Source organism: Octopus sinensis, linkage group LG15 (genome assembly GCF_006345805.1).
Source record: "Octopus sinensis linkage group LG15, ASM634580v1, whole genome shotgun sequence".
In the NCBI taxonomy this organism is placed as follows: Eukaryota; Metazoa; Mollusca; class Cephalopoda; order Octopoda; family Octopodidae; genus Octopus; species Octopus sinensis.
Window position 1 is genome coordinate 33,083,228 of NC_043011.1, and position 108,908 is coordinate 33,192,135.

Here is a 108,908-nt window from a genome sequence, read left to right on the forward strand (position 1 = left end):
CCAATATACATTCAATGTGATTTTCAAGGGAAAATTTAGAACAATCACTTCAGAATTAAAATTGTCATTGGATAGATTTAGATATTTTTCTCCCTTTCTTTAACACCGCCTCTTTCTCTTTCTCTCTCTTAAGTATCTGCGCTGAACAGTTTACGAACATAGATTTTCGAGCAAATCAAATTGAATTTATTCAATAAGTCCACCCTTCAACATGACTACCTGCAAGATCATAACTTCAGAAAAAAGGTAAAATCAAGGTGGTAAATGAAGAAAATCTATATATATAAAACTCTAGTTGTGTGAGTGTCTGTCCCCTTCGATTTAGATTCCTAACTCCTCCCACATTTTGCGGTGCAGTTTAACCAAATTCGGGTATCTTATAGTCGTGATTCATATCGAGCCCGTCTGACTATTAGCGCGCGTCAACGATTTTAAAAATAATTGAACATAATTTTTTATTCCATTTTAATGCATAAAATGCATCGTATGTCGATGGCGGCGGAGTGGGCGTCCACGCTCACAGCTGCACCTGTTTGCTTCTCCCCCTTCCCTCCCTCGTGAAGCTGTGGGGAAGGGAGTGTAAAGAAATCAACGTCGTAATGCGTTGTAAAGGAAACCAGCGTTCTTTTAGAACAACGACTTCATGGCTTGAAGACACCAAAACAAAAATGGCTAAGAAAGCCCGAATTTATAAGGGAAGTAACTCTCTAAAAATGCTTATATAGTTATTTCCCTTACAAACCCGAGCAACGCCGGGCGATACTGCTAGTTATATAAACAAAAAAAATAAGCAGAATGCAAATGGATTGAAGATATGCTGGAGGAGTGAAAATCATTTGTGCAAAGTAAGACTTCGTACAGATGAAAATTATAAAGAGCTTAAGAAGATTGGGATCCATAATTGGGATCCATTGAAACTCCGACGTCTGGCAGCTGACTTGGCAGACACCCATAAAATTACCAACCATCTTACAAACGATAACTCTGAACACCTTTTCAAACACCACCCGTCTAACACCCGTGGACATATTTACAAAGTCAGAAAACAGCACAGCTCCCATGACTTTAGGAAACATTTTTTCACTCTGAGAGTTGCTGAAGCATGGAACAAACTGCCGACATCAGTTGTTAGTTGTCGGAGCACTGCATCCTTCAAAACTTCCATGCTTCTGAGATTCGCCAACACTACACCTGATTTCCTCCCCTCCATACACACACAAGCATGTATCTGACTCATACATTGTTCGCTTTCCAGACATTTGTACATTACTGCATATACTTTATACGCACTTTCTGACAAGTTGTGGTGCAACTGAGCACTGTATACAATAATTTCATTATATTATTATAATCACGCTTCAAATACTGCAGAGGTGAATGCATGGATAATAGTTTCAAATATTAAAGTCTATTTCATCTTGTGATGCCCCTCGCTCAATTATCACTAGTGAAGTTCAGAATTTAAAAATCTGTACATTGTCACAAATACTTCCATTTGCACAGCTTAATAGGAATATTATATGTTGGAGGCAAGCTGATTTCAACTATCCTGCCATCCAACTTAGATATGTTGGGTTTTCTATTCCTACCTTGACAATGATGAGACGTTTTTACAGTATGACAGCAGGATGGAAGATTCAAATTGAATACTAATATTTGCAAGTGTCAAAGCACCTCGACAGTTAAAACGGTACAGGAACTGGATATTTTTTTTGGTTATATACTCTTTTACTCTCTTTTACTCTTTTACTTGTTTCAGTCATTTGACTGCGGCCATGCTGGAGCACCGCCTTTAGTCGAGCAAATCGACCCCGGGACTTATTCTTTGTAAGCCCAGTACTTATTCTATCGGTCTCTTTTGCCGAACCGCTAAGTGACGGGGACGTAAACACACCAGCATCGGTTGTCAAGCAATGCTAGGGGAACAAACACAGACACACAAACATATTCACACACACTTATATATATATATACATATATACGACAGGCTTCTTTCAGTTTCCGTCTACCAAATCCACTCACAAGGCATTGGTCGGCCCGGGGCTATAGCAGAAGACACTTGCCCAAGATGCCACGCAGTGGGACTGAACCCGGAACCATGTGGTTGGTTAGCAAGCTACTTACCACACAGCCACTCCTGCGTCTATATACTTTACCTTATATATATATACTTTACATTCAGATTGATAATTTTAATGCAACACAATTGTTTGCATAGCTCTCTGACAGAAGCCAAAACACATATAGTAGACTTTTAGCCAAAATAAAGGACTTACTGCAGAGTGAGAGACCTGATGATATTGTAGCAATATCGTCTCTCAGTGCTATCTTCACTGTTTGAGAAGAGTATATAGAATGACCTCGGTCGAGATTACAAACAGCTTTGGCTAGTTCAACATTGATGTAAAGACTAATTCGATTGGCTGACACGTTGGTCTCTACTACGCTCGCACCGCTGGTTATAACTTGGCGCAAAATGTCTCGACTTATTTTCGCGCCATAGTTCCAAGCAGCCAATCACAGCTTTCCATTTCGGAAGTTCATTGGGAGCCATGTAAAGCCTATAAATAAGGTTTCTCAGAAGAATATTCGTCTTAGGTTTCCAGTCCTGCTGACGAGAATATTTTATCCCGCCTGGTCGGCACCTATATAAAGTTGTCACTGTTGTTACTAAAAACAAAAAGAAAAAGAAAAAAAAAAGTAAGTTGGTTTTTTCGTTAGTCAAATTTATTTTGACCAATTTCAGTGAAGACGCTGAGGAGGGGTAGGCCAATAATGGCCAGCCCGAAGGCGGACAGAGCGGAGGTCCAAACCCAGGTCCTTAGTCCAGAGATGTCCAACCTGGAAGGAATAATGGCTATACCCGACATTTTCTCGGACGAGGAGGAAAGTGGGAGAGTCAGAAAGAGTATAGATGTGCCAAGCATGGCAAGGAAGGTGCTAAACTTCGCCGAGGCAGCTAGTCCGAAGGAAAGAAGGATTAACTAACCAGGGTGGAAGAAGCGAAGAAGATAGTGTCTCGAGACGGGTACAAGATTAAACTAAACCAGATGAAAGAATCTCTCGAAGAGATAGAGAAGAGAACGGTAATATTCAAAACATACCGTAACATAGAAAGGAAAATAGACTTTTCATCGGAAAAGGAAGTGGAGGCGTGCCTACTACCCATCTGGGATAAAATCACATTTTTAACCAGGGGTAAGAGGTACGGAACTGTGGAAACTAGGTTCAAGACAGAAGAAGAAGCGAGGGAACATTCAATGAAGCCCCTAAAAACAGGCATAATAACCCTTCTGCCTATCTATAGAGGAAGGCGTATTTCAAAAATTACGGTCGCCAACATACCGCCGGAGATCGAGCCCGAACTGATAGTGGGGGGTCACTGCAGGGCTGGAAGACCAAATGGAAGTGCGTGATGCCACGGTGGTGGTAGAAGCCAAAAAGTGGCATGGACAGAAAGTACAAATTATTGTACAGGCAGAGCAGGTCGCCTTGGAAGAGATAGGCGAGGTCATCGAAATAGGAGAGAGCCGGATGGCAGTAATGGTGGAGGGCCGGAAGCCCAGGTGTTTCACCTGTGGCAAGAAGGGCCACATCAAAAAGGACTGTAAGCCGGCGGAGAAGGAAAAGAGCGTACCCACAAAACCAAGTGCTCAAGTGGCGGCTACAGAAACGACAGCCGCAACAGAAGTAGGGGAGGGGTGGTCACAGGTTGCTGCGACAAAACGAAAGCACAACAACCCCTCCCCGGAGAAAATTATAAGCAAAGAGAAGAGAGAAGTAAAGAAGGCGAAGAAGCCGGAGAGGGAGAACAGGGTGTATGTGGCGATGAATACCGCAAACAGGGAAGTGGTACGCAGAGTGGAGACTCAACACGTCGAGGAGGTGGAGATGGAAGCGAAAGGTGGAGGCTGGAGATGCTACGTGATGGGACTGAAAGGGTTCAACACGTATGCAAACGACTTTAGAAAAGACGTAGGCACACCCAGAATGAGCAAGGAGGATGCCCTGAAGGATGCAGAAAGAAAGAACAACAACGCGCCGAGTCCATGTTCGTCTGAGGCAGAAGAGACGGGTCCCCCCCGCCGGCCGGACCCAGAGGAAATAAGGTAGGCAAACTATGGCTGTTTACGTTGGTTGCATAAATGTGCGCGTCCTGGTAGCGAACTGGAAACAAGGTCGTTTACTAAACGATATCAGGGCGCGGAATTTAAATGTAATTGTCGCTACTGAGACACGAATCGAAGGGCCAAGAGATCTACTCCCGTTCATGGAAGGCTACGAGAAATTTATTTCTCCTGGACGGCATGTGGGCGGGAGTGGGGTGTTGGTTCTGCTTAAAAAGATAGTGTCGCAGAGAAAAAGTTGATTTTTTTGATTCAGAAGGTAGGCTGGTCGTCTTAGATCTGACGTTCAGTTGTGGTAAAGAAATCAGGCTGGTGGCGGTGTATGCACCTAATACGGGTCAGACTGATTTTTATCGAGGCTTGGAGAAGTTTCTTGGCACGTCAAAATCCTTAGTCATGTTAGGGGACTTTAATGCCATAGTCGACGCGCGCGTCGATGGCATTGGCTCGAAAGATAGGAAACCAAACGCTGGCTTCGGGATCTACTGAGTCGCTTTCAGCTGGTAGATCCCTACAGACTTGAATTCCCGAACGCTCCACAGTGGACGTGGTTAAGTGGCGACGGGTCTATCGGGTCTTACATAGACAGAATTTTTATTAGAAAAATAGATAAAGGATTAGTTAAGTGTCCACGGTTTCACACGGTCAGTTACAGCGATCACAGGATGGTCACTGGCGAACTGAACCTAGATAAGTTAGGTAGTAGGGGATCCGGCTACTGGAAACTCAATAAGTCCCTCCTGGCTATTGAGGAGTACAGAAAGCGGATCGAGTTAGTAGTGAAGAGGGCGTTAACCGGTTCCATTATTAACAACAAATGGTGGTACGCCCTCAAAAGAGCCATCAAATACGAGTCCGTTAGATACAGCATAGGTCTAACAACTAGCGGGCGTAAGAAAGAGATGGGGCTAGTTAAGGCCTTAGAGGAAGCCATCAGAGCTGGCGATGGGGCCCAGGTTAGGCTGAGGAGACTGGAGTTGAACCAGCACCTCGAAGCCCAACATATGGGTTGCATCGTCAGAGCTAGAATTCGCGCAATGGGGTGCGAGGGTATCAAGGCTGCCGGATGGGCACGAGTTGTGGAGGCTCAACGTGGAAACGATTCCACAATTAAGTCTGTGACGAACGGGCGAGGCAATGTGATCACCGAACCAGAGGAGATGTGTCGGACGTTTCAGGAGCACTTCGCTCGGCTCTTTGGGGGCGACGGCGGACCGGAGGAGAGGGTGGACCTAACGGACATCCTCGCCGGGCTGCCGCGCCTCTCGGGGCAGGATGCGGAGAGCTGTGAAGCGTCGATCTCGCCTGAGGAGATAGCCGAGGTCCTGGCCGACTGCGGTGAAGGCAGGGCGCCGGGGATCGATGGTTTACCTTACGAACTATATAAAAGAATGCCAGACTTGTTCGGGAACGTGCTGGCCGGCGTTTTCACGAACTGGCGGCAGAATGGTTCATTCCCAGGTCTGTACGTCGGGGAGTGGTGACGCTGATCAGGAAGGACCCGAGCAAGGGGGACAACATAGACAACTTTCGGCCCATCACACTGTTAACACAGAGGTGAAGATTTTGGCCAAGGTGTTAGCGAAAAGGTTGACGCGTGTCGCGGGTGGTCTGATCGGGGAGGCACAAACTTGTGCGATCCCTGGAAGAACCATCCAGGACAATCTTCACCTAGTACGCTACACAATAGAAAGGTTTGGGAATGACTCTGGCAAGGGTGGGGCATTGGTCCATTTAGACCAGAGTAAAGCGTTTGATAGGGTGAACCATCGGTACTTGGTGTCCGTGCTGGCGCAGTTCGGTCTGGGCATTGGCTTCCTCAGGTGGATCATACAGTTGTACGATAACATCGACTCGATCGTTCGGGTGAATGGCTTCCTGTCGAAGCCGTTCCGCATCAAACGGTCTGTTCGTCAAGGGTGTCCGCTCTCCCCGATTTTGTATGTGATGGCTCTCGAGCCATTGCTGCGAAAGCTGAGCGCCATCCCGATGAATCCAGGAGGTGGAGGATCTGTGACATCGTATGCGGACGACATCACCATCATCGTGACCGAGGTGGAACTCCTACGTAATGTGGGAGACGCCATCAAGGCTTACGAGACGGTGACAGGAGCAAAGATTAACCGGGGAAAAATCGGTCGGCTTGCAACTCGGCACCTGGAGGGGCAAGTCGATGCCTTCGAATAGCATCGTGGGATGCTGGACGGAGGGCCCGGTTAAGCTGCTAGGGATCTGGTTTGGTCCAGGTCTCCAGATAGAAAAGAACTGGTCTGAGGTGTCGGGCAAGGTGGCTCACGCGGTCGGGACTTGGTCCGGACGGTGGCTGTCCTTGAAAGGGAGGGCGGAGGTGGCCAATGTGTTTTTAGCATCGGTCATCACCTACCGCCTGACCGTCGTCCCTTGTCCGGATTCGTGGTTGAGCAAGTTGGAGAGGCAGATCTTCCGCTTTTTGTGGAAGGGAAGTGCTCCTCTTGTAAGACGTTCTATCTGCTGTCAGAAACCGTTAAAGGGTGGCTTGGGGTTGCCTTGGCTGATGATGCGCAGAGATGCGCTGAGGTTAAGGCACCTTTGGCTCTACCTGGATGGTGAACGGGTGTGGTCCCCGCTTGCGAAGCAGATGTTCCCCAGCTTTGTCAGTTTCGGTGGCAGAGAAACCTGGTTTCATCGCAGACTTAGATCGAGCATGTGGTATTCGGAGTGCCATAAGGCACTCTGCCACTTCCGCAGGTCGGGCAATGCCGGCGGCTTTGGTACCACCGCAGCTTTCTATAGCAGGTTGGTAGAGGCCGGAAATGACGATGCCTTAGGAAGGACCTTGGGCCTCGATAGAAATCAGTTGGACAGCCTGTTCCGAAGGACGTTCGGGGCCGAAGACATTGGATAACTTCCAGAAGTCTTTGACCTGGCAATGTTTCAGAGGAGCTTACCCGTTCGGGATAAACTCACAAGGCATGGTTGGAGTGGACCATCGAACTGCCCAAGATGCGAGTGGGATCTGGAAACAGTCTCGCACGCTATTGTTCAGTGTCCGGAAGTTTCGGACGTGTGGGTATATGCCGAACACCTGTTGTGGACGGAAGAAGAGTACAGCTATCGGCTGAGACAATTATAAAATTGACTCGCCTAGCTTTTTGACAAGTGAAGGTAAGCATTGCTTTCTCAGTACAGTAGCAGTAGCGAAAGAGTGTATATGGAAGACCAGAATGAAAGCGCGGTAACGACAGGCACCGTGATCTCTGGCTCCGCCTTGGTGACCTATTTCAGGTTCCACCTAAAAAGAAAGGTGGAGTTGGAGAAGAGGTGTCTGTCTGCGTGTGAGTTCGATAAAATATGGAAGCGTGTGGCACGGTTGCTGCGAGTGAGAGGAGCCACGTAAACATGCTGTAGGTTGGCTGCCGAGTTCGGTGGGAATAGCAGGGCTCGTGGGGTCGGCAATCCTGGTGTTCCCACTTCATGTGTTCCCTTTATGTTGTGTTGTTGTTGTGTATCATTCGATTTATCCGATTTTGTGAAATTTAAAAAAAAAAAAAAAAGTTCATTTTTTCTGTAAATACCATTTGTGTCTCATGACCCCAAATCATGATGTATTGTCCCATTCTTCGTTGGCCCCTTGTGGGTAATAAAGAAATACTTAGGTTTCCAGTCCTTCTCAGGGCGAACCTCTGACCACACAGAGCTCGTCTTAGGCTTTTAGTTCTTTTAAGAGCTAAGTCTCTGACCACACAGAGAATACTCGACCAAGTTCCAGTTTCGAGGCAGGCGACCACCATTAATACAAGATGTTACAGATACCTCTCATACTGTTAGTGTGAAAAATCACCATGAAGAAAACGGTTACAAGATATCTATAACTAGAGAAACATAACCAAGCAGAACATATAATGAAGAAGCAGCAAGAACCATCGACAAACATCGAAGATTTAAATTGTACACGAGACAACTACAGATTCAACTATAGCGGTTAGGTGAAATTCTCGCCACGAAGAAAACGGCTACAGTAACATGTCTGGAAGTATATTCATATCAAGAGAAAGATAACACAAACGAGTGATTCAATTAATCTCAACTGCGACATGCAATATCTTGATATGGGACTCTTATAGTGTACCTCATAAACGGTAAATCAATTATCTGTTCTTGGGTTCTAGTTTCTTCTAAGAACTACCTTAAGCCATCTGTTATTACCTGTTGCCAAGCCGATACCAACAACATTAACTGTGAATCAAATCCCATCGTCAATTCACTGGTCAGTACCTTTTTACGCCTAACGAACACACAGACACAAAAACATGCGAACACTTACAAACTTCCAACATCAAACATGATTGTAAAATATGTACAATAAATAATGTTGTCATTCCAAACTTATGTGTATTGCCGCTGCATGTAAAATATAGTCAGTAAAATATATTATTAAGAATAGGATAACGTTCTTATTTTTATAATATAATTATGGATTTCAAAAAAGCAACACATAACATGTATTTGCTTTTTCTATGTATATTTTCTTCGAGGACACACTCGTGCGATATATAAGAATCTGAACTCATTGTGAAACTTTTTTTTTTTTATCAAGATATAAATATTCAATTGTGACATTTCTTTGTTTAAAGACAAAACAAAACTTTCGGCAGATTTTGACTGCCATTTCTAGCAAGTGCAGTGATATTCGCGTCGTCGCCCTTTTTATGAGATCGTAAATGACTTGCGAATTTGTTGCTATTGTTGCATTTCAGTCTTAAAACAGGAACATTGTGCAACACAAAATATTTCAAACCAGGAAAACTATCAAAACAACGATAAAAGTTGCGAGAAGCGATATACGATGACGGGAAAAGAACGTGAACGACGGTGTTTATTATTTGGTACGACGGCAATATTCATCCATGAAACAGAGTTGTTCTACTAAAAAACACAAATTATGAGCAAATATCCTATACAAATCCACTTCTATTTGTAAAATAAGCTAATGGAATTAATAGGAAACTTCTGGAACGTTCCAGAATACTTGTAGCACCTGGTAGAACAATATCGAAATGCCTCGTAAACTCTGGTGATGACGTCACAGTGGGAAGGGGCGTTACTCTCCACTATATATACAGCATTGCTCACACAGCTTGTCAATCAGATTCTACAGAAGCACGACTGTAAACAACTCGAGACAAGAGTCTCAGCTGCGAAACATTTCTTTCAGTTATACATACATTGAAGCAACACTCATTCACATATAATACATTCATATATTCTACTGACACAACTGAAATACAAAGTAAGACGAGCAAGAGATAAAGAAGAAAGAAAGAATTTCTCAAGTTTTATACTGGACATTTTGAACGAACAATAGAAAAAGGAAGAAGAATGGTAAAAGCACCTGCTATCGGAATCGATCTAGGAACAACCTATTCTTGTGTAGGTGTGTTTCAACACGGTAAAGTGGAAATTATTGCCAACGATCAGGGAAACAGGACAACACCAAGCTATGTGGCTTTCACCGATGCCGAAAGGCTGGTGGGTGATGCAGCGAAAACCAAGCGGCCCTCAACCCTGAGAACACGGTGTTCGATGCTAAACGTTTAATTGGACGTCACTTTAACGATACGTCCGTACAAAGCGACATGAAATATTGGCCATTCCGAGTGGTGAACACAAACGGTAATAAAGCACATGTACAAGTGGAGTACAAGGGAGAGCAAAAGCAGTTCTCAGCCGAAGAGATTAGCTCGATGGTATTGAGTAAAATGAAGGAGACAGCCGAGTCGTACTTGGCTGTAAAGTGAAAGACGCAGTAGTAACGGTGCCAGCTTACTTTAACGACTCTCAGAGACAGGCGACGAAAGATGCAGCTAGTATAGCTGGTTTGAATGTGTTGAGAATTGTCAACGAACCAACGGCCGCCGCACTCGCCTACGGTCTCGAGAAAAACTTATCTGGTGAGAAGAACGTTCTGATCTTCGACTTGGGCGGTGGTACATTCGATGTTTCCATCCTCACAATCGACCAAGGATCTCTTTTCGAGGTGAAAGCTACAGCTGGCGACACACATCTCGGAGGAGAAGACTTCGACAACCGGCTCGTTGACTACTTTGTCGAAGAATTCAAGCGTAAACACAAGAAAAATCTGAAACAAAGCCCACGCTCTATCAGACGTCTGCGTACTGCATGTGAACGGGCAAAACGAACCCTATCGAGCAGTTCAGAAGCTTCAGTAGAGCTGGATTCTCTGTATGAAGGCATTGATTTTCACTCGAAGATTACTAGAGCACGCTTCGAGGATCTTTGCAGTGACCTCTTCCGATCGACTCTAGAACCAGTTGAGAAAGCTCTGCGAGACGCCAAACTCGATAAATCCCGCATCGACGACATCGTGTTGGTCGGTGGATCGACACGCATTCCCAAGATCCAGAAATTACTTGCCGACTTCATGCAAGGAAAGACCGTCAACAAATCCATCAACCCAGACGAAGCTGTCGCCTACGGAGCTGCCGTACAAGCTGCTGTTCTGTCTGGAGACGCGAGCGATTGCATCAGAGACGTACTACTTGTAGATGTAGCACCGTTATCTCTTGGAATCGAAACGGCTGGTGGTGTGATGACCAAACTTATCGAGCGTAACAGCAGAATACCGTGTACGGCATCCAATGTATTCACTACGTATTCAGATAACCAGCCGGCTGTTTCTATTCAGGTATTCGAAGGAGAAAGAGCAATGACAAAAGACAACAACTGCCTCGGACGTTTCGACTTGACTGGCATTCCACCAGCTCCCAGAGGCGTACCTCAAATAGAAGTCTCCTTCGATATGGATGCCAATGGAATACTCAACGTTTCTGCTGTCGACAAAAGCACCGGCAAAAGCAACAAAATTACCATCACCAACGACAAAGGTCGTTTGAGCAAAGAGGAATCGAAAGAATGCTCAACGAAGCTAAACAATACGAGGCAGAAGACGAAAAGCAACGCCAACGTGTTGCAGCTAGAAACCAGTTGGAGCATTACATATTCAGTGTGAAACAAGCAGTCAATGAAGATAACGGTAAACTGTCCGAGCAAGATAAGAAGCAAGCAGTGGAAATGTGTGACCAAACATTACAGTGGATAGACAGCAACAGTCTAGCAGACACAGACGAATTTACCTACAGACTTCAGGAAGCACAGAAAATTTGCTCTCCTATCATGTCCAAACTACACACATCGTCGTCTTCTAACAATAATCCTTGCACATCGCAAACGTCCAGTGGTCCAACGATTGAAGAAATGGACTAATTTCTTATCTATTCATACAACATTTGATAAATACTGTGATATATCTATTACTCAGTACTCTTTTCATACTATTATTCTCATTCGTATCAGCTCAATGACATTGTGAACTTTCATTATTTATTCATCCATCCTATTGACATTTTGTAAAACAATCTCCAAAATCTTTTGTATATTTTTTTAGAAGAATATAATTGATATTTTCTTTCACAAGAGTGTCGTTGTTATTTTATATTCGTTTATTGTTTGTTTCCTGTAAATTATTACTCGTATGTTTATGCATGCTATTCCTTGTTGCTATATTACAAGTTTCCTTTTAAACATCATAAGGTAATTTCTACAGTAAACAGGTAGAAATGTTTATCGGAGAGGAAGCATAAGAGCGAAAGGTGAAACAGCTAATGTTGCTTTGGTGAAACTTACAGTGGAAGACGCTAATTTTGATTGCTTATTGACAAATGTCATTCGATAACAATAACCATCTCTTAACAATTAACTTAATCAACCTAGGATTTCCGTAAAAAAATGCAGGCTTATTAAATTCCAAGTCTGTTTATATTTTCAACTTCGCCCCGTGCGGGTCTGTGCCCTCAAATCCTTTCTTGATTTTTTGACTACATTGCAATTCAACCTCCATATCCTCCTTCACATCGTTGAAGTTTCCCAGAACCTTCTCGCCACCGATGAGACATTCTAGGCTTGCGTATGAGTGTGACGCTCGCTATAGTGTTAACTAACTGTTCAAATACTTCCCCATCGATAAGTGAACCACTTTGTTATACAAATATTTTCCTTCCAAATTCCATAGAATTTTCAGAATTCAGGTCTTGTGTACAATTTCTGGAATATCTCTCATCAAGCTCGATCGGTAATCTGCCATCGTTCTTTCGTTACTTTTACATCTTGATGAAAGTGTTCATCTTGTTCTTTGCTAACACCACCCAGGTTATTTGGAAACTCACTCGAGTGATTGTCTAAGTAGTGCAGTTTATGCGCATTCTACATCCAAGTGCTTGCAAACTCAGGAGCAGCTCCTCCACAATCTCTTGATAGTTGCCAGCTTTCCTGTTTCCTGTTGCCAGACGTCGGAGTTTCAGTGTGTCCATGCCCAGGGAAGTAAGGCGTTCAGAATATGTCAAATGCCTGATGGAGGGTATTCTCTTGGTTGCACGTCGCTGAACGGCTTCCAGACGATTAATATCCTGGGCAAGATAGGGGTTCCATACCGGTGATGCAAATTCCAGGTGAGGTCGTACCATAGCTATATAAAGCCGCAGATAGATAGCCGGGGAGCAGCTCACAAAGGACTTGGTGAATGATGCCAAGACACCCTCAGCCTTCTTGGCAATTTTAGCGAAGTGTTTTGTCCAACGCAAATCGCTGTCGACAATAACACCCAGGTCGCGTTCACACGAAAACTTTTTGAGATTAGTGTTGTGGAGAGAGTAAGTAGACGCTGGGTTTTTCCTCCCAAAATGCATGGTGGTACATTTGTTCACAGCCAGCTTGAGTTGCCAGTCCATGATCCACTGCTGCATTGTGTCCAGGTCTGATTGCAATTGAGATCTATATTGTACAGGATCTGACCTCTTTATTTCGAGGTACAGCTTGATGTCATCTGCATATTTCAGCACTGTGGAATTCGTTAAGTTGGCATCTATGTCATTAACATGTGCAACAAAAAAAAAGGGGGCCAAGAACAGATCCCTGTGGTACACCAGATGTCATCTCATAGGGTGAAGAGTGCTGCCCTAGAACTGTGACAACCTCTTTTCGGCCGATAATAAAGGACTTCAACCAGTTATTGAGATCGTCTCTTACACCCAACGCAGAGAGTTTCACCATAAGTCTTTTGTGTGGGACAGAGTTAAAAGCCTTAGCAAAGTCCAGGTAAACAACATCCACCCAGGATCCGCGATCAGTGATTTGGGTAATGTCCTCAAGAAAATAGATGAGTTGATTACAGCAGCTGGAGTTAGGAATAAATCCAAATTGTGACGGCTGGATGAGGCTGCAAGACTTCCAGAAGTTCCAGAGGGTTTCCCTGACACAGGATTCCATCAGTTTGGCGATGCAGCTAGTAAGACTAACGGGGCGATAGTTGACAGGCGATGTGCGGTCACCTTTTTTTAACAGAGGGATAACACTGGCAGCTTTCCACTGCTCTGGAGTAACACCATTGTCAAAATAGAATTGGAAGAATATAGAAAGTTGGTTTAGAAGAAAGTACCCACTGCGTTTGAGAAGTAGGTATGTAACACCATCGAGACCAGGAGAGGCATAGTTGCATTTATTCTAAGGTGGCGTTGCAGCATTGCTGGTGTAAATTTCATAATAGATATAGAGTCCGGTGTCAGAGGTGATGGAGATGGAACATTTTGATTTTCGACAGTAAAGATGCTTGCATAGCATCCAGCAATGATTTCTGCACATTCTTTGGGATTGCCAGTAATCTGCCCTGTGTGGGGATTGCGATGGGGACCAACTGGAGAGTGAGGTCTCTGCTTTGAGTGTACATACTTCCAGAAAACTTTGCTATCAGGGTTGGTTGCTATGCATTGTTCGAATTCAAGCACTGCCTTTTCTGTCACCTGCTTGAGGTGGTTGGCTGATCTATTGCGCTTTTTCCTGTTGATCTCTGAGTTGTGCAATTTGTATTCCTGTTCAGCATTACGGCGTCCTTTCCTAGCAAGTCGGACTGCTGCAGTTTCCCAAATTGCACTATTGGGTGGTTTTTTGTGCTTGCGTGGTACTGATGCTGCACATGCCGCCCATATTGAATTCAGAATTGTGTTCACATCTCCAGAGGTATAAAATTCGAGTCAGTTTGGGCGTTGCATCTCAGTACAATAAGAGCTCCAGTCTGTTTTATTCCAGTCAAAGCAGGCAGTTTGAAGATGGTTGTGGTTTTTGTTACAACCAATCAGAGACAAGTCGGCCATGATCATGGAATGATCAGAGTCACCTAAAGGTTCTTCAGTAGTGACACTAAGAATTGTTTCAGGAGAAGCAGTAAGTAGCAGATCCAAAGTGTTGTTACTCCTTGTGGGGGAGGTAACGAATTGGGACCAATTTGAATTCAGCACCAGTTCAAGGAAATCGTCTGCACTTTGCAGCCAACGGAAAGCCTCCCAGTCAATCTCAGGGAAATTGAAGTCCTCCGCAATATAAAATATAAGTGGCTGTTTTCATGGCAGCAGCTCTGAGAATATAAAAATGTTGTGTGTCTTGACGATAATTTGGGGGGCGGTAAATAACTCCAAGCAGAAGTGTTGACATGGTCATGTGTATATCGCAGAAAAATACTTCCTGCTGAGATTGGTTCAAATCATCACAAGGGATTGCCAATAGATTTGATCGAACATAAACCACCCCCTCCACGGCGATTAATGAGGTCTTTGCGGAACAGGTTGTAGCCGGTTACGCTGAAAACCCCATCACAGAGTGCAAAATGTGCCCATGTTTCCGTGACTGTGATGAAATTTGGGTCGATACTTTTGACGTAAGTGTCAAAAAGATGTACCTTGTTGCATAAACTACAAGCATTCAAGGACAGCAGTTTGTATCTGGATTTCAGATGGCGATGATATACAAGGGATGGCTGATTGTTCTTGGTTAATTTCCCAAGATTTTTGTATTGCCAGTTGTTGTTGTGGGTGCAGTTTGCTCAGTCCAACTGGTATCCCTTATCCTCGACTCACGAGACTTTATAAATTTACATATTTGTCCATCATCGCGTAGGCTAAAGCTTTCCTGTACCACAGAGTTGCGATTTAGGGAAGCTACAGATCTTAGCTTTGGGCGTACATCAGGTGGTAGGCCAGGGCATGTCTTAAAGGTGATTCTGTTTTCGCGCCGAGCCCTATCAGCAGCCTGATGGTATGCCCGCGCCTCAGTAGAGTTTGAAAACATCATCCTGATCAGTCTGGGTTTGGATGCTGGTCGGCCAAGGCGGAAAGCACTTTTTGGAGGAACACAGCTGAGGTCCTTAGAGGTGTTTCCAGTGAAAGCCTGCAGATCTACCACATCTTCCGGCAATCCGATGGCAATTACCTCATGAGTGGTTGATTCAGCAACTTCCTCGATGCGTTTAGGTTCCGTACGAGCTACAGGTAAGTTGCTGAGCAAGGCACTCTGATACGAACCCTCGCTGTGAGGTTTCGCACAGACGCTGGTTTTGATTCCTGCTATTTCGCGACTTAAAGCAGAAATCATTTGTCAAATTTCCGCAACTTCTGTGCTGATGGTCGATTTTTGCTTTAGTTGAGAAGTATCGGGAGAGGAGGGCATGGTTGGCTTTTATTCCTGCTGGTGTACTTCGATTGGAATGATCAATTTTTGTTGACGAAGAGCAATAGGGGAGGAAGACACAGGCGGCTTAAGTTTCTGTTTTTGTTGATGTTCTTCAACAGGAATGGCCGATTTTTTTTGCTGATGTTGAAGAATGACAGGGGAGGAAGACACGGGCGGCTTTAATTTTTGCTGTTGTTCTTCATCAACAGGACTGGTTTGGGGAGACAAAGTAGCCAGTTTTTGCTGTTCAGCAGCAATGGCAGCGGAAGACACGGTTGTCGGATTTTGTTGTTGCTGTTCAGCACCAATGGTAGCAGGGGACACACAAGTCAGGCACTGAAACGACCAGTTTGGTAGCTGGACCATTTCCCAGAGTCTATCCATCATAGAAGTATGGTGTCCTTTCTTTTGACCTGGGATCTTTTGAAAGTTTGAGGCGCTTTGAAAGCAGATCGAAACACGACATTTACTGCATTCAACCCATCTATTTCGGAAGGAATTTCGAGTTTTGTGCATTTGTGAGAAACTATTGGATGACGAATTAACTCATGAATAAAATCTACGCTTAAATGTTGTCACAAGTTACCTCCCTGAGTACTTCACACAAAATGGAAAACGTGTTGCCTCGACGGATGGAGAGGCAGATGAGCTGAAAAAGCCATTCATCTCACGGGACTTATACTTTCGGACAGCTATCCCCGTCCCGATATCTGTGAGAAGGGATATGTCTGGAAGCCAAAATGCTGAAAGGCTCCGCTGACACAGGCGTAACCATAAACCTTATATTTTATAAATAATGAATAGGTGCATCTTCTAACACTTTGATATGCCAAAGTTTATTATAAGGAATTTTAGGCTATAAACTTTCTTCAAGGAACCAGCCATACTTGGGAGCGGAGCAAACCTACAGAATAGAGTGGGAATTACACAGTATGCTAGAAGAAATTATGCACTTAGATGAGTACTGTTTAAGCATCGCGTATGACGATACAAAAGAAGAGGGTACTTGTCTTTCAGTTTATTCCTATGCTCTTTCCGTATTTTCCTAGTTTTAAGTTTACTTTGAAAAATTTAAAACTATGCTTCATAAAGATACACTTTTAACAATAAATCACTTAAATAGTTAGGAAAATGTTAAAGTGAAAGATTATTGAGAAGACTCGAGGTAAAATCACCCACATATGCAATTCGTGTTTTACTGTTTGGGAAATCGCAAGCTACGATGCTTCACTGATATTAATTCCAAGGAATTTTGACTTTTGGCGAGCTGAATAATATCCGACGCTATTCTTTTCGTATACATTCAATGAAAGATTGTCTCGGTTTGTAAGTAAAATTCTTTAGTACACCTGTACCTAAGATTGTATGTTTGTCAGCTTTGATGAACGAATGTATGTATGTATTTATGTCTATCTGTCTGTCTGACTGTCTGTCTGTCTGTCTGTCTGTCTGTCTGTATGTATGTATGTATGTAAGTTTGTATTATGCAGGTATTATGTATGTATGTATGTATGTATGTATGTATGTGTGTGTGTGTGCGTGCGTGCGTATGTATGTATGCATGCATGCATGCATGTATGTATGTATGTATGTATATGCATGCATGCATGCATGTATGTATGTATGATGTATGTATGTATGTATGTATGTATGTATGTATGTATGTATGTATGTATGTATGTATGTAGTCAAGCACGTCGGTAGGCATGTATTGAAGCATGTAGGTAGGCATGTATTTTTATAAGTATAAGTGGGCATTCCTACATATATATGCAAACATGCAATCTGTTTCCATATAACTGCCAGAGAAACTGATTTTTACTAATGAAATTTTCTGAAAATACGCCTCAGATGATGTAGATTCTGATTATGTAGGAATTTCTTGAGAAAACTTTTTCTGTTGGTGGGAAGAAGTGCTTCACAAAATTTACATTAGTTGGATTTGTTTTCTCATAACTTTCAGATTAATTGGAATATTTTAATGAAATTTTCTGTAAATACTTTCAAGAATGTGTAAATTACGATTATATTAGAATCTGATCTGCATAAAAAAGTAAATAACTTACAGTACCCACATATACTGGCAAATATCATCAAATTTTTTTTTTTTTACGTAAATTCATGTTTCAATACGTAGATATATGTGACGTGTGTCTATACGTGTGTTTATGAGCCCACCAGATTTATTTCTTCATGTTAATATTCGTTATAATCGTCGTCTACACACTCTGTAATGTATTCAACGATATTTAAAAGCAAATGTAGTAAACATTGATGTGAAAATAAATACAAAATGCCTATTTCATTCGTTGGTTTATTTGCTTCATTCCGACTTACATATACTCCCCTATATTACACATCGTCAACAATGAAGTGAAACCAGCTATACCTATTTCTTTATTGCTCACAAGGGGCTAAACACAGAGGGGACAAATAAGGACTAACAAACGGATTAAGTCGATTATATCGACCCGAGTGTGTAAATGGTACTTATTTAATCGACCCCGAAAGGATGAAATGCAAAGTCAACCTCGGCAGAATTTGAACTCAGAACGTAGCGGCAGACGAAATACCGTTAAGCATTTCGCCCAGCGCACTAACGTTTCTGCCAGCTCGCCAGCTATACCTCCCTGGATGCCAATAACCATCGCCGCTAGTCTTTACCAATAACTATAGAAACGCCTTTGCTTTTTAACTGTATATTTTCTTCGAGTACAGATTTGTGCGATATATGAGTATCCGAACTCTTTGTAAAACTTTCTTTATCAAGGAATAAATGTTCAAATGTACATAAATGTTGTCTTTCTTTAAATGATGACTTTCATTTCTAATGAGTATGGTAATGTTAAAGTCGTCGATAGTTTAAAAGTCCTGAAATGAAAATGCGAATTTGTTTGAAATAGTAGCACTTCCATCTAAAAACCATAAACAGAGTGCAACACAAAATATTTCAAACCAGAAAACTATGAGAAGAAAAATAAAAGTTTAGAGAAGCGATAAATAGCAACAGTACGTGAACGACGGTGTTTATTATTTGGTACGACGGCAATATTAATCCATGAAACAGAGTTGTTCTACTAAAAAACACAAATTATGAGCAAATATCCTATACAAATCAACTTCTATTTGTAAAATAAGCTAATCGAATTAAAAGGAAACTTCTGGAACGTTCCAAAGACTTGTAGCACCTGGTAGAACAATATCGAAATGCCTCGTAAACTCTGGTAATGACGTCACAGTGGGAAGGGGCGTTACTCTCCACTATATATATGGCATTGCACACAGCTTGTCAATCAGATTCTACAGAAGCACGACTGTAAACAACTCGAGACAAGAGTCTCGGCTGCGAAACATTTCTTTCAGTTATACATACATTGAAGCAACACTCATTCACTTATAATACATTTATATATTCTACTCATACAACTGAAATACAAAGTAAGACGAGCAAGAGATAAGAAGAGAGAAAGAATTTCTCAAGTTTTATACTGGAATTTGAGCGAACAATAGAAAAAGGAAGAAGAATGGTAAAAGCACCTGCTATCGGAATCGATCTGGAACAACCTATTCTTGTGTAGGTGTGTTTCAACACGGTAAAGTGGAAATTATTGCCAACGATCAGGGAAACAGGACAACACCAAGCTATGTGGCTTTCACCGATGCCGAAAGGCTGGTGGGTGATGCAGCGAAAACCAAGCGGCCCTCAACCCTGAGAACACGGTGTTCGATGCTAAACGTTTAATTGGACGTCACTTTAACGATACGTCCGTACAAAGCGACATGAAATATTGGCCATTCCGAGTGGTGAACACAAACGGTAATAAAGCACATGTACAAGTGGAGTACAAGGGAGAGCAAAGCAGTTCTCAGCCGAAGAGATTAGCTCGATGGTATTGAGTAAAATGAAGGAGACAGCCGAGTCGTACCTGGGCTGTAAAGTGAAAGACGCAGTAGTAACGGTGCCAGCTTACTTTAACGACTCTCAGAGACAGGCGACGAAAGATGCAGCTAGTATAGCTGGTTTGAATGTGTTGAGAATTGTCAACGAACCAACGGCCGCCGCACTCGCCTACGGTCTCGAGAAAAACTTATCTGGTGAGAAGAACGTTCTGATCTTCGACTTGGGCGGTGGTACATTCGATGTTTCCATCCTCACAATCGACCAAGGATCTCTTTTCGAGGTGAAAGCTACAGCTGGCGACACACATCTCGGAGGAGAAGACTTCGACAACCGGCTCGTTGACTACTTTGTCGAAGAATTCAAGCGTAAACACAAGAAAAATCTGAAACAAAGCCCACGCTCTATCAGACGTCTGCGTACTGCATGTGAACGGGCAAAACGAACCCTATCGAGCAGTTCAGAAGCTTCAGTAGAGCTGGATTCTCTGTATGAAGGCATTGATTTTCACTCGAAGATTACTAGAGCACGCTTCGAGGATCTTTGCAGTGACCTCTTCCGATCGACTCTAGAACCAGTTGAGAAAGCTCGAGCGACTCGACGCCAACTCGATAAATCCGCATCGACGACATCGTGTTGGTCGGTGGATCGACACGCATTCCCAAGATCCAGAAATTACTTGCCGACTTCATGCAAGGAAAGACCATCAACAAATCCATCAACCCAGACGAAGCTGTCGCCTACGGAGCTGCCGTACAAGCTGCTGTTCTGTCTGGAGACGCGAGCGATTGCATCAGAGACGTACTACTTGTAGATGTAGCACCGTTATCTCTTGGAATCGAAACGGCTGGTGGTGTGATGACCAAATATCGAGCGTAACAGCAGAATACCGTGTGTAAGGCATCCAACGTATTCACTACGTATTCAGATAACCAGCCGGCTGTTTCTATTCAGGTATTCGAAGGAGAAAGAGCAATGACAAAAGACAACAACTGCCTCGGACGTTTCGACTTGACTGGCATTCCACCAGCTCCCAGAGGTGTACCTCAAATAGAAGTCTCCTTTGATATGGATGCCAATGGAATACTCAACGTTTCTGCTGTCGACAAAAGCACCGGCAAAAGCAACAAAATTACCATCACCAACGACAAAGGTCGTTTGAGCAAAGAGGAAATCGAAAGAATGCTCAACGAAGCTAAACAATACGAGGCAGAAGACGAAAAGCAACGCCAACGTGTTGCAGCTAGAAACCAGTTGGAGCATTACATATTCAGTGTGAAACAAGCACTCAATGAAGATAACGGTAAACTGTCCGAGCAAGATAAGAAGCAAGCAGTGGAAATGTGTGACCAAACATTACAGTGGATAGACAACAACAGTCTAGCAGACACAGACGAATTTACCTACAGACTTCAGGAAGCACAGAAAATTTGCTCTCCTATCATGTCCAAACTACACACATCGTCTTCTTCTAACAATAATCCTAGCACATCGCAAACGTCCAGTGGTCCAACGATTGAAGAAATGGACTAATTTCTTATCTATTCATACAACATTTGATAAATACTGTGATATATCTATTACTCAGTACTCTTTTCATACTATTATTCTCATTCGTATCAGCTCAATGACATTGTGAACTTTCGTAATTTATTCATCCATCCCATTGACATTTTGTAAAACAATCTCCAAAATCTTTGTATATTTTTTTAGAAGAATATAATTGATATTTTCTTTCACATGAGTGTCGTTGTTATTTTATATTCGTTTATTGTTTGTTTCATGTAAATTATTACTCGTATGTTTATGGATGCTATTCCTTGTTGCTATATTACAAGTTTCCTTTTGAACATCATAAGGTAATTTCTACAGTAAACATGTAGAAATGTTCATCGGAGAAGAAGCATAAGAGCGAAAGGTGAAACAGCTAATGTTGCTTTGGTGAAACTTAGTGGAAGACGCTAATTTTGATTGCTTATTGACAAATGTCATTCGATAACAATAACCATCTCTTAACAATTAACTTAATCAACCTAGGATTTCCGTAAAAATATGCAGGCTTATTAAATTCCAAGTCTGTTTATATTTTCAACTTCGCCCCCGTGCGGGTCTGTGCCCACAAATCCTTTCTTGATTTTTTGACTACATTACAATTCAACCTCCATATCCTCCTTCACATCGTTGAAGTCTCCCAGAACCTTCTCGCCACCGATGAGACATTCTAGGCTTGCGTTTGTGTGTGAGGCCTGCTATAGGGTTAACTAACTGTACAAATACTTCCCCATCGATAAGTGAACCACTTTGTTATACAAATATTTTCCTTTCAAATTCCATAGAATTTTCAGAATTCAGGTCTTGTGTACAATTTCTGGAATATCTCTCATCAAGCTCGATCGGTAATCTGCCATCATGTTTGAGTCCGATTGGCCTTGGTAGCTTTCTTCCATTACTTTTACATCTTGATGAAAGTGTTCACCTTGTTCTTTGCTAACACCACCCAAGTTGTCTGGAAACTCACTCGAGTGATTGTCTAAGTAGTGCAGTTTATGCGCATTCTACATCCAAGTGCTTGCAAACTCAGGAGCAGCTCCTCCACAATCTCTTGATGGTTGAGCAGCTCCTCCACAATCTCTTGATGGTTGCCAGCTTTCCTGTTTCCAAGAAAATTCAGCACCATTCTAGCCTCCGCCGCATTCATCGTTGAAACGAAATGTAGATCCCTGCGGAGTGTTCTTATTTGAGTTCCATCAAATATTCCTGCCTTCTTTTTCTCGTCACTGAAACTTGAAAACGTTGTAGATGTATATCTAGAGCAATCTCCGCGGCGATCAAGAGCTTTGATGAATTGCTTCCTTACACCAACTTTCAACACAGATTTAGTCCACATATTTTACTTTAAAGTAAGCAAGATGCACATTCTTGACAAATTTATTAATGTTGTGCCCTTGAGCCTGTGGAGTGACATTTCCACAGACGTAACAGAAGAGATGGGGCTCATTACAGCACGTCCTTCTTTCTGATGTTTCATCCATAACTAGATCACAGTGGTATAAAGTTAACTTTCGGTGTGTTCCAGATAAATATAGGTATATACCGATGGCACGAAAATGTGATGTGACTGAGAAAAACTGAAGTTAGTTTTGGAATGAGTACCCAAATATTAGTCTAAAACAACTCTAAGATTTTATGCCAGAAAATAAAAATTATATTTTGTTGACCAGTGTAATACAACTTTATATCTTTGCTAGCTTTGTTTGAATAACAAAAAAAAACTTGGTGTTTGGATTTAGAAACTTACATGTTGCCAAATTCAGAAATGAGCTTATAAATTTCTGAAATTATACATTTTCTATTTATAAATAAAATAATAATAATGAAATTATTGTATACCGTGCTCAGGTGCACCACAACTTGTCAAAAAGTGCGTATAAAGTATATGCAGTAATGTACAAATGTCTGGAAAGCGAACAGTGTATGAGTCAGATACATGCTTGCGTGTGTATGGAGAGGAGAAACTCAAGGTGTAGTGTTGGCCAATCTCAGGAAGCACGGAAGTTTTGAAGGATGCAGTGCTCCGACAACTAACAACTGATGCCGGCAGTCTGTTCCATGCTTCATCAACTCTTAGCGTGAAAAAAATGTTTCCGAAAGTTATGGGAGCTGTGCTGTTTTCTGACTTTGTAAACATGTTCACGGGTGTTAGACAGGTGGAGTTTGAAAAGGTGCTCAGAGTTATTGTTTGTAAGATGGTTAATAACTTTATGGATGTCTGCCAAGTCAGCTGCCAGACGTCGGAGTTTCAGTGTGTCCATGCCCAGGGAAGTAAGGCGTTCAGAATATGGCAAATGTCTGATGGAGGGTATTCTCTTGGTTGCACGTCGCTGAACGGCTTCCAGACGATTAATATCCTGGGCAAGATAGGGGTTCCAGACCGGTGATGCAAATTCTAGGTGAGGTCGTACCATAGCTATATAAAGCCGCAGATAGATAGCCGGGGAGCAGCTCACAAAGGACTTGGTGAATGATGCCAAGACACCCTCAGCCTTCTTGGCAATTTTAGCGAAGTGTTTTGTCCAATCGCTGTCGACAATAACACCCAGGTCGCGTTCACACGACGACTTTTTGAGATTTGTGTTGTGGAGGGAGTAAGTAGACGCTGGGTTTTTCCTCCCAAAATGCATGGTGGTACATTTGGCCACAGCCAGCTTGAGTTGCCAGTCCATGATCCACTGCTGCATTGTGTCCAGGTCTGATTGCAATTGAGATCTATAGTGTACAGGATCTGACCTCTTTATTTCGAGGTACAGCTTGATGTCATCTGCATATTTCAGCACTGTGGGATTCTTTAAGTTGGCATCTATGTCACTAACGTATGCAACAAACAAAAGGGGACCAAGAACAGATCTCTGTGGTACACCAGATGTCATCTCATAGGGTGAAGAGTGCTGTCCTAGAAATGTGACACCTCTTTTCGGCCGATAATAAAGGACTTCAACCAGTTATAGAGATCGTCTCTTACACCCAACGCAAAGAGTTTCACCATAAGTCTTTTGTGTGGGACAGAGTTAAAAGCCTTAGCAAAGTCCAGGTAAACAACATCCACCCAGGATCCGCGATCAGTGATTTGGGTAATGTCCTCAAGAATCTCGATGAGTTGATTACAGCTCATCGAGTTTCTTCAGGAATAAATCCAAATTGTGACGGCTGAATGAGGCTGTGAGACTTCCAGAAGTTCCAGAGGGTTTCCCTGACACAGGATTCCATCAGTTTGGCGATGCAGCTAGTAAGACTAACTGGGCGATAGTTGACAGGCGATGTGCGGTCACCTTTTTTGAACAGAGGGATAACACTGGCAGTTTTCCACTGCTCTGGAGTAACACCATTGTCAAGACAGAATTGGAAGAATAGAGAAAGTTGGTTTAGAAGAAAGTACCCATCGCGTTGAGAAGTAGGTATGTAACACCATCGAAACCAAGAGAGGCATAGTTGCGTTTATTCTTAAGGTGGCGTTGCAGCATTGCTGGTGTAAATTTCATAGTAGCTTTAGAGTCCGGTGTCAGAGGTGATGGAGATGGAACCATTTGATCTTCGACAGTAAAGATGCCTGCATAGCATGCAGCAATGATTTCTGTACATTCTTTGGGATTGCCAGTAATCTGCCCTGTGTGGGAATTGCGAAGGGGACCAACTGGAGAGTGAGGTCTCTGCTTTGAGTATACATACTTCCAGAACATTTTGCTGTCAGGGTTGGTTGCTATGCGTTGTTCGAATTCAAGCGCTGCCTTTTTTGTCACCCGCTTGAGGTGGATGGCTGATCTATTGCGCCTTTTCCTGTTGATCTCTGATTTGTGCAATTTGTATTCCTGTTCAGCATTACGGCGTCCCTTCCTGGCAAGTCGGACTGCTGCAGTTTCCCAAATTGCACTATTAGGCGGTTTTTTGTGCTTGCGTGGTACTGATGCTGCACATGCCGCCCATATTGAATTCAGAATTGTGTTCACATCTCCAGAGGTATAAAATTCGAGTCAGTTTGGGCGTTGCATCTCAGTACAATAAGAGCTCTAGTCTGTTTTATTCCAGTCAAAGCAGGCAGTTTGAAGATGGTTGTGGTTTTTGTTACAACCAATCAGAGACAAGTCGGCCATGATCATGGAATGATCAGAGTCACCTAAAGGTTCTTCAGTAGTGACACTAATAATTGTTTCAGGAGAAGCGGTAAGTAGCAGATCCAAAGTGTTGTTACCCCTTGTGGGGGAGGTAACGACTTGGGACCAATTTGAATTCAGCACCAGTTCAAGGAAATCGTCTGCACTTTGCAGCCAACGGAAAGCCTCCCAGTCAATCTCAGGGAAATTGAAGTCCCCCGCAATATAAAAAGAAGTGGCTGTTTTCATGGCAGCAGCTCTGAGGATATCAAAAAGTTGTGTGTCTTAACGATAATTTGAGGGGCGGTAAATAACTCCAAGCAGAAGTGTTGACATGGTCATGTGTATATCGCAAAAAAATACTTCCTGCTGAGATTGGTTCAAATCATCACAAGGAATTGACAATAGATTTGATCGAACATAAACCATTACGCCCACTCCACGGTGATTAGTGAAGTCTTTGCGGAACAAGTTGTAGCCGGCTACGCTGAAAACCTCACCACAGAGTGCAGAATTTACCCATGTTTCCGTGACTGTGATGAAATTTGGGTCGATACTTTTGACGTAAGAGTCAAAAAGATGTACCTTGTTGCATAAACTACGGGCATTCAAGGACAGCAGTTTGTATCTGGATTTCAGATGATGATATACAGGGGATGGCTGATTGTTCTTGGTTCGTTTCCCAAGATTTTTGTATTGCTTCTTGTTGTGGGTGCAGTTTGCTCAGTCCAACTGGTATCCCTTATCCACGACTCACGAGACTTTATAAATTTACATATTCGCCTATCATCGCGTAGGCTAAGCTTTCCTGTGGCACAGAGTTGCGATTTAGGGAAGCTACAGATCTTAGCTTTGGGCGTACATCAGGTGGTAGGCCAGGGCATGTCTTAAAGGTGATTCTGTTTTCGCGTCGAGCCCTATCAGCAGCCTGATGGTATGCCCGCGCCTCAGTAGAGTTTGAAAACATCATCCTGATCAGTCTGGGTTTGGATGCTGGTCGGCCAAGGCGGAAAGCACTTTTTAGAAGGAACACAGCTGAGGTCCTAAGAGGTGTTTCCAGTGAAAGCCTGCAGATCTACCACATCGTCCGGCAATCCGATGGCAATTACCTCATGAGTGGATGATTCAGCAACTTCCTCGATGCGTTTAGATTCCGTACGAGCTACAGGTAAGTTGCTGGGCAAGGCACTCTGATACGAACCCTCGCTGTGAGGTTTCGCACAGACGCTGGTTTTGATTCCTGCTATTTCGCGACTTAAAGCAGAAATCATTTGTCAAATTTCCGCAACTTCTGTGCTGATGGTCGATTTTTGCTTTAGTTGAGAAGTATCGGGAGAGGAGGGCATGGTTGGCTTTTATTCCTGCTGATGTACTTCGACTTTAATGATCAATTTTTGTTGACGAAGAGCAATAGGGGAGGAAGATACAGGCGGCTTAAGTTTCTGTTTTTGTTGATGTTCTTCAACAGGAATGGCCGATTTTTTTGCTGATGTTGAAGAATGACAGGGGAGGAAGACACGGGCGGCTTTAATTTTTGCTGTTGTTCTTCATAAACAGGACTGGTTTGGGGAGACAAAGTAGTCAGTTTTTGCTGTTCAGCAGCAATGACAGCGGAAGACACGGTTGTCGGATTTTGTTGTTGCTGTTAAGCATCAATGGTAGCAGGGGACACACAAGTCAGGCACTGAAACGACCAGTTTGGTAGCTGGACCATTTCCCACAGTTTATCCATCAGAAGTATGGTGTCCTTCTTTTGACTGGGATCTTTTGAAAGTTTGAAAGTTTGTGGCGCTTTGAAAGCAGATCGAAACACGACATTTACTGCATTCAACCCATCTATTCGGAAGGAATTTTCGAGTTTTGTGCATTTGTGAGAAACTATTGGATGACGAATTAACTCATGAATAAAATCTGCGCTTAAATGTTGTCACAAGTTACCTCCCTGAGTACTTCACACAAAATGGAAATCGTGTTGCCCCGACGGATGGAGAGGCAGATGAGCTAAAAAGGCCATTCATCTCACGGGACTTATACTTTCGGACATCTATACCCGTCTCGATATTTGTTAGACGGGATATGGTCTGGAAGCCAAAAAATGCTGAAAGGCTCCGCTGACACAGGCGTGACCATAAACCTTATATTTTATAAATAATGAATAGGTACCTAAGCATCTTCTAACACTTTGTCTGATATGCCAAAGTTTATTATAAGGAATTTTAGGCTATAAACTTTCTTCAAGGAACCAACCATACTTGGGAGAGTAGCAAACCTACAGAATAGAGTGGGAAATTACACAGTATGCTAGAAGAAATTATGCACTTAGATGAGTACTGTTTAAGCATCGCGTATGAAGATACAAAAGAAGCGGGTTCTTGTCTTTCAGTTTATTTCTATACTCTTTCCGTATTTTCCTAGTTTTAAGTTTACTTTGAAAAATTTAAAACTATGCTTCATAAAGATACACTTTTAACAATAAATCACTTAAATAGTTAGGAAAATGTTACAGTGAAAGATTATTAAGAAGAATCGTGGTAAAATCACCCACATATGCAATTCGTGTTTTGCTGTTTGGGAAATCGCAAGCTACGATGCTTCACTGATATTCATTCCAAGGAATTTTGACTTTTGGCGAGCTGAATAATATCCGACGCTATTCTTTTCGTATACATTCAATGAAAGATTGTCTCGGTTTGAAAGTAAAATTCTTTAGTACACCTGTACCTAAGATTGTATGTTTGTCAGCTTTGATGAACGAATGTATGTATGTATGTATGTATGTATGTATGTATGTATGTATGTATGTATGTATGTATGTATGTATGTATGTATGTATGTATGTATGTCTGTCTGTCTGTCTGTATGTATGTATGTATGTATGTATGTATGTCGTAGTATGTATCTGTATGTATGTATGTATGTATGTATGTATGTATGATGTTTGTATGTATGCAGGTATGTATGTACGTATGAATGTATGTATGTATGTGTGTGTGTGTGTGTGTGTGTGTGCGTGCGTATGTATGTATGCATGCATGCATGCATGTATGTATGCATGTATGTATGCAAGTATGTATGTATGTATGTATGTATGTATGTATGTATGTATGTATGTATGTATGTATGTAGTCAAGCACGTCGGTAGGCATGTATTGAAGCATGTAGGTAGGCATGTATTTTTATAAGTATAAGTGGGCATTCCTACATATATATGCAAACATGCAATCTGTTTCCATATAACTGCCAGAAAAACTGATTTTTACTAATGAAATTTTCTGAAAATACGCATTCTGATTATGTCGCAATTTCTTGAGAAAACTTTTTCTGTTGGGGGAAGAAGTGCTTCACAAATTTACATTAGTTGGATTTGTTTTCTCATAACTTTGATTAATTGGAATATTTTAATGAACTTTTCTGCAAATACTTCAAGAATGTGTAAATTACGATTATATTAGAATCTGATCCGCATAAAAAAGTAAATAATTGACAGTACACACATATACTGGCAAATATCATAAAATTTTTTTTTTTTTACGTAATTTCATGTTTCAATACGTAGATATATGTGACGTGTGTCTATACGTGTGTTTATGAGCCCACCAGATTTATTTCTTCATGTTAATATTCGCTATAATCGCCGTCTACACACTCTGTAATGTATTCAACGATATTTAAAAGCAAATGTTGTAAACATTGATGTGAAAATAAATACAAAATGCCTCTTTCAGTCGTTGGTTTATTTGCTTCATTCCGACTTACATATACTTCCCTCTATTACACATCGTCAGCAATGAAGTGAAACCAGCTATACCTATTTCTTTATTGCTCACAAGGGGCTAAACACAGAGAGGACAAACAAGGACTAACAAACGGATTAAGTCGATTATATCGACCCGAGTGCGTAAATGGTACTTATTTAATCGACCCCGAAAGGATGAAATGCAAAGTCAACCTCGGCAGAATTTGAACTCAGAACGTAGCGGCAGACGAAATACCGTTAAGCATTTCGCCCAGCGCACTAACGTTTCTGCCAGCTCGCCAGCTATATCTCCCTGGATGCCAATAACCATCGCCGCTAGTCTTTACCAATAACTATAGAAACGCCTTTGCTTTTTAACTGTATATTTTCTTCGAGTACAGATTTATGCGATATATGAGTATCCGAACTCTTTGTAAAACTTTCTTTATCAAGGAATAAATGTTCAAATGTACATAAATGTTGTCTTTCTTTAAATGATGACTTTCATTTCTAATGAGTATGGTAATGTTAAAGTCGTCGATAGTTTAAAAGTCCTGAAATGAAAATGCGAATTTGTTTGAAATAGTAGCACTTCCATCTAAAAACATAAACATTGTGCAACACAAAATATTTCAAACCAAGAAAACTATCAAAACAACGATAAAAGTTTAGAGAAGCGATAAATAGCAACAGTACGTGAACGACGGTGTTTATTATTTGGTACGACGGCAATATTCATCCATGAAACAGAGTTGTTCTACTAAAAAACACAAATTATGAGCAAATATCCTATACAAATCCACTTCTATATGTAAAATAAGCTAATGGAATTAAAGGAAACTTCTGGAACGTTCCAGAAACCTGTAGCACCTGGTAGAACAATATCGAAATGCCTCGTAAACTCTGGTAATGACGTCACAGTGGGAAGGGGGCGTTACTCTCCACTATATATATGGCATTGCTCAAACAGCTTGTCAATCAGATTCTACAGAAGCACGACTGTAAACAACTCGAGGCAAGAGTCTCAGCTGCGAAACATTTCTTTCAGTTATACATACATTGAAGCAACACTCATTCACATATTATACATTTATATATTCTACTCATACAACTGAAATACAAAACAAGACGAGCAAGAGATAAAGAAGAAAGAATTTCTCAAGTTTTATACTGGAAATTTTGAGCGAACAATAGAAAAAGGAAGAAGAATGGTCAAAGCACCTGCTATCGGAATCGATCTGGGAACAACCTATTCTTGTGTAGGTGTGTTTCAACACGGTAAAGTGGAAATTATTGCCAACGATCAGGGAAACAGGACAACACCAAGCTATGTGGCTTTCACCGATGCCGAAAGGCTGGTGGGGGTGATGCAGCGAAAAACCAAGCGGCCCTCAACCCTGAGAGAACACGGTGTTCGATGCTAAACGTTTAATTGGACGTCACTTTAACGATACGTCCGTACAAAGCGACATGAAATATTGGCCATTCCGAGTGGTGAACACAAACGGTAATAAAGCACATGTACAAGTGGAGTACAAGGGAGAGCAAAAGCAGTTCTCAGCCGAAGAGATTAGCTCGATGGTATTGAGTAAAATGAAGGAGACAGCCGAGTCGTACCTGGGCTGTAAAGTGAAAGACGCAGTAGTAACGGTGCCAGCTTACTTTAACGACTCTCAGAGACAGGCGACGAAAGATGCAGCTAGTATAGCTGGTTTGAATGTGTTGAGAATTGTCAACGAACCAACGGCCGCCGCACTCGCCTACGGTCTCGAGAAAAACTTATCTGGTGAGAAGAACGTTCTGATCTTCGACTTGGGCGGTGGTACATTCGATGTTTCCATCCTCACAATCGACCAAGGATCTCTTTTCGAGGTGAAGCTACAGCTGGCGACACACATCTCGGAGGAGAAGACTTCGACAACCGGCTCGTCGACTACTTTGTCGAAGAATTCAAGCGTAAACACAAGAAAAATCTGAAAAACAAAGCCCACGCTCTATCAGACGTCTGCGTACTGCATGTGAACGGGCCAAAACGAACCTATCGAGCAGTTCAGAAGCTTCAGTAGAGCTGGATTCTCTGTATGAAGGCATTGATTTTCTCTCGAAGATTACCAGAGCACGCTTCGAGGATCTTTGCAGTGACCTCTTCCGATCGACTCTAGAACCAGTTGAGAAAGCTCTGCGAGACGCCAAAAACTCGATAAATCCCGCATCGACGACATCGTGTTGGTCGGTGGATCGACACGCATTCCCAAGATCCAGAAATTACTTGCCGACTTCATGCAAGGAAAGACCATCAACAAATCCATCAACCCAGACGAAGCTGTCGCCTACGGAGCTGCCGTACAAGCTGCTGTTCTGTCTGGAGACGCGAGCGAGCGATTGCATCAAAGACGTACTACTTGTAGATGTAGCACCGTTATCTCTTGGAATCGAAAACGGCTGGTGGTGTGATGTGATGACCAAACTTATCGAGCGTAACAGCAGAATACCGTGTAAGGCATCCAACGTATTCACTACGTATTCAGATAACCAGCCGGCTGTTTCTATTCAGGTATTCGAAGGAGAAAGAGCAATGACAAAAGACAACAACTGCCTCGACGTTTCGACTTGACTGGCATTCCACCAGCTCCCAGAGGCGTACCTCAATAGAAGTCTCCTTCGATATGGATGCCAACGGAATACTCAACGTTTCTGCTGTCGACAAAAGCACCGGCAAAAGCAACAAAATTACCATCACAACGACAAAGGTCGTTTGAGCAAAGAGGAAATCGAAAGAAAGAATGCTCACGAAGCTAAACAATACGAGGCAGAAGACGAAAAGCAACGCCAACGTGTTGCAGCTAGAAACCAGTTGGAGCATTACATATTCAGTGTGAAACAAGCAGTCAATGAAGATAACGGCAAACTGTCCGAGCAAGATAAGAAGCAAGCAGTGGAAAAGTGTGGACCAAAACATTACAGTGGATGGATAGACAACAACAGTCTAGCAGACACAGACGAATTTACCTACAGATTCAGGAAGCACAGAAAAATTGCTCTCCTATCATGTCCAAACTACACACATCGTCTTCTTCTAACAATAATCATTGCTCATCACAAGCATCCAGTGGTCCTACGATTGAGGAAATGGACTAACTTCTTATTCACTCATACAAACATTTGTTAAAATACTGTGATACATTTTTCATACTACATCACTTTGTGATTTTTAAAGACATTGGGAACTTTATTAATTTATTCATTCATCACATTGACACTTTGTAAAACAAACTCCAAACTCTTTGTATATTTTTTAGAAGAATATAATTGATATTTTCTTTCACATGAATGTCGTTGTTATTTTATATTCGTTTATTGTTTGTTTCTTATGAAATATTACTTGTATATTTATGCATGCTCTTCCTTGTTGTTATATTACAAGTTTTCTTTTAAAAATCATTAGGTAATTTCTACAGTAAACATGTAGAAATGTTTATCGGAGAGGAAGCATAAGAGCCAAAGGTGAACTAGCTAATGGCGCTTTAATGAACCTTACATTGGAACACGCTTATTTTGATTGCTTATTGACAACTGTCATTCGATATCAATAACCCTCTCTTTACAATTAACTTAATTTCACCTAGGAATTCCGTAAAAAGACCAAATTTCATGACAATAACCTCTTAACGTTATACGTGATTAGAATAAGCGGCTTTCGCTGTACTTGTTTATATTCAGCTACAAGAATATAAGTGAGAAATATACCAACAAGCTTCAGATATCTTTCACAAGTAGAAGTAACATCTTCAAAACCACGATTTATATAATAGAAAACTAGTTGTTTTGTAAAGAGAATGTATTACAATTACTTTGATCTTCATCATTATACACAGGAATATTTTTGAAATGAAATATAGCTAATTACATCTTTGTACATAGTGATTCGCGGTCAACGATTTATTAGGAACATAACTTACTTAATACTGTGAAAAAATCTTAGGAGTACGTAAGATATCTTGTGAAGCCCACCAAATTTATTAACAGGTGAAGGAGAGTTCATGTTACTTCACCTATTCACCAAATGGTTTTGTGAAGCTGCCGACTGTTCTGATATATCGGAATCGTTAAAAGACATATAATTATGTACCGCTCTCAACTGAATGTACTTTCACATCGAACACATCGATTCCCACCACATAACTTCTATAATCAATAACATTTGTTCACTAATATACGCCATCACATCACTCCACTCACCATCCTGCTACAGCAATCAATGTTATCGTTGTGACCCCATTCACATCTAGCATTTGTGTTCCCTTTCCCAGACGTATATATCTAACACATCAACTTTCCCCACTGTCTCCATATATATCTCTTTCAGCGAAATCGTTTCCGAATACTTCTAGTGGATTTCTATTCTCTATTTAATGGTCATAACACATCACATATGCATGACACCAGAAAAACTTTTCATCAACTTCGAGTGTACACCATGCAAAATGATGGCTCAGTAAATTCCAAGTTCATTCATATTTTAAACTTCACCCCAGTAGGGGCCTATGCCCTCACATCCTTTCTTGATTTTTTCAATACATTGCAATTCAACCACCACATCTTCTTTAACATCGCTGAAGTTTCCCTGAACTTTTTCGCCACCAGTTTTCAAGGCTTACTTTTGAGTTCGTGGCTCGCTATAGGGTTAGTTTACTGTACAAGTACTTCTTCATGAAAAAGAGAACCACTTTGTTATACAAATATGCTCCTTTTAAATTCCATAGAATCTTCAGATCTTAGCTCTTGCTTACAGCTTCTGGAATATTTTTCATCAAGCCCCAACAATAATCTGTGTTCTTATTTGAGGTCATCAAATATTCTTGCCTTCTTTTTCTCGTCACTGAGACTTGGAAAGCTTGTACATAAAAATCTAAAGCAATCTCCAAGATGATCAAGCTCTTTGCTGAATTGCTTCATCACACCAAGTTCCAACACAGGTTTTGCAAACTTTGTGGGGCGCCCGGATATTGTCCTGGTCTGCAAGTTTTTCTTTAAAGTACGCAAGATAAACCTTCTTGACAAAGTTATTACTGTTGCACCTTTGAGCCTGTGGAATGACGTTTCCACAGACGTAACAGAAGGCATCGGGGTCAGTACGTCCATAACTAGATCACAATGGTTCAGTTCACGTCTGAAAAGAAGAAGGGCTTTAAAGCAAAACTCAACTTCAACATATTCAAAATTAGCGTGACAATCCATCCAGCCCACATTCCAGCAAATAGTGGTATACAGTTAACTTTTGGTGTGCTCCAGGTAAATATAGGTATATACAGATGGCACGAAAATGTGATGTGACTGAGGAAAACTGAGGTCAGTTTTGGAATTAGCAAGCAAACTAAAACAACTCTAAGATTTTACGGCAGAAAATAAAAGCTTTATTTTGTTGACCATTGTATCTTATGCAGAGCTAGATATCTAGATCTGGATTTATCCAATAATTTTTTGCTAGTTTATTTTGTCTCTTTGCCTTCTCTCCTAGTGCTGTATGAATATTTGATGTGGTTTTAGAGTCAAGTTTTGACTGCTATCTCTAGCATGATGGTATCTTATAGATACGCTTAATTATAATTTCAATAATTATATATACATATATATATATATATATATATATTACTCCTTCACTCTTGTTACTCGTTTCAGTCATTTGAGTTTGGCCATGCTGAAGCACTGCCTTTGAGTTGAAGAAATCGCCACCTAGGCTTATTCTTTGTAAGCCTGGTGCTCGTTCTATCGAGATCTTCTGTCGAACCGCTAAGTTATGGGGGGGGGGGTAAACACACCAACATCGGTTTCTAAGCAATGGTGGGTGTGAACAAACACAGACACAAATACACACACATAAATATATAGTGGCACTGGGGTCGATATAATCGACTTAATTCGTCTGTCTGTCCTTGTTTGTCCTCTCTGTGTTTAGTCCCTTGTGGGTAGTAAAGAAATAGGTATTTCGTCTGCCGTTACGTTCTGAGTTCAAATTCCGCCGAGGTCAACTTTGCCTTTTATCCTTTCGGAGTCGATAAATTAAGTGCTTGTTGCGTAGTGGGGTCGATCTAATCGACTGGTCTCACCCCTCAAAAAATTTCGGGCCTTGTGTCAAGTGTAGAAAAGAATATTTATAAAGTTTATATATATTGTACATACATATAATTTACAGTGTAATTAAAGTTCAACAATTTCGTAATTTATATATTTTTAGTTGTGATTTTCACCCTTTAAAAACAAGAAAAGGATTGAAAGTACATTGTTAGAAAGAAGCCACTTTCCTCTCAGTGAAGCTTATCATAAATATGCCATCGACTATCAGAAAAACATTTTTAACTTGCCGTTCAAGCATGCGTAGAGGCCTACTGCATCAACAGACGACATGTATGAGTGAGTGAGTGTGTGTGTGTGTGTGTGTGTGTGTGAGAGAGAGAGAGAGAGAGAGAAGAGAGAGAGAGAGAGAAGAGAGAGAGAGAGAGAGGAGAGAGAGAGAGTATTTCTTTATTCACCATAAGGTTGAGAAAAAGAGGGGACAAAACAAACGTTGGGGTCAGGGTATCGAATGAGACGAAACATGAATAAACAAACAATTAATATATATACAATTAAATGAGAACGAGTGATTAACAAAAAATGAAGCGGAGGACGCGGTCGACCCCACAAACCACATACTCACACTGAAGACTTTGCTTTATCCTTTTTTACATTCTCGATTAAATAGGTTCTTTCTCTCGCAACATACTTGCTATAGACTTCCATCTTTTACGAAACACACTTTGCGACAGGCATTTCTTCTCCAGCCTTATTTTCCGTTTCATGTGGAAAATGAAAAAGTCGATTAGCTCGAGACTGGAGATAAACATGCCTGTTGCAATTCCTTTTACTCTCGTCTTCCACACTACTTCTTTCGCCATAGCAACTACCGAAAGAAAACAGGCTCGCTCCTCTCTATTCAGGAAGGTCGGCGGAACTATCTTAATTACAGATTCGCTCGACAGTTGTACTCTTCTCGAATGCGACAGCAGGTGTTCGACATAAGTCCAGAGTTCAGTCACCTTGGGGCATTGCACAATCGCGTGCAGGACAGTTTCACTGTCCCTCTTACATCTTGCACAAACCGGCGAAGGTGCACACCCATGTCTAAAGAGCTTATCTCGAACCGGTAAAGCTCCTCTGTAACATTGCCAGGCCAGGGACTTTTGGTAATTATCCATAGGCCCCGGACCGAGTGTTCTTTGGAACAGGCTGGCCAGTTGATTTTCGTCGAAGCCCAGAGTTTCTCCTAGGACGTCGTCACACTTAAACTCTACTAACCCTCTATAGAAGAACGCGGTAGTAGCCCCGCCACCGGCGTTGCCCGACTGGGAGAGAAGCACGAGTGCCTGATAGCACTCTGCATGCCACATGCCCAACCTCGGTCTACACTTGATCCATGGGTTCAGTTCGTTAAACGATGTGAACTGTGGAAATAACAGCTTGACAAACGGAGACCACACCTGCTCACCGTCCAGGTAAATCCAGAGGTGCCTAAGCCTGAGCGCATGTCTGCGCATTTTTAGCCACGGCATCCCTAACCCACCGTTCAGCGGCTTTTGGCAGCAAATAGAACGCCTTACAAGAGGTCTGCTGCCCCTCCACAAAAAGCGAAAGAGCATGCGTTCCAGTTTGTTCAGCCACGAATCGGGGCAAGGCACTACGGTTAGGCGGTAAGTGATTACAGAGGCGATAAACACTTCTGCAACCTCCGCCTTCCCTTTCAAGGACAGATTCCGTTCAGACCATGTCTGAGTTAGGAGAGCCATCTTTCTCGCCACCTCGCTCCAATTCTTCTCTATCTGGAGATCTGGACCTAACCAGATCCCAAGCATTTTCACCGGTCCTTCCGTCCAACGTCCTACGACGCTGTCGGAAGACATCGACTTGCCCCTCCAGGTGCCGAGTTGCAAGCCGACCGATTTATCCCGGTTGACTTTCGCTCCTGCCACCGCTTCGTAGTCCCTTAAGGCCTCACCCACCCACTGTAGGTGCTCGACTCGGAAACGATGACGGTGATGTCGTCCGCATACGCCGAAGCTGACTTTCCGCACCCTAGATCTTGCGGGGTGCCTCTCATAGTTTCCAACCTCCTCAGCAACGGCTCGAGGGAGCCAAAACGTAGAGAAGCGGGGAGAGAGACACCCTTGACGTACCGAACGTTCAATGCTGAACGGCTCCGAAAGGAAACCATTTATCCGAACTACCGATTCGATGTTGCTGTATAAAGCGATGATCCATCCGCGGAAGGTCGGGCCGAGAAGCCAGCCGCCGCCAGATACTGATGGTCCACCCTATCAAACGCTTTCGATTGGGTCCAAGTGGACCATAGCCCCACCCTTGCCAGGAATCCTATTTACCCTTTCTAAGGCATAGCGTAGAAAGTGGAGATTGTCGTGGATGGTCCTTCCAGGGATGGCGCAAGTTTGCGCCTCGCCAACAAGTTCACCCACGACCCTCGCCAACCTTTTTGCTAAGACCTTGGCCAAGATCTTCAACTCTGCGTTAAGCAGAGTGATAGGCCGGAAATTATCAATTAAATCCCCCTTGTTTGGGTCCTTTCTTAACAACGCTACCACCCCTCGGCTCACAGACTTAGGAATTCTCCCGTTCTGCTGCCAGTTGGTGTACACGCATGCAAGTAGGTGCCCAAACAAGTCTGGCATGCTACTATAGAGTTCGTAAGGCAGACCATCGAATCCCGGCGATTTGTCCCCGCCGCATTCTGCCAACATATCCTCGACTTCTTTGGCTGTGATCGGCGCCCCACAAGATTCCGCGTCCGGCCCCGATAGACGCGGCGAACCGGCTAGGAAGTCTGCTAGCTTCTCCCCGCGCTCCAGCTCGCCGCTCCTCCCGAATAGCTGGGCGAAATGATCATGAAACACCTTGCACATCTCCTCGGGTTCGTTTACTAATCGACCATTTGGGCCCGTCAAGGATCGAATGGTTGAGTTGTTGCCACGCTGGCCCTCTACCACCCGGGCCCATCCGGCTGCGTTGATCCCTTCCTGTCTCATTGCACGGATCTTAGCCCTAATAATGCACCCTTCATGTTTAGCTTGGAGATGTTGGTCTAGTGCTAACCTCGCCGCTAACACTTTCGATGCACAGCCTGACCTCATTGCCTCCTCTATAGCCTTAACTAGTTCCTTTTCTACTTTGTTTTCTAGCACTAGCTAGTTCTTTGCTAAACCTAATTGACTCAAATTTGATGGCTCTTTTCAGGGCGTACCACCATTTATTGTTGATAATGGATCCGGTTAACGCCCTCATTACTAATTGTTTAATCCGATTCCTGTAGGCTTCACAGTCCAATAGTGACTTGTTTAGCTTCCAGTAGCCGGTACCTCGTCTACACATGCTATCTATGTCGAGCGTACAGGTCACTAATTTGTGATCGCTGTAGCTGACGATATGGTGTTGTGGACAGCTAAGTATTTTCTTATCTTTCCTTCTAGTTATGATTTTATCGATATAAGATCTGGACGATCCGTCGTTTCTTGCCCAGGTCCACTCTGGAATGTCTGGATGGTCCAGTCTGAATCTATCTGCCAATTCGAAACGACTTAGCATATTGTTGAGGTGAGGTAATCCCCTCGTATTCTTTCTTGAGCCAACATAATCTACGCTTGCATCGCAAATTATGTTGAAGTCACCTAGCAATACTAACGTGTTCGACGTGCCAAGAAAATTCTCTAGGCTTTTGAAGTACTCTTTCTACCCGGCTTTTCCTTCGCAGGGAGCATAGACAGCGACCAGCCTGAACGCTTTACCACTGCTGTGCGTCTTATCCAAAACGACCAGCCTGCCTTTCGGATCTATAAAGACAGTTCTAATCTCTAGATCCAGGTTTTTCCTGACCAGTCCTCCGCCCCCTCCAGGTCGACAGGGAAAAACGTATTTCTCGTAGCCGTTTAGAAGGGGCGAAAAAGCCTGCAGCCCACTCAGTCTGGATTCGGTAATTACCACTACATCCAAACAATGCGACCTAAGGTCGTTAAGGCGGTAGCCTTGCTTCCAATACGACCCCAGGCCGCGAATATTTATACAACCGAGTTTAAACGAGAATGTGAAAAATTAGTCGAATGTTTAAAACTTACTGTTTTAACGGAAGAGAGAGTGTAGTTTCACCCTCCTCTTTTCTGTCTGTGAGTGTTGTGTTTTGCGAGGTCAGTTTTTTTGCGAATTGCTTGTACAGATGGCTTGAAAAGTTCATCTGTAACGGCCTACATCCTCCGCAAAAGATTTTTTAATTTCAAAATAATCCTCGTTATCTATCGTATAAAATTCTACATTTTCGGATATAATACTATTTATATCTGTTGCGATATATTTTTTCGCCGATTTCAGTAAATTAATTTTTTCCCTTAATGGGTTCTTTTTATTTATCGCCGTGAAGGTGTTTCTTTTTTTTTTTGTTAGGTGATTGTGGAGGGGGCTGTGTGTGTGTGTTTGTGGGTGTGTGTGTGCTTGTAGAAGCGTGGGTGTCTGTAGGTGTGTGCGTGCTTGTGGTAGGTGTGTGAGTGTTTGTGTGTGCTTTTTCCAGTGTGTGTGTTTTTTTGGCTACGTGTGTGTTTGCGACTGTATTTGTGGGTGTGGGTGTGCTTGTCTGTGTATCCGAAGAGGGTGGATTTTTCCGTTTCCGTCTTCTTTTTGAAGCTTCCACGTTGACCCACTCCTGGATGTTGTTGTCATCGTTGTTTTCTCCCGTTGTCGGCTGAATTTCGGCAATTGGGGTGCGCGACGTGGCTGCTATTTCTAGCGGTGTGGTCGTTGTCTTCGGCGTCGTGCTTGCCTCTGCAGTATTTTCTTTCGCTGTCTTCTTGCAGCTCGACCGTATGTGGCCTTTCTCGCCACATTTATAGCATCTCGGTTTTCTTCCCTCGACTATTACCATCAAGGTGGTATCTCCAATGGTGAGGGAGCTTGGCAATTTTTCCAAGTCCGAGGGGTTCGCTTGGATCACAAGCTCTAAGTCCTGTCCATACCAGGTTGTGGGGCGGTATCTTTTAGACTGAAGAATGGCAATTTCTTCCTCTTTGCCTAAGAGAATCGCTGCTGTTATAAAATCCACCTCGATTTCGGGCGGAATGTCCGTAACCGTTATTCTACTAGTTCTCATTCCTAAATAAAATGGTAAAAGAACTACCTCTTCCGACTTCAACGTTCTTGTTGAATGTTCCCTAGCTATTTCTTCGCTAGGGAAACGCACCTCTACCGTGCCGAAGCGACTACCCCTTGTTATATAACTTGTCTGTTGCCATATCGGCCTCAAACATTTTTCAATGGCTTCTCTCTGTACGAAGTCAATTTTCTTATTTTTGACATTATAAGTCTTGTATATTACAGTTTTTCTCTCCGTCGCGTAAATTAATTCACTGGGAGGGAACAACTTCACATTATCACCTTTTTTTAATAAAGTTTGGTACTTCTTTAATCCTTCTTTGTTAATAACGATGTTTTCACAGGGGCGAGTTGCTGCACTCGCAAAATTTATTTTTGCCTTTTCTTGTCGTTTACTAGCTTCGCCAGACATATTGTCGTCTGCTTTTGTAACGCTCGCGTGAGACGTCTCTTTACTTCTACCTTCCTCCTCCCGCATTTTCGCCTTCATGCCTTCAAACAAATTTTCAACGTTTTCCTCCGACTCGGAGGAGACTGGTTGCAAATTCATGTCTTTTTCGTCACTTCCCCCTTGAAACAAGGGGGAAAAAACAGCAGAACTCTGCTGCAATAGCAGAAAAGAAGTGGCCTCGACGACCAAAACAGCAAATTTTCAAACTTTTCAGCACAAAAACAATCTTTCACTGCGGAGCAAAGAATAACACGACCGATCAGGAGAGAGAGAGAGAGAGAGAGAGAGAGAGAGAGAGAGAGAGAGAGAGAGAGAGAGAGAGAGAGAGAGAGAGAGAGAGAGAGAGAGAGAGAGAGAGAGCAACCTCAAAATGATCACTGGACATGCTAGAAATAACAGCCAAATCTGGCGTATTATAAAAATAAATCAAGTATTTGACAATAATAGTCCAATATAAGAAAAATATGAAGATTTCGATTCTGAAAAATAATTTTTCCCAAATTTCAATTTTAAAAAAAAAAAATATTATTTCGTCTCCGACATTCACCCGTCTGCCAGAAGTAAGGAATGTCTCAGTACAGTTGTTCTTATTCTTTTCCCAACCGCCAACCATTCCAGTAACCTGAAATTGCATAAGAATCTGTGAAAAGCTTACATTCATAGAAATATTAGAGAATATTTTTTCTACCGCTCTTTACTGATCGATGAATGGACGAAACATCCATGTAACTCTGCTTTCTTCGCCCCATACTGGCTAAATGAATGGGTTATTTATTATTAGTACTCTAGTTTACATTGGAAATAGCGAGGAATTAAAACGATAAGTAACAAGTCTCAAAAAAGGCTTATCAGTCCGCCTCATGATTCCAGCAGACAAAATGGGAAGGCCGTTGACCCAGTGGGGCGGGGGTGTAGGCGATGCACTGGAACAGCCACTTTGACTAATGGGGCTCGCACATGCGGATTGCTATCTCAGCCCCAAGAGTATGTGAACCGGTATGTGGTCTGGAGGCTGAGAACGCCGGAAGTCTCCGGCGATCTTTCGTCTCTAGTAGACCTTTCCGTCGATTTCCGTAAAAAATTTTTTTTTTTTTTTACATATGGGCTTGCGGGAACTTTTGAAGTAATGAGAGCGAAAGAGACTAAGAGAAAGCGATTGTATGACGAGGGAAGTTCTTTTGAAGTTACCGTGCATGGCAAGCATTGATATACATGTGTGTTTGATGGGGTGTGGGAGACAGAAAGTATGTTGTGTAAGTGAAGTGCTTCACACACACACACACACACATGTACATCAATGCTCCCATGCACGGTAACTTCATAAGTCATACAATCGCTTTCTCTTAGTCTCTTTCGCTCTCATTATTTCAAAAGTTCCCGCAAGCCCATATGTGAAAAAAAAATTTTTTACAGAAATCGACGGAAAGGTCTACTAGAGACGAAAGATCGCCAAAGAAGGCAAAAATTTTAAAATTCAACGGAAATTACCGAACACTTTCATTATCCCTATACCTCAATATAGTGCAATAGTTATTTATAAGCGCAGGCGTGGTTGTATGCTTACGTGTCTTGCTTTTCATTCACGTGGTATTAGGTTCAGTTCCAGTGCGTGCCACCTTGGGCATGTGTCTTCTGTCATAGTCCTTGCATGCCCAAATAACTGAACGAGTTTAAAAACTTTCAGAATATTAATGTTGTGCGATGGTATGGAGGATATTCTGAAAACCAGGACAGCAGACGTGTTGAGCACACATCCACTATCATTTAAAAATATATATTTCAGCGCTCTCTGGGTTTAAGTACATTTATCTGCAGGACTGATAATAAAACATCCTTCAGAAGTTATAAAAATATATTTTATAAGATAATTAATATACCTAATTTCATTTTGAATTAGATATCCTTTCTCTACCCGTTTTTCGGAATGACCACCCCACTCAACCCCCGGTGGTTTTAAACTCGAACGTTTGTTGATTCAACGTAATGACTCGATATGCTAGAAACAACACCCAAATCTCTGAAAACTAATTTAATCCAAAATTTAAATATTTTAAATTCTGTCTCCCTCTATTCAAACGAACCTTCTCCGAAATATTGTCCAGGAAACATGCACGTGAAGAAATTCTGTAGATATATGCATTTATAATTATGCGATGGGAGAAAAGGGATAATTTAGGTTCTGTTATTTGTTATTTTACGGGGTGAGCGCGAACGCAGACCCCACACTTAGAAATAGCGCACCCGAGTCGCCCACATTTGGGGCGATCGCAAAGGTCAACCCAACCGGAGTGCAATGGAAGGGCCTCGCTCTGGGAGAACCACCTTGCTGATCATGGTTTACCCCTGTGCCAGGTAAGTATGATTAGGGAGGTCATCATTATGTTATATATAGTTTTCATTACAAACATTGACTGATTTTATATTAATAACATTTCCTGTTATTTATTTTTGTCCTGTATAAAATTTAAAAAGCTCTAAAATATTTTACTAAACAAATCATTTATTTATTTTTTCTATATTTTTGAAAGCATTTCTTTTTAATTTACTTACATTGTATGTATCTATTAATTAAACGCTATTTAATAGCTGATTCAGTTGTAACCGACGACGTTATTCAAGGGAGGTAATTGAATAATTCTGTGCATTTAGTATCATCTTTATCATAATTTATTTTTGATGATTTTCTCTCCTTTTAAGTATTCGTGTTATTAAAGGTGAAATACTTTACGATGTGCTATATTATTTTCCTGATCAAAGAACATACTTTTGTCTTGAATATGTATTTTAGCGTACCGAGTTCGCAATCTCATTTTGATTGTCTTTTAATTCATTATCACACTTCTCTTAATTTACTCGCAAAATTATGGTGAAGGAACCATACACAGTCTCATTTTCTTTCCGTATAAATATTCATTCATAATTAATTCATAGTTAAAATGTAATATTATGGTGTTAACCGATAGTCTAGTGGCATACCTTCACAACTGTGCACCGCCGACTTTGTTCCTCCATAACTTTCAGAAAAATTTTTATCTTTTAATGAAACTGTCTCCGAATACTTTTCAGATGGTGTAGATTACTATTATATCGGAATTTGTTTTGAAAAAAGTTTATCGGGGGTGGGAGAGGAGTTTCGGGTAATTCCCAGAAGTCTCCTTAGTTTCCTCTAACTTTAAAAACTGGATATTTTTAGTGGAATTTTCTACATCTATCTCACTGTAGCTGAAAAATGTTTCGGTCGCATTACAACCTCTTCAGCGAAACATAATACGGAAAGACTTCCGTCCCCACCCATTTTCTCCCAAATTTCTTTATTTTTGTAATTTTTTTTGCCCCAAATCCCGGTTTTCGGATAGGGAGGTTCCAGAAAATTGTCATAAATCGTCGTATATAGGATCCCGTATGGATATATATATATATATATATATATATATATATATATATATATATATATATATAATATATATATATATATACATATATATATATACATATATATACATATATATATATATATATATATATATATACATATATATATATACATATATATATATATAATATATATATATATATATATATATATATATATATATATATATATATATATATATATACATATATATATGTGTGTGTGTGTGTATGTTTGTGTGTCTGTGTTTGTTCCCCCAACATCGCTTGACAACCGATGGTGGTGTGTTTACGTTCCCGTCACTTAGCGGTTCGGCAAAACAACCGATAGAATAAGTACTAGGCTTACAAAGAATAAGTCCTGGGTCGATTTGCTCGACAAAAGGCGGAGCTCCAGCATGGCCACAGTCAAATGACTGAAACAAGTTAAGAGTAGAGTGTATCAAGTCAAACGAAAGAAGATAAGGGAAAAACGGCACATTGATATGAAATTAACAAAACTTGACTAAATAATAAATGAAAAAAAAATCAACATAATTAATAAACTCACCATGCAATTATAGAGAAGAAATTATTGAAATTAAATATTACTCATTTTACCCCATTTTAGACATCAATTTTTTTTTAAACTTGAAAATGATCAAATTAAACATTAATATGGGGAAAAAAATTGGCCTAGAATCCAACAGAGAAAAGAATAATGATTGTTAAAAAAACTAAAACTTTGTAACCTCAATATAAATCGGATCAAAGCTGAGGAAAAATTTTTTGAAAACAAGGAGCTGCCATCTGACTATGTCTTGAACAATCTCAACTTCAACAACAACAACTATGCTGACCAAGTTTTGCTTCCGAAGACGATGCAGCAGTACAAAATAACGATGTAATGCTTATAATACTTTAACCATTAGCATAGCTCACAGATTTCTCGTTAACTATTTTAAATTCTCAAAGGCTTAAGATGGACCAGTGTAGACGCGAACCAGCCAACCTAAGTGCATGCGAGCGTCTGTTTCGTTTTATGTTTGCAAAACTATGCACGTTTACGTGCATGCATTCCTTAACAGTCTGTACACTCTGTGAAGTTCTAGATCTCAAATCGCACGGTCGAATATTTCGGCTGGTTGGATTAATCGATCGATCCTCATAATATATCATATTATATTATGTTCTTCTGATGAGCTAAGATAGCTCTTTATTATCGTTTTTTATTGATTATGTTTTGAATCATTTTATTTCATCTTCATTTCACATCTACTGTTTTTTATTATTACCTTTTTAATATTTCAAAATTTTTTTAAAATTCTTTGAACAGTCTTTTTAAAATTTACGAATTTATTCCATTCATTCATTTTTATTTCTCTGTTGTTTTATCCTTCAAAGTTTTCTCATGAAGCTTTATTAGTTTCGAATTTTTACTCGGGTACACATCTAGATCATCACCGGAAAATTTTCGTTTTTTTTTTCTACCCTACCTTTCTAGGACTTCGTTCTGTAAACCTTTCTTCCTTATTTAACAACTTTTACACTTTAACACAAAATATTTCACTAAAAATACCAAAGAAGACCAAACAATACAGAAGAAATTCTTAAAACAAGGAAAACAAGCTGAAAAACCTATAGTATCATCACCTCTACTTTCTCATTTCAAACAAACGGCGGTCTGAGAGAGAGAGAGAAGAAAAAAGTTCGATTGAAATTGCATTTTCGTTTTACCCCAAACTATCTACTGTAACTTTCCTTGTTCACCTTACTCGTGGGTTTATAAGAACACTGCAACCATGTATATTGTAGGCTTAACAGGTGGTATAGCCTCAGGAAAGACTACTGTCATGGATATGTTAAAGAATCTTCGTTGTAATGTCATAGACGCTGAAGAAATTGCCAACCAAAGTAAGTCCTCCACCCTAAACTATACACCTTCCAACAACTGTTGTCAACACCCACATATATTTCTTTTCATAAATTACTTTCTCTTTGATATAAAAGATTTATTTTACGAGTGACTGTTTAAAGATATTCATTATTATTATTATTAACACTACTTTCTAAGTTCAAATGCTGCTGAGGTCAGCTTTGACATTCGCCCTTTCAGGGTCGATAAAATAAGTATTAGTTGAGTACTTTGGTCAGTGTAATTGACTTCTCTCTCCTCTTAAAATTGCTGGCCCTTAGAAAAAACTATTATTTTATTATTAACATTATTGCATCATCACCGAAGACGGTTTTGTCAGTTAATTCCTTCCGAACCTTTTACCTTTAATGAAGTTTAAAAAAAAAAAGTACTAATAATACTAAACCCTCGAAACCTTTTATTTATTGTTGGACTATGAAGATATCGGAGGATACTTTTTATTATATTTCATAGTGAGTCAATGTATTTGAATCTATTTTTATGACCATAGCAATAGGCACAAACACAGTTATATTAAAAGTTCTGTTCATTCCACTGGGATAACATCTCATGGTGCTGAAAGGACTAAATACAAAAAAAAATCGCCGTCATTTCATGCTATTTTGACAACTGGTATTGTTTCGAATAAAGGAACAGCTATAGCTCTGGGTTTGTTCTCGTCGGCAACCTATGATCAAAGGCGTCATGGCCTTGACCATCACATCTTTTCGTGTGTACCTCAGGGGTTACGTTTTACTTAATGCGTGTGAATTGAGATTTGGCTGCTATTTCTAGCAGGTCGAGCGATCGTGTAGAGACTTTTTAAAAAGAAAACAGTACCAAAAAATGTACTATTTTTGATATAAACCCACATGACAAGAACTAATCACTGTTTTAATCGATTTCTTGTTTGATTGGTTATTTAATCTTAGGTCAGCCATGGTCAAGTGACTGATCATTTAGAGGCCCACCCTCGATGTCTCATACTATATATTAAATTGGTAACACTACAGCCCTTTTTCAATTGTTCACTAGAAAGATATTTCAAATGATAGCAATATTCATATCATAATTTTCTAATGATTTAGTTGTCTTTGATATAGAACAACCTTCCTTTCGGATTAGCATTTTCGCCCTCTCTCTTAATGAATTTCTCTTAATCTCACAGCAATTCCCCAACTCCTTAGTTCATCATTCTAATATTTCTTTTCACAAGTCATATGTCCCCTCATTTATAATAGCATGGAAATGAGTGCGTGACATCCAAATGTTTCCAGTCCATTAAAAATGAGGTGGAACTAATATGTATATTCCGTCTGTTTTGGGTTTATTCAAGAAACTTTCCTAGTGCAAGGAGTTTTATTTAGCTTTACATTCTAACTCAGAAATACAGTATTATTTTTCTTAATGGTGATAATAATGGTTACTGTTATTTTTATCGAAAATACTTCATAAAATTAAACTAAACTGCCTTCAGTTAGTTTTGAAAATCTTTGTCATTCGGGTGTGTACCTTACTGACTCAGCCCTTGCGTTTGTTTTGGGTTTCAGGGTTCAAAAGGTCAAATTTTTCATGCTATCTAGTTTATTTGTTGACAAAACCTGATTGCTGTCATTTTTTAAAAATTATTTTGTATGTCTGTTGAAACATCGTAAATGGAGAGTAAACCCAAGTAAATAAATATGAAAACGAAAGCTAAAATAATGTTCGGTGAAAATAGGATTGGCGTGTTAATTTTTCAAATAGTGTATATTTTTAAATGTTTCATTTTATACGATCGCCTGTTAAAGCTGCATAGTTTTTTTTTTTTAGTTGTTTATCGATGTAATTTCAAATCATTCCTCAATGTTTATTACGTTTATATTAATTCTTCACATTCTCTTCAACACTATCTTTTGACTTTGGATTTCTTTTTCAATCAAATCTTGAACCGTTAAATTCTACAAGACATTATGACCTTCACCTTTTGCCATTGAGTCACGTGGATTGACATTCAATCTACTAGAAATAGCAGTCAATTCAACTCTCAAATTATACCCTACCATGCAAAAAAAAAAACAACAAAAAAACATGGAAGGACACACTGGGTAATGTTGTCCATAGTACGCTATCTGCCAAAAAAAAACCAAAAAAACCTGATGATGATGACAATGCTTTGATCATAAGGTTTGATTAGTCAGCGCCGACTTAAAATTACAGACAATCCTTCTGTTTGATGTTTTGTTAAAATGGTACAATTAACGAGAATTGGGCATTATTTCAATTACTTTTTTTCCACTGCTTTGTTTCAAATCTAAAGCATTTTATTATTTATTTTTAATTACTGTTGCCATTCATTGAATTGTTTTTGTGTAGCCCGAGGTCAGCTCTGACCAAGCAGAGCCATATTGAAAAGCCTTCCAGTTGTGACCATCTAGCATATCAATGACTACATATAATTTCCAGTGCGTCCTATATATTTTTTATGATGGTAGAGTGTGATCTAAGGGAGACTTGGGTGCTATTGCTAGCTACTAGAATGACTGCATAAACGCCTTCTTTGTAGGTTTGTTTCAAGGTCAGCTTGATAATATAAACCTGTGATCAAATGCACTTCAGCTGTGATCATCCCATCTTTATAGGCGTTTTCTTTCAGACGACATGAGCCATTATTGTTCTTCAGATATGTTTTGCATAGAGCTTGCACTAGTGGACCCTCATAGTCTGTTGGCCGGTAAACGTCCTGCAGTGCAAATTGTACGAAAATTTTGGCATCTTTCGACGGATCTTTTTGGTTTGAACAGCAGTTTTTTTAAATAATTTCCACGTAACTAAACACTTTTAAACTTCGTATACTGGTAGAAAGTGTTTATAAAACATCTTTTTCTCTTGGCTTTATTGAGAAAATTCTATAGTTTGTAAGATATTTGTTGTTTTTCTTCTTTAATTTCTGCAATTTCAACCAATCAATGACGTCTATTGAGGTGAAAACATTGTGCCGTATGAATATGCCCCTCGTTTAAGAAACAGATTGGGTTTATTTACATTTCTGAAGAAAAAAAGATACCCTTCCCCCTAACCCTAAAACAGATTGAAATGCAATAGATCGATACTAGGGTCATAATTATGGGTGACAATTTCATATGACACCGCTAGAAAAAACTGCCGTTCAAACCGAAAAGATCCGACTTGGGTGCTATTGCTAGCTACTCGAATGACTGCATAGACGCCTTTTTTGTAGGTATGTTTCAAGGTCAGCCTCATAATATAAACCTGTGATCAAATGCACTTTAGCTGTGATCATCCCATCTTTATAGACATTTTCTTTCAGACGACATGAGCCATTATTGTTCTTCAGATATGTTTTGCATAGAGCTTGCACTAGTGGACCCTCATGGTCTGTTGGCCGGTAAACATTGTCCTGCAGTGCAAATTGTACGAAAATTTTGGCATCTTTCGACGGATCTTTTCAGTTTGAACAGCAGTTTTTTAAAATAATTTCAACGTAACTAAACACTTTTAAACTTTGTATACTGGTAGAATGTGTTTATAAAACATCTTTTTCTTTTGGTTTTATAGAGAAAATTCTATAGTTTGTAAGATATTTGTTGTTTTTTTTCTTCAATTTCTGCAATTTCAACCAATCAATGACGTCTATTGAGGTGAAAACATTCTGTGCCGTATGAATATGTCCCTTGTTTCTGAAGAAAAAAAGATACCCTTTCCCCCATCCTTAACCCTAACACTAAAACAGAATGAAATGCAATAGATCGATACTAGGGTCATAATTATGGGTGACAATTTCATATGACACTGCTAGAAAAAACTGCCGTTCAAACCGAAATGATCCAATTTTAGCACCTTTCGACAGTTTTATTCAGACAGTATTGATGCTTTGTTTCCTCATATTATCCATGCAGTCACCACACGAAACTTGGGGTAGCTGTAACCACTTAACCAAGTAACGATGCTTTACTACTTACTGAGGATGTGTTCTTTGCTGTCAGCCTTGGTTCTTCTTTCACATTATATCCATGATGATGCATTCTCTGCTTCCCCCTGGAGTTTGCAAATCACTGCTCTACTCACCTTTGTAAGTCTAATGCAAACCATATTGTTTAATGTGGGTCTAGTTACAAATTGTCATCTCATTTCTACAGGTAGCACCATGAGCTATCATCCTCGTGCCCCATACAGCTACTGAAGTCCTTCATATTTTAGGCCCTTCTTTTTATGTGCCTACTCCATGTTGCCTTTCCATGGCACTATCAGCTCAACACACAAGACTACTTTTTTTTATTAAATCAGACTATACCACAATGTCAGAGTATTCTCTCAGAGAGAGAATCTCATCGTTTCCAGTTGAGATAATAACCCCCTGAAATTTTACCACTGCTTTGGGAATATCCATCTCCACAGTAAATTAGGTCTCATAGCTATCAACTATTTATAGAAAACCTTCCAAACATTTAAGCCTTTATTTCATGGGTATCCCTGCTGTTAATTACTCCTATGCACAGTTTTTCTTCTCAGTCAACCTGCCTATGATTCTGCTGCATCTCTTGTACACCCACAGTATACATTTGATAGGGAGTAATACTTTTTATCGCTTATTCAGTATAGCTTTATCTCTGATATAAGTAGAGTCTTGTCTTCTTTCCAGCTTAAAACTTTTGTCATTGCTTTGTTTACTTTGAGACTTTTTAGTTCTAGGTTTTGCTTCTTCATTTGGAATTTCTTTTTCAATTCTTTGACAAATTCAGCTCCAAGAACCAGGTCATCAGCATATAGATGTTCTTATAGATGACCAAGCATAAACTCCTCTCTTATGGCTTAGAAATAAACAAGAGAGGGCTGAGAACTTGGCCTTGATTGACTCCTATCAGCATTCGTTTTGAACTCATTGCTAACTCTCATTTTGCTGACAGCATCTTTGTGGATGACTTGATTGGCTCTCAAGACATTCATGTACACCTTTTCTTAGTGACTACCAAACCACAAAGTCTGGTACCCAATCAAAAGCCTTCTCCATATCAATATATTCTAAATATAGTGTGTTTACTCTTAACCACAAACTTCTTCAATTGTCTCTCTAGGAAGAGAGTACTGGTAGTGCTCTGAACATTAATCCAAACTGCATCTCACCTAAGCTACTTTTCTTCCTAATTTGTTGTGCTATAGCTATTTGTATTTTCATAACCTGGTCCAATAATTTGATGCTTCTACAGTTGTTAATAATAAGGTTTCTCCTCTCTGATTGATTATGTGAGCGACTAGCTTGTGATGTACTTCACTGGATATTTTCTATATCTTAGTAGTGATCTCTGGTTAGCCAACTACTTTACTTACTTTCATAGCCTTAATCACACGTTCAAAAATACAGCTGTTACTTCAGTAGCTGGTCTGTTTGTCTGTGTCTACATGGGATAAATTTGCTCACTTCCATGTGCATTCTCCACATTCAGCAACCTTTCCTAGTAACATAGTAAAATTTCCATACTTCTTTCTTCTTGGGATCTGTGAAAGCAAGTGCATCACCATCATTCTATTCACACTTTTCACTTTTCCTCAGTGACATAATCCTAGTTAAACTGTATCTAAAATAAAGATGAGACAGCCACAACTGGAATGCCTTTGATCATTGAGCCTGCTAACTCTCTTAGGGATGATCTGAGGTTAGACAATGACAACAACACTGTCTTTGAATCATGAATAATACATTTGTTGGGGATCACATTTAGTTATTTGACTGACAAACTGCATACCATGAATCTGTCTGATCAGAGCTGGCTTGGGGCTACACAGCAACATCATCATTTTATTTGATGGTTTGCTCATTCAGGATTGACCAAAATATATACCACAGAATAACGTTTACACTAATTGCTTTTAAATTTCCTTTATACATCTCTTGAATATCTATTATATAAAATCCGTTCTGTGTGTGTCTTCCAGGATCTCAGGCATCCTCGATCCGATTGTGCTCAAATTTGGTATGTAGATACCAATGGTATCAGGGCATGTATAAGTCTTGAAAAAATTACAAAATCAATTCCAGGTGAGAATGTGATTGATAAAGCCGTGGGAACGTGCATTTGTACTTGCAAGTACATCAGCTGTTGAGATCAATTCTACGTGTATGTGAGAAAAATGCATGTGCAGTTTGCACAAAAAAAGCCGGCTGGCTTGAAATAATGCCACAAAATGCAGTATATTTAAGAGACCAAAAAAGTAAGATGCAAAAGAGATATTTTCTTCAAACTTGGCATGAAGAAAGGAAAGACTATTTCTTTTTGCCTTAACTTCATTTAACAAAACCAAAAATTTTATTGAAATAAAGACATGCTTAATTATTTTTTAATGAAAAGAAAACACTGATTGCTTTTTATTCAGCAGCTATGATTCAGCACCATCCATTGGACGGGCGGCGGGTGTTTTGCTCGTCTCTCATAAATTGTGTATCTTTACACAACACTCTGTCTTGCTTACAAGACAATAGAATATTGCATGACACGACAATTCAGTGCATAGACAATTCAGCACAGGGCATCTTATTGACCTTGGGTACTATGCGTAGCTTTAATACTGAGATTGAAAGGCAGGAGCGAATTATGCCTACCTAATCTACAAAAAAATTTAATGTTTTACATTTTATGCATAGTAATCAGCGTAACCTTCATAATTTTATTGAATTAGGTGCATATTTTGCCAGAAAAGGAAAAATATTGCTATCAATCAATTTTATTCAGGGTAGGCACTGCCTACCTTGCCTACCCAGGCAGCACATCCCTGGTTTTGTATGGGTGTGTGTATATATGTTTGTTTTTTGCTGGTGTTTGTTTCATGTATATGTGTGCTTTTTACTTATTTATAGTTAATCTATTCTATGACTGCTGTGTTGGTAGGTTGCATGTCCATGTGTTTTAGATACATGACAAACACCAATATAATGTAATAATAAATTACATTTATTACATGCACTGAATTGTTGATACTCCAGAATATTGAACTGTCCAACCCTTTTTTCTTAATCCTTTAATTGTGGAATTAAATTTTATTGTTATTCTGATAATGATGTTAAACATCTGCCAAAAATAATAAAATTGATATTTTCTGCAAATCGTGTTACCTCTATAAGCTTGGTCATTTATCATCATCATTATTTAATGTCTGTTTTCCATGCTGGCATGGGTTGAAAGGTTAGACAGGAGCTGTTTTATATCCTGGTGTCAATGCTAAAGACTGAGCTATTTTAACTGGATTATTTCAAGCAATTTATTTACTTATGTAATTATTAAATAATCAAATTTCACCGATTTCTTTTTAATATTTTTCTTTTTGTCATTTGAAAATCTATTTTTTTCTGTTTCAATATTTAGTTCTGAAACCTGGAGGAGCTGGATGGAAAAAAATCAAGAAATATTTTGGACCTGAAGCCTTTCTTGATAATGGTGAACTTAATCGCAGGTACATTGCCAACCTTACATTTAGTAAACCTGAAAAAAATCAGCTCTTTATCATGTTGATCCAGCCCCTGATCCGGAGTCATATAATGTGGAAAGTCGTAAGGTTGTTTATCTGTGGTAAGTACTCTTGTTTTCTTTGTACTATTTAGTTTAGTACTTCTTTCAGCTTTACATTCTGTGTTCAAATGCAACCGAGGTTGACTTTACCTTTCAGATGTCAATAAAACAATTGCCAGTCAACTACTGAAGTCAATGTTATTCTTGTGCCCCTTCCCCAAGAAATTGTTGGCTTTATGTCAAAATTAGAAAGAATATACTTAGTTTAACACCAGGTCAGTGGATTGGTAGTATTGTTACAGCATCAGAAAAAATACCTTGCAGTAATTATTCCAGTTCATTACAGGGTCAGCTTTGCATTTCATTCTTTCAGGGTTGATAAATTAAATTCCAGTCAAGTTACTGGGTCAACTTAATGATTTGATTGGCTAACTATTTCTCCCAAAAGTTCAGGGTTCGTACTTGTGTTTGAAGCAATTATTTGGGTTAGTACCTATTTTATTAGGGTTTAAGACATTTTGGCATATCTGTTTTGGTGCTGCTTATTTGGCATCTCTGATTCGATGCTGACCTATCTGACATCAGACATTTATTACTCTTTACTCTTTTACTTGTTTCAGTCATTTGACTGCGGCTATACTGGAGCACCGCCTTAGTCGAGCAACTCGACCCCGGGACTTATTCTTTGTAAGCCCAGTACTTATTCTATCGGTCTCGTTTGCCGAACCGCTAAGTGACGGGGACGTAAACATACCAGCATCGGTTGTCAAGCAATGCTAGGGGGACAAACACAGACACACAAATACACACACACACACACATATATATACGACAGGCTTCTTTCAGTTTCCGTCTTCCAAATCCACTCACAAGGCATTGGTCGGCCCGGGGCTATATCAGAAGACACTTGCCCAAGATGCCATGCTGTGAGACTGAACCCGGAACCATGTGGTTGGTTAGCAAGCTACTTACCATACAGCCACTCCTGCGCCTTCTTATTTTAATATTTTTCTTATGCTCTCTGTTTACATGTGCAAATGTATTTCCCTTTGTATATGAAGAGAGGGAAAATATTTATGTCAGGTGTGTTCAATAATTTAATTATGCTATCTCTCTATCTCTCCCTCCCTCTGTCTCTAAGTGTATATTTCTACATCATCGTCATCATCATCATCGTTTAACGTCCGCTTTCCATGCTAGCATGGGTTGGACAATTTGACTGAGGACTGGAGAACCAGATGGCTGCACTAGGCTCCAATCTGATCTGGCAGAGTTTCTACAGCTGGATGCCCTTCCTAACGCCAACCACTCTGAGAGTGTAGTGGGTGCTTTTACGTGCCATTGGCATGAGGGCCAGACAGGCAGTACTGGCAGCGGCCACGCTCAAATGATGCTTTTTACACGCCACCTGTATAAGAGCCAGTCCAGTGGCACTGGCAACCACCTTGCTCGAATGTTTTTTCATGTGGCACCGGCACAAGTGCCAGTAAGGTTATGCTGGTAGCGATCATGCTCGAATGGTACTTTTTACGTGCAGTGTGCATATGTGTGTTTGCCTTCAGTGCCTATTAGTACTGTTCCAAAACCAATTTCAGTGTCCAGTCAGCTGTTCCAAACCACCAGCATCTAAACAGCAACACCCAGTTGTCTGGTTTTGATTTTATTAGCTATTTTCACTGTCTTCTACAGATACAGGCGTGTCAAAGTGGTTGGCATTAGGAAGGGCATCCAGCCATAGAAACCATGCCACAAGAAACAATCGGACTCTGGACAGCTCCCTGCTAGCCAGCTCCATGTCAAACCGTCCAACCCATGCCTGCATGGAAAGCAGGCATCAAACGTGATGATGATGACATGATGATGATAATGGTTTTAAGGGACTGAAACCATTGTGCTCATCAGTTGTCTTTGTGTGGTGACACAGCCAGCATTATAGCATAGGATCTGGTTCAGTGTTACATCTTGACAGATTCTTACTTGTGCATTACAGCACATGTGATGGGAGCTAAAACACAAAACAAGTGTGCCCTATATCTTTAGAATTGGATGTACTGAATATGAATAATGTTTGTGCATGTAAAATGTTCCAGGTTTTACTTTTGTCTTCATCTGTTGTTGTGGCAGCAAGCTGACAGAATCATTACACGAAATGTCTTGGGGTAGTTCTTCCAAATTTTTACATTCTGAGTTCAGTTCCTGTGGGGTCAAAGGCTGCATGCAAGCTATCATAATCATTAGGATGTTGTACAAAATACCTTGGAGTATTTCTTCACCTATGGGATTAATTTTGTCTTTCATCCCTCTGGGTTTCATGTCAAAATGAAGTATTGGGATTATTGATATCAAGTACTGTGATTTTTAATATCAACTAACCCTTCCCTCCAAATTTGCTGGCCTTGTGCTTAAATCAAAAACCATTTTTCTATGATTATTAAAAATAAAATACCTGTCAAGTACTGGAGATGACGGTATTAACTCACTCTCTTCTCTCAGAATTGCTCATCTTTTGCTTAAACTGGAGACTATTACTATTACTTTGTCATGTAGTGTAGATGAAAAATGCATGGGAGTATTTAGTTAGCAGTCAAGTCACAACAAGGACCTCAGACAGGTAATACTTTCCTTAAAATGTGTGCAGTTCCTAATGAAACTGATTGTTGTATGACACTAATTTTGCAAAGTATTCCCAACCTCTTTAAAAATTCTCTTGAAGTTTCAGTAGAATTGACCCTATTATTGTACAAGGCAGCAACCTGGCAGAATCATTAACATGCTGGGCAAAATGCTAAGCAGTATTTCATCCATCATCATCAGGTTCTGAGTTCAAATTCTGCAGAGGTCAGCTTCGCCTTTCATCCTTTCAGGGTCGATAAAATAAGTACCAATCATGTATTGATGTTGATGTAATTGACTACCCCCACCCCCAAATTTCAGGCTTTGTGCCTATAGTAGAAAGGATTATTATTATTATTGAGTGAGAGAGCAGTGCATGCCATCAAAGTGACACTGGGGTAAAATATACGAAGCTCAGTATACCCATCATGACTACCTGTCTGATAAGGGTACACCGGGCACATGCATCACAACCATATGTGCGCAACATGGTGATCTCATATCAAGATAAACAGCTCATGACCTTGCAGGTCATGTCGCAGTTAGAATTTTCTTCTGGTCGAGTAACCCATCCCGCTTAAAAGGTCCCTGAATAAGGATTGTTTAAGGATGTTGAATGAAACACCCATGTTTCCAGGGGTGAATTATTCAAACCCCAAAGAATCCTTCTCGACACATGGCTATGATGCTCCCCCACTACTTCTGCTCGTGATCAGAGATGCACATAACGTCAGCCACTAAGGGACATGCTCAACTGGTTAGGGTCAAACAGCTGACAAGCAAATCTGTGGTATTGAGCAGAATATTTGCTGTAGCCCATCTTTTATACCAAGACAAAACAATGTACATGATAACACTTCCAATCAGTTAAGATCAGAAGTCACGAGAACCACTGCCTGGTACTGCATCAGGGCATTATTATTATTATTATTATTATTATTATTATTATTATTATTATTATCATCATCATCATCATTGCAAGGGTGGTGGACTGGCCAAATCATTAGAGCATTGGAAAAAATAATTTTGCAGTGTTTGTTTCAATTACTTAGATACTGAGCTCAAATCCTGCTGAAGTCAACTTTGCCTTTCATTCTGCCGGTGGGTGGTGTTCGATAAAATGAAAGTACCAGTCGAGTACTGGAATCAAAGTTATCAACTATAGCACCTCCTTTCAAATTCCTAAACCTTGTACCTAAATCTGAAACCATCATCATCACATAAAAGTGGACCCATGATGGTGACAAGTAAAAGACAGTACACTCTGTGAAGTGGTTGGCATTAGGAAGGGCATCCAGCTGTAAAAACCATACCAAAGCAGAAAATTGGAGCCTGCTGCAGCTCTCCAGCTTACCAGCTCCAGTCAATCTGTCTAACCTATACCAGTAAGGAAAACAGACTTTAAATCATGATGATGATGATGATCTATTTTTTATGTTCTGAGTTCAAATGCCGCCAAGGTCAACTTTGTGTTTCATCCCTTCATGGTTGATGAAAAAGTACCAGCTGAGCACTGAGGTCAAGGAACTCGCATTGAGGGCTGGGAAGAAGATGCAGTCTTCAGAAGTGGTACCATCAGGCGGTGTACACTGTGAATCCTAATCAGCTGGAGTGCTTCTTTCAGCATCTACTGCTGCACACTGTCAGAGGTCCTACATTATTCACAGGCCTTCGAAGACACACTGGGGGAGTCTGCATGACCTACACAGAAGCCTACGCCAAACATGGACTATTGGAAGATGATGCTCACTAGGACCAGACTTTGGAGAAGTCAGCAGAGCACCAAGTCAGCTGTGCCAGATATTTTCTATCATGTTGATGACATGTGGCTTGGGTGAACCTCTCCAGCTTTGGGTGACCCACAAAAGCAGCATGGCAGAAGACATCCTAGGAAGGATTCAAAGGCAAACCTCATTCAATAATGCCATTTACAGTGAGGTATTACTTGACCTGCACACTCGTGCAAGCTATGGGAGGTTAAGGCATTGCCACATTTGGTCTGCCTCAACTGGAGCAGGCAGTAATCTCGCAATTGAGTACCTGGGAGAAATCAGCTATGACACCGAGGAAATGATGGCGTATGTAGCTGATAATGAACACAATCTGATGGAGGACCAACTGGGTGTTTATAAGACCATTATTTCGAGCATTGAAAGTGAAAGAGGAAGTCTTTTCTTTTTGGATGCTCCAGCTGGAAGTAGCAAGACATTTGTCATCAACTTTTTTTCTGGCTAAACTGCACCAAATGAAACGCATTGCCATGGCAGTGGCATCAGGTGGAATAGCTGCAACTCTGCTAAGTGGTGGCTGCACAGCTCATTCCTGTTTCAAACTCCCTTTGGACCTGTCCAAGAAAGAGAAGGCAAACTGCTGCATCAGTCGTGGTTCTATAAAAGGCAAACTTCTGGGTGAATGCAGGTTGATCATCGGGGATGAGGCGACAATGAGCCATAAGGTTTCCTTTGAAGCTTTTGACATGGCCCCTCAGGATCTGAGACACATCATTAGGCTCATGGGAAGTGCCACAGTCTTGCATGCAAGAGACTTTAGACAAACCCTTCTTGTGGTTCCAAAGGGGACAAGAGCTGACGAGGTAAATGTCAGCATAAAGTCCTACCTAGGGAGCAGTGTGCAAAAGCTGAGACTTGCAACCAACATGAGAGTGCAGCTCAGTGGTGATGATGCATATAGAACCTTTTCAAAGCAACAGATGGACATGGGTAATGGCACTTAGGTTGGCAAGAAGGATGGCTGGGTAAAGTTGCTTTTTGGACATATGGTATCTGATTTAAAGGAACTAATAAATAAGGTGTTACTTAACCCGAGAAATCAGTTTACAGATCACAGCTGGCTGAAAATCCGTGCCATTTTAGCTCCAAAGAATGGGGCAGTTGATGATTTGAACATTAAACTTCAGGTGAGCATCACATCTACAATTCCATTGACATTGTACTTAACATTGATGAAGCTGTGAATTATCCTGTTGAATTCTTAAATAGTCTAACACCACCCGGCCTGCCACCTCACAACTTGTACCTCTAGATTGGGCACCAGTGTTACTTCTTTGAAACCTTGATCCACCAAAGTTTTGCAATGGCACACTACTTATAATAAAGAATTTTAATTTTGTTTAATTTTGATTAATTTTTTGGGGTTGTTTGGACTTCTTTTTCTTTTACCCAAAAGAATTAGTCATTTAACTCAGTGATTCGCAAAGTGACAAATACCTCTCCCACCCTGTCTTTTATCTTTTACATGTTCTAGTCATTGACTGTGGCCATGCTGGGGCACCACCTTGAAGGGTTTAATAAAAAAATAAATGCGCCCTTTTAAAGCCTAGCCAGGCTCATGGGCCCGGTTTCTATGGCGTATGTGTTCCCCAGCTGGACGGGACGCCAGTCCATCGCAGCGTTACTCATTTTTGCCAGCTGAGTGGACTGGAGCAACGTGAAATGAAGTGTTTTGCTCAAGAACACAATGCATCGCCCGGTCCAGGAATCGAAACCACAATCTTCCGGTCATGGTGCTGACACCCTAACCACTAAGCCACGCGCCTCCACACCTTGAAGGGTTTAGTCAAACAAATTAACACGAGTACATTTTTTAAAAAATCTGGTACTTATTCTGAACTATAAAGGTTTCTTTTGCTGAACTGCTAAGCTTTGGGAATGTATACAAACCAACACTGGCTGTCGAGTGGTAGGAGAAGACTGACACAATGTTTATCCATTGGAGCAATGAGGATTGTTCAGTCATCCTAGGGAATGACTGATGCATGACGGTTTTATTTCAAGGGTTGCACACTGTCAACCTCATTATCTCATCCATGACCATCTTCAATCCAGCGGCAAGACCAGGTCATGATGACTGGGGATGGAGATGGATGCAGTGGATGAGCATAATGTCTTACTGCTGTCTGCCCTCAACAATGTATAGCTGCAGCACCTTATTTTTCATTGAACCATAAAGGTGTCTTATGGATCCAGGTACATAAGCTCTAATATACTAATTGACCCATAGCTGGGACCCTGGCAAGTGCTATTACACTGGGTTAGAGTAGAGCTGAGAACAATAGTGGGTAAGTGGTGGTTTCTCACTCCTCAAAACCCTGGAGCTCCTGAAGCAGAGTCCCACTACCTGATGCAGTTTAAAGGTCATACCCAAGACACACACACACACACACACACACATGGACTTCCACACAGACTCCATCGATTGGCCTGGGGCTATTGTAGAAGACACTTGCCCAAGGTGATGTGCAGTGGGACCAAACCTGAAAACATGTTGCTAAGTGAAATTCTTAACCACATAGCCATACCTGCATCTATATTCTTTATTCTTTTACCTGTTTCAGTCATTTGACTGTTGCCATGCTGGAGCACTGCCTTGAGGGGGTTTTAGTTGAACAAATGTACCCCAGGGCTTAGCCTAGTGCTTATTCTATCAGTCTCCTTAGGGATGTAAATACACCAACACCAAATGTCAAGCAGTGATGGTGGGGACAAACACAGGCACAAAGACACACACATAGATATATGCGTATATATACAACGGGCTTCTTTTGATTTCCGTCTTTGTAATCAACTCATGATGTTTTGGCTCAAGGAGCCATGCAGTGAGACTGAACCCAGAACCATGTCATTGCTAAGCGAGCTTCTTAACCACAAGGCCATACCTGCACCTGTATGTTACTTTTGTAATATTTCTTCCATTCTTTCTGCAATCTAACAATTTCTTTGAATGTCTCCTTTCATTCCAGGCCATCAATTTGTTATAATTAACATTCCATTGTTATATGAAAGTAAGATGATGATGTCCTACATGAAATACACAATTGTCGTTAACTGGTAAGGCAACCCATATTTTGATTTCCCTCTTTGCAATTTAATAATGTCCTTCATTGTTTTGGGGTTTTTACAGTATTTTTCTCAATGTTGATGTAAATGGGAATTATCATTATCACTTAACATCCCTTTTTGTCTTCCTTTTCATTTTCCTTTTGTTTCCCTTTTTGCTTTCCCATTTACATGCTGGCACAGGTTGGAATGTTCAATATGAAGAGATATTTCAGAGGGCTATACTAAGTTGTAATGTCTGCTTCAATAGGGTTTTAACAGTTGGATGCCCTTCCTAATGCCAACCACTTTACAGAGTGTACTGGGTGCTTTTTATGCGGCACCAGCACTGGTATGGTCATCAAATGCCCACAAGACAAATCCCTTCAATAGAGTAGGGTATAGAATTGAAGGATAAGAAACTTAGGTAGGCCAACAAGAGCTGGTGTCTAGCTGAAGGTTATGTTTGGAAATTTTAGGTACAAATGGAACATACATTTTCAGTTAGATTTCTGTATCCCTTTAGCATTTGGATTAGCCATATCTGGCTCAAATATTCTACATGTTTATGATCGAACCAGCCAGATCTGTCTTCTCATATGTATCATACAATGGCATTCTAAAAGTAAACAATCACATCTTCCTCTTACATCTGTTTTCTATGCTGGCATGGGTTGGAATGTTTGACTGAAAACTGGTAAGCTGGAGAGCTGTACCAGGTTCCAATCTGATTTGGCATGGTTTCTACAGCTGGGTACTCTTCCTTCCACCAACCACTCCAAGAGTTTAGTGGGTGCTTTTTACATACCACCAGCAAGGGTACCAGTTATGTAGCACTGGCATCAGACATGACTATGATCTCACTTGGCTTGACAGATCTTCTCAAGCATGGTATATCACTAAAGGTCACTGCCTCTGTGAGGCCCAACATTCGGAGGGTGTTTTTCTATGTGCCACCACTACGGGTGCCAGTTACACGACACTGGCATTGGCCATGACCCTAATCTCACTGGACTTGACAGGTCTTCTCAAACGCAGTGTGTCACCATCAGCCTTAGTCACTTGTAGATCTCGGTCGTAGAAATTTTGAAGCTAGGAGATAAAACCTGAATAATTCAAAAGAATGTGACTCAATAAGCTTTATATTTGACATTTAATAATGCTAAGGGGTTCTACAGTAAACATCTTAACACTTTTGTTACCATATTTCAGTTGAAATGCACTACCTTTGTTTTTGATAATTTTGAAAATGAGGTAGAATTTAATAAACTAACTTTGTCATTACTAAGCTAGTGTTTGGGAGATAAATTAGCATGGAATTTTGATGGAAGATTTTAATTTTGATCACTTTAAAGCAAGAAGTTTGTATCATAGAATCTGGGACAGTCTTGGGAGAGATTGGTACCAAAATGGTTAAATAGCAGCAATTGTAGGGATTTGAGATTTCATTTTTGTGAATTTTGCCTTGTCTAAAAAGTATTTCTTTTTTTACATAACAGCAGGATATGCATTAAAGAAGGAACATTCACTATAATAATTACTAATTTAATGCAAACTCATCATTATCATCATCGTTTAACATCTGCTTTCCATGCTGGTATGGGTTGGACAGTTTGACATGGAGCTGGCTAGCAGGGAGCTGTCCAGACTCCAACTGTCTGTTGTGGCATGGTCTCTATAGCTGGATGCTCTTCCTAATGTAAAAAAGAAAAAAAAAATAATTATATAAAATAAGAAGAATCTTTCAAAATGCCTAAAATATATCTGAACAGTAAACACAGCAGTACAAGATAGTTCTTAGACTCAGGTCTGTTATAATCCTTGGTACTAATACACTATGACAACTGAGTTAATTTTCAGATATAAGCATTTGAGATTGTGTCACATGAGCACTTTCATCATTAAACAACATCAACAACTGTATAATTAATACATGTCAAAGGATTTTTTCATCTGAGCTTTAACTAACCATGTTAGTGTGTTTGAGTCTTTTAATGCATATTTGAGCCCAAATATTAGTATGCATTTGAGCCTAGCTGTTAGTATGCATTTGAGCCTAGCTGTTAGTATGCATTTGAACCTGGCTGTTAGTATGCATTTGAACCTGGCTGTTAGTGTGCATTTGAGCCCAGCTGTTAGTATGCATTTGTGCCTAGCTGTTAGTATGCATTTGTGCCTAGCTGTTAGTATGCATTTGAGCCTAGCTGTTAGTATGCATTTGAGCCTAGCTGTTAGTATGCATTTGAGCCTAGCTGTTAGTATGCATTTGAGCCTGGCTGTTAGTATGCATTTGAGCCTGACTGTTAGTATGCATTTGAACCTGGCTGTTAGTATGCATTTGAACCTGGCTGTTAGTGTGCATTTGAACCCAGCTGTTAGTATGCATTTGTGCCTAGCTGTTAGTATGCATTTGTGCCTAGCTGTTAGTATGCATTTGAGCCTAGCTGTTAGTATGCATTTGAGCCTAGCTGTTAGTATGCATTTGAGCCTGGCTGTTAGTATGCATTTGAACCTGGCTGTTAGTGTGCATTTGAACCTGGCTGTTAGTGTGCATTTGAGCCCAGCTGTTAGTATGCATTTGTGCCTAGCTGTTAGTATGCATTTGTGCCTAGCTGTTAGTATGCAATTGAGCCCAGCTGTTAGTATGCATTTGTGCCTAGCTGTTAATATGCATTTGAGCCTAGCTGTTAGTATGCATTTGAGCCTAGCTGTTAGTATGCATTTAAGCCTGGCTGTTAGTATGCATCTGAGCCTGGCTGTTAGTATGCATTTGAGCCCAGCTGTTAGTATGCATTTGAGCCCAGCTGTTAGTATGCATTTGAGCCCGGCTGTTAGTATGCATTTGAGTCTAGCTGTCAGTATGCATTTGAGCCCAGCTGTTAGTATGCATTTGAGCCTGGCTGTTAGTATGCATTTGAGCCTGGCTGTTAGTATGCATTTGAACCTGGCTGTTAGTGTGCATTTGAACCTGGCTGTTAGTATGCATTTGAACCTGGCTGTTAGTGTGCATTTGAGCCCAGCTGCTAGTATGCATTTGAGCCCAGCTCTTAGTATACATTTGAGCCCGGCTGTTAGTATGCATTTGAGCCTAGCTGTTAGTATGCATTTGAACCTGGCTGTTAGTGTGCATTTGAACCTGGCTGTTAGTGTGCATTTTAGCCCAGCTGTTAGTATGCATTTGTGCCTAGCTGTTAGTATGCATTTGTGCCTAGCTGTTAGTATGCATTTGAGCCCAGCTGTTAGTATGCATTTGTGCCTAGCTGTTAATATGCATTTGAGCCTAGCTGTTAGTATGCATTTGAGCCTAGCTGTTAGTATGCATTTGAGCCTGGCTGTTAGTATGCATTTGAGCCTGGCTGTTAGTATGCATTTGAGCCCAGCTGTTAGTATGCATTTGAGCCCAGCTTTTAGTATACATTTGAGCCCGGCTGTTAGTATGCATTTGAGCCTAGCTGTCAATATGCATTTGAGCCCAGCTGTTAGTATGCATTTGAGCCTGGCTGTTAGTATGCATTTGAGCCTGGCTGTTAGTATGCATTTGAACCTGGCTGTTAGTGTGCATTTGAACCTGGCTGTTAGTATGCATTTGAACCTGGCTGTTAGTGTGCATTTGAGCCCAGCTGTTAGTATGCATTTGAGCCCAGCTGTTAGTATACATTTGAGCCCGGCTGTTAGTATGCATTTGAGCCTAGCTGTTAGTATGCATTTGAGGCCAGCTGTTAGTATGCATTTGTGCCTAGCTGTCAATATGCAGGTTTGAGTTTGTGTTAGCATGTGCTTGGGTCCGTGTGTATATGTGTCTGTGTGTGCTTGTTTATGATTGGGTTTATTATTACTTCTGCCTGAATAAGTTACTGTCAGAAGTGGTTGCAGCATGTGTAACTCTATCTTCTCTAACCATTTCAGCACTGAAAACCAGCAGGTTGAACGGCTCCTGAAACTAGGTGAAATTACAGAAATGGAAGCCATGTCTTGGATTAAAATTCAGATGAACTTGTTCAAAAAAAGTGATCTAGCCACATTCATCGTTGACAATAGCAGCAGTCGTGAGTACACACAAGGACAAGTGGAGCGTATTGTCTGTCTGTTACGTGCCTCGAAAGCCCAGTGGAAGTCTCGTTCAATTTTCTTCCTTGGCTTTGTCTCCCTGTCTGTGGCAGCAGCTGCTGTTTACTACACTAAGTTTAAGTAACACTAATTCCAGCTGCTAGTCTTAGGGGAAAGGGCAGGGTCTGGGATTCTCATTGTTTGCGATGTGGAGCATCTAAAATTTTCTTCTTTTTTTTTTTCTTTTAGCAAAGTACCTGTTATTAGTTATTTTAATAATAGGTTTTGATGAAACCTAAGGTAGTGTTAAATAAAACTAACATTGTTTCCCTAATCTCTTTTTACCAATTAATTAATAAATTAACTACATTTCCAGAAGCATGTTTTGTTCTTGCTTCCTAGATTCTTTAAATATCGTAGCTTCTTGTGCAACAAAAATGAAACCTTCATAAATTAGGGTTTAAACTCACAGCTCTTAGAAATAAAAAACACAAGATCTTTTGTATGTGGGTGTAGGTGCTATGCTATTAAACATTAAATCCAGTCAGCCAGGAATACTGCTTTAATTGCTCTAAAACTGTAGTTCTGTTACTCGTTGCTGTTACATTAGACTGAGAGCAACTTCACATCATCTGTTAGTAAATGTTTTGGACAATTTTAAAACATTTAATCACTGCTGTGTTCTAGACATCACTATAACTTCAGTCTGCTGTCAGCTTCACACTAAGTAGTACGTCTGTTTTGTATAGTGTTTAATTTTTGATTTTTTCTTTTTCGGTTTTGAAATTTATATTGTTGGTTAAAAAAAAACAAAACAAACAATACGTATGTGAGTGGACTGTCTACTTGAATAATGTTATAAGGAAACAATTTATGTTTGATGTATTCATCAAATCCATGCTAGCATGGGAAAATAGCCGTAAAACAAATGAACAATTACAACACTAAATATTCTACAGCTATTTTAGAGAACAAGTTCTTCCATTTTGTACTCAAGAAGTACCATTTATTTATATTTTTTTTTTATCGTTTCTTTATTTTTTCTGTTGATATTTTTTTAGTGAATTTACATCTGTTGTATCATTTTTAACATTACAGATTGTATAATTCTCAGTTTGAAATGTTTTCTTTATTTAGTAGCGGTTGCAAACTTGATCTCATGTTGTTGATGAGAGGCCATAATCATTGACAGCCTCTCAGACATACAGGAATAATTTGCTTGTTAAGGCAATAATGTCCAGGATTTTGGCTTCTTGGAAGACAGGTTGTGAAATTTCCTGCATGTTTAACAGTCAGATGTAACTAATTTCTAGACATTTTTTTTACCTAATACTCAAACAGATCAACTTAGATTTGAATTTGGAATCTCAGAAAAGGAGACTCCTATAACTATTTACTGACTTTGGAAGCCAAAACTCTAAGAATGTGTAGGAGAGGATTACAAACCAGTGTCTTGTAATTATCTGTCTTTAACAAATTGATCTCTTCCACTTTTTACTGCAACTTTAGAGAGGCAATTTCCTGGTTATTCTGACATTTACACACAGTCATTTTAATATTGCTCCTCTTCCATTTAGGTGGGTTTTTTTGTGTTTTCAACAAGACTATTCCTCAATATATTTATTACCACTTTTAAGGCAGCAACCTGGCGGTATCGTTAGCACTCCAGGTGAAATGTATAGCGGCATTTCATCTGTCTTTACGTTCTTAGTTCAAGTTTCGCTGAGGTTAACTTTGTCTTTCATCCTTTCGGGGTCGATAAAATAAGTTCTAGTTGAGGACTGGGGTTAATGTAATCAACTTACCCACCTCCCCCGAAATTGCTGGCCTTGTGCCAAAATTTGAAACCAATGTATTATCACTTTTTCCTATTTAATGACCACCACAATATATTTATTTATTTATTTTTCTTAGTCTAATGCTAACTTAAATTCCAGTCAGACAATGAATTGAGCATTTAGACATGAACAGCAAACATTTTTTTTTTATTACTATCATGAGATCTTCCAAAGAACCTTAGTTGTTTTTTTTTTAATTTAATTTATTTTAATTTATGTATTTTTTTTTTTTACACAACTTGAGGTTTATGAAAACAAATATATTTATTTATAAAAATTGTGCCAACTTTTGTTCTTTTTGTAAAAAACAAAATATTTATATACATATATTTATACTTGTTATTTATGCATTTGTTATAGGCTGCTCCAACTGCAGTGTTTATCATTATTATTATTATTATTATATTGTGTTTGGAACTTTATAATTTATACAAACTGTTTTACATTCCAACCAAAGATGCAGATATCTGTTACTTTTAAATATTGTGTCATTGACTGGTAGTGTGTGTGTGTGTATATGTAAATGTACATGTTTGTATATGTATGCTTATGTGTTTATGCGTGTATGTAAATGTACGTGTATGCATGTATGTAAATGTGTGTATGCATGTATGTAAATGTGTGTAAATGTGTGTGTGCACGTGTAAATGTACGTATGTGTGCCCGTTTGTAAATGTACGTATGTGTGCATGTGTGTAAATGTACGTATGTGTGTAAATGTATGTATGTGTGCCCATGTGTAAATGTACATATGTGTGTAAATGTACATGTGCACGTGTGTAAATGTATGTGTGCACGTGTGTAAATGTATGTGTGCGTGTGTGTGTGAATGTATGTGTGTGCATGCGTGTGTATGTAAATGTACGTTCGTGTATGTACGTGTGTATATGTACATGTGCGTGTGTATGTGTGTATGTAGATGTGCGTGTGTATGTGTGTGTATGTAGATGTGCGTGTGTATGTGTGTGTATGTAGATGTGTGTGTGTATGTAGATGTGCGTGTGTATGTAGATGTACGTGTGTGTCTGTATGTAGATCTACGTGTATGCGTGTGTATATGTACGTATATGTGTGTGTATATGTACGTATATGTGTGTGTATGTATATGTACTTATATGTGTGTGTATGTAGATGTATGGTGTCTATATATGTGTGTATGTTTATGTATGTGTATACGTGTGTGCATATCTACATATGTCTATATATATATATATATATATATCTTTTGTCAAGCTCATTAGAAATGAGTGTAGGTTGCACAAAACAGGGAGAGACCTTTTGCTAGAATACACTTCACATTGAAAAATTGAAGTGTTGAATTCACTGAAGCTATTTCCAAATATTTCGACACTTTAAAATCATTTTTATTTAATTGTTAATTAATTGTTTGTTATCATGAGATTAAAGAAAACATGTTTGTTTGACAAATGTCTGTGTTTCTTTTTTTTTTTTTACCCCCTTTTTTCGTTTTAATTATTATTTTGTTTACTTACTCTTTTCAGTCACTGAACTGCAGTTATGCTTAAGCACCACCTTGTGGGGTCAGTTGAACAAATCAACTCTCTCCAACTCAGTTTTGTTTACTCAGCTGCTAACTTAAGATGTAAACAAACCAACATTTGTTGTGAAGTGATGCGATTGATGAACACATGTGGATATGGGCACACACACACACACACACATATACCCTTTAATTTTTTCTGTCCAAAAGGGTTTTTAACTCAATATTTGCATGCTATAAGGCAGCGAGCTGGCAGAAACGTTAGCGTGCTGGGTGAAATGCTTAGCGGTATTTCATCTGCCGTTACGTTCTGAGTTCAAATCCGCTGAGGTTGACTTTGCCTTTCATCCTTTCGGGGTCAATAAATTAGGTACCAGTTATGCACTGGGGTCGATGTAATCGAGTTAATACCTATGTCTGTCCTTGTTTGTCCTCTCTGTGTTTAGCCCCTTGTGGGTAATAAAGAAATAGGTATTTTGTCTGCAGCTACATTCTGAGTTCAAATTCTGCCGAGGTCGACTTTGCCTTTCATCCTTTCATGGTCGATTAAATAAGTACCAATTACGCACTGGGGTCAATATAATTGATTTAATCCATTTGTCTGTCCTTGTTTGTCCCCTCTATGTAGCCCCTTGTGGGCAGTAAAGAAATAAGAAACATTAGCATGCCGGGCGAAATGCTTAGTGGTATTTCGTCTGTCTTTACATTCCAAATTTGCCTTTCGGGGGTCGATAAATTAAGTATCAGTCCGTATTGGGGTTGATCTAATCAGACTGGTCACCTCCCCACAAATTTCAGGCCTTTTGCCTAGAGTAGAAAAGAATATTTACATGCTATTATTTATAGCTTTATGTGCTTCAAGATCTACCATTCCAAAAAATAATGTTCACTTTCTCTCAAAGGTTTATGAATTCTTATATATCTTGCCAGTTATTTAGCAACCCCACTGGTGTTGGTTCCACATAAAAAATGCCCAGTACACTTTGCAAAGTGGTTGGCATTAAGAAGGGCATCCAGCTTTAAAAGCCATGCCAAAGCAGACAATAGAGTTTGACACAGTCCTCTACTTGCCAATTCCTATCAAACTATTCAAACCATACTAGTAATAGAAAATAGATGTTAAATTATGATGATACATGATATATAGGTGCAGGTGTGACTGTGTGGTAAAATGACAGCTTCCCAACCACATGGTTCCAGGTTCAGTTCTACTGCATGGCACTTTGGGCAAGTGTCTATTATAGCCTCAGGCCGATCAAGGCCTTGTGAGTAGATCTGGTAGACAGAAACTGAAAGAAACCACATCATAATGTGTATATGTATATATATATATATATATCAGCTAGCCTCGCCTGGCCCCCGTGCCGGTGACACGTAAAAGCACCATCCGTTTCGTGGCCGTTTGCCAGCTCTGTCTGGCCCCCGTGTTGGTGGCACGTAAAAGCACCATCCGTTCGTGTCCGTTGCCAGCCTCGCCTGGCCCCCGTGCCGGTGACACGTAAAAGCACCATCCGTTCGTGGCCGTTTGCCAGCTCTGTCTGGCACCTGTGCGGGTGGCACATAAAAAGCACCCACTACACTCACAGAGTGGTTGGCGTTAGGAAGGGCATCCAGCCGTAGAAACACTGCCAGATCTGACTGGGCCTGATGAAGCCTTCCAGCTTCACAGACCCCAGTTGAACCGTCCAACCCATGCTAGCATGGAAAACGGACGCTAAATGATGATGATGATATCAGCTGAAATTGCGAGGATGATCCGGTTCTTGACTGAAGATTGGAGGCTTCGAATGTCCCGTCCCTGTTTTTTTGTATCGTCTTTAAATGTTTTGCGTTCTTGTCCCAGTTTGTATTTTTTTACATATCATCATCATCATCATCATCATTTAGCGTCCGCTTTCCATGCTAGCATGGGTTGGACGGGTCTACTGGGGTCTGTGAAGCTGGAAGGCTTCGTCAGGCCCAGTCAGATCTGGCAGTGTTTCTACGGCTGGATGCCCTTCCTAACGCCAACCACTCCGCGAGTGTAGTGGGTGTTTTTTACGTGCCATCTGCACAGGTGCCAGACAGAGCTGGCGAACGGCCACGAACGGATGGTGCTTTTACGTGTCACCGGCACGGGGCCAGGCGATGCTGGCAACGGACACGAACGGATGGTGCTTTTATGTGCCACCGACACGGGGCCAGACAGAGCTGGCAAACAGCCACGAACGGACGGTGCTTTTACGTGTCACCGGCACGGGGGCCAGCCGAGGCTGACAACGAACACGAATGGATGGTGCTTTTACGTGCCACCGACACGGGGCCAGACAGAGCTGGCAAACGGGCACGAACGGACGGTGCTTTTACGTGTCACCGGCACGGGGGCCAGCCGAGGCTGGCAACGGACGCGAACGGATGGTGCTTTTACGTGCCACCGACACGGTTGCCAGACAGAGCTGGCAAACGGCCACGAACGGACGGTGCTTTTACGTGTCAGCGGCACGGGGGCCAGCCAAGGCTGGAAACGGACACGAACAGATGGTGCTTTTACGTGCCACCGACACGGGGCCAGACAGAGCTGGCAAATGGCCACGAACGGACGGTGCTTTTACGTGTCACCGGCACGGGGCCAGGCGAGGCTGGCAACGAACACGAACGGATGGTGCTTTTACGTGCCACCGACACGGGGGCCAGGCAGAGCTGGCAAACGGCCACGAGCGAATGGTGCTTTTACGTATCACCGGCACGGGTGCCAGACGAGGCTGACAGCGGACACGAACGGATGGGTCACTTAACCCCTGCTTTCTGATATATGATTTGATTTTGATTGTTCTCACTGGTCTTGCCGGGTCTTCTCACGCACAGCATACTTCCATAGGTCTCGGTCTCTGGTCATTTCCTTGGTGAGACCTAGAGTTCGAAGGTCGTGCTTCACCACCTCGACCCAGGTTTTCCTGGGTCTACCTCTTCCACAGGTCCCCTCAACTGCCAGGGTGTGGCACTTTTTCACACACCTATCTTCATCCATTCTCACCACATGACCATACCAGCGCAATCGTCTCTCTTGCACACAACATCTCATGCCTCTTAGGTCCAACTTTTCTCTCAAGGTACTTACACTCTGTCGACTATGAACACTGACATTACACATCCAACGGAGCATACTAGCTTCATTTCTCGCGAGCTTACGCATGTCCTCAGCAGTCACGGCCCATGTTTCACTGCCATGTAGCATGGCTGTTCGTACACATGCATCATACAGTCTGCCTTTTACTCTGAGCAAGAGGCCTTTAGTCACCAACAGAGGTAAGAGCTCCCTAAACTTTGCCCAGGCTATTCTTACTCTAGCCGTTACACTTTCAGCACACCCACCCCCACTACTGACTTGGAAGCTATCAACTACTTCTAGTTTTTCCCCCTGGAAAGTGACGGAAGTTGTTTTCTGCAGATTTTCAGAGGTTAATGCTCCCGAGCATCTGCCACATACAAAAACCATCTTCCTAGTTAGCCTTCCTATGACATTGCTGCACCTCTTATGTGTCCATAGCTTACACTTGGTGCATCTTATAGAGTTTCTACCTACACCTTTTCTACAGATCGAGCAGGGCCATCTACCTGAAGGCGTTTGTGATTTGTCTACCTTTCTACTTATTACGACTTTGGTTTTAGCTAGGTTGACTCTAAGGCCCTTCGATTCTAAACCATGCTTCCACACCTGAAACTTCTTCTCCAGTTCTGATAATGACTCAGCAATTAGAGCAAGGTCATCAGCATAGAGGAGCTCCCAGTGGCATCCTGTCTTGAATTCCTCCGTTATTGCCTGGAGGACTATGATAAATAGGAGGGGGCTGAGGACTGAGCCTTGGTGGACCCCTACCTCTACCCGGAATTCTTCACTGTACTCATTGTCAACCCTCACCTTACTAGCAGCGTCCCTGTACATGGCTTGCACAGCTCTCACTAACCATTCATCTATTCCTAGTTTCCTCATTGACCACCATATGAGGGATCGGGGGACCCTGTCGAAGGCTTTCTCCATGTCAACAAAAGCCAGGTACAGGGGCTTATCTTTGGCTAGGTATTTCTCCTGCAGCTGCCTTACCAGGAATATAGCATCAGTGGTACTTTTCCCTGGCACGAAACCAAACTGCATCTCATCTAAACTAACTCTCTCTCTAATTAGTTGGCTTATGACCCTCTCTGTAACCTTCATCACCTGATCCAACAGCTTGATACCTCTGTAATTATTTGTATTTAGGGCATCACCTTTACCTTTGTAGCAGTTGACTATTATGCTGCTACACCAGTCATTGGGTATGACTCCTTCATGTATCACCTGATTAACTATACAGGTGACTAGGCTATAGCCGACACTACAAGATATTTTGAGCATCTCTGCAGTGATACCTGATGGGCATGGGGCTTTCCCTGTCTTCATGCTTCTAATTGCCTTAGCTACCAAGGGACTATCAACCCTGATAGCTGGTCCCTCTGTTGGGTCAACGTTCGGCAGACTCTCTTTATCCCATTCATTTTCTTTATTCAGCAACCTTTCATAGTGGTGTCTCCAAGCCTCTCTCTTTGCATCCTCGTTTAGCGCAAGTGAACCATCTTCCATGCGAACACACTTCTCTCCCACCACATCACAATTCTCTCTCACACACTGTCTTGCAATGCGAAACACCTCCAGTCTTTGGTCCTCACGGCGCAGAACATTGGCAAATTTTTTCTTATCTGCCTCCCCTCTGGCTAGATAGACCTGTCTCCTAGCTTCCCTTTTAGCAGTCTGGGGGTCAGCTAGTTGCTTCACCGAATTTAGAAATAGGAGTTAAAAATTCCTTTTCTTCTACCGTAAGAATCTCCCAGACAGTAACACTTTTTTACGTAGGCAAAAGAAAAATAATGAATCCACACGACTCTGATTAGCCACAAACACGTTTCGAGATTAAAGTATGTTTACTTACTTATTTCTCATCATCAGTGTAGCATTCCGAATATAAAATTTGAAACTGCTAGAGTTAAATATGTACACGATCGAGTGTCCTCGTGCAACAGATATCCAACCAACACTTCCAAAATTTACACAGCCAAATATGAATACACATTTATCCCTTGTACCCACATGTATGTTTCGAGCAAAACTGCAGTATTCCATATATATTAAATTAATGATATACATATGTATATAATTATATTAAGGGAGCAAGGGCGAAAATGACCTATCCCCAGTGTTTTCGCCCTTGCTCTCTTAGTATAATTACATACATATCATCATCATCATCATCATCATCATCATCATCGTTTAGCGTCCGCTTTCCATGCTAGCATGGGTTGGACGGTTCAACTGGGGTCTGGGAAGCCAGAAGGCTGCACCAGTCCCAGTTTGATCTAGCAAGGTTTCTACGGCTGGATGCCCTTCCTAACGCCGACCACTCCATGAGTGTAGTGGGTGCTTTTTACGTGCCACCGGCACAGGTGCCAGACGAGTCTGGCAAACGGCCACGATCAGATGGTGCTTTTTATGTGCCACCGGCACGGGGGGCCAGGCGAGGCTGGCAACGGCCACGAATGGATGGTGCTTTTTACGTGCCACCGGCATGGGATGTATATTATTATTAATTTAATGTATAAATTGCCTATAAATTTTTATAGCTTGCTGACTACTTGATAAAAATCATTAACGTGATTTTTAACCTTATATTCTATTATGAATTTATATATATATATATATATATATATATATATATATATATATATATATATTATATATATATATATATATGTATGTATTTATATATATATGTATTTATATCCATATATATTTATTCTTAATGGATTCAGGATAAGATCACATTAATGATTATATCTAGTGGCCAGCATGAACTCAACTCAAGTCAAGATTCTACAAATAAACCATTAAAACCAGCCATATCTGGCCAAAATATTCTACCTGTTTAACATCAAAATTAGCCATGTCTGGCGTCTCAAACTTACCCTACAATGTTATTCTAAAAATAAACTGTCAAAATCTCCAGGGTACAAGATAATGCATGATTAATTCAAAACAATGTGAATAAATAAGCATTACATTTGACCAAGAAATCAGGCATTGAAAAAAAACTTACGTGTATACATAGGTGTCCCAAAACTCCCAACCCCCTCCTCGTAAAATAAAAAAAAAGGAAAAGAAAGGAAGGTAACAAGATTAATAATTTTTTTACGAACTAATGAATAAACAAATTATTAAGTGAAATCAAGAGCTGGGAAACTACGACATTGGTAAATGTGTGGAATGAAATCCGCACGCATTTGAGATGTGTTATAATCAATACAAATGATAAAGAGAAATTGGAGAAGTTCGAGGACAAAGTGAAATACGTCGAAGTAGCTTGCTTACCCAACCACAGGATTCCGGGTTCAGTCCCACTGCGTGGCACCTCGGGCAAGTGTCTTCTACTGTAGCCTTGTGAGTGGATTTGATAGACGGAAACTGAAAGAAGCCCGTCGTGTATATATATTTATATATTTATGTGTGTGTGTGTTTGTCTCCCCAACATCGCTTAACAACCGATGGTGCTGTGTTTACGTCCCCGTAAGTTAGCGGTTCGGCAAAAGAAACCGATAGAATAAGTTCTAGGCTTACAAAGAATAAGTCCTGGAGTCGATTTGCTCAACTAAAGGTGGTGCTCCAGCATGGCCGCAGTCAAATGACTGAAACAAGTAAAAGAGTAAAAGAGTATACATGATAAATACTGAAAATTTTAAATCAGACTTTAATATTAACGTTTCCGATTTTTGAAAAAAGTAATCAAAAGTGAAATGAAGGCACCCGGATGTGGGGCCGAGAGTCACCATTACATCTTTCATTTTTCCATTTCAGCCTTTCATCCGTTTTCGTCTACCCACATGTTTGTATTGTCTTGTATTGTCCCCTCTGTATTTCGTCCCTTGTGGGTAATAAAGAATTCAGAAACGTTAGCACGCCAGGCGAAATGCTTAGCAGTATTTCGTCGGTGTGAACGTTCTGAGTTCAAATTCCGCCGAGGTCAACTTTGCTTTTCATCTTTTCGGGGTCGATAAATTAAGTACCAGTTGCGAACTGGAGTCGCTGTAATTGACTAGTCCTCTCCCCGCAATTTTCAGGCCTTGTGTCTTTAGTAGAAAGGATTGTTTCTATCGAAATATGCTACGAGCTACGAAATAATTTACAAGGTCGCTTGATTTTGATAGTTGAGCTGACATAAAGCAACCCCAAATTTTAAAAGACTATAATCAGTTGAATTGAGCTGTGTACAATTTTTTTCGAACTCGCAGAGGGGGAAATAGAATGAAGTAACATTTAATCCAGTAAGGGTAAAGACCCCCTTCGGTCATGAATGACCATGGGATTGCACCTAGAAAGTTACCCTCCTAGACACAAGTCTGGGCAAGGTTGTTTATGGAAGACCAGCAGTCGCCCATGCATACCAGCCTCCCCTCTCCACGCCACCAGTGTTATCCAAGGGAAAGACAAAGGTCGATACAGCTTGGCACCTGTGACGTCGCAACTCATTTCTACAGCTGAGTGAACTGGAGCAACGTGAAATAAAGTGCCTTGCTCAAGATTGCCAAATTTAATGTTCTCTAAGGGAGAGAACTTTTTCCGGTAGTTTTTATAAATCTTTATATATAAAAGAGAAGTTGTGTGTCTGTTTCCTACGATTTAGATTCCTAACTACTCCCACATTTTGCTGTGCAGTTTAACCAAAACCGGGTATCTTATAGTCGTGATTCATATCGAGCCCTTCTGGGTATTAGCGCGCGTCTACGATTTAAAAATAAATTTAACATCATTTTTTTCCATTTTAATGCATTTTTCGCTATTATATAAGGGAAGTAACTTTCTAAAAATGTCTACGATGAGTCAACGATTTAAAAAAAAATTACCATAATTTTTTTTCCATTTTTAATGCATTTTTTTGCTATTTTTTGGCTATAACTCTCTAAAAATGCTTATATAGTTATTTCCGTTACAAACCCGAGCAACGCCGGGCGATACTGCTAGTTTTACATAATTATTTATCACATTCTGAAATAGTAATTGTCCATGTCTTAAAACTTATGAAAAATCATTTTCGATTTTGTTATCCCCTGCCGTAACTTATTGCAGCGTGTTTTATTAAAGAACATCACGAAACGATAAAGAGGAATTATGTAGCATGGGAATTATCTCCCTTGCATTATTTACAGTAATGAAGAATTGAAACGGTTTCCGATATTTTGTGAGTAGACAGTCCGTAATCAGCTGGGAGCTATTTCAATTGGCTTTTTTTTTTCTTTTCTTAAGCAGTTAATATACATACGAAGGATATGAATATTTAGACAACTAGTTTCTCCTTTCGGCCAAGTATCTGGGAAGATGTCAATAGAAATCAAAGAGTAACACATGCTTAATGTTAATGTAGTTAAGATTTTTACTCCCAGATAGTAACTCTGAAATTGTACAGCAGATTACAAACCGGATGATGTACTCGCTCCATCCTTAACCGTTTGTTCGTCCCCGTTGACCTTCCACACTACTCCTTATTTCTTCAACGATCAATCTAGCGTACTTCTCGCTTCTTTGCCTTGGCACTGCCGCTTCCCCTATATTCCTTTAATTACCACCCCCATCTCTTCAAACGGGCCCCTAATTTGCCGGATATTTTAGTCAGTAGTTCCTCTACTTCTCCTAACACCCAACCAAGATTTTTCCCCTGCTCTCAAGTCCGACGCAGCGTATGTCTTTACGAGAGGACGCCGAAAAGTTCCTGGTTTTAAGGGTATCACGAAAGGCCTGATTCTAGGCCCAACCTTCCGAGTTCTTTTACAGGGCTCAGAAAAACTAAAGGACCACTGCAATAAGTGTGTGAATCTGAGAAGGGAACATGTTAAATAGAATCATAATTAACTGATCCTCCTGCATTTTCTTTTACCCCAAATAAGGGACTTTTCAACACCCTTCGTACATCGACAACACTCCCATACTCCTTGGACACAACAAGCGTCGCTTTCTTATCACAAGAAATGTTACTTCCTGTCTTAAATATCTGTTCTGTGGTCCCTTATATATTGATGTTATTGAGCGAAAACACCTAAAGCTCCACGAGGCTCCGGCAGGGGATGGTGGTGATCCCTGCTGTACTCTTTCACCACAACTTTCTCTTACTCTTACTTCCTGTTTCTGTTGTACCTGTATTTCAAAGGGCCGGCCTTGTCACTCTCTGTGTCACGCTGAATATCCCCGAGAACTACGTGAAGGGTACACTTGTCTGTGGAGTGCTCAGCCACTTACACGTTAATTTCACGAGCAGGCTGTTCCGTTGATTCGGATCAACCGGAATCCTCGTCGTCGTAACCGATGGAGTGCTTCCATCCATCCATATATTGATGTAGCCGACCATAAGTTTGTATCGCCAATTCTACTCGTTTGTACACGCTATTTTCCTCATTTCAATTTGTGGTGATGTTTATAACACAACGCAACACATCCCATACTTTTTGCTGTCACAAAGAACAATATCTCATCTTCCACCTTGGTTGCAGTCGCATAAATAGTGCAGTTACATTTACACAATTGCATCCTACCATAGTGCATTCTTCCTCTCCACACTAAACCTTGTCATAGCACATCACTCTTATTGATATATCACAGGCCACATAACCATAGACATCAGTGACTGAACATACGATACACACGCATGCATATCATGCGCGCAATATTTCTTTCACCTTCTTACTCATTTTCTCCCTTTTGTGCCTCTCCTCTCACGTTCTCTCTCTCCATTCCGTCTTTCTCCCTCTTTCTGACCTCTCCCCAATTTCTTTCTTTTCACTCCGCCCTTCTCTCTCTTTCTGACCTCTCTCTAATTTCTTTCTTTCTTTCTTTCTTTCTTTCTTTCTTTCACTGTGATCCAAATTGTATCTTTAATTCCGCTCCTTCTATCACATTCCCTTCTTTCCATTCTACACTCGGCCTGCCATGTAAACAGACGTCGTGAATTCGATATGCTCTTTTTTTTCATTTGCTGCTTTTATTCATATCCATTTTTTCTGATAAAGTGTATCACTAGAAACTTTAGATTCTCTTCTGTATCTTTCATTCGTGTATTTATTTTCGCTTTACAATTTCTCATTGCTGTTCACCTTTATACTTCTACGCATTTTAGTCATGTGTTTTGCTTGTGTGACTTAGTGCATCGTTTGTTTGTTTGTCCCCTCATTACTTCATAACATTACATTTTTCACTTTACATGATTTCTCTCTCTCTCTCTCTCTCTTTCATACACGCACACTCTTTATCCGTGTGCGTATGTACGTATATATGCACGTATGTACACACACACACACACACACACATACACGCTCGCACACACACACACACACGCACACACACACACACACACACACACACACACACACACACACACACCAACTTCTGTACTTTCGAGTTGCGTCTTTTTCGACTTCGCTCTTTTGAGATTTCGTGTAATGACGCATGTCGTGTTGTGGAACCAATTATCAATGTAAGTTGAAGCAAGCCTGCACACACGCGCGTGCACACTCACACACACATATGTATATACATATTTCTTTATTGGCCACAAGGGGCTAAACATAGAGGGGACAAACAAGGACAGACAAAGGGATTAAGTTATTTAATCGACCCCGAAAGGATGAAAGACAAAGTCGACCTCGGCGGAATTTGAACTCAGAACGTAGCAGCAGACTGGGTAAGCATTTCACCCAGCGTGCTAACGTTTCTGCCAGCTCGCCGCCTTGTATATACACATATGTATATACAATCGTCACTAAAGTGACTAACGGTGCAAGCCAGTAACAGCATTGCTAGAAATAAGAGTCAAAACAACTGTTAGCCCTAGGCAACGGACTAATGTCACTGATGAGGATTAATTTTATCCCAAATCGTCGATGATCTTATGCTCTCTCTTGCTGTAGGGAGGTCATTTCCTTTGTCAGTCAATAGATAGTGCTTTGCCCCGTGGCTAAGAGTTGTTTTGACTCTTAGCAATCCTGGTGGTGACTTGCACGTGCTTGTGCCTTTTGGTTCTAAGTTGTGAATAATCACCTTAATAATTTATATATATATCCATATATCTGTGTGCGCGCGCGCAAATGTGTGTGTGTGTGTGTGTATGTGTGTGTTCGTAGAGCGCGTGACAACATGCTATCAGAACAGCTTATTTTGGAAACGTATTTGCGAACGACTCGAAATGTCAAACTAATGGATTCAGGAACGTCATCGTTTAAAACTAAACATAAAAGACTAATTTGGGAATATGAAAAAAAAAAAAAAGTTTATGATAAAAAAAAAACAGAAAGAAAAACCCCATCAAACTCGAACATGGCGATGTTTTTCAGATAACATATTTGAACGAAATGTTGTTTCCTATGTACACAAATATACATACATCGCCATGATAGATCGCTAGCCACTATACCTTTTTCTATTTTCTCTCCCTTTTTATTACTATGTTCCTTTCTGTCGAAGAGCATAGCCTCGAAACGTAAAAGACTTTCTCACTTCCCGAGCGTTAAACTAATACATCTGTTTGTTGTTTTACACACCTGTCTTGGTTTATTTATTTTTTTTTTTTGTAAATTCTCACTATATACATACATAGTCAGACAAACAGGCAAGTAAACAGACACACGCACAAATGCACGCTAACACACACACACACACACACACACACACACACACACACACACAAACACGCACATACAAAGGGATGACAAGTTTAAAAGAAGCTATGTCCAACTGAAAGATAGGTCTGAAAGTAAATAGAATATTAAATCCATGATCATTATCCGAAAAGCCTTAGGCCAAACAAAATATATTTTGTTGGACTAACGATTTTGGATTAAATACTTTATTTCATTCATTCATTCATTCGTACTCGAAAGTGACCTGACATACATACATACATACATACATACATACATACATACATACATACATACATACATACATACATACGTGCATGCATAATCACTTATGTATGTATGTACCGTTATATAGGTGTAAGTAAATATATTTGCATGTACGATCAAACACACAGACACACGCATGCACACACACACACACACACACACACACACACACACACACACACACACACAGATATTGTTTAATTAACTCAAAAACTCGTTCGGTAATTGGTATTTCGCCTTGTTATTAAATAGAAATTGTTTTTCAGTTGATTCTATTCACATTACAAAAGGACATACGCATTTACCCAACCACACATACGCAGTTCTCCCTACCTCCTATCCACATATTACACACACACACACAACACACACACACAAACACAAACACACACACACACATACTTTCTCTTTATCTCTTGCACACATACACACACAAACAAACACACACGTTCTCTGTCTGTCTGTGTGTCTGTCTCTCTATTTCTTGCACACTCTCTGTCTCTTGTACACATATCTCTATTCCTTGCACACACACACCACACCACACCACACACATATACTTTCTCTTTATCTCTTGCACACATACACACACAAACAAACACACACGTTCTCTGTCTGTCTGTGTGTCTGTCTCTCTATTTCTTGCACACTCTCTGTCTCTTGTACACATATCTCTATTCCTTGCACACACACACACACACACACACACACACCACACCACACCACACACATATACTTTCTCTCTATCTCTTGCACACATACACACACACAAACAACACACACGTTCTCTGTCTGTCTGTGTGTCTGTCTCTTGTACACATATCTCTATTCCTTGCACACACACACACACACACAAACACACATACTTTCTCTTTATCTCTTGCACACATACACACACATACACACAAACAAATACACACGTTCTCTGTCTGTCTGTGTGTCTGTCTCTCTATTTCTTGCACACTCTCTGTCTCTTGTACACATATCTCTATTCCTTGCCACACACACACACACACACACACACACACACACACACACCACACATACACACACAAACACACACACATTCTCTCTCTCTCTCTCTCTTATTATTTCCTGTACACATACATATACACACTCCACACATGCACCAAAGCACACTATCAATATTAGCACTCTGTCTCTTTATCCTGGAGGCATCTTGAAATTGTCAACAGAAGTGAAGCAAATACATAAAGAGATTAAAAAACATTGCTTGGAGAAGAGAGAGACACCACCACCAACAACAATAACAACAGTTGTTCCATAACTTAAAGCAGCAGCGGCAGCACCAACCGCAGTATAGGTGCAATGGCCCAGTGGTCAGGGCAGTGGACTCGCGGTCATAAGAACGCGGTTTCGATTCCTAGACCGGGCATTGTGAGTGTTTATTGAGCAAAACACCTAAGCTCCACGAGGCTCCAGCGGATGGGGGTGGTCAACACCGCTGTACTCTTTCACCACAACTTTCTCTCACTCTTTCTGCCACAAAGCAGAGGAACCATGGTGTAACCACACTATGGTGTGGTAAACTTTCAGACCCTAATCTAGATTGCGAATCCTCTGTACCCCAGGATGGTTCAGCTCTCCACCGGGTTAAAAGCCACCGTTTACGGAATGAAGATAACAACGTAGCTTTCGCGCCCGTCCAACCGTCAGTCTATCGCGTGTGGTGGGTGGATCTTCAAGTTGCCAAACGCATTCTTAGTAGCTTAGAGTAGGCTCGAATTAGATATTATTCTTTGTGGCTAAGAGCGTGAGTCCTGATTGGAAGAAGAAGAAGAAGAAGAAGAAGAACCAGCCGCAGGTGCTGCAATAGGCGGAGAGCTGGCAGAATTGTTACCACACAGGAAAAGTGCTTAGCGGCATATTGTACGTTTTTACGTTCTGAGTTCAAATTCCGCCGAGGTCGACTTTGCTTTTATCCTTTCGGGGTCGATTAAATAAACACCAGCTGAAAACTGGTGTCTGTGTAATCGATTATTCCTCTTCCCCGAAACTGCTGATCTTGTGCCAAAATTTGAACAAGGCTGAAAGGAATAAGAACAGCGACATTCCTCTTTGGTAAAACCCTCGTCGTTTCATTTGAAAAGGAGAGTGAAAGTGGAGAGGTGGTACCACTCTGAGTGTAGACCTGGGCAATCTCGGATTATCCTCGATTATCCCTAGAGGTACTCCGGTATTAGGAGGATCCCATCATTATCACATTTGTTTTTCTTCTTCGTGTCGTATACTTTGTATATTTCCCTTCTTTTAAGGTATACCTTTTTTTTATTATTCCATTATATGTAAATCGCCCCACTTTATGTCTGTCTTTGTATTGTTCCCCTCATCCTTTGCCATGGTGGCAAATAAAAGAAATGAAAATCATCATTATCATCATCATCATCATCATCATTACTATTATTGTTGTTGTTATTATAAGGCGGCGAGCTGGCAGAAGCGTTAGCACGCCGGGCGAAATGCTTTGCGGTATTTCGTCTGCCGTTACGTTCTGAGTTCAAATTCCGCCGAGGTCGACTTTGCCTTTTATCCTTTCGGGGTCGATAAATTAAGCACCAGTTACGCACTGGGGTCGATGTAATCGACTTAATACCTATGTCTGTCCTTGTTTGTCCCCTCTATGTTTATCCCCTTGTGGGTAATAAAGAAATAGGTATTTCGTCTGCCGTTATATTGTGAGTTCAAATTACGCCGAAGTCGACTTTGCCTTTCATCCTTTCGGGGTCGATCAAATAAGTACCAGTTATGTACTGGAGTCGATATAATCGACTCAATCAGTTTGTCTGTCCTTGTTTGTCCTCTCTGTGTTTAACCCCTTGAGGATAGTAAAGAAATAGGTATTTCACCAGTCGCTATGTTCTGAGTTCAAATTTTACCGAGCTCGACTTTGCCTTTCATCTTTTGGGGTCGATGAAATAAGACTTCAGGCCTTGTGCCTATAATACTGTCCATTATTATTATTATTATTATTATTATTATTATTATTATTATTATTGAGTGAGAGAGCAGTGCATGCCATCAAAGTGGCACTGGGGTAAAATAAACGAAGCCCAGTAATCTCATCATGACTACCCGTCTGATAAGAGTACACTAGGCACATGCATCACAACCATATGTGCATCACAATAGCACACGATCTTGCAGGTGGGGGCCAGTTAGAATTTTCTTCTGGTTGAGTAACCATCCCGCTCAAAAGGTCCCTGAATAGGGGTTGTTTAAGGATGTTGAACGAAACACCCATGTTTCCAGAGGTGAATTATTCAAGCCCCAAAGAATCCCTCTCAACACATGGCTATAGTGCTCCCCCACTACTTTTGCTCGTGATCAGAGATGCACATATCATCAGCTACTAAGGGACATGCTCAACTGGTTAAGGTCAAACAACTGACAAGCAAATCTGTGGTATTGAGCAGAATATTTGCTGTAGCCCATCTTTTATACCAAGACAAAACAATGTACATGATAACACTTCCGATCAGTTAAGATCAGAAGCCACGAGAGCCACTGCCTGGTACTGCATCAGGGCATATTATATTATTATTATTATTATTATTATTATTATTATTATTATTATTATTATTATTATTATTATTATTATTATTTTTATTATTATTACTTACTTACTTACTTACCAGCGTCGCTTTACTGGCACTTGTGCCGATGTGCAGGTGACACGTAAAAAAAAACACGATTTTTCTGTGACCGCTGGCAGTACCGCCTGACTGGCCCTCGTGCCGGTGGCACGTAAAAGCACCCACTACACTCACGGAGTGGTTGGCGTTAGGAAGGGCATCCAGCTGTAGAAACTCTGCCAGATCAGATTGGAGCCTGGTGCAGCCATCTGGTTCGCCAGTCTTCAGTCAAATCGTCCAACCCATGCTAGCATGGAAAGTGGACGTTAAACGATAATGATGGTGATGATGATGATAAGTAATAGTAGTAGTAGTGGTCGGATGTAGTATCAACAACAGTGGAGACAGCACTGCATTTGTTGCAAACAATCTCTGGAAAATAATGCGGTTGGTTAAAAGATGAGACAAGAAGAGAAAGAGGGAGGAGTAAAGACTATTATTACAGTCAAGAACAAAATTATGTCTTGAAGCTGATATATTAATACAAGCAGCATCAATATATTAGCTGCATTATTAGGTAAATGCTTTTCTTTTATATCTGAAAGTGAATCTGTTTTATAACTGTTGTGTACATATAACACACACACACACACACACCACACACACACACACACACACACACACACACACACAAACATATCAGAATACGTGTATTATGTTATTATGTGTATTTTTACATACTTATATGTGTACACACACACACACACATTTATGTATGTATGTATATATATATATATATATATATATATATACTAGCAGAATTGCCCGGCGTTGCTCGGGGCTGAATTGCTTGAAAGTACTGTTAATGATTGCACTGAATTATGCTGATTATTCAGGCAAATATTGATATAAGTTTACGCTGGGAGATAAGGACTTAACGATCAAACGTGTGCCATTGCATTGTTTTGGGGGAACCAAATTTCTGATGAGCATTATAGGGGCACCGACTTTAAGTTTGAGAATGTGTGGTGTTAGTCCGGGGTGCTCAAAGGAATTGAGTACCTCTATTGGATAGTTGATGACGTCCTGTGGGTCAGGAGTTGTATTGATAGACTGATATACATAGACTTCCCCAGGAATGAGTTTTAGCATTTCATCATTAATATGGTGAACAGTTTTATTCATCGGGGCGAGTATAGCCTTTTGGCCAATCCAATCCATATTCTGATAATTAGCTTGTAGATCTTGGAACACTGCATCTCTGAGATCAGAAGGCGTCTTAACAATGGTACAAATGGAATCGAAGGCAATATTACCATTTTCATCCCCTGGTATTTTGCCTTCGCCAAGTGCAAGGAGGGTGTGAGGAAATGCTGCTGATGTGATATTACGTCGCATATGAGCACGCATATTGGTGTGAAGTTTGAGAGTTACTTCCCTTTATTTAAAAAATATGCATTAAAATGGGAGAAAATGATGGTAAATTATTTGTAAAATCGTAGACTCATCGTAGACGCGCGCTAATACCCAGAAGTGCTCGATATGAATCACGACTATAAGATACCCGGTTTTGGTTAAACTGCATCGCAAAATGTGGGAGTAGTTAGGAATCTAAATCGGAGTAGACAGACACACAACCTTTCTTTTATATATAAAGATTTTCGTCCGTCCTAAAAAACTTTGTGCGGAGTGAATGGTTACCTCTATGGAAATATATACACACACATTATACATACATGTGTGTATAGATGAATATATAAATACATTTAAATATCTATATACACTTTTGGGTGATCTTTCTGCTACTTGGATATACTTTAGATCTTATATTCGTCCAATTCGTCCTAAATAACTTTGTATGGAGTGAATGGTTACCTCTATGGAAATATATACACACGCATTATACATACATGTGTGTGTCTATATACACTTTTGGGCGACTGCTACTTAGAGATAAGTTTAGATGTTATTTTCGTCCTGAAAAAACTTTGTGCGGAGTGAATGGTTACCTCTATGGAAATATATACACACACATTATACATACATCTGTGTATAGATGAATATATAAATACATTTAAAAAACTTTCCTGTCACACACGCACACACACACACACACACACGCACCCTCACACACATACACACTCACACACACACACTCACACACACACACACGCACACACACACATACACACGTTAGCTTACAATTTTATTTATATATTTGCGTGTCTATGTGTGTAAAGAGTAAGTGGGAATGCAGAGTGAAAGAGTGAATCCCATCAAACACACACACACTCACGCACGCACACATGTACATCAATGCTTTCGGAGTGAAATGTTAAAATATTGAGTTTTCTCGAATTTTGTCTTAATTGGGGGTAAAATTGAAAGAAATTTTGTATGGCATGACCCAATGAAAGTACTTTGAAAAATCATGGGTAAACTCTAATTGAAGAAATTGTGTGAGGAGTAAATCGTTATGTATTTATTTGTTTCTGTTTGCTGTGTTTTTTTTTAGTAGTGGTTTAAGGTACACTTCTCTCGTTTTATAGAAATAGTTTCACTTTAATCGTTGCACACTTGCAAAGAGAAAGGAGTAAAAATTAGAGTGATAGCGTGAGTGAAGCAGATCGCTCCGTTTGTGTGTGTGTGTGCTCTAGCCCACACTAAGAAAAGCACTTGACTTACACACCACAATGTGAGTTTTCTCTAAATTTTGCTTAATTGGGGTTGAAATTTAAAAAAACTGAACCTGGCACGACCCGATGCATTCTACTCTTAAAAATGCTAGGTAAATTGTAATTGAAGAAATCCTATATTGTAGATTTCTATAAGAGACAAAGGGAGGCAGATAAAATCTGCCTTTTATAATAAGAGATATGGTGCAGGAGTGTGGTAAGTAGCTTGCTTACCAACCAAATGGTTCCGGGTTCATTCCCACGGCGTGGGACCTTGGGCAAGTGATTTTTACAATGGCCCCAGGCCGACCAAAGCCTTGTGAGTGGATTTGGTAGACGGAAACTGAAAGAAGCCCATCGTATATATTTATATGAAGATCAATTCCATTTGGGTCTTAACCTTGGAGTTTGCTTTATAAAGCCCGTCTACGGGCATCGGTTATCAGATACTATCATACAACGGAAATGGATCTTTTATTGAAGACTAGCAGTATCGCCCGGCGTTGCTCGGGTTTGTAAGGGAAATAACTATATAAGCATTTTTAGAGAGTTATAGCCAAAAAATAGCAAAAAAATGCATTAAAAATTGAAAAAAAATTAAGGTAATTTTTTTTAAATCGTTGACACATCGTAGATATTTTTAGAGAGTTACTTCCCTTATATAATAACGAAAAATATGCATTAAAATGGAAAAATATGATGGTAAATTTTTTTTAAATCGTAGACTCATCGTAGACGCGCGCTAATACCCAGAAGGGCTCGATATGAATCACGACTATAAGATACCCGCTTTTGGTTAAACTGCACCGCAAAATGTGGGAGTAGTTACGAATCTAAATCGTAGGAGACAGACACACAACTTCACTTTTATATATAAAGATATAAGCCACGTAGTTATATACACATACTTTGTTATATACACATTCTTAAAAGAAAATGTTATTTTGAACACAACATTTACAAAGAATAAAATATTTTTTGGTTTTTCTTAACCCTTTCGTTACTATATTTCTGACCAAAATACACCCCTTATGTGTTTCAATTATTTCTAACGTAATCATAAATTTAGTCTGGTTTCATTAAACAACTATAACTTTTTTATTTATGAATATATTAATCTGATTTTTGGAAGATAATTTAGTGAAATGTTCTCAACCAATTCTATACTATAATTTTTGTCACAAAGTGACTCTAATTGCAGGTAGATACAGGTAAATTCAACAATATATAAAATTATTAAAATTTTGTTCAAACATCGCTATAGAAAATGGGTTATTAGCTAATATTCAATTGGGTATACAACAAAATTTTACGATAGAATTTGTTATTCTGGGTAACTTTCTAATACCCATAATAATATTTATGGCAAAATAGGCCTTAATTTCATTTAAGGTTGTGGGAAATAACAAACTATCGTTTCTTTCGCTTTGTTTAGGTTGAGCGTTCGTTTCCGCCGTAATGATTTCAAATAGGCTCATTCGAAAAAGTAAAAAGAAATAGTCTAAGGCTTTACTCTTCTGGGAAAGTCTGTGGCTTGGTCCAGTTTCTTCAGAGAAATCACCGAAAGAAACAGTTTTTAAATTTTCACTCCATTCAGGAGCCAAATCATTTTCTTTATCGCTGTCGGAGATCTCAGATTCACTGTTTTCACTTTCGGAAAATGAAACATCAGATTCATTATCAAATACCACATGCTTTTTTTTTCAGTCATAGAGTTAGATTTATGAAGGTCTTCAGTAGAAAATCCTTCGAATTCTGACTCGCTGCTTGATATAATGAAATTCGTATCCATTTTTTGTCAGAATTACAAATTTTGAAAACACAATAGGAACAAATTTCGGAAAAAAATCTCCCATAATTCACAGAATTAAAATTACACTTCGATTTTTGTACAAAACTGTAGTTGAACTGTTTACGAAGTATAATTCGTGTTTTCACGAATGTTCTAAAGAAATTTACTCTGATATTCTCATTTAAATATGAATAGGTAAATTCGGGCGGCTTGGTCACATTAACCAAAGTTTTTTTCGGGCGGTTTGGTAACGAAAGGGTTAAACGGATGCATACATTTATTAATAACTATATATAAGTGTCGTCTGTTTATACATAAACACTGTTTCATACTGCAATTATATATACATATATCTATATATAATATTATATAATAAAATATATACAGAGTAAAATAAAAACCAATTTACCTTTTCTGTATTGTTATAGCAATTCGACCGTCCGTGTGTCTTTGCAAATGTGTTGGAATGATAAGTGAGTTGTGTTTTGGCGCCTTTTTTACTAATAACAAACACACACGTGTTTGTATGTAGTTGTTTGAAACGTTTGTTTGTCACTGTCATATATGTATGTGTATGCGTGTGTGTGAGGAATGACACACACACACTCACGCACGCACACATGTACATCAATGCTTTTATCAGCGTCATAGACAGAAACAAATATTACATCGCCATCGCCATCGCATTCTATTGTCTACCTGTCAACACACACACAGTGAATTAGTTTCACTTTATTCGTTGCACACTGTGTGTGTGCGTTTGCGTGTGCTGTAAACCAGACTAAGAAAAGCATTTGACATACACACCAGAATGTGAGTTTTCTGTAAATTTTGCTTAATTGGAGTTTAAATTTTAAAAACTGGACCTAGCATGACCCGATGCATTCTACTCTTAAAAAGGCTAGGTAAATTGTAATTGAAGAAATCCTATATTGTAGATTTCTATAAGTTACAAAGGGAGGCAGATAAAATCTGCCTTTTATAATAAGAGATATATCTGAAAGTCCGCAAAATATCCGTAGAGTTTATATAAATATGCCTTCAAATTTTGGCAGAAGGCCAGTAATTTCCGGGAAGGAGTTAATTCGATTACATCAACCCCAATGTAACACTGGTACTTTTTTTATCGACCCCTGAAAGACGAAAAGTAACGTCGCTTTCGACAGAATTTTTATTTGGAACGTAAAAACGGATAAAATGCCGCCAAGCATTTAGTCCGGAGTGCTAACGATTCTACCAGCTTGCCGGCTTAAAGTTTATATAAATATTGATTTCAAATGTGGCACAAAGCCAACAATTTCAGAGGAGGAGCAGGAGACTCTTTATTATCATTACGATCGTTTCGACCCTTCGTACACCGTTGCCGCGCAGGTGAGATGCTCTAGAAACAGGTGTAGTGCATCATAGCAGCAGCTGTGTCTCGTCAGGTGACTTGTCAAAAGTATATAATAATATCCAGCAAAAACACTGTATGGCAGAGCACAGTGAGATGCAAAGTTCACCCTGTTCATACTACTGCATCTCCAATATACTTCGGTCGTCTTAGTAGCCTTGCCACTGGTCCAGAAGATCATGCACTTGAGCATTGATGGTGGTCTGTGCGGTGTAGCTTTCCCTCATTACAATACAAGTTCATGGATGTGTGGTAAGATGTTTGCATCCCAATTGTTTCGGGTTCAACCCCACTGCGCAATGTTTTGAGTGCCTTCTACTATAGCCCCTGGCTGGTAAAAATCTTGTGAGTGCATTTGATAGACGGAAACTGAAAGAAGCCCGACGCATATGTGTATTCATGGCTGCGTGGTTTTGTTTTTACTTTCCCTCACCGCTTGACCACCGGTGTTGCTTTGTTTACATTCAATAAAGTGCCTTGCTCGAGGATACAATGCACTGCTGGATATCGAACTCATTATCTTACGAGCGTGAGCCGAATACGCTAACAAGTAAGTCACGGGCCTGCACTCCTTAGAACTCTCTCTCTCACTCTCTCACTGTATATGCATAAGGTGCGATGAGTAAATTGTCGCCATTTTATATTTTCAATTTCACACATTACATCGACCCCAGTTCGTAACTGGTACTTATTCAATCGACCCTGAAAGGATGAAAGGCAAAGTCGACCTCGGCGGAATTTGAACTCAGAACGTAGCGGCAGACGAAATACCGCTAAGTATTTCGCCTGGCGTGCTAACGTTTCTGCCAGCTCGCCGCCACGCAAGCTTCTTACCACATGGCCCTTCCTGCGCCTATATATAAATATGAACGGGGAGAGAAAGAGATAGAGAGAGAGAGGGGGTGGGGAGTGAAAGAGAGAGAGAGAGAGAGACTGGGAAAGTTTTATTTATTTATGCGGGAATATCTTATCTTGTACTCGTTTCAATCATTAGACTGCGTTCATGCTGAGCAACTGCCTTAAGGGGTTTAGCAAAAAAAAAGTGACCCCCAGGGCATTTTTCTTTAAAGTGTGGCGCTTATTTTATCGGTCACTTTTGCTGAATTGCAATGTTAAGGGAACATAAACAAAAGAATACCGGTTGTTAGGCAGAAGTATGGGACAATGACAAAAACAATCACACGTAAACATATATATATAATATATATATATATATATATACCCCACACACACATACATATATATATGTATATAGTGTGTGTGTATGTATATACTCGTATATATATACTAGCACTATGACCCGGCAATGCCGGGTCATAGTGCTTATGCATGCATATACAGCTGCGTGCGTGTGCACATACACGCGAGTACTGTCCAAATCTCCGACCAATCGCATGCAGCTAGCTGGCATTCAATTGGCGTATCAAGTTTCGGGCATTTTGATTGGGTTTTGGATAGAAAATTCACAAAAAAGTCACTTCTATTGACTTTTTAGTGGCTTTGCGTGGTGATTGGGATAATGTAAAGATGTGCACGACCACCCTTGGATGGTTTTGAATGACCATAGAAAGTGCGAGCCCTCTAACTGAAAAATTGTGCATTTGTATAAAGGACACACACACAGGCATTTTGCCGTTTATATATATACTAGCAGTATCGCCCGGCGTTGCTCGGGTTTGTTTCGACCCGCTGGAATTGTAATTTTGAAAAGTAAAAATTTTGTGAACATTTTTCTGGTCGAAATACACCGAAAAGTGGCGACACAGCAGTGAAAAAATCGTAAAAAATAGGGATTTTCATAGAAAATAGCATCTTTTTGATGTAAATAATTTTTGGTGTTAACATGGTCCGATTTGAATTTTATGTTCTACGGAAGGAAGAGCAACCCTTCTTCTATCATACTCTCAATTTTGGTCAACTTGCGCCGCAGGGTCTCGGAGGAGATAGTGTTAGTTGAAGGTTACCAAACGTGGCGCACACAGACAACTTTAGCTTTATATAGAGACTAGCAGTATCGCCCGGCGTTGCTCGGGTTTGTAAGGGAAATAACTATATAAGCATTTTTAGAGATGTAAAGTATAATAGCCATCTCAATATGGCTAACCACAAAGGGAGAGGGGTGTTACTGTAGCTTTTTACGTTCTGAGATTTAATAATAAATTTTAGAGAGTTACTTCCCTTATATATGTCAAAAATGGATTAAAAATGGGAAAAATTGATGGTAAATTTTTTTAAAATCGTAGACTCATCGTAGACGCGCGCTAATACCCAGACGGTCTCGATATGAATCACGACTATAAGATACCCGGTTTTGGTTAAACTGCACCGCAAAATGTGGGAGTAGTTAGGAATGTAAATGGTAGGAGACAGACACACAACCTCACTTTTATATATAAAGATTTCCTCTATTTACATAATATTGAGGTCTCTTTCTTTCTTTTGTTATCTTACTGTTTTTACCAATATACATATATATATATATATAAATATATATATAGTTACAGAGATGTACTTGCATAGCAAGTGACTTGATCTGAGATCGTGTGCTGGAACGAAAACAGTTGCAGCGTTGAAGGTGTTTATAAGCCATCTAAGAAACACACAAAAACCGTTAGATTCACTTCAACATTTAAATTTAATTTGTCAAAATATTTTCGTCGCTTTGAGACCGCGACCTGTTAGCACGATATTTTTGTCAGTGAACAGGTCGCGGTCTCAAAGCGACGAAAATATTTTGGCAAATTAAATTTAAATGTTGAAGTGAATGTAACGGTTTTTGTGTGTTTCTTAAATGGCTTACAAACACCTTCCACGCTGCAATATATATATATACACACATATATATATATATGTATGTATGTATGTATGTGTGTATATGTGTATGCATGTATGTGTGTGTGTGCGTGTCTGTGCTTGTGATTGTCCTCCAACACCGCTTGACAACGAATGTTGGTTTGTTTACATCCCTGTCACCTAGTGGTTTGACAAAGGAAACAGATAGAATAAGTACAATGCTTACAAAAATAAAAGTGGAGTTGATTCATTAAACTACAATTCTTCAAGGCATTGCCCCAGCATGGCCACAGACCAATGGCTGGAAAAAGCAGAAGAATAAAAGAATACATTCTCTGCTTTGGTCAAGGCATGAGAAAGCTTGAGTTTACATGAGAAGGCCTAACAGACCTGGTAGAAACAGCAGCCAAATCTCCCCCAAATCACACCTTACTGTCTTATGTATGTATATATATATGAGCCAATGAGGGGGACCTCTACATGGTAGCTAGACCTGGTAGAAATAGCAGCCAAATTTCCCCCAAATCACACCTTACTGTCTTATCTATGTATATATGTATGTATGAGCCTATGAGGGAGACCCCTACATGGCAGCTAGACCTGGTAGAAATAGCAGCCAAATTTCCCCCAAATCACACCTTACTGTCTTATCTATGTATATATGTATGTATGAGCCTATGAGGGAGACCCCTACATGGCAGCTAGACATGGTAGAAATAGCAGCCAAATCTCCCTCAAATCACACCTTACTGTCTTATCTTTCTGCTACTTGGATATAGGTGTTATATTCGTCGTAAAAAACTTTCCTATCACACACTCACGCACACGCACACACACACACACACACACACACGCACCCTCACACACCCACTCACACACACACGCACGTTAGCTTACAATTTTATTTATATATTTGCGTGTGTATGTGTGGAAAGAGGAAGTGGGAAGCAGAGTGAAAGAATCACTCACTACAGTAAGTGAATTACTTTCATTTTATTCGTTGCCCACTGTGTGTGTGCGTTTGCGTGTGGTGTAAACCAGACTAAGAAAAGCATTTGACACACACACCAGAATGTGAGTTTTCTGTAAATTTTGCTTAATTGGAGTTTAAATTTTAAAAACTGGACCTGGCATGACGCGATGCATTGTACTCTTAAAACTGCGAGGTAAATTGTAATTGAAGAAATCCTATATTGTAGATTTGTATAACTCCCAAAGGGAGGCAGATAAAATCTGCCTTTTATAATAAGAGATAACACACACACATTAATACACATACATAGACACACACACACATGTATGTATGGATGTATATATGGGTACTTGTATCGCAGAGTGGTCCCGGTTGCGCACACGCGGATTCGCGCGTGCGAGCCAGACGTAGGTACTCGATACTCGATCGCCCTTAAATAATTACTTTTTTTTACAGAAACGCGAACGTATATAACGCGCAAAATTATTCCGTAGAATTTATCAAATTAAATAACTCAAAATTAATATATTTTTTGAAATTGCAAATTATTTAGAATATAAAAATCTGGCTGCTATTTCTAGGTGCCTGAGTAACAACCTCACGGATTTACAGATAAATGAATTAATTACTATTTTAGAGAATAAAATTAAATAATTCTTGAAAACTAATTAATATTAATATTTTTTGAACAAAGTAAATAATTTTTAAAACTTAAATAATAATTTTTTTTACACAAACGTGAATGGGGAAAAGGGGGTGGCGAATTCGATTTTTTATTTTCGTTGAATGAATAGAAAAAATGTATAATATATGTTGTACATACCTAAATTTTTTCTTTTTCATGACATTGTAGCAAAATAGTAGTGAATTATATAAATACCAGCAGTACATTTTTTTTTCTGGGGTATTTTTTTTCAACCTCGTCACATATTTGCCCCTTTCAATTTAAACAAAGTCTTAATTAAGCAATTACGGCAGCTTAGCAATGGTTTCAATACAGGCGTGACATCTGTATCTCAATTGTTCAAAACCCTTCGAATTTTTTCGCACGTGATGATATCATAGTGAAAACTTTCAATTACGCGCGCTTAGAAGTACGCTCGAAAATTAATACTACCAAAATTTTGAAGTTCGCGCTCCGCTTGTGTGTGTGTGTGTGTGTGTGCGTGCTTTAGGTGTACGTAGGTATGTGTTTTTGTGTGTGTGTGTGTGTGCGTGCTTTAGGTGTACGTAGGTATGTGTTTTTGTGTGTGTGTGTCACTGAAGCCATACATACATATATACATACATAACCTCTCTCTCTCTTTTCTCTCTCAGTCACTCACTACAAAAAGTGAATAAAAAAAGTTCAGTTATTTCTGTCTTTCACTCTCTCTGTCTCTTTACACACACTAACAAAAGCACTTCACTTACACACCACACTTTCTGTGTCGCACAACCCATCAAACACACACACACACACACACACACACACACACACACACACGCACACATGTACATCAATGCTTTCGGAGTGAAATGTTAAAATATTGAGTTTTCTCGAATTTTGTCTTAATTGGGGGTGAAATTGAAAGAAATTTGTTATGGCATGACCGAATGGAGTACTTTGAAAAATCTTAGGTAAACTCTAATAGAAGAAATTGTGCGAGGAGTAAATCGTTATGTATTTATTTGTTTCTGTTTGCTGTGTTTTTTTATTTTTTGAGTAGTGGTTTAAGGTACACTTGAAAAAGAGAAAGTGGGAGAAATTATGTTGATAGCATGAGTGATCCGTTTTATAGAAATACTTTCAGTTTAGTCTTCCTCAAATCACTCTGTCGCTATTTACTCTCTTCCAAGAACATTTTCACTCACTCTTATCTCTTAGCTTGCCATACATTTTACTCATGTATCTATCAGCGTGATAGACAGAAACAAATATTACATCGCCATCGCCATCGCATTCTATTGTCTACCTGTCAACACACACACAGTGAATTACTTTCACTTTATTCGTTGCACACTGTGTGTGTGCGTGTGCGTGTGGCGTAAACCACATTAAGAAAAGCATTTGACATACACACCAGAATGTGAGTTTTCTGTAAATTTTGCTTAATTGGAGTTTAAATTTTAAAAACTGGACCTGGCATGACCCGATGCATTCTACTCTTAAAAATGCTAGGTAAATTGTAATTGAAGAAATCCTATATTGTAGATTTCTATAATTGAGAAAGGGAGGCAGATAAAATCTGCCTTTTATAATAAGAGATTGTAGATTTCTATAACTGACAAAGGGAGGCAGATAAAATCTGCCTTTTATAATAAGATATATATATATATATATATATATATATATATGACAGGCTTTTCAGTTTCCCCCTATCAAGTCCACCCACAAGGCTTTTGTCGGTTCCAGGCTTTAGTAGAAACATTTGCCCAAGATGCCACGCATTGAACCTGGAATCATATGTTGGGAAAGCAAGCTTTCAGTTACACACCCAGATCTGCGCTGATGAAGACATTTACTATCGGGAGTAACGTCAAGTGCGTCCACTGACTTACGTAGAACAAACAACAGACGTAACAGACCGACGGACGACGATGATGAAGGCAATGGCGGTTTACACGACGTTTACCCTTTCATGTCGGTATGTTGCTGGTTGTTTAAATCGATAGGAATTGATTTATCGATGACATATCGTTGTCACTTAAGGATTCATTGAGTGTGTGCGTGCGCGTGACTGGGTGCTTGTGTGTGCACGCGCGCATTTTTATATGCGTGTGTTAGTCTTAAATATTTTATTGTCCTTCTTTCGTGATGGTTGCTGCTGCTGTTATTGTTGTTGCTCTTCTTCTTCTAATCAGGACTCACGCCTTTAGCCACAAAGAATAATCTGTAATTCGAGCCTACTCTAAGCTACTAAGAATGCGTGTGGCAACTTGAAGATCCACCCACCACACGCGATAGACTGGCGGTTGCACGGGCGCGAAAGCTACGTTGTTATCCTCATTCCGTAAACGGTGGCTTTTTAACGGGCGAAGAGCTGAACCATCCTGGGGTACAGATGATTCGCAATCTAGACTAGGGTCTGAAAGTTTACCACACCATAGTGGGTTACACCATGGTTCCTCTGCTTTATGGCAGAAGTATGAAGAAAGAGTGAGAGAAAGTTCTGGTGAAAGAGTACAGCGGGGTTCACCACTACTCCCGCTGGAGCCTCGTGGAGCTTAGGAGTTTTTCCTCAAGAAACACTCACAATGCTTGGTCTGGGAATCGAAACCGCGTTCTTACGACCGCGAGTCCGCTGCCATAACCACTGGACCATTGCGCCCCACGTTGCTCATCTCTGGACACATGAGCGAGACAAGTGTGGAAATTAGAAAGCAATCAACAAACAATAATAAACAAACAAAAAAGAAATCAAAACGAACAACCAAACAAATTTAGCTGCAATATATCGTTTATTGTTATCAGTTTTAGGTTTATATAATCATCATTTTATAATTTTAATCATTATTTCATTATATATAACTATTATTATGAAATAAATTTAATCATGTAGTCAACATGATTTTCTTTGAGTAGTAGTAGTAGTAGTAGTACCACCACCACCTCATGATTGGGTGTTTACTTACAAACCACTCGGTAGAGGTCGTCAATTACTCGTTGTAGGGTGTCGTAACGCGACGCATGTAGTACCTTGCCTCCGTCACTCGTCATTTCGCCCAGAAGTGCATCGTCTGTGCGCCCGACAGCGATGATTACGATTCTGGCATTCCGGATAACGCGTATATGTTTACTCCAGCGTGCGACCTCCTGCTTGTTTGAGATTTGACCATCAGTGATGACTATTACCACTCTCTTGACGTCTTTCCGAACGGTGTGTAGTGAGAGCGCAGAGGTTGACGTGAACCGGAGAGCAGCACTAAGTCTTGTTCCACTGTGTACGGGTCCGATCTAAAAATGCGAACAGAAACAAAAGCTTTTGTAATAATTCTTTCTAATTTGGGCCCAGGGCCAACAATTTTGAGGGGAGGGATGAGATCGATTACATTGACCCCCTCCCCAGTGCTCAACTGGTACTCGTTTTATCGATCCCGAAAGGATCAAAGACAAAGTGGACCTCAATGCCATCTGAACGTAAAGAACCGGAAGAAATGCCGCGAAGCATTTTGCTCAGCGGGGTAACAATTATATCTACTAACTGCCTTAGAAGTAATGATAATAATGGTAATTATACATGTGGTTCCCTCTGGCAAAGGCTGTTAATAAAAGGGAGATAACCGTCCCCTCACAACATGAGGAGGGATTTGAAAATTGAATTTGAAATTGAGGAAGACATGGAAGAATATGAGTAGAGTTCACATATTTTTATTTATTTTATTTATTTCGAAGTTATAATAATTTCTTGCTGGTAGCAATTATAGAATAGCACTATTCTATTATTTCTAGAAGTCATCAAAATCTGTAACTTTTTCTTTAGATTTATTATGAAGTGAGACATTTCATTTACATTAAAGGGCGAATTTATTACAATCTCCTGGATATTTATGGCATATTTGTTTTCCTTTACTATGGTTTCGTTCAGAGGAACAAGTCAACATTGTAATGGTGTTGTTGCTTACAGTTGCGAATTTTTCTTGCTACGTGATACCTTTTGAAAGTTAGGTGGACTGAGCTGTTTTAACAGTTAAGAATCTTGATCTCCAAATTTGCGGTTAGCGGTTAAATCAATTACATCGATCCCAGTAATCAACTAGCACTTATTTTATCGACCCTGAAAGGAATAAAAGGCAAAGTCGGACGAAATGTCGCTAAGCGTTTTGCCCGGCGTGCTAACGATTCTGCCTGCTCGCCACCTTACTGTACGTATAATTATTGTAAATATACACTCTAAAGACGAATAGGATTTTCTAAAAAGACAATTTTATAGGATTCACATATTTTTCTGTAGTACCTATATACAGCTAGATGGATCAGTTGAATTTAGAATTACCGTTTTTGATAGCGTAAAAGACTCACGGGCATATATGGCAGCCCAGTTTTAGCAGACCATAGTCAGGAAGGCGGGTGCGCATGGCTTAGTGGTTAGGGTGTTGGACTCATGATCATAAGATTGTGGTTTCGATTTTTAGACGGGGTTGGGTTGTTCTTTGAGCAAAACACTTCATTTAACGTTACTCTAGTCCACTTAGCTGATAAAAATGAGTGATCCTGCGATGGATTACTGGGAAATGAGTAATCCCTTAATGAATTACGATGAAACCGGGAAAACGGGCGTATGCTCCTTAAAGGAGTAATCTGGACTAACCATAATCAGGAAGAGTGGAGAAACTGGAACGATACCAAAACACTAGTATAAAACAGATCTGGTTGGAGAGGTCGTGTTTCAGCCTCATCTGCTCCAAAGAGAGAACTAATCGATAGTCAAGAAAAACGGGTTTTAGTGCATGCTATAGGGGCCCAACATTAAACCATGTTATCGGAGCCCAACACAAAAATATCACTGGGGATGATATTTTTCTGATATTATTTTTGGAGAAAAAATTACGTTTTATATGCTAAGAATAACGGTTGGTTTCTTAATCTCTAACAATGCTGCGGTCTTAAATATAACTGCCAATATTATTCTTTGAAATCTGGTACCCTCTCAAACAAAGCAAACGATGATATTCGAAGATGGGGGAAGAAATCACTGGAAGTCAATAAATACTTACCGTTTCGATTGCATCTTTGATTTCTTCTTTAGTCTTGGCGTCGTCAATGAAAAACTTATTGCTGACTTTAGAATTGAATAGCAGAATTCCTAATTGAGCTTGTGTAGAAGAAATGATCGAAGCGTTGACAAATTCCGTAAGGAATTTTTTGGTTTCGTAGAGTCCTTCCTCTCTAATACTATTAGATATGTCAACCACAAACTGGATGTCAATAGGTTCAACTCCACAGACTAGTAGTGTGACAAACAACATAATATATTAACAATTCATTATAGGAAATTATATTTGGTGTTATATTAATATATATGATGCTATATCAATTGATATGTATTATTTTCTAACACTGGTTCAAGCAAAACTTTTTGCTGAGTGTTCAACAACTGACTGGTGGACAGCAGCGTAGCTGGAAGAGGGGGAGAGGAGCGTTCGAGTTCCGAGCGATGCTTCGATGGGACTGCGACTTTTGGGTCTGTTGTATAAGTTTATATAGGCTTATGGGCCAGAGAAAGTAGATACAAACTGAAGAACAGCCCCGGGCGGTGCACACTCCAACTACGCAACTTCTAATGGGAATTGGGACAGAAGTTCTCCGTCTGTTTCGACGAGGAGCATTCAGTTGTTTGACCAACTGAAATTAACCTATAAGCGGCTGAGTATTTCGCAGGTACATGTAACTTTAACGTAGTTCTTGGGCTGAATCTTGGATAACTTGCACAATCGTGAGAGAGATAGGGGGGAAGGAGAAGGACAGAGAGATAAAGAAAGACGGTGAGTGGGAGAGAGAGAGAGGAAAAGAGAGAAAGACAGAGTGAGAGAGAGAAAGAGAAAGAAAGCGGAGGAACGAGAGAAACAGAGAAGAATCGGACTCGGTAGTGCACTGATGTTTTATTTCACTGATATTGAAATGATAAAAGACAAAGTTAACATCAGTGAGATTTGAACTCGGAACGTAAAGGACATATTTAGATACCACAAGGTACTCGATTGTAACGATTCTGAAAAAGTTTTCGGCCATCTTTAATATTTATGCTTTTATAATATTTATTATCATTTATAAAACAAATATAATAATTCCCAAAATAGGCGCAAGGCTAGTAAGGCCAGCGGAGTCGAACATGTTTGGTGGGGGGATATAATCGATTTATCGACTCCAGTATGTAATTAATCAAATTAATATTTGTATTTTAAGATGGGGGTGATTTTGATTTTTAAAGTGTAAGACCAATATATTTGCGGGCATTCCCATCTGTCTTTATATTTTCAAACATCTTTACATACATACATACATACATACATGAATGTATATATTATGTATGTATGTACTATTTCTGTCTATTAATGTGTGTGTGTGTGTGTGTATGTGTGTATGTGTATGTGTGTGTGCGTACGTTTACACGCACACGGCACACGCAGATATGCAAACATACAGAAATGTGATTATGTCTCTCACAACCCTGTGAAATACAAACATCGTTTCGACCTTACCTGGAACTTTCTCACATTCGGTTTTGTTGTCATTGTATGCGAATCCTTTATTGCAGACACATTGCCAAACTCCGTCCCGAGTGATGCACTGTGAATTCACCACACAGCCTTCAATATCAACAATTTTCCGTCGTCCTCTTGCTGATCCATCTTTTTCACACACAACTATCTTATCGCAACCGGGTAGAGTCAAGTTTTTGCCCAACTGAAAGTAACAGTGATGGAATCTTATAATGATAATTATGCAGCGATATGTATATGTGTAACTAAAAAGAAATCTCCCTTTCGATTTTGTTCCTAAGACAAAATACACACACACACACACACACACACACACACACACACACACATACACACAGTGTCTCTTATTACACAGAGTTTCGTCTGTTAATGCACATGATCTTCAGCCAAATTGCGGCTGAAGAAATCATGGAAGTTGCACATCTATACACATAGGTTCCCGGTTATAGGGAATGACAAACAGGGTAAAATGTGATAAATGGGTAAAAAGGAAGTAGAATGAAGAAAAAAAAGAGGACAAAAGAAAGTGAAAAAAAAAAAAAAGAAAAGAAAACAAGAAAGCGAGAAAAAGAAAAAGAAAACATGTATACTTGCATGTATTGGTGTCTGATTATTGGATATAGTTTACCAAATTCGTTTAACACTAAGTGCTTTATAGATATCTGCCTAACATTTTAAAATCGATTTTACTTCTTATTACTCAGACATACATATCAGAGGCGACTTCAGCTCATCATCGTCATTCGGGCTCGTCACAGATTTCGCATGACATATGCCTGCTCGAAAAATTACACGTTTTCCCGCTTTATTTCTAACCCCCCAAATGGCTTATTTTTTTTTATATCTAGCACTATGTCTGTCTCCATTTCTAAGTTAAGGGTTAAAATAAAGCAACCCTGCAAAACACAACTGATCTTTGCACACAGACGCACAGAATAACAGCAATCAACTAACGACAGCGCCTGTACTCTTGACAAGAGATGTCAGTTAGTTTTTTTCACACCTACTAGGCTCGATCGTATTAGCCTGAGTTGCTGGATAACTTTTCGTTCCTTTAAGAACATTGTAGAACGGAAAATTTTCATAGATTGAAATTTAAATACTAATCTCTATAGAAATTTATTGTTTCAAGAAAACATTGAATTACTTTTAATTTTTACGATTATAGATAGCAACTCGGGCTGTAATTTCTGAGTCTGAGTCAGGCGCTCGAGAGAACGTCTTCTATGAATGATACTTTTTGACACAGGGCACCTCTAAGACGACCGCCAGACGCTGATGGAAAATAAATGAAATGCGACCAGGCTCAATAAAAGGAACCCGAGTTATTGGCTGCAATTGCATACTTCAGTAGAAATGAAATCAGCTTGCAAATACACGATCACTTCACTAAATTTATACTCGGGCTAAACTCGAACAGCCCGAGTGCCAGAGTCGCCACTGATACATACATACATACATACATACATACATACATACATACATACATACATACATACATACATACATACATACACACACACATACATACAGTAGACTCGGATGAACTTCCTCTCTCCTATTTATTATATATCTGTGCCTTCGAACGTAGCAGGGAACAGCTAGCCTTTGGCCGCTATTTGGATCACGTTGCGTCCACTACACTGATTGGTTAGTATTGGCGCAATTTGTCTCCCATTCGGTTGTGCCAACTTATAAAAACTTAGCTTTTTCCTCACTATATGTCTTTAGTTCCAGACCTTGTAAGGTCTAGCCACTGACCACGGAGACACAGCCGGTTCCAGTGGCAACGCCAGACAACACGCTATCACAGCAGCTACGGGGTCGATAAATTAAATACCAGTTACGCACTGGGGTCAATATAATCGACTTAATCCCTTTGTCTGTCCCCTCTATGTTTAGCCCCTTGTGGGCAATAAAGAAATATATCACAGCAGCTACGTTGAGACTTACCAACTTCGTCCAACAGCATTACGGCAACCTTCTTCTTATTCGTCGTCCATCTCAACGTCGTCAACATCATCTCTCCACGTACACAGCCCAGCAAGTAATTCACCCAGGTTCCAAAAGTTCATAGTTCGTGAATAACTATACTACGATCAACAGCGAACGTACGACCTGCGTGAAACTCCTGTACTGAGTGACCCAGGCAGCAGCATCACAGCCAGGACGTCACGTACGGCACGTACCTGTAACCGGCTCAGCATCACAGCCACGACTTCACGTACGGCATGTACCTGTAATCGTCTCAGCATCACAGCCACCACGTCAAGTACAACACGTACCTGTAACCGGCTCAGCATCACAGCCATAACTTCACATACGACATATACCTGCAACCGGTTCCGCACCATAGCCGCGACTTCTTGATACAGTATTTCAACTACCGTGTACAAATCTGACTACGAACTGGTATTATCCCCATCTTTCTTGTGTCTACGAACTTACGATTTCTCAGTTCGAAAACTTAATAGAACTTTTCACTGTCTTCTTATTGCCATCCTTAGATGTACTTAACACGCGCATACGTCAATGCTTACATACACAGACACACACATATGTTTGTCAATTATTTCTGCCTGTCAATTATTTCTGTATACATGACGCAAACCCCCACACACATGTTAGCTTATCAATAAATGTTCTCTTAATCATTCCTACGCAGTTGTGTCTCTTTCTATCTGGCATTCATTTGCTCCATTTAATTTCTCTTCATTATAACAGCCGAGTGATGTGTTATAAAAGAGCCAATCACGTCACCCCATATCGCACGGCCCTAATAATACATACATACATACATACATGCATGCATACATGCAGATAGATAGATAGATAGATAGATAGATAGATAGATAGATAGATAGATAGATAGATAGATAGATAGATAGATAGATAGATAGATAGATAGATAGATAGATAGATAGATAGATAGATAATCCTTAAAACTGGCAGAAAACTGTGCCAAGGGTGAGGCTAGCAGACATATCAAACAACTTGGTGAATGATTCGGAATTACGATGTTGTGTTAAATGGAATAATTTTCTTTTGATTGTTTTATCAATCTTTGGGAAATTTAAATATCTGCCCGTTTATCTTTTATCAGTGAAATAAAGATGGTTTTGGGCATTTTTATATGTTTATAAATATTCCGTTTACTGGCGTTTCAACGTAGCTCCTTTCGCTGGGCGGTGGCGGGGTATGGGGTAGTGATAGTGATGAGAAGTGCTAAACACGAACAATTTGGCACTGATTACCCACCCAAGCAGCACTGGATTAACCATTAAGCAGAATAATCAAGTGCTTAGTGCACCACAGAAATGGTAAATGCAGAGCCGTCGCTAAGCTCCTGCAACTCCTGCGGTCGCAGGGGGCCTCCGCGATTGAGGAGCCCCGTGTTAAGATCAAAGTACGTAGATGAGTCATCTAATTACTTTGGTTAAGATGTTGAACAGGAATTAAAACTATGTTAATTGAAAATTTCAAGAAATAAAATGGTAATACATTGAACCTGCAAAAGTTCTAGTAAATATATTATATTGTACCAAAAACGTGTACCAGACTTTGTGGATTGTCTATGATATCTATTGGACATGAACTTAGCCCTCAGCTGGATAATTCTGAACTGATCGATGATTTTGCGAATCGAAAAGTGCGCAGTGTTTGTCTTTGAAAGTTACGTGGATTATGAAAGAGCTCTTATATTCATATCTGGACCTAAAGGAATTTAACTTGTACTTTTAAAGATGTTCTTTAGGATAACGAGAAATATTAAAGTTCAGATAGAATAAAGTAAAATATAGCTATGAATAAAAGGTGCGTAGATTATGAATTTTGATTGAAGGAATGGGGCCTCGAAACAAAGAGTTGCAAGGGGACTCTAAAAGTCACGCGGCGGAGCGGGGTAAGTGGTTGACGTAAAATAATATTCGAAGTGATTTATATGATTGAAAATATAATTTCGAAGTTTTCATGATGTCAGGGTGGAGATCTCATCAAGTACTTTTTAAATATAAATAAAGTGGAAGTATACAAAAATAAACATTATTTTCCATCTTACTGTTAATTTTGTTTCATTTTGAGAAGTAAATTTTTATTTTATGACTTATTATTGTTTACGTTTTGCATTACTTACACACAGGGGCACCAAAATCTTTTCAGTACTTAGGGCCTCTACGGGTCTTGATCCGTCCTTGCACTCAAAGGTGAAATTGGCGAAAGTAATAACACAGATTTTATCGTTTAGTTTTCGTCATTTTCTTGTTTTATTCACTGGATACCTCTTTGATGGTGGAAGCACTCCGTCGGTTACGACGACGAGGGTTCCGGTTGATCCGAATCAACGGAACAGCCTGCTCGTGAAATTAACGTGTAAGTGGCTGAGCACTCCACAGACACGTGTACCCTTAACGTAGTTCTCGGGGATATTCAGCGTGACACAGAGAGTGACAAGGCCGGCCCTTTGAAATACAGGTACAACAGAAACAGGAAGTAAGAGTGAGAGAAAGTTGTGATGAAAGAGTACAGCAGGGATCACCACCATCCCTGCCGGAGCCTCGTGGAGCTTTAGGTGTTTTCGCTCAATAAACACTCACAACGCCCGGTCTGGGAATCGAAACCGCGAGTTCGCTGCCCTAACCACTGGGCCATTGCGCCTCCACGGATACCTCTTTGAAAGGCTTACTACACTAATTTTTTTAAAAAGCCTAATTCTTATTCTTATTTCTTTACTACCCACAAGGGGCTACACACAGAGGGGACAAACAAGGACAGACAAACGGATTAAGTCGAGCATATCGACCCCAGTGCGTAACACCCTGCAACGGACCGGTGTCCCATCCAGAGAGGAGTATATATGCCAGCGAAACCGGGAAACTGCCCCTAAGCTTCTTAAGGAGTAATGTGGACTAACCATTTTGAAAGGGACAAATCTTAATAAATTATAAATAAAATAGTATTTTATGAAAAGTGAGTGAGAGTGGTGAGGTTCGCAACTCTATATCGATCAGCTCTTACTCTGTGACTGTAGGCGGACGGTAAGAATTGTTAGAAGCTCTTTGGCTTATCAGGATAATCTGGGGGTTAGTGGTTGTATAAGGTCTCTCAAAGTTTTGTGGTTGCTTGATAAGAGAACGAGATGAGGAAAAGAGAGAACAGAGTGAGCCGAAAGGCAAAAGGAAAAGTGCGGAAAGGAAGGTGAAAAGCAGGAAGCAATGAGTAAATGAGAAATGAGACAGAAGGAGGGAGAGAGAGAGAGAGAGAGATATAGAGAGAGAGGGGGGAGGGAGATAGAGAGAGGGAGAGAGACTGACAGATAAAGACAGAGAGAGGGAGAGCAAGGTGTAAAAAGCAGAGTAGAGTGGACTACATAGAGCAGAATGGAGGAGAGAAAGCAAAATAGAAAAGGGAAACGTAAGTGGGAAACAGAGCAGAATAGACAAGAGAAAGAAATACTGCTTGCCTTGATGTAAAATTCGTCGTAGGTACAACCACAGTCATGTGGTTTAATGCACTTCTCTCCACTGAGGACGTAACCAGGTTTGCACACACATCCTTCAATTTCTGTTCTGGTACAATCTGGGTTCGCCTCTACACATGTTGGTTGGCATCCACTAGCTCTGTACTTGTATTCCATGTTTTCCGAGCAATCCATGGCTAGATGAAGTACATGTTTTATATGCTCTTACATATAAGCACTTAGATACACGACACAATTTGATATGCATACATACACGCATACATACAAATACATACATGCATTGTCACAACCTGGGACCTTGAAGACTGCTTTAATGCAAGAAAGTATACTAGTCCCTTAATTTTTAATGCTTTATATTCAATATTTCATCTATTCAATAAGACAATCAATAATTCATTTCATTTTACTATATATATATATATATTATTTATACTATATATTCTAGATTCTACATTAATATTATAAAGAATATAAATAAAACATAAAAAACAGAGTTGGAATTTCTTTGAATAATATATATATATATATATATAAAGGGTTGTCCGGAAAGTTCGTGCCGATTTATAATAGCTTACCTTTCGACTTACCCTCCCAGACACCTCAATTCTGGGAAGAGGGTATTTTCAAGTTAAAGGAAAGGTGGAGACGCATTGTGCAACAAAATAGTTCATATTTGGTTTGATTAAAAATGTAATGGCAAATATTTATTGACCTTTTCCTTTCCTTTAAAAATCGGCACGAACTTTCCGACAACCCAATATATATATATACACACACACACACACACATAGATAAATACATACGTGTGTGTGTGTGTGTGTGTGTGTGTGTGTGTGTGGTGTGTGTGTGTGTGTATGTGTATATGTGGCATGTTCACTATATCTGAAAGTAGTTTCTGATTCAGACACAACGCCGGAAAATTTAAGGAAGAGGGACAGGCCGATACCATCGATCCTGGCACTCAACTGGTATTTTATTTTACCGATCCTGGAAGCTTGAAAGGCAGAGTTGATTGACCTTTATCCTGGGACTGTAGCAGAAAGCACTAACACAAAGCACTGCGCAGTTGGATTGAAATACAAACTCCGTGGTTGAAAATATGTTTGTTAACTCTGCAGCTATGCCTGTACACTGCCTGAACTAATCGATCATTGTTACCTCTTCCTTCGCTAAGGCGGAGGTATTGTTTTCAGTCGTGTTTGTTTGTGCGTTTGTCTGTGGACAAGATATCTCAAGAATCACTGGATGGATTCGGATGAAACTTTCAGGGATGTTTGACCTCATGACTGGCACGAAATGATTAGATTATGGGATCGATCCGGTACCGGACAATGATTCTGAATTACTTTTCCTGTTTTTTTTTTGTTTTTTTTTTTACTTAATTTTTGAGAGCGGTGGGGCTCGTTTTTTGTATTCTTATTTGTGAGAGCAGTCGAGTTTATTCCAGATATTCTTATTTTAAAAATAAACTCTGGCTAATTGTTGAGAGGAGGTTGGTGTTGCCTTGCTGGAGGTTTTCGCCCACTGAATGCTCTTGTTCCTTTTAAAATAGGAGTGTCTAAGAAAAAACAGCAGCAGCAACAACTGCGACAACAAAACGCCAATAGAATAGCAAGACGGAAAATGGCTGTGTGGTAAGAAATTTGCTTCCTAACCACATGATTCCCGGTTCAGTCCCACCGCATAACACTTTGTGCGAATGTCTTCTATAGCTTCGGGCCGACCAAAGTCTTGTGAGTGGGTTTGTTTGACGGAAACCGAAAGAAGCCTGTCGTATATATGTGTGCGTGCGTGTGTCTTTGTGTCTGTCTCCCGCAACTGCTTGACAACCAGTGTTGGTGTGTTTACGTCCGCATAACCTAGCGGTTCGGAAAGAGAAGCCGATAGAATAAGAACCAGACTCAAAAAGAAAGTCCTTTGGTTGATTAGCTGGACTAAAATTCAAGGTGATGCTCCAGCATGGTCGCAGTCTAATGACTGAAACAATTAAAATAAATAAATAAAATGTCTGAGATACAAAAATAAAAGTAAAAGAAATAAAATAGGAACGTATGAAAGTTCTAATTCCACTCACGACAATTGGTAAGGAACCTCCAATTGTAGACGACACCAGCCGATTCACATTCTGCAGCAAAACTCTCCAGGGAGGCACATACAATACTTTCGATGATTGTCGAATTGGCATAAAAGCAATAATCGTACAAACAAGACTCATAGAATTCTCTGACATCCGTTGCTCCCAGCTTTTCGATGCATTTCCCAAACATTCCTCTTGGATTGCGGATAATATCACAGTACTTTTGTCCGTTTAGTTTACATTCGTCATCAGGATTAGGATCTTTTTCTTCACATCTGAATAGCAAAAATTATAGAAACATTAGAGATGCTTTTCTCCTCTAGGCACAAGGCCCGAAATTTTGGGGGAGGAGGGAAGTCGATTAGCTCGACCCCAGTATGCAACTGGTACTTATTTTATCGACCCAGAAAGGATGAAAAGCGAAATTTGAACTCAGAACGTAAAGACAGACGAAATACCTATTTCTTTACTACCCACAAGGGGCTAAACACTGAGGGGACAAACAAGGACAGACAAACAGATTAAGTCGATTACATCGACCCCAGTGCGTAACCGGTACTTATTTAATCAACCCCGAAAGGATGAAAGGCAAAGTCGACCTCGGCGGAATTTGAACTGAGAACGTAACGGCAGACGAAATACGGCTACGCATTTCGCCCGGCGTGCTAACGTTTCTGCCAGCTCGTTGCTTTAGCGACATTAGAAGACAAAAAGAGGGGGAAAAAAGCTGGAGAGGAGAGAGGCTAGAA

General features: G+C 40.2%; 3 protein-coding genes, 1 non-coding gene and 2 pseudogenes across 4 annotated transcripts in view; 4 read left to right on the forward strand and 2 right to left on the reverse strand.

The window, feature by feature from the left end:
• Positions 1 to 9,197: 9,197 nt before the first annotated feature.
• LOC115220016 (heat shock 70 kDa protein-like) lies at positions 9,198 to 11,542 on the forward strand. The gene is given in 4 exon segments (XM_029790320.2): positions 9,198 to 9,651; positions 9,654 to 9,893; positions 9,896 to 11,029; positions 11,032 to 11,542. Coding segments are annotated over 4 exon segments (1,899 nt in total). The 5' UTR covers positions 9,198 to 9,485; the 3' UTR covers positions 11,391 to 11,542.
• A 7,446-nt stretch (positions 11,543 to 18,988) lies between these two features.
• On the forward strand, positions 18,989 to 32,233 carry LOC115219913 (annotated as a pseudogene).
• LOC115219927 lies at positions 19,205 to 21,317 on the forward strand (annotated as a pseudogene).
• Positions 32,234 to 42,787: 10,554 nt separating the features above from the next.
• LOC115220030 lies at positions 42,788 to 42,951 on the reverse strand. The gene has a single exon (XR_003882419.1). It is a non-coding gene; the product is annotated as a U1 spliceosomal RNA (small nuclear RNA).
• A 2,408-nt stretch (positions 42,952 to 45,359) lies between these two features.
• LOC115219811 (dephospho-CoA kinase domain-containing protein) lies at positions 45,360 to 65,387 on the forward strand. Its single transcript, XM_029790086.2, has 4 exons — positions 45,360 to 45,895; positions 53,255 to 53,458; positions 60,771 to 60,858; positions 64,753 to 65,387. Exons 1-4 carry the CDS (start codon positions 45,784 to 45,786, stop codon positions 65,036 to 65,038), a joined length of 690 nt encoding a protein of 229 aa, XP_029645946.1. The 5' UTR covers positions 45,360 to 45,783; the 3' UTR covers positions 65,039 to 65,387.
• A 31,438-nt stretch (positions 65,388 to 96,825) lies between these two features.
• LOC115219733 (zonadhesin) overlaps positions 96,826 to 108,908 on the reverse strand; it is a 29,753-nt gene continuing 17,670 nt past the window's right edge. Inside the window, exons 8-12 of the mRNA XM_029789955.2 lie at positions 108,157 to 108,434; positions 106,065 to 106,258; positions 100,586 to 100,790; positions 99,101 to 99,330; positions 96,826 to 97,340 (exon numbers count right to left, since the gene is read on the reverse strand). Of these exons, the coding sequence (XP_029645815.1) occupies positions 97,011 to 97,340; positions 99,101 to 99,330; positions 100,586 to 100,790; positions 106,065 to 106,258; positions 108,157 to 108,434 (1,237 nt within the window). The 3' untranslated portion in view covers positions 96,826 to 97,010. The remainder of the gene's footprint in view (positions 97,341 to 99,100; positions 99,331 to 100,585; positions 100,791 to 106,064; positions 106,259 to 108,156; positions 108,435 to 108,908) is intronic.

Bases quoted from the DNA above. Each gene is read 5' to 3' on its own strand.
- LOC115219811 (XM_029790086.2), top strand. From the start codon at position 45,784: ATGTATATTGTAGGCTTAACAGGTGGTATAGCCTCAGGAAAGACTACT. The intron at 53,459-60,770 runs GTAAGTACTCTT...CTTTCATTCCAG, and splicing joins CGTAAGGTTGTTTATCTGTG to GCCATCAATTTGTTATAATT. The intron at 60,859-64,752 runs GTAAGGCAACCC...TAACCATTTCAG, and splicing joins TACACAATTGTCGTTAACTG to CACTGAAAACCAGCAGGTTG.